This window comes from Canis lupus, chromosome 20 (assembly GCF_003254725.2).
Source record: "Canis lupus dingo isolate Sandy chromosome 20, ASM325472v2, whole genome shotgun sequence".
NCBI classification, from domain to species: Eukaryota; Metazoa; Chordata; class Mammalia; order Carnivora; family Canidae; genus Canis; species Canis lupus.
Genome location: NC_064262.1, coordinates 36793736 through 36937914, shown reverse-complemented (window position 1 = coordinate 36937914; position 144179 = coordinate 36793736). Strand labels below are relative to the sequence as shown.

The following is a 144179-nucleotide window of genomic DNA, read 5'->3' as shown; positions in this document are numbered from 1 at the left end:
TGCTATTTTAATCTCCGTGCCTATCTTGACATTCAAAACACTTTATAATGCTTAAAGGTGTTTTCTAAAGATTGTTCATTTATTTATTTGAGAGAGGAGCCCGCGAGCACACAGGTGCGTGGGAGGGAGGAGAGGCAGAGAGAGAAGCGGACTCCCTGCTGGAGTGTAGGCCCCCCTCCCCCCAACCAACTGAGCCGCCCAGGTGCCCCTAATGGTATTTTTTAAAGAATACCTATGTGTTTTGTCTCTTGACCAGACTGCTGCTGACCAGGTATCTGTTTATAGTGATTTGTTACACCGAATATCTCTTCTATGTGCTTTTCCTTATGGAAGTGACATTTCACTTTTTAACAGTTATAAAGAGAGCATCTGGTTGGCTCCATTGGTTGAGCATCTGCCTTCCTCTCAGGTCATGATCTCAGGGTCCTGGGATGGACCCCTGCATCTGGCTCCTGGCTGAGCTGCTCCTCTCTCTGCTCCTTCCCTCCATTAATGCGTTCTCTCTCTCTCTCTCTCTCTCTCTCTCAAATAGAGAAATAAAATCTAAAATCTAAAAAGACAAAAACAAACAAAAAGCTTCTCAGACATAAAGGAAAGTATAGAGGATTCTGGCTCAGGCTGAGAATTAAGATGTGAAGGGCACCTGAATGGCTCAGTTGGTTAAGCATCTGCCTTCAGCTGGGTCCTGGGATCAAGCCCTATGTCTGCACCCCGCTCAGTGGGGAGTCTGCCTCTCCCACTGCTTGTTCTCTCTCTCTCTCTCTCCACCCACCCCCACCTTCTCAAATGAATAAATAAAATCTTTAAAAAGAGAGAGAAAGGGAGAGAGACACCTGGGTGGCCCAGCGGTTGAGCATCTGCCTTTGGCTCAGGGCGTGATCCCAGGGTTCTGGGATCGAGTCCCACATCGGGCTCCCTGCATGGAGCCTACTTCTCCCTCTGCCTGTGTCTCTTCCTCTCTCTCTGTGTGTCTCATGAGTAAAGCAAACAAACAAAACACGAGAGAGAAAACTGCCCCCCTTACACCTCCCTCCCCAGCACACAGCCTCCTCCTTTTGTCTGAGTTCTTCTGGAGGGACCAGAACCTGCTTTCACAGCAAAGAACGTTTCTCTGCATCCCTGGACATAGTCTAGGGAATTGTTTTGCATGTTTTTAAGCTTCATATAAACAGTATCTGTGTACTGAACATCCTCCTGCCCCTGGATATCTCCATGACGTGATTTCAAAATTGATTTTTGCCAAGTCTGGTAGTTCAAGTGCGTTCCTTTTCTTTTGGTGAGTGCTTTGAAATTCATAGACCATATAATCCACCCACTTAAAGCAGAATTCAGTGTGTTCACGGAGTTGAGTGACCGTCACCATAGTCCGTGTTAGAACAGTTTCATCAGGGCAGCCCGGGTGGCTAGGTGGTTTAGGGCTGTCTGCAGCCCAGGGCATGATCCTGGAGTCCCGGGATCGAGTCCCACGTTGAGCTTCTGCATGGAGCCTGCTTCTCCCTCTGCCTGTGTCTCTGCCTTTCTCTCTCTCTCTCTGAATAAATAAATAAAATCTTAAAACAAAACAAAACAGTTTCATCACCCAAAAGAAACCCCGTACCCTTTCACCACCCGCCCCCAATTCTCCCATACATCAGCCCTAGACAACCACCAATCTACTTTCTGACTATAGATTTGCCTATTCAAGACATTTTATATGAATAGAATCATGCAATATCTAATCTTTTGTGACTGGTTAAAGCATTCCTTTTCATGGTTGTGTAGTCCATCATACAAACTTACCACAATTCCTTTATCCAAATAAATGATGTGGAATCCTGCTTTCAGCCAAGGTGGAGTAAAGGGATTGTATTTACCTTTATGCAAGAAAAAAAAAAAAAAAAACTCTAAAAAACAAGATAAAAATCAATGAGACAACAGTTCTCAAGGTGCTGGACATCAGGGAATGAAGGGCAGTACTCCCGGGAAGATGGGGAACACAGGAGGTGGGCCCTCTGATTGACGTGGCTCTACCGCCCGGAGACCATCTCCAGGCTCAGGACAGGGAAGGGGAACTCAGGTGGGGCGCAGTGGGCTCCCCAAGTTGAGAAGAAGCAGCTGGAAGTTCTGGGAAGCCAAAGTGACTAGACTTCACAGTGTAGCCTACTGGAGATGAGAGAGAGAGAAGTCTGGGGAACTGCCGAGGATCTTTGAGTACTCAGCTGGGTGCCCACTGACATGGGCATGTAGGGAAAAGACCCAAGGCTGGGGGAAGAGCCATCTGTGTGGACTAGAGGCAACAATCCTCAGAATTCATGTAGGACTAGGGCCTGTTCGCAGATGCCAGAATAGAGCACCTCAAGTTTTGGGGGTTACTAGATAGAGTGCCCAGAAAGCATATCCTAGGGGCACTTGGGTTGCTCAGTCGGTTAAGCATCTGCCTTTGGCTCAGGTCATGATCCCAGGGTCCTGGGATCGAGCCCCATGCGAACTCCTTGCTCAGGTGGGGAGCCTGCCCTCTCTCCCCCTCTGCCCCTCCCCACCGCTTGTATGCTGTCTCTCACTCTGCTCTTTTAGATAAGTAAAATCCTTTTAAAAATTTAAAAAGTACATCCTAGAACAAAGCCCGATTACTTTTATGGGAATTCAAAAAATATCCAGTGCTCAATAAGGTAAAATTCAGGGGCTTCTGGGTGTTGTGGTTAGTTATACACCTGGCTCTTGATTTTGCCTCAGGTCATGACCTCGGTGACTGTGAGACTGAGCCCCATATCAGGCTCCTCACTGGGTATGGGGCCTGCTTAAGATTCTCTGTCTCGAACGTAAAGACTGCTAACTCTGGGAAACGAACTAGAGGTGGTAGAAGGGGAGGAGGGCGGGGGGTGGGAGTGAATGGGTGACGGGCACTGGGGGTTATTCTGTATGTTAGTAAATTGAACACCAATAAAAAATAAATTAAAAAAAAATTCTCTGTCTCCTTCCCACTCTCTTAAGAAAAATAAAGAAGATCCAGAAAATTATGCAGGCTCTAAGGATTTCACAATCCAGAACACATTGTCATGATAGAAAGTAATAAATAGGGATCCCTGGGTGGCGCAGCGGTTTGGCACCTGCCTTTGGCCCAGGGCGCGATCCTGGAGACCCGGGATCGAATCCCACGTCGGGCTCCCGGTGCATGGAGCCTGCTTCTCCCTCTGCCTATGTCTCTGCCTCTCTCTCTCTCTCTCTATGTGACTATCATAAATAAATAAAAATTAAAAAAAAAAGAAAGTAATAAATAGAATTCTCTTATGAAAGGAAGAAATACCGAAGGGGGGGGGGAAGAGATTTCTCCTAGCCAGAGAAGTAAAGAAGGCCATTTTCCTTTTTAAAAAAAAAGTTTTAAAAAAGATTTTATTTATTCATGAGACACACACAGAGAGAGACACAGGCAGAGGGAGAAGCAGGCTCCATGCAGGGAGCCCGACGTGGGACTCGATCCTGGGTCTCCAGGATCACGCCCCGGGCCGAAGGCGGTGCTAAGCCGCTGAGCCACCCGGGCTGCCCAAAAGGCTGTCTCTTATTTGTCATCTGTCAATGACTTCTGATTAAAATATTAAATCTCTGGTTAGAATAATAACATTTCTTTTTCTGCCTCGCCTGTCCGCCACCGAGATATGGAGGTTAACTATCTCCAGAGCTGGCTGGTGAGGGCGAGTGGCCTTGGAAATGATAACTGCGCTCTGGGCTCGTGTGCAGGACTTCTCAGGTGTGTAGCTCCCCTGAGCAGAAAGATGATGACTTTCCATTTGGGGAGGTTTAGGACTCTGTGAATTTGATTTAACTTTAGGCTTCAGGCATTCTCTGTGATTGTTTTTTCCTCTTGGTTTAGCTAACTCCTTTTGGAGCATTTTAGCCTGTGCTGTCTTTGCTGAGGCAAGCCACACGGGGACTGCCTGGGGCCGAGGACCTGGTGCCTGCAGAAATCTCCCCTCCATCCATTGAGCAGCTTTGGGAAGCTGTGGGCCTGGAGGATGTGGACTGGGGCTGGCTCCCCTTTCGGCCTCCTCTTGGCACAGAGCCTGGGCAATGGAAAGCATTCGGTAAAACACTGGAGGAGGAAAGGAAGCAGTTCCTCTTCCTGCAAAACTAAAACTGGGAAGTTTTTTCAAGCATAACGAAGTGAGCGTTCAAGGCCCTATCATCGCACCCCCTGTATGAGGCCTCTAGGTCAAACCAGACATTTACAGTTGCCCAGACAGGCTGTGCCTTCCTCTTACAAGGCCCTCACCCACCCCTGGCGCACACACAGCTCACTCTGTCAGAATCCGTCTGTCTCACAGATGCCACCTCCTCCCAGAAGTCTCTTCTGATTGCACCCTCCATCCCTACCAACCTCTCACTTCTTCCTCTTTGGCCCCTGTTCTCTTCCTGGGCCAGACTTGTGTTTTCCTCAGCCCTAAGTGTTTAGGCACCCATCCAGACTGGGGAGGGGTAGGAGGCAGAAGAGGAAGTGGGGGAGAACCAAGAGAAGCTGGGCTGGAGTTGAGGCCTGGACAATAAGGGGGAGATGATTTAAGATGAGGCTGGATGGGGGCAGGAGGAGGCCATTCAGGGCCTCAGTCAGCATCTGTGCTTCATCCCGCAATTGTGGGGAGGGGCTGTTGAACAGGAGAGTGCTTGTGCCAGGTTCTAGAAGGTTCCTTGGACTGCCACACAGAGAATGAGTTGGGGGCGGGGGATAGAAGGAGATCAAGAGGCAGCTGGAGGCCACTGACTATCCCCTGAGTAGGGAGAGGTAATAGAGGTCTGGACCCGGATGAGGCAGGAGGTGGCACATAGGGGTGATTTAGGAAATAAAATCAACAGGACGTGGAGTTAGTTGGGGGAGCCCTCTGCAGTCTCACTGGAGAGCTACCTGAAAGCTTCCTCTTTGTTCTAGCGTGCCTCTTGCTGTTTTGTTGCTGTGTGGCTGCCTGGAGGCATTGCTGCAGCCTGGGATCTGGCCCTGCAGGTAGGGGTGCAGTCTCCCAGGCCTTTGCTGACGGTGAGACCTGGCTAATGTGAAATTCCAAGTGGCATCTAAACTTTAAATGCCACGGCCCCCACTCCCACCCTCACAGACCCTGGCTTGTGTCCAAATACCCTCTCGTAGGGAGAAAGCTCATCCAGTTCTGAGTTGGGTGGTGGTTTCTTCAGTCTTTTGAGCATGGAAGAGTAGAGGTGGAAGCGTCCTGAATTTAAGACATGGCATATGGGCAGGAAGTTTTTGTTAAAACCCTAGTCGGCTGCCACCACCCCCACCTCCCCACCTCCCCACCCCACCCCCTGCCACAAAAACATGTGACAAGCATATTTATTGCATGCTCAGATCTGAAGTCCCAGTAGGGAGCATAAAGACGGGCCATGTATAGCTTGTGTACCAATAACCCCCCCTTGGTGTGGTGATGGAGACTCCGGCAGAAGCAGGTGGCACGCTGTGAACTTGGCCCATATGGAGGCTCTTATGCACTGAACTACATCCCTCCTATGCTCATTGCTTGAAGCCCTGACGTCCAGTGTGGCTGGATTTGGGGATGGAGCCTCTAAGAAGGTGACTGAGGTCAAGTGAGGCTGGGAGTGTGGGGCCCTGAGCCAATAGGATCAGTGCCCTTAGAGAAGAGACAGCAGAGTGCATGTTCTCTCCGCACGCTTGTGGGAAGAAGGCCACATCCACGAGCTGGGATGCAGCCTCCGGAACTGTGAGGACTTAGTTACTGTAGTTGAAGTCCCCCAGCCTGTGGTATCTCGTTATGGTGGCCCGAGATGACCGACGTGGAGGCTCCCCCAGCTTCTGGGCCCTTCCCTGCCGCTGATGATCCCTCCCAGGCCCCAGAGGGGCCTGTGTCAGGCCCCGGCCATAGAGCCAGCAGCAGGTCTCTCACCCCTGAGGAAAGCCCTGGAGCTTTCCTCCTGGAAAGTTCCCCCAGCCCTTCCTGCAGGACCCAAGGCTCATTCTTCCCACAGCTGTGCCCGGCCTAGAGCGTGTCTGCACCAAACCAGCACGCAGCCAGCCGCTGCCTGGGCCTCTTTGCAGCACCAAACCCAGGGGAAACGTTCTTCCTCTTGCCCGATGGGACACATCTGGGTGACCCCCTTTCTCTGGGGTGGACAGTGGAGCTGGAGACCTGGCCGGGGGCCCCCACTGAGCTGCCACCTACCTGGGGCAGGGCAAGGAGCCCGGGGGCAGGATATGATTGTACCCTCCTCTTCCCACGTCCTGCACAGATTCATTTTCTGTGAGCTATACTTCCCATCCACATACCCATAACCTCTGGATCCCTGAGGGCCAGTGGTTTCTGGGAACCCCCCCAGGGCACCTGCCCAGTGTCCCCTGGATCTCCTTTCAGAGCGGGACAGAGTGGGCACAAGGGAGTCCTCGGGCAGGCCATCCTCTGGGGGTGGCTGGAACCTACCTCTGAAATGCTTCACTTTTTAGAGTGATATCCTCCCAAATCCTGGAGCCTGGGAAGCAGGACAGGCTGTCTGAGGTGGTGGCTTTCCTTGTAACGGGACCGGGGTCCCTACCTGCCACACACCATCTGGGAGGGAGTCTTCGGTGGGGTCAGGGGGTACAGCTGTGACCCCAGCTCTGCAGCAAGAGCTGTCTGTGTGGATCTTAGCCCCCAGGAAGCACAGGTCTTCAATGGGGCGAAGGAGCATTGCCCCCACCCCCAGCTGCAGGGATGCACCTCACAGCCCTGTCTCCCCATCCTCCTCACAGCAGAGAGAAAGGAAAACCGTCAGGTACTGTAAACACTGGTGAAATCCGAGTAAGTCTGTAGTCACTTGAGACATTGTGAAAATGTCTGTTTCCTGGTTTGGTAATGGCTAGTTCTGTAAGATGCCAGCATTGGGGAGGCTGGGCAACAGGTCAAGAGACCACTATACTTTCTTACAACTTCTTGTAAGTCTGTAATTCAGAAGAAAAAATATTTAAAAAAATGACAGACCCGGTTCACCTGGGTGGCTCAGTAGTTGAGCATCTGCCTACAGTTCACTCAGGTCGTGATCCCGGGGTCCTGGGATCGAGTCCCGCATCAGGCGCCCCATAGGGAGGCTGCTTCTCCTTCTGTCTGTCTCTGCCTGTCTCTGTGTGTCTCTCATGAATAAATAAATAAAATCTAAAAAAAAAAAAAAGACCCAGAGAATAGGATAAATGTTTGCAGATCATGAATCTACTAGGGGACTTGTATCCCAAATATATATAGACCTCCTACAATTTGTCTCTGTCAGCTTGGGCTATTGTAATAAATTATCGTAGATTGGCTGGTTTTAACAAACATTTATTTCTCCTAGTTCTGGGAAGTCCAAGATCAGGGTGTGGGCAGAGTCGGTCTCTGGTGAGAGTCTTCCATGTTGCATGTGGCTCTCTAGTTATGTTGTCACATCGCCTTTTCCTGATGTGTGCTTGCAGGGGGGTGATGTCATCTCTTCCTCTTTTATTTATTTTTAAAATATTTTATTTACTTATTCATGAGAGATACACAGAGAGGCAGAGACACAGGCAGAGGGAAAAGCAGGCTCCACGCAGGGAGCCCAATGCAGAACTCGATCCCCGGTCCCCAGGATCACGCCCTGGGCTGAAGGCGGCGCTAAACCGCTGAGCCACCAGGGCTGCCCATCTCTTCCTCTTTCTCTTTTAAAAGGGCATCAATCCTGTCATGAGAGCCCCGTCCTCATGACCTTATTGAGTTGTAATTACCTCCCAAATTCCCCACCTCCAAATACCATTACACTGGGGATTAGGAGTTTCAACATACAGATTTTGAGGGGACACAAAAAATTTAATAATAAAAAGAAAAATGACCCACAAGTATTGGTGGTGAGGATGTAGAGAAAGTGGAACCCTCATGCGTTGCTGGCGGGAATGTAAAATGGTGCAGCCACCAAACTGGTCCTCAGAAAGTTAAACATAGGGTTACCAGCAATTCCACTCCTAAGTACAGAGAATACGTTTATGTATGAATCTATCATTACGTAGTTAGAGGAATGAAAACCTGTGCCCTCCCCCCGTGACAAATATTTATAGCAGCATTATTTATAATAGCCAAATGGGGAAAGCAGGGATGCCTGGGTGGTTCAGTGGCTAAGCATCTGCCTTCGGCTCAACTCGTGATCCCGGGGTCCTGGGATGGAGTCTCCTATCAGGCTCCCCATGGGGAGCCTGCTTCTCCCTCTGCCTCTCTCTGTGGACGTCTCTCGTGAATAAATGAATAACATCTTTAAAAGGGGGAGGCAACTCAAGTGTCCATTAGCTGATCAATGGATGAATAAAATACCATCTAGCCATACGATAGAATATTATTTGGCAATAAAAAGAGGCGGAGTACTGACATGTGGGGGACCCTGGAACTCCTGCAAAATGAAAGAAGCCGGAACAGAGGCCACAGAGTGTATTATTGTGTTTATGTGAAACGTCCAGAACTGGCAAACTGATAGACACAGCTGGCGAGAGTTGCCAGGAATCGAGGAAGGGGATGTGGAGCTGGCTGGCTGGTAAGGGCACGGAGTTTCTTTCGGGATGGAAATGTTCTGGATCCGTTGTGGTAATGATCACCCAACTCTGTCCATGTGCTAAGAGCCACTGAATTGTGCATGGAAATGGGTGATTTCTATTCCGTGTGACTTCCATCCCAAGGCCTGGGCTGCTGCAGGTAGAGCCTGAGCTTCTGGAGTCTGTGTCCTTGGCGTGTGGAGCCCAGGGCCGAGCCCGGCTTCGAAGCCAGACCAGGCGCCGAGGTACCAGGCTTGGCCACCAGGTGGCACACCCGTCCCAGCTCTCCCTTGCGGCGCTGGGCCTGCAGACCTTTGTGGATTTCCTTGTTCTGTTTTACTGTTGTTTTTTATCTGGGATTATACAAGAAAGGGTATTAGGATTGGGTCAGGACCCTGAGCCCTGGCTGAGAACTGCCCTCCCCTCTCCCACACTTTCTCATGCAAGAAGAGAGGGCTTGACTGCTCCCCCTAGCCCCACGTGGGCCTTCTGTGGCACCGGGCACCCACGGCCTGCCTGCTGCTTACCTTGACCTCCCTGCCTAGTGTGGGTCACATCCAGCTGCTGCCAGCAGCCCGGGAAGCCCTGGCCCGGAGGTGGAAGAGACGCCGGCCCAGGCCGCCTCGCCACCCCTGCTCTTAGTTCCTCCTGGTGTTGTTCAAGGCCGGCACACAACCCCCAGTGCAGCCAAACCAGGTGCGGTAGCTGTGAGTGGCTGTTGGCCAGCTGCAGGTTTGACTGGTTCATATCGTGGGGCCAGATTGTTGTGCGGGCAGACAGGTCTACAAATGCGTCTGTCCTCCCCAAGGGCTCTGAGGATTTCCTGGGGTCCCCACGGGTGGCCAGGAGCATTCAGTCCTCTTTCCCCAGCCTTTGTCAGACTCTGGCCACGTTCTGTGCCTCTAACCACAAGCAAGGCCTCCGCCAGCAGAGCTCGGCCAGTAGAGGGAGCTGTAATCCTGTGGTCACAGGAGAGAGCGGCCCAGCAGGCGGTTGGTTGGGGCTGGAGCTTGCGTCTGGACCACAGATGTTCTTGGGCCAACTGACAAATGGAATTCCAGGTGCCAGAGGCAAGGCCTGGGAACCTGCATTTTTATTTTATTTTAAAGATGTTATTTATTCATGAGAGACATGGGGGTGTAGGAGAAAGAGAGAGAGAAGGGGGCAGAGGCACAAGCAGAGAGAAAAGCAGGCTCCATGCAGGGAGCCCAACGTGGGACTAGATCCCAGGTCTCCAGGATCACGCCCTGGGCTGAAGATGGCACTAAAGCACTGAGCCACCCGGGCTGCCCGGAACATGCATTTTAACAAATTGAAGGTAGGCAGTTCTGCACTTGAGGTTGAGAACTTCTGGTTTGTGGTGCTGCCGCTCTGATGCCAACCTAAGGGAGGGTCACCTTCCCCAGGGTGGGGACTGCCGTTTCCCTGCTTCTCTGAGGTGAAGGGGGCATGGGGAGGAGCTGGGGAGGAGCCTGGGGAGCATGGAGAGGAGGAAATACATTTCCCTACCCAAGGAGACCTCTGCCCACAGGGCCGTGGGGTCGTAAGGAAGGTGAGGTGGCCCTCCGGACAGTCAGGCTGCTCCCTAGCCTCCCTGGGGCCAGCGGGGGAGGGTGAGGTGAGACTGGGTTTCAGCCTCTGGGCTGGAAGGCAGGCTGCAGTACTACGTCACCTGGCGGCTCAAGGGCAGCAGTTCCGGTGGTTAAGGGCAGATGTGGGCCCAGGGGAGGTGACTGCACAAGACCCGATGTCTTCTCTCTGCCTCTACCAGCACTGGCTGCATTCATGTCAAATAAACACTTGAGGGCCAATTCGTTTTTCTTAAAACATATATTTTATCACTCCATTCCGTACATCTTTGAGCACCTTTGCCAGAATTTCAGGAATGTGTAGAACCCCTACCTCACACCCCCTACCCTCCCTAGGCCTTGGCGACAAGGTCCCTCACAGCTTGTGCGATGGCGTCCCTGTCAATGCCAAACATCTTCAGCAGCTCAGCTGGCTTCCCGCTTCTTGGTACCTCGCCAACTGCAAGGCGGGAGACGGTGATGCCAGGCTCACCCACCAAGGCAGAGGACACTGCCTCACCTATGCCACCTGGTAAAGGAAAGGGGGGGGGGGGGGGAGTCAGGCGATGTGGTCTCAGGGTGGGCGATGGGGGAGGGCCTGCTCCTCGGCCCTTTGCCTATCCCAGCACTTCCCTTCCCCGAGGACGACAGAGCCAGCACGTACACCACCCTCCCTCAGGCCGGCAGCCGGAGCAGACACCATCCACCCATCACCACCGTGTTTCTTCCTCAGCCCAAATGTGGTCTCTGAATCACGTTTAACACCATCCTCTGGGCAGCTGCCCCAGATGAATGAGCATCTGTCCTTGACCCCAGTCTACGCCCATCTCTCCCTGGTGGAAAGCCTGCCCTGGAGGAGGGGTGCTGTGTGCTTGTGGAGGGCTGCCTGGCGAAGGACCCGGGAAGACAGAAATTCTGTGCTGCTGTCCCAGCTTGATTCCTCACAACAGGCTCAATGCCCAACTCTATCAGGGACGTAGGCCACCCTTCCTCCTCTCAAGCAAAGTCAGGATCCTCCTGTGTGCCCTGGGTGGGAAGGGCTCCAAGGAGCCATCCTAGCAGCCAAGCCTGCCGGGTCCCCGGCCACGCCTGCGGCCAACAGGAGGCTGAGTCCCGGCTGCCACCCTGGGGCGGGATGAAGGAGGGACGTCCAGCCCTCTGCGGCCCTTCCCTGACCCAGGGCCTGTTACCTTCATAGTAATGGTCCTCCACGGTGACGATCCTGCCCTTGGTCGCACGGGCGCTTTCGAGAATGAGATTTCTGTCCAGGGGCTTGATGGTGAAGGGGTCCAACACACGAATGTTGATCTTCTCTGTGAGGGGAGAAAACCCAGGGGCGTGGCCGAGGGGAATGCACGGGGTGCTGTGGGTGTGCCCTTTGAAGGGTGAGGGTCGCTCGTGGGGTCCTAACAGTTTTCGCCTAGGCCTGTCCCTATTCTGGGGAGACCATCTGTCCCTCTGTTCCTATCATCTCGTGTCTGCCACCTCCCCAGTGGCTTCCCCCCTTCTCTGCTTATCTGTGGCACTCACGTCCTCTGGCATCCTCCACCCCCTTAGATGCGTCTGGTCTCAGGGAAGAGAAGCACCTCTTTCTCTTTCCTCACATCCGGGGCCAGAGACCCTCAGCCTGGGGACCACCAAAAAACACTGAGTGGCGGGGCCGGGGCCCGCACGGCTTTGCTTCATCCTCCCAGATGCCTTTGAAGACACAGGGGAAGCCGGAGGACAGTTCCAAGCGTCTGATGTGAGGCTGCGCCAGGGCTTAAGAGGGGAGGGGACAGGAGCCGCGGCTGCAGGCACAGGCGCCAGGTCATGCGAGGACCCAGCAGAACCGTCAAGCCCTCCCCCCGCTTCTCTCCAGCTCCCCGGAGCTCCGTACACGCCGTTCCTTCTGCCCGGGGCCTCTCTGCTTATCAGTTCCTCCTCCCACCTGAGGTCACTTTCCTAAGGACACCCCCATGTGCCTGCTTCCTGCTCAGCACGGCTACGCTGTCTCCCCGACTGTCAGCAGCTAACATCTGTGAACCTGTAATGATGATCATGATAATGCCAGGTCACACTTATTAAATTCTCAGGACAGTCCCACCGGGAGGGACAGTGACAGTACCTCCATTTTATGGATGGGGAGACGGAGGCATGGTAATGCTGAGTAACTTGACCAGTGCCCTACTAAGTGGTGATTCAGGCCTATCAGCAGGCTCTACAACCCGTGACCTGACCACCGTGCTAGGGCACCTCAACTCCAGGGCCGGGGGGCAGGACCTAAGGCCACTGCAGCCCCGGCACTTAGCATCATGCCCACCACACAGTCTTAAGGGCTCAAAGGATGGTTTTTATGGGTTGCCTGAATGGCTCAGTCAGTTAAGTGTCTGACTCTTGATCTCAGAGTCCTGAGTTCAAGCCCTGTGTTGGGCTCCATGGAGCCTACTTAAAAAAAAAAAAAAAAAAAAGTGGCTTTCATTACTATCATTTAATTGGATGAAATTCCTTCTTACCCCCAAGACCTCATATGCCATCAGCAGCTGATCTAAGACTTGCTGGGAAAAAAAAAAAAAAAAGACTTGCTGGGATCCCTCCTTACCTTTCTTCAGCAGTTCAGCAGCAGCCAAGGCCTCATGTAGGGTCACTCCGGCCCCAATCACAGTCACCTGGTCATCCTTGCTCTTCAGGACCACCTGGAGAGGACACCAGAGCCAATGAGGTTCAGAGACTGGTGGCCTGGGGTGGGTGGGCCCTGGCTTTGGGGTCTCACTGGGGCATGAGAGGCACTGACCTTGGCTTGTTTGATTTGGAAATCCTCATTGTTGTTATAGATGATGGCGTTTTCTGGGCGGCTGGTCCGGATGAAGCAGATGCCCTAGAATGAAACAGCATGACAAAGGATGACAGGATGTGGCATGCATGGGCAACCTTGGGGAGCGGATTCTTTGTAGAAGGGCCACTACTCCTTACCCACAAACTTCCACCCCACTGTCCCCACAGCCCACCCCTCCCCAGCAGGAAAAGGGACTGTCTTGTCCTCTCTGGCGTGCACCTCTCCAGACACTTTCTGGGGTGAGAGCAGCCCAGCGGCTTTGCCAGCCCCAAGCCTCACATGGAAAACAGCTGTTCTTCCATGAAGGCTGGTCTCTAAGTGGGGCTGCTCCCCGCAGAGTGCGTCTGGCAGAGGAAGGGGACCCACAGGACCCTCTGGTCTACGGCACTGGGGCTCTTGGTCCAGACCACGTTACTCAGCACATTCTTGGTCTCGGAGAGCCCAACTTGGGGAGGAGACAGGGGTCAACAGCCAGATAGGCAGGGGCTGCCAGGATTCTCAGTGGGGAGAGTACAGTGACCGGTCCGCAGTGTCTGCCACCCAGCAGAAAGGGCAATAGGTGTTTTGTTTTTCCTGGTCTCACTTCCACAAGCTACAAACACCAGTGGCGTGGTCAGGAGACACCACTGTGGGGCAGTAAAGAACCAGCTCTGCGCTGGCATGCTGACCTCCCACTCCCACGTCGCAAACAGCCATGTGACCAACCTTCGTATTGGCTGCTAATTCCACCGCCTTCTCTGTAGACACCCCGTCACTTGGGTAAAAGATCGTAGCAGTGGGGATGGACCGAAACATGGCCAGATCTTCCAGAGCCATCTGAGACGGCCCATCTTCCCCTGGGGTGTGGGAGAGAATAGATAGAGCAGAAGTGAGCCCCCCACCTATGGAAAGGAATCCTGCCCCCACTCCCTACAACCTCCTGGTCCAGAAATCCAGAGAAGTACAGGTGCAAGTGTCCTGGCCCCATTCAACTCACCAATGGACACACCACAGTGGGAGCCACAGAAGTTGATGTTGCTCTCGGAGATGGCCGCCATGCGAATCTGATCAAAGGCCCGTGTGAAGAAGGCACCAAAAGCGCTGCAGAAGGGCACCGTCCTGTTGCGTGTGGCACAGCCCACCGCGACACTGACCTGGGGGACAGCGATAGTGTCAGCCCTGAAGAAGAGCGAGAGGGCAGCCAGGGAGTCCAGAAGCTCACACCTCTCTTGACAGTTGGAGGATCCAGTCATCCTAGTGACCGGATTCTCCTCTTCCCATGTAAGAGATTCTTACGTACCCATGGATTCCACAGCTTTTCTGAATATTGAACTCACTGGACTTGAAATAACCACTTCAAAAATTCTCTTAAAATTATCTTCCTAGGCAAGGGGCACCTGGGTGGTTCAGCTGGTTAAGTGTCTGCTTTCAGCTCAGGTCACAATCTTGGGGTTGTAGGATCGAGCCCCAAGCTGGGCTCCTTGGTTGGTGGGGAGCCTGCTTCTCCCTTGCCTCTGCTTGTGCTCTCACTCTCTCTTCCAAGTAAATAAAAAAATAAAAAATAAAAAATAAAATCTTTGGGACCCCTGGGTGGCTCAGCAGCTGAGTGCCTGCCTTCAGCTCAGGGCGTAATCTCAATCCCAGGATCGAGTCCTGCATCGGGCTCCCTGCATGGACCCTGCTTCTTCCTGTGTCTCTGCCTCTCTCTGTGTCTCTCACGAATAAATAAATCTTGAACCTGTCACCCGATGTGAGCCCTCGTGCTCCAGCACCTGGGGCCTCCCCAGCCCGTATACCGTGCCAGTTTATTGTTTTTTATTTTTATTTTTTTAATATTATTTATTTATTTATGATAGTCATACAGAGAGAGAGAGAGGCAGAGACACAGGCAGAGGGAGAAGCAGGCTCCATGCACCGGGAGCCCGATGTGGGATTCGATCCCGGGTCTCCAGGATCGCGCCCTGGGCCAAGGGCAGGCGCCAAACCGCTGCGCCACCCAGGGATCCCCCGTGCCAGTTTAGTCTGGATCCTCTAGCTGGCAAGCCTAGAAGCCCCAGAGAGACAGCTTCAAGTTCATCTGGAGAAAGAACTTTGGATAAGGTAGAACCAGTGACCTTCAGACGAAGCTCCCCACTGTTAGGTGCCCGCAGGCCAGGCTGGGCTCCTTGGCGAGAGGACCATGGCTGCTAGGCCCCTCATGTTCTCCTTGGGACTGCGCTTGCCCTACCGCCTAGAAGGCCGGTTTCCCCAAGAGACAGCCATTCCACCACACACGGCCTACAGACAGCCTTTCCTATGTGCACCTGCAGCCCATTTAGCGCTCCTGTCTGTACGCATCCAGTACATTTGCACCTGCACAGCTCACATACATTCGTCTCCCTCGCCACTGCAGTTACTGGAGGCCAAAGCTGGCTCCTAGCTGCTCCTGTGGTCTCCCTGGGCTGGCCTCCAGCAGACACCTGGCATTGCCAACACAGCTGCCCAAAGGAGCAAGAGGACCTCAGCCCTGTGTCTGGCACTGGCACCCACCTGCCCACCCCTGGCACCCACCATGTTCTGCTCAGCAATGTAGCACTCAATGAAGCGGTCTGGGTGCTCCTTTCTGAAGATCTCTGAGAAGGTGGAATTCTTGGTGTCCCCATCCAGGGCGATGATGCGATCATGGGCGCGGCCCAGCTTGGCCAGGGCCTGTCCGTAGGCCTTGCGGGTGGCTATCTGTGGGGAGGAGAGCAAGCGGGCTCTGAGCACTGGGGTGGGCATGGGGCCTGAAGCCTGGCTCAGCCCCTGGAGGCCACAGCTTTTAGGGAGGAAAAGGGGCAGAAAAAGGAAGCTCAACAACACACAGTCCTGTGGAAATTTAACTTCTGTAAGGTTACCAATGAGAACTTCTACACTCAATGTCTCCAAAGTCCCTGCAGCCCGTTGGTCCCAGCCCATCTGTGAGCCATCTGAGGGGCAGAGGGTGTTCTAGCACCCCCAATTTCCCTACCCCTGTGACAGAGGTCTGTGAACTTACCCCACTCTGCACAGGAACACAGAGGACCTGGGAGTCAGGAAGCCCAGTGTGGGTTCACATGGGGAAGGGCCTAGAGCAGGACAGGGCCTAGGCTCTGCTAGACCAGACACGGGGGAGTCTTGAGCTCAGACCTAGGGACTCAGGCTGAAGGGCCAGAGATGGGGGGACTCAGGTGCATGGGCTTTGATCCCAGTGCTGCCAGTAGCTTGCTGTGTGACTGTGGGTAAGTCTCTGGACCTCTCTGAGCCTCTGCAGGTAAGTAATTTCAGAGTTGGTTGTCCTCATGGAGATGGCAGGATCAACACCTCAGGATTCCTCCTCACCCTGAACTAATCTCCCCTATCTCCCTTTCCCAGCCCCCCAGAGACACATCTCAGCCCCAGTCTCAGGGAACCAGAGAATCATAGCCACCCCAGCCAGACCTGAAAAGCAAAGGCCAACTCTGTACCTTGTCCCCAACTTTATAGCTGGGTGGGCTTGGCATGCGGATGTTGGTAATGTTCACAGAAGGGGCATCCTCTTGTGGGGGAGTCACGAGGATCTTCTTTTGGCTCTGGATCTGGTTGTATATTTCCTGGACAATCTGATCAGCCATGTTTTTGGGGAGGGGCTTCCCATGCCAACCATCCTTATCCTCGATCCCTGTGGGTATGACGGGGGAGGGCAGAGGGCCCAGTAAGACCATAGCTCCTGAGGAGCAGGAAGCTGCTCTGTGGGGCTGAGTCTCCAACAGGTGAGGGCAGGCCAGGAGGCCCCCCTGAAGGGAAAAACACAGGGCAGGAATGATGTGAGGCAGAGCTCCATGCTGGATGCCACAGGGGTTGGGAAAGGAGGGTCATGGTGACCAGGAGTCCACATGCCTGGCACCTACTGAATAGCTGCCAGTTCTCCAGGAGCTAGCTGACAAGCAAGTGGGGAGGGAAGCATGCATGGGCCTCTGCACCACCTCCCCAGCTGCAGGGAAGGATCTGCTCAGCAATTCTGTTCAGTTTGTTGAATGGGTTCTGGCCATTAGAGGGGAGGCTGAGGCCCAGAGCAGGCTGAGAATTATCTAGGTCACCCAATGCACTGGTGTGCAGCAGAATGGCACCCAGGTGAATCCCTCACCATGCTGACTTGCTATGCGGGGACCAAGAGTCCCCTCCTCCTAGGTCACCTAAACCCAGGGACTGACTTCTCTGACACAGCATCCAGTCTCCCTCTAGGCCCCCAGAAACCCCCAAAACCTCTGAGGTTTCCAGATCCCACTTGGCGCTAACACCTGAGGGATCCGAGCCAGGCAGCAGCATTGAGGTGGTGTCAATACCCCAAAGTCCTCTCCTCAATGTCCACCCCCTCCCTGAAGGCCCCAGAGCCATGCACCTTCCCCCACACACCAGTGCTTCTCTTCATTTGCCTTAAGTCCACACGGGCAGGTGGGTAACCAGGGCATGTGGCACAGAGAAGCTGGCCCATGGTCTGTAGTCAGGCCCCATGTCCCCGGGCAAGTTCTCAACCACTTCTAGCCACGTTTTCCCATGTCTAACAGGGGCTAGGGCTGCCTCAGCCCCAGGGGTTTGGAGCCCAAGGGGCCTGAGTGTCAGGGAGCAGCTTACACCTGCAGGGCCTCAGGCCCAGTCAGGAACCACCTTCTAGACCCTGCCATGCTCTCTGCCAGAGGACCCTGGAAGCACTTCACCACTGTGTGCAGGGTATCCTCTTGAGGGAGAACCCAGTTTTCCCAGGTTCTCTGGACTCTGCAGCAGAGGACGCTGTGTAGAGGACACCAAGGGTATGGGGGACCGGTCCTTTCTCCTGACCCGCAGGTTCTCCCGAAGGCCCCCCCAACCCCCCACCTGACCCAGTCTCCAATCTTGGCTCAGCCATGCTGATCACTGAGTTCCCTCACAGAGCATGGTGTCTCCTGCTTCTCCTTCCCCAGCCCATTGCACCTGGTTTAAGGTAGCAAAGGCCTGATGCATCCCCAGACACAAGACTGCAGAAACATGTCCCCCGATGGAAACCCACACTGCCTCAGTTGGCCATGGGGACCAAGCGCAGGGGTGGGGTGGGGTGGGGTGGGGTGGGGTGGGGTGGGGTGTGATGCAGACAGACCTGGGATCCCCCGCCCCTTGAAGGTCTTGGCGATGATGGCCGTTGGCTGGTGCTTGGCCTGGCCGAAGGCCTTGCACAGCTCTTCCACGCTGTGTCCGTCCACGATGACGGCGTGCCAGCTGCGGACAGAGGCAACAGTGAGCGTCAGGGGCCCCTGGGGAAAGGCTGCCCTCGCTCTGCTGCACGGCTGCCGTCTGGGAAAGGCTAAAGAGTTTGTTTCCACCTTTGGTTTTATTTTCTGTTGTCTTTATCCTTTTTTTTTTTTTTTTTTTAAAGAAAGATTTTAGGGATCCCTGGGCGGCGCAGCGGTTTGGTGCTTGCCTTTGGCCTGGGGCACGATCCTGGAGACCCGGGATCGAATCCCACGTCGGACTCCCTGCATGGAGCCTGCTTCTCCCTCTGCCTGTGTCTCTGCCTCTCTCTCTCTGTGTGACTATCATGAATAAATAAATAAAATCTTTTAAAAAATAAAATAAAATAAAAAATAAAGAAAGATTTTATTTATTTATTCATGAGAGACACAGAGGGAAAAGCAGGCTCCATGCAGGAAGCCTGATGTGGGACTCAATCCCAGGACTCTAGGATCATACCCTGGGCCAAAGGCAGCGGCTCAACCGTTGAGCCACCCAGTTGTCCCTGTCTTTATCCTTTTTACGTTATTTTACTTCTTCTGAATTGCCCCCAAACAGTTTTTCTTCCTCTTTCTTCAGTAATTCAAAGCTTGGTTTATTTATTTTCTCTTTTGTGCCTGATGTACTGGTTTCCTGAAATCTACTTATTTCCCGAGAGCTGCACTGGGGACAATGCCCTGGGTCTGCATTCTATCTGCTGTTTGATTCTTCAAAATGTTTTGGCCCAATTTTTTTTTTTTTTAAAGATCTTATTTATTCGTGAGAGACATAGAGAGAGAGAGAGACAGAGACACAGGCAGAGGGAGAAGCAGGCTCCATGCAGGCAGCCCGATATGGGGACTCGATCCCGGGACTCCAGGATCACACCCTGGACTGAAGGCAGGTGCTAAACCACTAAGCCACCCAGGAATCCCATTGGCCCAATTTTTGTTTAAGGAACACCACTGGTCACTCCACAGATGCTGGCTGTGGTATTGGAAATATTTATCAAATAAGCCAGGATGCCTGGGTGGCTCAGTTGGCTAAGTGTCTGCTTTCGGCTTCAGGTCATGATCCCAGGACCCTGCATGGAGCCTGCTTCTCCCTCTCCCTCTGTCCCCTCCACCACTTGCACTCTCTCACTCTCTCTCTCTCTCTTGCTGGCTCAATCAATAAGACACAGACGAGTCAAGCTGCCAAACAGAATTCGGAAGCAGCCTCGGCAAGCAAATCTTTCTCTTTAAGGCAGCCTTTTCTGGGACTCTTGTCAAATTAATGGTAATACAGTAAGAGCTAACATGTCCTGAGCGCCCAACTCTGTGCAGGCACCGGGCCAAGCACAACACATGTGAACCCCCTGAAGCCTCAGCACAAGCCCTGGGGCCAGGCCCTGAGACAGACGCTATAGATGGAATAACCTGCCCAACGTCACGTGACAAGGACGTCAGGATGCAGGTTATAGATCCAGGGACACTGCCAGGGTTATGCGCCAAGTCCCCAGCCAGTGAAGCTTAAGGAGGCTCTTGGGACACTTGGTGGCCTAGTTTTCTCCTCTGACAGTTTGCTCTCTCTCTCTTAGGTCAGTCATCAGAAATACCAAACCATGGCTGCTGTGTAACCAGGGACTGCAAGCCCACCTTGGCCTTCTCTAGGCTGACTCATCTACAAAGGGTGGGCCTGGAGGCCTGTCATCCAGTCTCCTCAGCTGAGGCTGAGTGTGAGGGCCCTGGGGTTGCTGCCCCAGTTGCAGCTCGGCTTTTATTTGGGGGTAGGAGAAGGACACTGAGGGGAGGGCCCCTCTGGCTAACACCCACCCAGATGACCTCCCTGCTTGGTAACATGTGACCGCAAAACCAATGCTCAAACCCCTCAAGAGCTACATGTCCCTTAGCCTCACCAAGCAGGCCCCGCTCACACTGCGCCACTCATCCCACCTCAGCTAAGAACAAAATGAGGATGTGCGCAGTCACATTACATGGAGGCTCTGACAACTATCATGTCCCACCACCTCACCAGTAAAGGAATTCACTAGCACTGGGCCTCAGCCCACAGCTCCAGGCTGGCAGCCTGGGTTGCCACTTTAAGTGTGAAATTATGAGCTAAACGCTGCAGAACAGACACTTTTTTTTTGATGAGGCTTGGCCTCTGGCTGACTCTGACCCCCAAACCTGAAAAGATTCCAGCTTGGATGGCTCCTATGCTGGGAGGGTGCTCGGGCCACAGCCCCAAACTTACCCGAAGGACTCACAACGCTTCTGGTAGACGTCCACCTGGTGTTGCAGTGGGGTGGGGTCGCTCTGGCCCAGGCGGTTGATGTCAAGAATGGCAATCAGGTTGTCTAGTTTGTAGATGCTGGCAAAAGCCATGGCCTCCCACACGGAGCCCTCCGACAGCTCCCCATCTCCCATCATGCAGTAGACGCGGTAGCTGTGGAAAGAAGGTGGGTCAGAGGCTAGCCCCTCTCACCCAGGGCACCGTGCTCCCTGCCTGTCCCTCCCAGAGAGCCTGTCCGCCTGGGGAACGGAGCAGCAGCTGCACGTGACATGCAGCACATGCAGTCAGGTCCCTACTGTCCAGCCTGGGTCCACATCCAGGGTTCTGCCTATAAGATCCAGAGAACAGAGGTTATTAGGGCACAAGGAAAATGAGCAAGCATTGGGGGTGACAAGTGACTACTATCGGTGGGGAGACAGGGCTTGAGCCACTGGCATGGGGTGGGTCTACTTCACTCCACTCACGTAGGAACTGGGAGTGCTAGGGAGCCCTGGGGACCTAATCCTGGGAACAGGCTGGGGAGGCCAAGGTGTGCCACCAGGAGCAGCCCAGGGTAAGTTGCCAGGTGAGAGAAGGGTATTAACGGGGACATGCAGGACCGGGCTCATGGTGGGGACAGTGCCTATAAGATGGGCTCTCCCCAAGGTTCTTCCAAGACTGATTCTCACTCCAAGATTCATGCTAGGCCCAGCCCTTTCTCTACCCTTGGGGTCAACAAGGCAACCATGATGGCTTCAAAGGCAGTGTGACCTGGTAAAAATAAGACGGAGTCTGGGGCAAGTTACTGGTCAACAGAGCCTCCTCTGAATCATAGGGAGGGTAGAGCCCAGGAGAGTGAGGCTAGAGGTGGGGGAGACCAGGTCAGGGACCCTGATCCCCACCCCAGAGATATGGGTGGCAGGGGGGTGGGAACGGGGGTGGCTGAGGAGCAGTGGCCACGGGTATTAGACACAATGACCCCATCATCCATGGGCCACTGCGTGGCACCCAGGGGTCCTCTGTGCTGAGCAGCCTGGCCTTGAATTAAGTACAGTTGTTACTTCCAAATCACAGACAAGAAAACAGGCTCAAACGCCAAGGGGCTTGTCTAAAGGCCACACGGCAGGGGGAGAGCTGAGTGGGGGATCAAACACTGGTCTGAGCACCTAAGCCCACACTGTCCACTCCTTGCTGTCTAGGAACACACACAGATGGAGCAGAGGCAAGATCCTCCCCTTTCCGGGCCATGTCCAGCTGTGTGGCCCCAGGGAGTGAGGCTCGTGCCTGGACAGCCTCAGAGGGGACACAGCTGTTTTGCCGCTGCGGCAGGCAACAGCCCTGGAGCTGGCCGCAGCAGAACTATTCCAGCTTCAGGGCCTCTGGCTTCCATGCCTAAGGCCGGGGAGCTGGGGAAGAGGCGGGCGGCCAACGGCAGCGTCATCAGCATGACTCAGCGCTTCTGTGAGCTGCCAGGTCAGGGACGGGGGCTCCTGCATCCTCCCTCTGTCTGGTGCCTTCCGCCACAGGTTCCTGGGCGAAGAGCTGGGTCTCGGGACCCACACTCGTAGGAGCCTATCGGACGCGGTGTCCTGTCCCCAGGCTGGTCTCCTCTCTCCTCGGCAGGCTGCGGGGGGAGCCCAGAGATGCTGCAGAGGGTTGCATCTGGCTCATGGGGCCAGGAGAGGGACAGCAGCTCCCAGAATTAAGTAACCTAATGGCGCCAAGGTCAGAGAGACTGCAGGGTATCTGATTTGCCTGGGAAGAGATTCCAGGAAAGCACTACAGCTGCCTTCCCAACCCCACACCCTCTTCTGTGGAAGTCAGACCGGGGCCAAGGGTGGAGCACAGCCTCTGGGTTCAGCCAGGAGGGCGTGCGACCCCGAGGAGACGCTGGGGTCTGCAGAAGCTCTGTACTAAAGCTGCTGGATTTGGAGCGGGGGCTGCAGATGCCCAGTCGTGAGCTTCCCTGAAGAGAAGGGACCCCAACATGTGCCCCAGAGGCGTCTGAAAAGCACCTCAACTGTCCCACAACAACAGGACGCCTCATGGGCTACAGCATACCCATAAAACAGAAAAAGCATTATGCAAACGTTAAAACTAGCTCTTGACAGTTAAGGGAGAAAACACACAATGTTTAGATTTTTCTATTTCTCTAAAGAACAGAATACAAGGTGTAAGTTTCTTCTCACAATAACATGGATGAAATAGGATATGTTAAGTGAGATTCAAATGGGAGGCAGCTGAGAACAGGAAAACCTTCATTTCTTTTTAATGCGTTTCCGTATTTTTCACACAGAGCTGGTATTCGGTAATTCAAACAAAATTATTTAAAAGAGAAATGAAAGAGAGCCAACTTGACCTATGTTCCCTGGCTGATGGATGGGAGAGACGTGACTGGAGGCCAGAGCGACTCTATCGGGCCCCTACCTCGGGGAGCAGGGTAAGTCCCTGCACGCCCCTGCCTCCGCCTCGCTGCAAGGTACAGTCCAAGGGCCTGAGCCTTAGCCAACCCTGGCTGCTGGGAACCCAGCTAAACTTCTCCCTACACTGGCTTGTTCCATTATGTTAGGGTCAGGAAATGACCCTTCACAGGGAATTATTTCAAGCATCTGTAGGGAATAATTAACTCACATCTCTGGTTCTGTGCCAAATAAAATACTCTTAAACATACATCCCATTCTTTGTGCCTTTCTTCACTTCATGGTGAATCACTTCTGGTGTAGCTGAGCTTGGTCCCCAGAGGGTCTGGAAAGCCTTAAAACCTCAGCTCCCCTCCTGGAGAGGGGTCTCAGGACTCCCCTCCTCTGCACACAGTAGGTGCTCACTGCAGTGCAGCATCCCTCTCTTCAGGCGGCCCACAGTCATGACCCCAAATCTGGCCACAGCACGCAGCCCTGTGGCTGAGATCTGCCACAAGGGGGTTCTCTTCCAAACTGCCCCGTGCTGCAGCAGCAAACCTCTCTGATCAGGCTACCTGCCCCCTCCCTGTAAGTCTATCTCCCTAGTGTCTGTCCCTTCTCTGGCTGACAGGTGGGGCTCAGGGATGCCCAGAACCCTGCAGAACACATCATCTCCTTCCCTGAGATAAAGGTAGGTGGCTTGAGCCTGGGCATGTGAGTGTTTCGTCAGACAATGGGAACATAGCCTTCTGAGATTTTAGGGTCCAGACACTGATCCTGAGGACACCACAGGAACTCACCAGCCCAATGACTCCAGGTGCACACCTAGGTGTCACTAGGAAGGGACACTGAGTATGTCCCTCTGCTCCTATGAGCCTACTTCCTCATCTGAAAATGGTGCCTGTCACAGTCTTACATGCGGATTACTTAGCTTCTATCCCATACCGCAAGAGGAGGTACCCAGGGGCAATGATTAAGGCGTAGCCACCTTCCAAAACTCCCGAGCGTAGGGTTGGGGAGTGGAAGTCTTACCTGGCTTTGTCAAAGTATTTGCCTGTGTAGGCCATCCCGCAAGCGGCCCCAAGGCCCTGGCCCAGGGAGCCAGTGGCCACATCAGTGAAAGCTTGTTTCTGTCGTAGGAGAGAGCCACAGTTACTCACAGCGCGCGCGGGGGGCGGGGGGGAGGGGGGGGCACACGGGACACACGACACAGCAGCATTTCCCAATGACCCTCCCAGGTCCCCAGCCTCAGGGGCCCCACTGATCCAGGTGCTGGGTGTGCACAAAGGCGCAGCACCAGGGCAGCCTCCACCCAGGGTGTGAGTTCTCACTCTCCAGTAACGGTAACTGTGGGTGTGGTACAAACCCCAGCAATACTCACAAGGGAGCCGTGTGACCTCAGGCTCCCGCATGGCCCACCTCACACCCATCCATGACAAGACTGATGAAACATCTGGCTCTACTGGGTGCCCAGATGGGGAGTGAGTTTTCATGGAAACCTACAAACTCCAAACACTTGCAGGGGCCAGCACTGGGGAGTAAGGTGGGACCCTTCTTTGGGGTGTCACCACATCTTGCTGTGACTCCAACTCACTTCATGGTGAACCTCTTCTCCCAAGCTGTGTGGACGAGGCCAAGGTGGTCCTGGGGGGGGCAGGGAGCCTGGGTGTGTGGGGCCTGGGGAGAGGTCTTCTCTGCAGCTGACCCCTGGGCTGGGGCCTTAAAAGGTCTTGTCCTTAAGCACCAGCTTGGGGTGAAGAGTGTGCCCTGGAAACACTCACTTCCTCCCCCGCTTTCGACACCTCAGGCTCTCAGTGGGCACCCCACCTCCCCTTCCCACATGCCTTGAAAAACAGGAAGTAGAGACAGAAGCCTGTGCTGCTTCTGGCAGGGGCAGGGGCGGGGGTGGGGGTGGGAGTGCTTACCGGGACGGGGTGCCCGTCCAAGTCAGAGGTGATCTTCCTCAGGTTCAGCAGCTCCTCCTCGGTCAGGAAGCCGGCCTCAGCCCAGACGGCGTACAGGATAGGAGCCGCGTGGCCCTGTCCAGGGGATGAGTGATGGAGGGGGCATCAGCTGGGAGGCCGATGCTTGGGGGCTTTTCCCGCCACACAGAAAGTGGGGCCTAGTTGAGGTGGCGAGTGAAGGCCACAGCCCTCTTCCATCCTTCTCCAGCCAGAGATCCCACAGACAAGGCCGAACAAGCCCTGGGACAGGTGCAGGGGGAGCACAGCTGTGAGGCCAGCCGATGCCAAAATCCCAGCAGGCAGCTGGCCGCCCTAATCCCTGGTTTCTGGCATGTGAGCAGACTTGGACAGACTTCTAAGCTCTCACGCCTGCCCTGGAAGCCCAGAGGCCACAGGGTCAGGCCTGGCTACAGGTGGATTTCAGGGGTCCGTGGCATGGTTTGTGGCTGTGATTCTCATGCTTGAGTGGTGGGACTGGTGCCTCATCCCAGACCCTGCTGCAGTGCACCGCCACTCCTCAGGGAGCAAGCACGGGCCCTGGGGCGCCGGCAGAGAAAGACACGTGCACCAGGCCACAAAGCTGTATCCCAGCGCTGGACTTGAGTCCAGCCTAGTGACTCGAAACAGGGCATAACCCCAAGCAGATCATTTTCACTGTCCTCAACTAGTTCAGTTGTTTAGGTCTCAACCTGGCTTAAGTATATCAGCTGGGTCAGCCCAGAGTAAGACGCCAAGGGCTGGGCTGGGCCGGCAGTCAGGGAGTGTGGGTAGAAAGGGTGGGTGGGGGCCGGGCTTACTAGGGGCAGGTCCCCTCGGAGATCACTCGCTGCCAGCACCTTCTCACCGTTCCAGAGCCCATGTGACACCTGGCCCAGGTGGAGGGTGGCACGCTGGGCTCCTACCTTGGAGAGCACAAAGCGGTCGTTGTGTGGGTTCCGGGGGTCCTGGGGCTTGTAGCGCATGGTGTGGAAAAAGAGGACAGCCATGATCTCCGCGGCACTGCAGCATGACGTGGGGTGGCTGTGGGCCAGGAGAGAGAGAGACACACGCATCATGGCCCTGAGCCTCTGAGCTACAGGGCTCACCCCAGGCCCCGGGGGTACATGTGCCAAGGAGTCACAGGCCTAACTAATCAGAGAGCCACATGCTCCTGCTCCTGGGAGGGCTGCATGGGGTCTTAAGGATGCCACTATTGGTGGCATGGGGTCACACCCTCCTCGGGCCCAACAGCCCAGGCCCCGAGAGACACAGCAACTGAAAAATTCTGGGGCTTGACTAGAGTAAGAAAGAAGGTGTACCCAGGAGATTGGGCCTCAAGGCAGCGCTGAGGCTGGAGGGTAGAGCCTAGTTCTTACCTCACAGCTTCTAGAAGCAGCTAGAAGGACTCAGCAGCTGGGGAGGAGCGACCCCTCTATGTCTGACCTCACCCACTTGTGAGGGGCACCCCGCCTTCCCAGGCCCCCAGAGGTGCTGGTTCTCTTAGGCCATGGGCAGGAAGGAAGAGAGAAGGCTCACGGAGTGACCACAAAGCTCCCAGCAGCCTCAGTACATAGGGCTGGCAGTTGGGTAAGTTGGGTAAGTGGGGCCTTGGGCTCCCCTAGGCATCACTGGGTTACTTGGCCATTTTTCAACTAGCATGGGAAAGGCTGGTGTAGCTATTAGGAACCAAGCTTTTGTGCAGAATTTAAAAGGCAAAACATATTATCTCATCTTCCACAAAGGCTCCTGATCATGAAAAAATGAAAACCCTTTCTGCCTGTGACAAGGGCTGAGGGGCGGCTGCTGACAAAAGCAAGAAGCTGCCTTTCCAGCCCTGGAGTGGTGGTGGTGGTGGTTGGTGGCACTCAAGGGCTTTCCCCTTTCTTTAGCTTTTTGCTCTGCGAAACGCAGTTCTTCACAAGTAACAATTTACACAAATAACAGAAAGCACAAGGGTTACACCTTAGCTGAGACTTGTTGGGGTCTCTTAGGACCCTCATGATGAACCCAGTCCAGGCGCCAGGACATGCTGGAATTCCTGGCTGGCCCCAACATCCCCCTGGTCCACAGTTCCGTGAACATGTCAGCCTCAGGGCACATGCCTCCCAGCCACCCGCTCCATGCAGCTTAGCGCAGCCCTCTGAGCTGCTCGGAGATCCGACACAGAAACATGCCCAATGCCAAACCCAAGGGCACATGCAACACCTAGAGTTCACGCACTCCTCCCTCCTCCCCTGCCAGTTGGCTCCCCGTACTGGGTTAAGGGGTGAGTCACTCCCAGCACAGACACATTAGTAGAGAAACCCAGAACTGTCCATGCTGGTTTAGTACCACATTCCCAGCACACAATCATCTTATACTTAGCCATCTCTATGAACTCCTGGTCATGGGGAAAAAGACACTAAGCCTGAAAGAGGGAGGTGAGGAGACATAAATAGGAAACCTTGCTCTGCTGGGCAGGGACCCCCCTCCCTCATCCCTAATGCTGAACTTAGCTGGAGGACATCCCAGTCAACACCAATCCGGTTGACCTCCTGCCCCCCCAACCTCCCAGGGCACCCGGTCTCTGAGGATCCCGTTTCAGGAGTTATGACACCATGCTGAGAAGCTGGGGAAGGGGGTGGATGGAGATTGGGCCAGGCCACTCAGTGGACAAGGCAGGCAGCCAGGGCAGGAGCTCCACCTGCCCGGCCTGCCTGCTAATCCCAGGGTGACATTCCCCCATGGAAGCATCAGGGATAAGTGGTGTGGCACAAGCCCTTTCTGCATGTGGTGGAAGCATGCCCAGGCCTGGGCAGGACAGATATGATGGGAGGGAGAAGGTCAGCCATGAAGAGACATCAGAAGTTGAAGAGCGCCCCTTCTCGGCCAGGTCCGTGAGGGGTGCACCTACAACGTCATTCCCTCCAAAGCCTGCATCCTGGCCTCACTGCTGGCCCTGTCCTCACACCCACAGAGTAAAGACATACAGAACAAGTGCTTCACCTCCCTGAGGCTCAGCTCCTCCATCTGTAAATATGGGGGCGCTGGGAGGCCAAGTAAGATAATGCTTCTGAAGCGCCAGGTCACCACTGGCCACCACCATCTGCCAGAAGACCAGATGCCAAACTCCTCAGTGCTTCCAACTTCTCATGGGCCGGTGGGGACCAGATGCCCTGCAGACCAAGGGGCAAGCAGCAGGGAAGAAACTAGCCAAGGACTAAGACATAGTTCTGTAAACTGTGGAGTGCTGAGCACACAGGAGATGGTTACTTGTAAGCTCAGCCTACTACAGGAACATCAGGGCTGAAAGTGTATGGAGACTGTGGCTTCAGAGCTTGAGATTTCCCTGCAACCCTGGCCTGTCTGGGGGGCGTGGGGGACATCTGTGGGTGGAGGCCCCACCTCCGTTGTTGTGACACATCCATGGATGTGGGGAGGTGGGGCTGCCATGGAGGCTTTAGGGTACTTTATGTCTTACTCTTTGTGACACACAGGGACTACAAGTTTGTCCAAAACCTTCACTGGCCCAAACAGTCCACTTCCAGTCCCAATTCGCTCATCTATGAAGGGGGCACTAATTGCTTAGAGCAAGGCGTAAGTGTCTCAAAGGTCCCACCACGCAGAGGACACATTCTTCCAGGTGTTCCCCGTCTCCTCCCCTTAGCACACATTTTACCTGCTCACCAGTTTCTGTGCAGGAAAAGTAGAGAGAAGGCCCCTCACCCCTCTGGCGAAGCTGCTCTGTTAGCAAGACATACAGCTGCTAGCCCCCACAAAGTGACCCCTCTCCCACCATATTCAAGTTGGGCCTGCATCGCAAGGACACACAAGGCTTCTCAGCAGATGAACAAACCGGAGAGGCCAAGCACCTAGAACAGCTTCATTGGGGCAAACCTCAGTGTGTAAAAGTATAAACAGAAATAACCTGCTGTGAAAAAGAAAGAAGTACCCAACAAAGAAAGTAAAAATCAGAAGAGTTGAAAACCCACAGCTAAGAAACAAAGGTTAGAAAAATGGGAGTAAGCTCAGACAGTAGAAAGATAATAAATAACAGAAATTCATGGGGGCACTTGGGGTGGCTCAATCAGTTAAGCATCTGCCTTCAGCTTGGGTCATGATCCACGAGTCCTGGGATCGAGCCCCATGTCAAGCTCTCTGCTCAGCAGGGAAACTGCTCTTCTCTCTCTCTCTCTCCGTCACTCCCCACTGCTTATTCTCTCTCTCTCTCTCTCAAATAAATAAATAAATAAATAAATAAATAAAATCTTAAAAAAGGAAAGAATAGAAATGCATGAAATAGGAGACAAATATACAAAAAAAAAGTCAAGGCTAAGAATTAGCTCTTAAAAAAAAAAAAAAAAAAAAAGAATATAGGAGTACAAATTTAGTAAACTTCTGATGAGGTGGAATCCAGAAAAAGAGAACAGCAAGTACCAGAAAAGGAAGAAGAGGCCTAATAGAGAATACAATACTGCAAACCACATGATGCAAATAAATTTCAAAACAGAAAAATGTCTAGGGAAAAAAAAATTTACTAAAACTGACTCAAGAAGAAATAGAAAGCCCACACAATCTTTTAACTGTTACAAAGAAACTAATCAGCAGATGCATATTCCCTAAGGCCCAGCGACTCAACTACCAGACATGCTCCCCCAGCAAAATGTGCACCTGCGTCCCTTCATGTGCACTCCAGGAAACTCAGAGGCTGTCCTTGCATTGTTTGTGGTGGCCACACCTGGAGGCCGCCCACGCGCATCAGTGGAATAGGTTAATCACACTATGTCTGTATAACGGAATACTATGCAGCACAGGGACAATGAGTGAACTATACACATCCAACACCAACATTACCTCACTAATATACCAGGTAAGCAAAATGCACTGCAAAGGATCTGTAGACCAGAAAAGACCATCCTATTTATGGAGATATAAAAATGTTATAAAACAATAAGAAAAACAAAGAAATGAAAATGTAAAATTCAGAGTGCAGCTCTTTCTGGAGGAGTGACACCCAGGAGTTTTAAAGCACTGTAATGTTCTTGTTCTTAAGCCTGGCAGTAGACACATAGAGGTGTATTATCTACAACATATGTGCATTTTTTATGCTCTTTTTTTAGGTATATATTTACTTAAACAGAAATACTCAGGAGGGAATCCCAGGATGCAGGGTGGAAATGAACCCTGGAAGCAGTCCTTGTTCTTTCTCTTCCCAGAACTGCCCTAGTTGCCTCCTGCCTGGAAAGACTCTGACTCCAGACCTCAGAGTGTTTCTTCCACTGTTTACCCCCATGCCACGTCCTCTGAGAAGCCCTCCCCTGCCACACTATCTATAAATACCTCTACTTCCCCTCATTTTACACTTATCACCACTGGACATTACAGTGCTTATTTACTGCCTGTTTATCCTACTGCAACACAAGCTCCACGAACAGAGGGACTCTGACCCTTTTCATTGTTGTATTCTCGGGCCTGAACAGCACCTGGCACAAACTGCACAGATGAACAAATGATGTATCTTGGCTCTGAGATTCAAGGGATGTGACCTCTCTGAACCTCAGTAAACACGGAGATACTAATAGAACCTCACCGAATGAGGTAGTACATGTGCAAAGAGCTTGGCACAGTGTACAGAAAAATGGCAGTTATTCAGTATTTACACTTAATGTATCAGAGATTAAGCCTAACTTCCTCCTCATTTTGAGGATGGAACGACTAAGGCCCACAGAAGGGAAGTGACTTGCCCAAGGTTGCAAAGCCTACCATCAGAAAAGCAAGGACAAAACCAAAGTGCTAAGAGAAACTGATGAGCAGATAAAATGAGGTATATCCACACAATGGAATATTCAGGAGTAAAAATAATCAAGTACTGCCACATGCTACCATATGCGAGACCTTCCAAACATTATGCTAAGTGAAAAAAGACAGACTCCAAAGATCTCATTCTGTAGGATTCCACTGATATGAAATGTCCAGAAAAATTAGATTTACAGAAAGTAGATTAGTGGTTGCCTGGGAGCTGGGAATGAGTGCAAATGAGCACGAGGGACTTTGAGGAGTGATGAAGTGTCCTAAAAATTGGATGAGGTAGGGCAGCCCCGGTGGCGCAGCGATTTGGGGCCACCTGCAGCCTGGGGTGTGATCCTGGAGACCCGGGATCGAGTCCCACGTTGGGCTCCCTGCATGGAGCCCGCTTCTCCCTCTCGCTCAGTCTGTGTCTCTGCCTCTCTCTCTGTGTCTATGAATAAATAAATAAAATCTCTAAAAAAAAAAAAAAATTGGATGAGGTAAATTCACTAAAACTTACTGTAAATCACTGTTAATTTACCAAGTTTATGGGGCACCTGGGTGGCTCAGTCAGTTAAGTGTCAGCCTTCAGCTCAGGTCATGATCTCAGGGTCCTGGGATTGAGTGGGGCTCCCTGCTCAGCAGGGTGTCTGCTTCTCCCTCTGCCTCTGCCCCTCCCCCAGCTTGTGCTCAGTCTCTCTTTCTCTCTCAAATAAATAAATAAAATATTTTTAAAAAATTTACAAAGTTTACTAAACCCACTGAACCGTACTCATAAAATGTTCTGATTTGCATATTATACTTCAACAGAGCTGTTGCAGATTTGTTTATCAAAGGTGGGGAGCACCCAGCATAGGAAGTTCTCAAATGTCCACATTCCCCTGTCCAGCTGTGCAGCCCTCAGAGATTCATTCAAGCTCCAATTGCAACTTCTGGGCAAGAAGCTCCAACAGTGCAGGCTCCAGTTGGCCAGACCCACCTGCTGCTGGACTTCTTGGCCCCTACAAGCACCGGCACCACCATCCCCAACTCTGAACAGACTGCCTCACCCTTCAGGATGAGAGCACAGAGACTGCCTAAGGACCCACCTCTGGGCAGGTCCCAATCCTCAGAGTGCTCCGGGCACACAGATAGCTGTGGTCTGTGGCAACAAGAAAGTTCCGGGTTTTGTGGGTCCAGACTCTAGTGACCACAGGCCTGCCTAAAGAAGCAAAGTCCAGGGATCAGCACCTATGACAGGGGCCGTGATACAGTCAGGGCTGATGAGAAACCATGAAAACATCTCAGCTAGACCCTAAGCAGTTTCCCAGTTTCAAGAAACACTGACCACCAGCCCTGCTGAGTTCAGAGGTCACTCAGGCAAAGAACTGAGTCACTCTAGGACAGCCTCATGTTTTCACACCGAGTTGGGCAACGCAGCTGGGGTAATCTCAACGAGCTGTACTCTTGCCTCAGTCAGCACCAGGCTGGGGTGGAAAGCAGCCCCAAAGGAGGAGGAAGCCCTGGCAGCAGGTTTCCGCCCAGAGACAGGGCCTAGAAGAGGCCAAAGATTCAAAGGAGCCTGGGCCATGAAGGGGCCCTCTGAGCACTCAGCCAAAGAGTCCCCGAATACCAGAGCTGCGGAGCAGGACTGTACTTCCAGCCACTTCAAAGTCACACGGACCTCCAGGATGTGAAGCCCATGACTGCAGGTGGCAGGACCCCAGAGCCTGCACATCCCACTCCCCCCAGTCCCACTGGGGAGTGATTCACTGTGAAAACCACTCATCTATGGACCTCTCCTTTAAAGACCGGGAAACTTCCCAAGAAGGGCCTTTCTGACAAGGGCACAGCTGCTCAGAAAAGAGCTGGAGTGAGGTGCCTACCAGCCAGAGACATTACACCCCCAGGACCCCCCCCAACACTGTGGCCAGAGCCCTAGGGACTCACTAAAGGCACAACCCCCACCCCATCCAGGCCTAATTCTGAAGGTGTCCTCAGATATCACGTAGAGCTGTTTGGATACGGCCAGAGCCAAGCCCTGGTCAATGAGACCACAAAATCTTCACCACCAGCCTCAGCAGCCAGGCCACTTCTGACAAGGCCACCGTTTCCTCAGCACATAGAGGGACAGGATACCGGAGAAGTTCGGGCCATTGTCGCTGCTGTCTCCACAAAGAGCTCTCTGTGAGGGCTTTGTCCCTCGGCTGCCCTGACACAGAGGCCAGTGTCCTCACCCCCAGGGCCCACGGAGCTCCACTGACAACGTAGGGTCAGGCACAGGAATGGGAAAGCCACCAAGATACCAAGGTGTCAGATCCCCAGAGAAGGGGCATCCCAAAGGGATGGTTACTTTAGCTGTGGCTGCTGCCCACACTGGGCCCGGGCCTCAAGGTGGACATTTGGGGACCAGAGCACTGCCCTGACCCCAAGTCCTCCCGGACCATCTTCTGTGCACACCCAGCTCAGCACACACCCTCAAACATCCCTCTTGTGACACGAGTTGCATAGCAGCATTACTTCCTTCTGAAAAAGAAGTTTTCTCTAAGTCTCTTCTGTGTCTTCACAGGCTAGCAAACACACAAAAATCAGTCTTCCATGCTTTCTTTTGGCAAGTTGATACTTTGTGAGCTCAGTTGAGTTCCCCCAAAAGTCATTACAATGTAAACCAGGGTGTAACAGCCTACATACTGTATTTTTTTCCTGTGGGTTTTCAATTATCTAACAAAGTGTCAGGACACCCACCCGACAGACAATTGGGAGGCTCCCCACGGCTGTGATGTTATGTCATTTCTCTCCAAGTGCCTCCAGACTGGCTAACGTCTGCCATCGCTATCCCTGGTCATCCCCTTCCCAGCTTCTGTTTTCCAGCCTGGCCCTGGCCGCCAGCCCCAGAAGTCTTCCAATCAACACGAGCCCCTTGCTCGGCAGTGCTGAACAACCAGCCACCAATGACCAGCTTGGGCAACTTACTGAACACCCCAGCCTCAGACAATGCAACAGCATGTCCCTTAAGCGGTTATTCTCAAAAGGCACACGACAATATTAGCAATAAAGGATGCTCCGTGTTGTGCCAGGGATGCCTATTTGGGTGCTCGGTGACCCTGTAATTGTCTGCAGCCCTGCAAGATGCTCAGATATGTTAACACTACCTACATGGGTAACTGCAGTCTCTCCAGCTGGATCCCCTAAGAGCCTGGGGCTAGACAGCTCTAGTACACAGGAGAGGGGTGCTGAGAGTAAGCCAAATCCCTGCCGAGGCAAGGGACACCACACAGAATGGGTAAGTCTGACACAGAACAGAGATAATGGATCGAAAGCATGCATGGGAGTGGGGTGGGAGAGAAGCCACCTGCCAAGAAAGGTCTAATCTCTTCTGAGAAATGGGTGTCTTGAAGGCACAAAAGGGGAGTACTCATCCTGAAAGTCAAAAGAGATTTACTCCTTAATAACATATCCTGTATGACACTGGCCAGAAGCTAGAATTTTGTCATTGTTCTAAGCACACAGCTCGGTTGGAAAGATTCCTGGAAATCGCCCCCTACCCAACCCTCTAAAGCACTTCATCAATCCGGCACAGTGCTGTCTCCCAAGCCTCAGGCCAGGCCCCTAGGGAGGGGCTGGAATCCTTGCAACCGCCAGTGAATGGGGGCTACAGTTGTTCCCATTTTACAGAGTGGGAACCAGCCTCTGAAGCAACTCGCCCGCCTGCCCTCCCAGCTACCTCGGCGAAGGCCTCCAGCTGCTCGGGGCTGTTACTGCCACAGGCCCCGCTACCTTCAGAGGAGGCTCCCTGGACCAGCAGCAGCCGTTCTGCACCTTCGGAGCCGGAAAGGCGGGCGGGAAAGAATGTAGGGGGATGGGCCTCCCGCCCCTGCCTTGGGGAAAGTGCAGCTGGCGGCGGGCCCGGGCCGGGCCTCGGCCCCCGGTCCTCCGAGCCTTCCAAGTCCGCCCTCCCGCTGCTCCCGCCTCCTGCAGGTCACATCTTAGCCCTCCCCTGCGCGCGCCGCGTGCCTGCCTTCTGCAGGCACATGGCCACCTTCCGGCCCGCGCCCCCATCCCGCCCTCTCAGCCAGGCTGCAGGCTCGGACCCCAACCCCGGGCGGGGGGGCGGGGGGGCGGGGAGGCAGGGACGTGAACGCGGAGCGGCGGGAGGGGAGGGGCCGTGGGAGGCGCGGCGGGAGGGCCGGCCGCCCAGCCTCCTGCAAAACGAGGCATTAAAACGGGCGCGCTCGGGCCGGGCGGCGTGCGCTCCCACGCGGCTCTCCCGGCGACGCCTCGGCAAGGGACTCCGACCCGGGGCCTGGGTCTCCGCATCCGCAGGTGGGAGGCGGGCAGCGGCGCCCGCACAGGGGGTGCCCCCGGCCCGGGGTTCCCGAGCCCCGTCCGCGCCGCCGAGCAGCAGGGGAGCCCGCGCCCGGCGAGGGGCGGGGGGGCGGGGCGGCCCGAGGCCCGAGGCCCGAGGCCCGAGGCGCGGCGGACGGAAGCCCGGCCGAGAGCGCGCGCCGCCGCGGAAGGCGCCTCCGGCCCGGGCCGAGCCGAGCGAGCGCGCGTCCCCGCCACCGGCCCGCGCCCCGCGCCCCGCGCCCCTCCCTCGGGCGGTGCTGGCGCACCCGCAGCGGCCGCGGCCTCCGGAACGGCGCCCTCCCGCCCTCCCGCCCGCGCCCCGCGCCCCGCGCCCCGCGCTCACCCCGAGCCGGCCGCCGTGGTGGCCTGGATGGAGCTGATGCGCAGGCGGTTGGCCGTGTCCTTCAGGGCCTGCAGCTTCTGCTGGTCAGGCTTATGGTAGCCCTCCATGGCGCGGCCGGCGGCGGGGGGATGCGGAGAACCGGGACCAGGACGCGGACACGCACGGGCGGCGGCTGCGGCGGGACTGGCGGGGCCGAGGCTCGGCGCCGCGCGGGGGCGCGTTAAGACTCCCCGGGCCCGCCCCCGGGGGCGGGGCGCCGGCATCACCCCAGGCCTCCGAGCGGCCGCGGCCCGCCTGGCCCCGCCCCCGCCTGGCCCCGCCCCCGCCTGGCCCCGCCCCGCCTGGCCCCGCCCCCGGCCCCGCCCCTCCCCGGCCCCGCCCCCGGCCGCCGCGCAGCCCCGGCACCAGCCTTCCGCCGCGGTTCCGGGAAGCCCAGGCCGCCGCTGCCCCGGGCCGCCTGGGGACGCCGCCCGAGTGCATCCACCTGCCTAACCTCCCCCTCCCCCCTGCCGTCCCCCCGCATTTGCTCCTGAAGCAGAGCGCCCTGCTGGAACTCGCCACACACACAAGCGACAATCACAATAGTCGCTCCAGGTTCTAGGCTCGGCTCGGAGTTTGCCGGACTCGCACCTTCACTGGCTGTGGAAGGCTCTGACTCCTTCCTCCACACAGCCCTGGGTGGAATTGAGAGGGGGAAAGCCTCACTGGTAACCCATTTGACAGAGGAGCAAATTGAGACCTGCAAGATCAATCAAGATCACAGTGCTGGGGAAGGCGGGTCTCTGCCCTAGCAAGCCCCAGGCCCGGGAGAGCAAGCCCAGGGCTTGAGGGGCCTGAGAGAGGCATGGGGATTATGAGAATGAGGATCACGGTAGTAGTAATGATAAGACCAGCTGATGTTAACTGAGAAATTACAAGTGATAGGCCTTTCACAAATTATTAGGGCCTCGTGACACCGCAGACCCTTAGGGAGATTATTGGTTTGGATCCAAGTCTATAGGGACAGGTGAACCCACCTCTGCTGTTACCAGATCCCCTGAACCCCAAGGGAATGGGGCTCCCCAGAGTGCCGATACACCCACACCCCAAAAGGTTGATATCTTTTAGGCTGGATGTCTTACACAGGAAGCTCCATTTTCCAGAGAGATAAAGACAGGCCCCTCAAATTGGTGGCTGGGCAGGGGCCTGCAGCAGAACTGTCTCATGCTGAGCCCCTGAGAGAGCCGAGGGAGGTTCCAGTGGACAGGCTCTGCCTGTGTCCCCTCTGTAGCTTTTGCACAGTCCACATTCAGAGCTCTGGGTCATGTGGGACAATGGACAGAATGTGAGTGAATTCCCCACCCCTCCACCTCCAGATGTTCCTTGGCTTCTCCTCCACTGGTCTGGCTTCCAGATGCCTGGTCATACCCCGAGTCACATCCTACAGCACTTAGCTCCTGCTGGCCCAGCTTGCAAAGGTCCACCCACTCAAGGCTGGTCCCATAGCTGGTGAGGGCTGCAGGATCAGCCTGGGTGCAGTATCCCCAGGGTGCACCATGGTCAGAGGCCTGGCAGGGGCCACCTTAGCCCTCAGGCTGCTCGCAGTTTGTTAAAAGACACAACTTTGAAACCATTTGAGAGCTCTGTGTCTTCCAATTCAATCTTCCTTAGAGCATTGGTTTCCTATCCCAGATCTCAATTGCCAATTGAGGACTATTTCTTGCCAATCTGCACCCATCCTGGTGTCTGATGGTGATGGGAGACTCAAAGTGGCTCTGGAGACCCAATAGTGATGGAGGCCCCCACCCCACCCCCACCGGGGCAGCTTCTTCTTGTCCCAGATCGAGGTGAATGAGACCATCCTGGCTTCAACCATATTTCAGGGGCTCTTGGCCTTCCCCAGGGTCTACTTCAGAATCAGAATTCTGGGCTGACCGGAAGTGTTTCCGACACTCTGCTTGTGCAAGGTGGTACTCTTGTCCCCAAGTCCTGACACTATTCAGCCACAAGCACGTTATAAATCACATGGCACTTGGGAGGAAGACCTTGGATCCTGCTGGTCACAGCTTTCTGCCTGGCTTCAGGCTGCCACTCTGCTCCTCTGCTTCGCATCCTCCTCCCCCTCTCAGTCTCCCATTTGTGTCACCCACAACTGCTGGACAGACTCCTTCTGCTTCCCAACTAAGCTCCCACTGCTGTCCCTCCACCCTTAGAATGAATTTCAGTCCCCTTGTGTTGTGCTTGCTCGCCTCCCCCCACCTCTCTCCCATTGCCTCCAACCATGCCCCCCACCCCCACTCCATTCCAGCCACACTAGCCGGTTTGCTTTCCTTAAACAGCACGGAGCTCACTCCACCTAGGGGCTTTTGCATGTGTTCTTTCCTGAGCCAGTAATGCCATGGCTGAACTCTTCACATGGCCTGGATCCAGAGCAGCCCCCTTCCCACCTGTGTTGCCCTCCGCCCTCTCCAGGAAATCTCTACCCCAGAGACTATGACTGTGTCTCCTACAGTAGGCGCTCGGTAAATGCCTTCGAGGTGAAAGTATAATGTTGGGCAGCCCCAGTGGCGCAGCGGTTTAGTGCCGCCTGCAGCCCAGGGTGTGATCCTGGAGACCCGGGATCGAGTCCCACGTCAGGCTCTCTGCATGGAGCCTGCTTCTTCTCCCTCTGCCTGTGTCTCTGGCTCTCATTCTCTCTCTGTGTCTCTATGAATAAATAAATAAAATCTTAAAAAAAAAAGTATAATGTTGCATGATTTGCCCAAGGTCACACTGCCAGAGCTGCACCTGGGGAGAGAGCATCCAGGAGACAGCAGGGGAAGGAATCTGCTCAGGCCCGTGCCCTCTATCGAGCCTTTTCAGGAGCTGAGACACAAAGGGGCTCTGCTGGACAATAGGAAGTGGCACAGCTGCCAGCGTCAGGTATCAGCAAAACGCCATAGCAACCTGAAAGCAGAGTCCTGCGCAAGAGGCTGAGCCATCCCCAGGACCCACACAGCGCCTGGGGAGAAGGGCACCCTAGGGCAGCCAGGGCAGCAAATCCCCATATAGGAGCCCCACAACTGGCTCCCCAGGGAGAGGGACATGAGAGGGAAATTGGGGTGCTGAGGGGTAACATAGAGCCTAGCACTGTGACAGTACTGATGGATTGTAATGGCTGCCTGGAGCTGAACCCTGACCACAGAATTCTGAGCTGGTTCTCAGGAGGAAATGCCAGGACCCATTAACGATCCTGGGCAGAAGCGCTTGGTATGGGAGGCTGGCCGTGTGAGGCCATGCATTTCCCAGCTCTGCTGGGTACTGCGGGGAGCCAGGCCAGAACCATGTGACACACACACAGCTCCCTCACACTGTTTCCTTCATATCCTGCCTGCCCTTCATATCCTTCAACAGCACCTTTGTGGCCTCCTGGTAAAGCCCATGCAACCGTAGCTAAGGCACAGGGCAGAGCCAAGGTCCAACTCCTTCCACTGCTCAACCCATGGCACCCAGCCGGACCTTCCAGTGCAAAGGCCTCCACAAGGATCATGCCCTTGGACTTTGAACTCTGTGCCTGGGAGATGATCCTGAGGGAAACCCTGTCAGCAAACAGGTCTGGTGGCAGAGGGCAGGGGTTGGCGGGGGCCTGAGTGGCCATTTTACCAAAGCAGTGAAGACCAAACCCCCTGAGAAATGGGCTCACTCATTTACTCAAAGTATATTGACTTGGAAACCAAAATTGGAATCTCCCATGGGGAAATACAGCTCCTTATTGACCCCAAAGACTGAACATGACAGTCCCCTAGCTAGCTAGGTGGTAAGCATTGTCTGAAACAGTTATTCAGCACACAGATCCCCTGGGTACCACATCTAACCTTCCGAATCAGTCTCTGGGGTGGGGCCTGCAATTCTAAGAAGACTCTCCTGCAATTCTATTTGGGGGTTCTAAGAACTCTTCAGGGGAAAACATGAGGAAGGCCATTCAGGACTTGGGTTCTGGAGCTGGACAGATCTGGGGTGGATGCCTTTGGTGGGTGCCCCAAGAGCTGAATGTGCTATAGCACACTGAAAGTTCGGTGCGTGGTGGGAAGATGTCATGATATGGAGCAAAAGCAAGAGACAGAGCAGCAGGTAAAGGGTGATCCTATATCTGTCAAAAATAAATAAAAGCATATGTGTGCGTGCGCACATGGGTGCATGCATGTCCTTGTGTGTGTTTCTAAGTCTGTGTGGGTGAAGCACAGAGGCTGTGAGGATAGTCCCTTTGGGGGATTTTGGACTGTGGGACTGAGGAGGACTCTCAGTTTCTACTTTACAGATTTCACTTTTGCTGGAACTTAGTGCCAGTGAACATGGTTGACTCTTATCATCATGTGATAAAGCAGAACAAAACTCCATCTTGAAAAAAATACTGTTGAGGTGGAAGGATGCATTTTTATGAAGGCACTTTTTCTCATGATTTCCCATGATTATGTAAAGCTGCCGCTGTGTTTCATAAGCCAGGCTGCTGCCCTGGATGTTTTTGGGTTGGGAGCAAACCCCCCAGGCAGTGGGTGCTCACCCTCCTGTCCTTGCTTGGCTATCCGCATGAAGCTCAGGGCAGAGCTACCCTGATGTGCTCCTGCGCATTCACTGAGTGGGCACTGATGAGGCATGCACAGCCCCGAGCAGCTGCGTTCCTGAGTGACAGCGCTGGGCATCGCTTTGGCAGGGCTAGGCCTGTGTGTGTGCTCCTGGGGCACGCCTGGGCTGGGCACGAGGGGCCACAAGCTCACACGGGGCTTGCAGTGGAGCCAGCATCCTGGCACAGGAGAGGGAGAGGGACAGAAACAGGCTCCCCACTGAGCAGGGACTCCCCCCCGCCTAAAGCGGGGCTCAATCCCAGGACCCTGGGATCATGGCCTGAGCCAAAGGCAGACACTGAACTGACTGAGGCACCCAGGCGCCCCTCCAGTTTTCACCATTATATATTACCTTGCAGGAATATTTTGCTGCGTAACCTTTGTCCTCCTGGCAGGTTATCTCCAGAACCAGAGTTCTAAATGGGAAACTGGCTCAGAGGCTGGCAACCCTTCTAGAGCTCTTGATACATATTTGGCAAAGAGCTCTCTAGGAAGTGGTTCTGTGGCTCAGTCACCTTTGTCTCTCACTGGAGCAGTCCCTGCATGTGCTTAGGAGAGAGAGTGGAGGAGGGAATCTGAGACCTACATGGCCTCGGGTGGATCCCTGCCCTTCTTGGGGCCTTGGTTTCCAAATATCTAGAAAATGGGCTCATTCTTGCAACACAGAGGTTGAGTTTTCCCGTTGTGCCAGGCCCTGAGAGCTGGGTCAGAGCCCTGCGGGCTACTCTCTGCTTGGAGGAAGCCAATTCCACTCAGTTGAGCAGGACCCGAGGGCTGCTGTCATTTTCACAGGCTCCTCCTGGCTGTGCTGTGCTTGTGGTGAGAGATGTTGGAGCTTTGTGGCCTGGACCGCAAGGGAAGATCGATGAGAAGAGAGAACTCTGAATTGGGTTTTGCAGACGGCTTTCTCCAGGACACCTGCAGACCCCGGGGTCCAGACCATGGGAGGCACCCGTGGGGAACGGAATCCAGACACAGGACAGAATGTACCAGCTCCTTGGCTTTGCCAGGAGGCAGCTCACCCCGGTGCCTGTGGCTCTTTGTTTTCTCATGGAAAGCTTCTTTCTAAAAATCAAAGCTTCATGGAGATATAGTTAAGATATCACTAAATTCACCCTTTTAAATTGTATAATTTTGTGATTTTTGGAATTGTGCAATCACAGAATTCTAGAATTGTGCAATCATTACCATGATCTAATTGTATGCCATTTTTCTCACTGCAAATAGAAACCCATATCTATCACTAGTGGCTCCCTGTGTTCCCCTCCCCACCGGGCCAGGGCTACCTCTAAGCTACTTTCCATGCCCAGGAACTGGCCTATTCTGGACATTTCAGATAGAGGGAGTCATACAATATGTGGTTTTGGGCACTGACTCCTTTCACCCAGTATGATCAAGGCTCATCTGTGTTGTAGCACGTAGTCGTGGGTTAGTCCTTTCTTACTGAGGAATCATTTTCCATTGCACGGGGTACACCACATTTGGTTTATCCATTTTTGGGTTGGTGGACATTCGGGTGGTTTCCACTTTTCTGCTGTTACAAATAATGCTGTGTTGAATGGGGATGTAAAACTGTCTGTGTGGATATGTGTTTTCAATTCTCTTGGATTTACACCTAGAAATGGATTATATAGCAATTCTGTGCTTGCCTGGGTTAAAAAAGAAAATTCAGGGGCACCTGGGTGGCTCAGACAGTTATGCATCTGCTTTCGGCTCAGGTCGTGATCTCAGGGATCTGGGATGAAGCCCCCCTCGTTGGGCTCCCCACTCAGTAGGGAGTCTGCTTCTCTCCCTCCGTGTGTCTCTCTCTCTTTTTCTGCTCCTCCCCACTGCTCATTCTCTCTCTCTCTCTCAAATAAATAAGTGAAATCTTAAAAAAAAAAAAAAATTCACCCGGGTAAAATTGAAGATCTGATTGGCTTTATTCAACAAGTCATGAGTTGGGCAGCATCCCACCTAGTAAGCAGAAAAGAGCCGAAGGCTTTTACAAGCAAAAGGGGGCAGAGACAAGGAAGTCATAAACAAAACAAAGGATTATTTCAGGCAAGGTCACCCTTGTTGGAAGAAGGGGATGAAGGGGTCTATGACTCAGGCTACCTCACTAGTGCTGGGCAGGAAATTCCAGATGGATAGGCTTAAAATTCCACTCTTGAGAGAGGCTGACTCTGCAATTAAGTTAGGTCTTAAGTCTTGGTTTGCTTATGTGGGGTTTAGCACAAATAACTCCTTTTTGGGTCTATTGTGTCTCTTTTAAACAACTGTTTGAGGAACCACCAAACCGTTTTCCAAAGTGGTTACATGAGTTTGTGGTGTATGAGGGTTCCAATTTCCCCATATCCCTGTCAACACTTGTCATCATCTGTCTTTTATTTTCACCATCTGGTAGGTACGAAGTGGTGTCTTGTGGTAGTTTTGCCATTTATTGCTTTAGAAAGTTATATAAGTAACACATCTACTGTATAGAAAATTAGGAAATTTATTTATCTTAAAGTTTTTATTTATTTATTTGAGAGAGAGAGAGAGCATGAGCAGGGGCAGGGACAGAGGGAGAAGCAGACTCCTCACTGAGCCCGACTTGGAGATCGATTCCAGCATTCTGGGATCATGACCCGAGCTGGAGGCAGATGTTTAACCAACTGAGCCACCCAAGCACCCTGAAAATTAGGAAATTAAAAAAAAAAATACTGTGTTGGTCTGTTTTATGTGTCAATTGGTAGGCTACAGTGTCAGTTATTCAAAGAGACAGTAATCTAGGTATTGCCGTGAAGGTGTTTTCATAGATGTGATTAAAGTCTGTCATCAGTTGACACTTAAAGGAGATATATTCTACATATAACCTGGGTGGATCTGAAGCAGTCAGTAGAAAGGCTGAAGAAAAAAGTGGGGCACCTGGCTGACTTAGTCAGTAGAGTGTAAGACTCTTGATCTCAGGATTGAGTTTGAACCTCATGTTGGGAGTAGAGATTGCTTTAAAATAAAGTCTTAAGTGACACCTGGGTGGCTCCATCATTTGAGTGTCCAACTCTTCATTTTGGCTCAGGTCATGGACTCAAGGTCATGAGATTGAGCCCTACATTGGGCTCCACGATGAGTAGGGAGGCTGCTTAAAATTCTCTCTTCCTCTCTGTGTGCATACATGCATGCTCTCTCTCTCTCTAAATAAAATAAAATAGGGCAGCCCGGGTGGCCCAGCGGTTTAGTGCTGCCTTCAGTCCAGGGCCTGATCCTGGAGACCAGGGATCAAGTCCCCTGTCGGGCTCCCTGCATGGAGCCTGCTTCTCCCTCTGCCTGTGTCTCTGCCTCTCTCCCTCTCTCTCTCTGTGTGTCTCTCATGAATAAATAAATAAAATCTTTACAGAAAAAATAAATAAAATAAAATAAAATAAGATAATAAAAGTTAAAAAAAAATGTGGTTGACCTTGTAGCAGCAGTGCTTCCAGTACCTCAGAGCTCAGCCATCCTTCCTGACAGCCACCCCGCACGTTTCCTACCAGCCTAGCCACTGCCCACAATGCATAAGCCAATCTCTTGCAACAAAGCTCTTAATCTAGATCTCCTTCGAGTTCTGCTTCTCTGGACCCAGACTGATACACATATGGAAAGAAACCCCCATCCCCCATGATCCTACCATCTAGAGATCACCACAATCAACATTTTCTGTATATTTCCTTCCAGTCTTCCCTGACCCTTCCTTTTCACCCATGAGCATGAATATTTAAAATAAGGTCTTGGGACACCTGGCTGGCTCAGTCAGTAGAGCATGTGACCTTTGATCTTGGGGTCATGAGTTTGAGCCCCACGTTGGACATAGAGATTACTTGATTTAAAAAAATCCCGGTATTTTAAAAATTAAACAAGGTCTCAAACGCTTTGTACATTTTGTGTTTGTTTTCATCACCGTGCATCTTAAATGCCTCCCCCCCAAGTCTGTGTGCTTTTGTCCCCCAGGATTATCACTGGTGCCGAGGAAGTCAGCCGCTGGCCCCTTTGGGTGGGGCCAGGGCGCTGCTCCTGGATTTACTCTGTAACAGGCAATACTTGCACTTTTGCTCCAGCCTGCACTGTGCTTCTGGGAGAGAAGGCTTTTATTCCAGCTGCCACTGCAGACCGGATCCTGTGTCTCCTTGGCCAATCCCAGGACCAAACTGGGGGGGGGGGGTGTTGACCCTCAGAGTCACCCCAGAAGGCCTGGGGCTGAAGAGACCTGGTACTAATGAAAGGTGAGCACCAGTGTGGAGCCCGGCCAAGTGCCGCTGGGCCTGCTTTCCTTGTGCACAAAGAAAAGGTGCCTAGTCATTGTAGTTTGCAGTGTGAGCAGCAGAGCCTGGGCACCTCCCTGGGCGGGAAGCAGGGAGCTGCCTCAACAGCCCTCGTCAGCTCCTTCCCAGGGGCACCGTGCCAGGCTGGGCCAGGGCAGCGCTGGGGACACTCAGGGCATGTTTAGGGCAGTTAGGCCCTGCCTTGTAAGGTCTGCAGGATGGAGTGAGGAGAACCATGTCCTTTTCTCTGCCAGCTCCTGGTTTCTCAGAGCAAGCCAGGCTGGGGCAGGTGGCTGTACTGTTCCCGTGGATATTAAAGATGAATGTTTTTGGGTTTTTTTGTTTTTAAGATTTTATTTATTTATTCATGAGAGACAGAGAGAGAGAGAGAGAGAGAGAGGCGGAGACACAGGCAGAGGGAAAAGCAGGCTTCCTGAGAGGAGCCTGATGCAGGACTCGATCCCAGGATCCTGGGATCATGACCCAAGCCAAAGGCAGACGCTCAGCCACTGAACCACTCAGGAGTCCAAATGAACATTTTTATTTAATTGTGGAGAGATTATGTGGATTTTCTTCTGGGCGAATGGTGATTTAGGGCAGGACTAAAGAAAGCTCTATGGAGAAAGGCATGGAGAGGTATTGCTTTCTGTTCTAAGCCACAGCTCCACATGGGAAACACAAAGCCCTTAACGGTGCCTCCCTCAGAGGGTAGTGTGGGAGGATTAGTGAGGAGATACATGAAATCCCAAGCTACCACCACCCCCACCCCAACACAAGGGCTCTTACTATCTCTTTCCTCACCCCGCCCGCCCTCAGAATTAGCAATGCACCCAGTTGGCTGTCCTGTTCTGGTGACTTAGGTGAGGCCTCAGGAAGGCATTTGCTCTGTGCTCCTGGCCAAAATACAAGTGCTATGGCAGCCAGTCACCCAGGCAGGACAGGGCAGTGCTGCTGCCATCCTTGGGCCTCGATTCACTCACCACTTCATTCCTTCATCCCATTCACCAAGGCCCGTGTGCAGGTGCTGTGCTAGATGCTCCGGGAAGGAAGGTGACCCTGTCTCTGTTCTTGGCTCTGCGGATGTCACAGGTCAGTAGGGGCCGTGTGTGCACCTTGCACTGTCTTGTGATCTGGACAAAGAGTTGCCCACTGAGGCTGCAGATCAAGGAAGACTCCAAGGAAGAGATGATCATGGACAGCAAGTTTTGAAACAGCAGCATTCCCTGCAACAAAACTACACCTGTGTCAAGCTGATGTGGGTGAAGGGGATCGAGACAATTTTGTTAAAAAGCAAAATTCAACTGTGTAAATTTGGAGCTCTAACTGGCTTTATTCAATGCATCCCATCTAGCAAGTAGAGATGAGCTCCAAGGAGCTGGACAAAGTAAAAGGCTTTTTTTTTTTTTTTTTTTTTAGAATTCATATTTTTACCTTCTTCTTCTTTTTTTAATTTAAATTCAATTTGCCAACATTGTATGCCAACATAGTATAAGACTTGCAAAAAAAATAAAAAATAAAAATAAAAAAAAACACTTGCAGAAGGGGGCAGGCACAGGGAAGTCACAAACAAAAGCAAGGATTATTTCAGGAAAGGTACTTTCCTTTGCCGGAAGGGGAAGGCTGGGGTTCTGTCATTACAGTGACCTCACTAACGCTGGTCAGGAAATTCCAGACTGCTTTAAAATGCCACTCCTCGGTCTCTCATAAATAAAATTTGAAAAATATTTAAAATAGGGGCACCTGGGTGGCTCAGTGGTTGAGCATCTGGCTTTGGCTCGAGTCGTGATCCTGGGGTCCTGGGATCGAGTCCTGTGTAGGGCTCCTCTCAGGGAGCCTGCTTCTCCCTCTGCCTGTGTCTCTGCCTCACTCTGTCATGAATAAATAAAATCTTAAAAAAAAAAACCTTTATTTTTTAAAAAAATTATTTATTTACTCATGAGAGACACACACACACACAGAGAGGCAGAGACACAGGCAGAGGAGAAGCAGGCTCCATGCAGGGAGCCCGACGTGGGACTCGATACCCAGTCTCCAGGATCAGGCCCTGGACTGAAGGCAGCACTAAACCGCTGGGCCACCCGGCTGCCCCCCCAAAAAAAGAAACTTTAAAATAAAATAAAATGCCACTCCTGGGAGAGGCTGGATCTGCAGTTAGGCTAGGTACTAACCCAAGTTTTGCTTTGCTCACATGAAGCTTCCTTTTTTTAATTTTTTTAATTTTTTAATTTTTTAAACATTTTTTTTAAATTTATTTATTTACGATAGTCACACTCAGAGAGAGAGAGAGAGAGGCAGAGACACAGGCAGAGAGAGAAGCAGGCTCCATGCACCGGGAGCCCGACGTGGGATTCGATCCCGGGTCTCCAGGATCACGCCCTGAGCCAAAGGCAGGCGCCAAACCGCTGCACCACCCAGGGATCCCTCCTTTTTTTTTTTTTTAATTTTTTATTTATTTATGATAGTCACAGAGAGAGAGAGAGAGAGAGAGAGAGAGAGAGAGAGGCAGAGACACAGGCAGAGGTAGAAGCAGACTCCATGCACCGGGAGCCTGACGTGGGATTCGATCCCGGGTCTCCAGGATCGCGCCCTGGGCCAAAGGCAGGCGCCAAACCGCTGCGCCACCCAGGGATCCCCACATGGAGCTTCCTACATACAAATTACTCTCTCTGGGGTCTGTTCTTTCTTTGAACAATTCCCCCCTTTTGATTTGAATCTGAGCCTGAGAGAGATGTGATCCAGATTTATGGCATTAGAGCTGCTCTCAGCCACTGCTCTGCAATCCTGACAGCGTTTACTGATCCTTGGGTGACATTCACGGGTCATGATGTGTTTGCTTGCTGGATCTTTGTAGTATTCACAGGTTACAACTTCAGGCTCATAATTTTTTTTTTAATAAAGAATTTATTTATTCATTTGAGACAGATACTGAGAGAGAGAACATGAGCAGGGAGAGGGGCAGAGGGAGAGGGAGAAGCAGGCTCCCCGCTGAGCTAGGAGCGGGACAGGAGGCTCTATCCCAGGACCCTGGGATCATGACCTGAGCCGAAGGCAGACGCCTCCAGGCTAGCAATTTTTTAGTCCATTTTCCTCTTTATTCCTTTTTTTGACATTCCGGTTTTAGGGGAGGTCTTTGGCGTGGTGGTTAGCAGCTGCAGACATGCGCTGAAATTTTTTGAGAGAATACAATGTGCCAGGGAGGTAATTAGGACTATTCTAAACAGGTAATTCCCAATGTCTGGAGTGGATTTAGGAGCCAAGACGTAAACCAATCAAAATAAAATAAGCCAGCCCCCTTTCTAAACTGAGTGGCTCACTAAATGATCTTATGTAACTGAGTTTCAACTTCCCCAAATGTGTTATCCACTTGCGGCAGGTGGTGTTGCCTCCAGCGTAGACACCTCCTTCCTTGCTCCGTTGAAAGAACCGAGGGCTCTCCCGTAATCAAGAATAACTTTGGCCGGAGAGTCTAAGGATTTCTGTTAGCCAGCTAATGCTTTAGCAGCCGATTCTACATTATTTTCAAGAATTAAGGGGAGGTTCCTGATTATAGCCTCATTTACATTTTCTCCTAACTAGGGAAGCGGGACCCTGCCGAAGAAAGCTGAATCATGACTGCCTGCTGCTTATTCCCATTTGACTCTGTGGGTCAGGACTGGAAAGGTGACGGCCGTGGAGGTTGGCGTGATTTTAAGGGTCAGCAGACTACACAGTTTTATTTTGATTACTCTCACCTTGTGTCCCTTTTTTTTTGCACAGAGCATGGACACAATGCTCCCTAAGTTTGGGGGTGGCTAACCAGAGACAGGGAAACAGACCATGGGGTTCTCTAATCTCACGGGCAGGTCAGAGTTTTTGATGACAGATCCAGCAGTCTGAAAGTTTACTCCCCTTTATCCACGGCCTGGAAGATAACAAGGTTCATACAGGACCAGGTGACAGGTGGAGCCTCCTTCAGCTGTGAGAAGTGTGCCCAAGGCAGGATGCTTGGCTGGCTTAGTAGGTAGCGGGAATAATCTTGATCTTGGGGGTGTAAATTCAAGCCCCATGCTGGGTCTAGAGATCACTTTTTTAAAAAGTTTTTTTTTAACCTTAAAAAAATGTTCTGGGGTGCCTGGGTGGCTCAGGGGTTGAGTGTCTGCCTTTGGCTCGGGTCGTGATCCCGGGATCCTGGGATCTAGTCCCACATCAGGCTCCCTTCAGGGAGCCTGCTTCTCCCTCTGCCTATGTCTCTGCCTCTCTCTGTGTCTCTCATGAATAAATAAAATCTTAAAAAAATAAATGTCCCTAATGGGACATTAGGGTGGTGAGGAGGACCTCCCTTCTAAGGAGATATAAGGACAGTCTTTGTTTTTGGTGATTCCAAATTTGAAGACTGGGAGAAAGCTGGAAACAAAACAGTAGTTTGGTGACGGGGAACCAGATAGAGGAAATCAGAAGCATTTAGGACTCAGTCCAATTACAGGAGTGTCATAACAACTGTAACCATGCCCACCAGTTCCGTCAGTCTCCTGTTATTAACTCTTGTTCTGCTTGGATCCAGGTTTTCTATCCCTTCTGGAAATTCTTACCAGTTCAGTTTTATGATCCTCAAGTTACCAGGAACCTGTATTCTATTTTTAAAAATATTTTATTTATTTGAGAGAGAGAGAGAGAGAGAGAGCATGAGCAGGGTGAGGGGAAAAGAGAGAAGGAGAGTCAGGCTCCCCATGGAGCAGAGGACCCAATGTGGGACTCGATCCCACGACCCTGGGATCATGACCAGAGCTGAAGGCACTCAACAGACTGAGCCACCCAGGACACTCCAGAAACCCATATTCTAAATTTTTATTTATTTATGATAGTCACAGAGAGAGAGAGAGAGAGAGAGAGAGAGAGGCAGAGACATAGGCAGAGGGAGAAGCAGGCTCCATGCACCGGGAGCCCGATGTGGGACTCGATTCCGGGTCTCCAGGATCGCGCCCCGGGCCAAAGGCAGGCGCCAAACCGCTGCGCCACCCAGGGGTCAGAAACCCATATTCTAGAGCACATTCCATGAGTCTATCACAGAGTTGAAAAGGAAATTTCTGTGACACATATTATTTTAAAATAACTGATATTACGATAATAACATTATGCCGGGACATATCACACTTGAGCAATTTCATGCAACACTTTTTGGAACACTTGCAACATACACTGATACAAATACATCTGACCTTTAGTAAACTTAGGTAGAAAAAAACGTATTATATTTAATGCTGAGAACTCTAAAGACATGCCTGTTTTAACTAAACCAACGAACTTTAATACCAAATATTTTCCCAGATCATGTGAACCAGAAACTCGTTTGGATTCAGTTTCTCTTATATGTCTTTTTAAAATTTAAAAAAATTTCTTATTTTTGAGCGAGAGAGAGAGAGAGAAGGCATGCAGGGCTGGGGGAGAGAGAGAGAACTTATGCAGGCTCTGCGCCCAGCACGGAGCCCCATGTGGGGCTCAATATCACAACTCTGAGATCATGACCTGAGCTGAAATCAACAGATAGATGCTTAACCGACTGAGCCAGCCAGGCACCCTTATGTTTCTGAGAGCTTAATTTATATAAACCCTTACTTTTCTTTAAGCCAATTAAATAGAGCTCTTTTACAAATTAATTTTGGGAATACTACCTGGAGGTATAAAATCCCGCACATCTCCTACATTTATGTTGGACACACATAAACCTAGATGGAGAAGGCCAGGTGGGACCTTCACATCTCAAAGGCACAGGGACAAACCTTTTGAGATAAAGAGGTGAGGTTTCAGGATTGGTAAAAAGGATTGGTGGACTCTGAATTGTTTCTGGAGCCTTCCCTCTGGGTCCTGTAAACATTAGATTGGTAATATAAGTACTGCTGTTTTTACTTCCTCAAAAAATTGTGCTACTGTCTATGTGGGGTCACAGGACTGATGCACCCACCCACCCACCTGTGTTGGGAGGTTTTTATTCTCCTCTCAGATGCATTTAACTTAGGGGAGAACGCCTGCTTAAAAAAAGTTATCAGACTCTGAATATCAATCAGCCCTCCACCTGGCTAACCTCTGACCACAGAGCTCCTTAAAAATTCTTTTGACTATCTTGTCACTGTTTAGCCTGAACAAACAGTAACAGGGAGAAACTTAGCATGTCTAGCTCCATGTTGCTTCCATTCCCCTTGCTGCTTGACTCAAAGCTTAGAAACTTCTGCTTAGTTCTGCATATAGGCATGTTAATCATCAAAGGAATTTTTGTTTACAGCTGAAATTTGTAAAAAGTGCTTTTTACTGGAAATCAGCCTCATTCCAAGAAATAAGGAAGTAAGTACAGAAATGACTATGCTGTATTTATTATTTACAGGGGTGACACCACCAGATTCCTGTACACAAAGATCAAATGAATAGCCACAGAGAAGTTACAGGACCTTCCCTGGATGTCTAGACACCAGTCACTTTTTCAGTTCAGCACCCTCCTGTTCCCTCCTTCTGCTCACACAAAAGAAGCTCCAAGTTCATGCCCTGGGAACATGGTTCTTTGGGACAATAACCTGCCATCTCCTTGTTCAGCTGGCTTTCACAACAGAGTCGCTTCCCCCCACCCCCCAGCTCACCTCCTCTAGGCTTCCTGGCCTGTGTGCAGTAAGCACCTTGAGGTTGGTGACAAAGCGGCAAGTATTTCTGGCAGTATCGAATGAGCCCATAGGCCCAAGAGGGTGCGAAAGATATCATCCTCAGAAGATCTAGAGTTACTCCCAAAGATCAATAACCAGGGGCCAGGGTTTGGAGAAGAAGGGACAGTGTGACTCTGACCCTGAGGCTGGCCTTTGACCAGGAGCGATAAATGCCTTGCGAGTGTCACCTGTAGCGTCAGGTGGTCTTATTTTAAGAGGTAACTGTTTAATAGCTTCTTTGGAGTGGAAAGGCCCTTTGGTCGGTCAGAGGATTCCTAGACTGAACTACGGGCTGGGGGTTTTCCATTCAGAAGCCTGGGAGCTTGGGTCTGGAAGGCTAGGGTGCCTGGCTCCAGGCAGAATCATGTGCAGCTCGGGCTGAGCTGCCCTGTACTGGAAAGCCAGTTAGACCAAGCGCTCAACGCAAAGAGAGCAGAGCTCAGGACTGGGAGGAGCTTACCCACGGCCCTTGGAAACAGCAAGAAAGACAGGAAACTCAAAGCAGGGTTTGTGGGTACCATGTCTGTGTTTCTCACCCCAAAATGCTGGTGGAAGTGCACTCCAGATCCCACTGCCACCACCAAATCTGTTAAGAAACAAACTCCAGTGGAGTGCATTTGAAAACCTCATTAGCTTTCCTCAAGGAGTTATGAATGGGGGCAGCATCCCATCTAGCAGGTAGAAGGAGCTCTGAGGAGCTGTACCAAGTGGGAAGCTTTTACAGGCAGAGGCAGGGACAAAGAGGTCACACAGGATTATTGCAGGCAAGGTCACTTTCCTACGGAGGAAGGGCAGGGTCTCCCATGAAGATTACTTTCCCAGTGTTGATCAGGAAAGTCCACTCATTGGCTTATGATTCCACTTCCAGGGGCGCCTGGATGACTCAGTTGGTTACGAGTCTGCCTTCGGCTCGGGTCGTGATCCCGGGGTCCTGGGATCGAGCCCCATGTTGGGCGCCTTGCTTAATGGAGAGTCTGCCTCTCCCTCTCCATCTGCCTTTCCCCTCCCTTGCTCTCTCTCAAATAAATTAATAAAATCTTTAAAAATAAAATTCCAGGGGATCCCTGGGTGGCTCAGCGGTTTGGCACCTGCCTTTGGCCCGAGGTGTGATCCTGGAGTCCTAGGATCAAGTCCCACGTCAGGCTCCCGGCATGGAGCCTGCTTCTCCCTCTGCCTGTGTCTCTGCACGCCCCCCCGCCGCCCTCTATCATGAATAAATAAAATCTTAAAAAAAAAAAAGACCACTATGTACCAAACTTCATGAGCCTTGTGGACATTAAAAAATAAAAAAAAATTCCACTTCCAGGAGAGGCTGAATCTGCAAGTAGTTTAGGTACTGAGTCCTCATTTGCTATCTTGGGCCTTCACACAAGTAACTCCATTTTGGGCCTGTTTTCCTTTTTTTTTTTTTTTTTTTAAACACAATAAACCCATTTCAAATTCTAAATTCTAAAACACTTTATCATTAAGCAGCAATGGCTGTGGAGGGACAAAGCACCCACCTCCTACCATGGGCTTCAGTTTCTCTGCTCGGAGGGTGTCCCGACAAGGTGCCTCTGAGAGCCACATCTGTGTCCTTCTGGCCTAGGGCTGAGAAAGCCCTCAGAGAGCTACATCTGTGAGGGCAACTGGCAGTGAAGCAGCTTTTTTAAAAAAATATTTTATTCATTTATTCATGAGAGACACACACACACACACACACACACACACACACAGAGGCAGAGACACAGGCAGAGGGAGAAGCAGGCCCCATGCAGGGAGCCCCATGTGGGACTTGATCCCAGGTCTCCAGGATCACGCCCTGGGCCAAAGGCGGCGCTAAACCGCTGAGCCACCTGGGCTGCCCAGTGAAGCAGTTTTTTAACCAATTCATGGCCCTGTCAGGAGAGCAATGCCTCTGTCATTTCAAAATGCCCTTCAGAATGCTCCAGGAACCTACAAACCTCAAACCCGGAGGGTGGGGGCCGCTGCCAACACTCTGAGCCTTTATAGCAAATGGGAGGTGGTTTGTGGAAGGCGCCTTCCTGGGCTTTGCCAGGGCTCAGGCAATGCCAGGCTCATTTTTCTGGAGTGACAGAGGCCCAAGGAAAAGTTCCTGTCGACCAAAGCTGCCTTCTGGGGCCCTTTTCAGACCCACAGACTGACGTCAATCTAACCACAGAGCCAGTACCTCTGCCCCTGCCCAGGATGACAGGAAGTCACTGGTGTCCTGTGTGCCGGGGTCACCATGTGGCCCTTTCCTGAGGCTGCGCTCTGAGCAAGCTCTGGCTCTCCAGGCTGTGGAGAGGCTGACATAAGAATGCAGACAAAGCACACAGCACATGATGAGTGTCATTTATGAATACTTGTGGAATCGCTCTTCAGATTTACCTACTTGTCCGAAAGAGATGCTTTGTCAAGCATGAGGACTGTCACACTGACTTTGTATCGGCTCCTTTAAAGCCATTCCACCTCTTGGTTACAAGAGACATCTCACATGGAGTTGTAAGCTACTGGAGGAGCCTGGTGAATCTGGAGGAGACGCAGAGGGCTTGCCGGGGCTGCTGTTTGGCTGGCACATGGTCACCACGGGCCCAGTATGCAGGAGCCTGGCCGCTGTCCTCTCACCTAACTCCATCTTGCAAGGTCTGAGGTTGAGGATCTTGGAACCTGCCAGGCCTTTTCACATTGCCTGTAATGGATGGCCCGAAAGGTACTGTCTGAAAGGTGGACATGTAAGGTGAGCATTAGGGCTTGAGAGAGTCTCTTGATGCTCTTCCCTTCTGCTTTCCAAGGACCTAGATTCATCAAAAGGTGGGCTTCCCTCATGGGGACAGCATGGCTGATGGATTTCTAGCTTCTCATCCATAGGCTGGTTCTGGATAGCCCTCTGAAACAGTTTCCTGGAAGCCTCAGCAGGCTTATGCACACAACCCTTTCGCAAACATCAGGTTTTTTTTAAAGCAGTATCTGATCTACGAACCGGGATCCAACAACGGTATATGAAAATGTCGTTAGAGACAACGGAGGAAGCTCCAACCCACCTGCTATAGCTCTTGGTCAGGACCCACTGACCTTCGTTTCCCATGAAGTTCCCAGTGAACCCAGTTACCTGGTTTCCTAGGTGCCAACAGACATGTAAACCAGTAGATGAACAGACCCTGCTAGCTTTTAATAAACAGTGATGACAAGACCTAAGAAACTATAATAAACAATCCAGATCATCTATCATCGAGACAGCCGAGTCAAGAAAGGAATTTTAGACTAGCTCTTTGGCCTGTTTGGTTTCAATTCTGTGACCCCAGGCTGGCTTAATAATTAGCAACCTTTGGCGTATGCCTCAGTCACTCTCGGCTTCAACTTTTTTCTCCCCAAAATGGCTTGCTGTGTAGATCGGGAAAATAATGGGGACAGCAGCCCCTAAGTACTGAATGAGCATGCAGCTGGAATGATGACTTGTGTGTCTGTATAAAAAGTCATTTAGCACAAGTTAGCTAAAGTTCTGCCATACGAGAGCAGGCAGGGATAACAAACATCTTACAGAGAATTTTGTTTGGATTACTAGCATGTCAACAGTTGTTGGGGAGATAGATGATTAACTATTCCTTTCCCCTTTAAAGTTTTCTATTTCCCATAATGATCATATTTTAGTTTCCTCCGTCTTCCTTTTCTTCCTTGTTATCCTAGATGCCTGGCACGTGCTAGCCCGAGACGCAGGGATTGAATGGATGTGGGAACTGGCACAGAACCGTAGACTCTCTTACAGAACAGTGTTTTTGGCTGTGATTCCCCTCTGTTTGGGGAAACCACAGAAGCGTAAATGAAGTTCTTTAGCCGTCCACTTACAGCAGTTACACATTTGATGTTTAGCTACCAGGGGAGGAAGTGCTCAGTCATTCAGATACCAGGACTCAGGGGCTTCGGACCCGGAGATCTGTGCGGCCTGCGCGGCACAGCTGGAAGGCCCAGGCTGGAAACAGGCAGACAAGGGCCTTCTCTGGCAAGCTCTGTTCTTTCACCTTACCCCATCTCACCAGTGTGAGGCTCTGGCAAAGCACAGCAACTCATTTAGAAGTTCCATTTCTATAAATTAAATAAAAACACAATTAAAATTTAGTAGGTGCTAAAACTTGGTTTTGAAATTTTATTAAAAAAATATATTTGCAAACATATAAAATTTAGGATGAAAAATGCTCATTTGAAAACATGTAATAACTTAATATTTGCAAACATACACAGATGGTATAAAATCCATACCATTAAAAATGTTAATGATGTAGTATTGCGCTCATGGAACAAAAATCTTGCCGTAATTCCAGAGCTTCCCAGCCCCATATTTCAGGGAGCTGAGGATCTGGTACACTGAAAGTCATGAGAGCCGCATGGCCAAAGCAGTAATACAGAATAAAAACCATTTAGAATACATACTTTAAAAACACGTTTCTTAAGGAATCACACAGATAAAAGGGAAACACAATTCTGCATTTTCCCCCTTCAAAGTGAACAATATTGCATCTTAGCATTTCAAATAAAGATGTCAAATAGAAAACCAAGTGAAACATTGCACACGTCTCTCCTGCTGAATTTGCTGGAAAACAGGCTCCTTGAGGGAAATGGTCTCAAATGCAACTTTAAAAAAGCCCGGTGTAAGTTGCTTTACTTGATTTAGATCTTAACATTCTAAACTCCTGAAAACACAGGGCACTATAGGTTCCAGAAGGTACTTTGAACACAACTGAAGAAAACCAAAGATAGGTAAGAAAGAAACACGTGCTTAGCAGCAAATCTGCAGCAAGGATGCAGGACACATATATCCCTGTGGTTCCTGGTCTTCACTCACTTGGACTGGGCCCACTTGTGTCTGTCCCACCTCTCATTCCTGCTTCTATGTTTTGCCCAGTTACTGTGTGACAGCTGATTTTGTTTTGTAAGCAGTTAGGCACCTTCAATTTCATGTTGCATTATTAGTAATACAATGGCAGTTATGGCCTCTTCTACCCAAATGTGAAAACGTCAAACTACATTCTTGGGGGCGAGGTGGGGGGTGGGGAGAGTAATAAAGCTGCATGGTTTAAACATATTTACCTAGTACAGGATTTGATAGGGTTTATAATTTTTACAAGGTAACATAGGTAGAAAAAGAACAGATGCTTGACATGCAAAATTGGGCCAGACACATTCTAAATGGCCTGTGTGGCCTTCAGCAGAGAAGGACCCGTCAATTTGGGCTCTTTGCAAAACACCACTCTGTGACGGCCACCCCAAAGGCTTGGAAGGTGAGCTGAGGACATTCCCATGCACATAGTAAGAAATGCTTCTTCTGACACTGACATTTACTTGAAAACTTAGGATTCAAAATCCCACTTTACAAATCTCTGGAAGGATGCAAGCTGAGGAGTTTCTGCCCTGAAGGAACAGGCTGTTTGGGAGGTGCAGGAGTCCATCCAGACATCACGTTAAATACAACAAAAGAGCAGGGCCACCCACTGGGGCTGGGGTGGTGCACAGAGACATGGTGGCCTAAATGCAAAACCTAGCAAGAAGCATCTGTATTTTGGTGTCTACTTTGATTCAACTAAGGTCTGAAACAAAGGTTCTGGTAAAGTCACGGCAGCTATGGCAACATGCAATCTAAGCTAGCATGAGGTTCTGGATAGGAAGTCTGACCCAGGAGTAAGGCAACTGAACTGTGACTTTCGGGCCAGGGTCATCCGACTGTGACTAGTCAGGCTTGGCCCAACTTTTCAGGGACTCATTCTGGCCTGAACCTTCTGGTAATTGTGACGGTGAACTTCTGGCTTCTGAATTTTAAGTAAATCCTTTGAATATGTAAATTTGGGAGTTGAAACAGGTTGACCCTTTTCAAGTCTCCATGACTTGGGCACTTCAAAGTTTATTTTCCCACTAAGGAAAACTTATAGATTCTCTATCATGTTCATTCCTTGGATTAAAGGGTGAAAATTAACAGATTTGATTACAGACCCTCTTTAGGATATTCTCTCTTAACTCTCTTGTAATATTACACATACTCAAGTCATTTCAAGTCATACGTCTATTACAACAAGAATCCCTTGATTCTTCCATGTACCAAAGCCCATGGAAACCTCACTGGGGGTGTGATGAAACCTGTTTTCTGAGAACAGTCACAAGGCTCCCCCCGACACCATCTCCTGGTGTCAGCAACACTCTGGATCTTACTTCAACATTTTCCTTCCTGGGTGATGTACAAGCAATTCATTTTTGGTTGCTGGATTCACACACTACCTTTGACAACGAACTCTTCCCCATTGAGTAAGAGAAATTACAAGCTTCCCTGACTTCTGTACAATTCACAAATAACTACGTAGACAGCAAGAAAAGACACTAAATTTGACAAGCAGAAAAGCTGCCCAGGAAGCATATTTAGAGTAACAAATGCCAATCAAACAAAGTATTCTTTATGCTAAAAAAACTAAGACCAAACTAAAACAAGTATGTAATTCACAAGTAATTTTCTAAAATCTCAGCTAGGAAAAAAAAAAAAATCTATCGATTTATGATTGAGTTACCATTAAAGCTTAAATGACTGTTCGCAAGGAACCACCACATCCATCAGCATTATTCACAGCTCACCCTTATGCTAGCTGGTTGAGCCAACTGGGTTTTTACCCCATCATTAAATAGTGCTCAGAAAAGTAAGCAGTGCATCTTAATTGGTTAAATACTACAAAATGATCTGCATCATAGAAACGAAGACACTTTCATTCAAAGAGTATCTTAAAATTACTATTGCTGAAATAAATCAAAGTCTACATTAAAATATTACTAATCACCATTACATGCCATAAAAGAATAAATATAAATCATGGCAGGTCAATAGCAGCATAACAAAGCATCTTTACATATTTTCACACTTTGGGCTGCAAAAGTACTCACAGCCTAGGAATACATTGGTAAAGTTCTGAATTTCACACTTTGTTTTTAACTCCATATTCTATAATAAAATAAGGGCAGTATGAATAACAGCTCCCTTTTCTGCATAGCTTTAAAACTACTCTCAGTAGACTCGAGGAATGGAACCAGAATGGCTTTGCTAGATTGGTCCACTGGTCCTTTTTGCCAAGTGTTAAGGAAAACAATCAACAATGACTTCTGTGTTTAGACAGAAAAGGAAAATAAGGCTACACTTCACACAAAACTTAACATTTTCGAAACCACTCAATAGTTTAACGTAAAGTGAAGGTTTCTGATCAAATTCAGTCTTTACCAGTCCCAGCCTTTGCTTCAAAGGTGTGACATGCTACTCCCATACCATCACAGAGCCGGAGGAGGCCCTAGTCACGTGGTATCACTGCCCTGGGAGCCCGCAGCATGGCAGCTCTGGGGACACTTAAAAAAACAAAACAAAACACAATTGAGAAATTTCAGAACTTTTAAGGCCCAAATGGGGCATTCATAAAAATATACTTCACTTGAACAAATCATTCCTAATTTGCCAACTTAAACTCTGATCCTTAAAACTCAAAGCTACTTTGCATAGAGCTGACTACTGCTCTGTTCAGAACTTGACTATCAGCCTAAGGCTCAAATTTCTAGGGGGGAGAAGCAGGGGAAGGGGTGCGGGCTGAACTCTGCTACAAGGCTGGTGACCCCTCCCCTCCCTATGACCTTGAGAGTGAAAGCAAGCTGAAAACCAGGCTCCTGATTTCACATCCCTTCTTACAGCTGATGAAAACACCCACACAACTTAATGTTTTTTTTTTTGTTTTTGTTTTGTTTTGTTTTTGTCAAAACAAAGGTCTGCTGGTGATGCTTCACAGTGAAACCTCCATTATCACTGAGAACGTCACTTGGAAAACATTCTTAAGGAATGAGTCTCTTTCTCATAGGCTCAATTTCAGGATTCTCAAAACTCAATGTTCTGTTTAGAAGTTCCCATGATGAGGCCTATTCGTTTCTGAGGTCGACATTCTGCCTTCGGATTTATTCTGCTCCAGTCATAAGTTGTGGTTGTCTTTGTTCTTGGTCAGAACCTGCAAGTAGACTTCGTGAAGTGTACTGAGGAAGCTGGAATCATTCTGGAAGAGATGGTAATGTTTCATTTACCTCAGAAGAACTTACTGTATAAATGATTTATAAAACTAACTACCCAAAGAATCCCATCACCCAGAGACAGCTGCAATCAATATTTTGGAATTCATTCAGATACTTTTCCATTGGGAGTATATGCTCAGAAAGAGAGAAACATCAGTCCCGCTAGTCTTCAATTCACCTTATGAACTGGTTTTCTAAAAAGAATTTATGTTTTTTAAAATTAAAGAACAGAAGTTTACAGATTCAACTGCTGGGATGGCCTGCATACCTTTATTAGATGTATTAATGTATCCTGGAGCTGGGACTTGCTGAGAATAATGGAAGGCTTTCTCTGATTTTCTGATGTTCCAACAGTCAGTGGAGAAGGGGCGCTTGCTTTTCTCTCGAGGTCTGTGGACCTTGTGACTGTCTGTTGGAAAACACTCGGGGACAGCAGGACTGAAGACACTGCCATGGTTGTTGCAGTAACCAGTGTGGGGCCTGTGACCTGCAGGGCAACAATGGTCATGAATGAAGCTTGTCGGCTAAAGGATGAAGGGTCTGTTTCTTGGGAAGCCAAGTCTGATCATCACACAAAAGAAGTATGATCACAGCAGGGTATGCACAGTAAGAACAATCCTATGATAAGAGGTGTCTGCATGGCTTAGTTGGTTAAGCATCTGCCTTTGGCTCAGGTCATGATCCTTGAGGCCTTCGTTGGGCTCCCTGCTCAGTGGGGAGTCTCCTTCTCCCTCTGTCCCATCCCTGCTCATGCACACAAGCATGTTCTCTCTCAAATAAAAAATTAAATCTTAAAAAAAAAATCCTATGATAAATTAAAAATGCAAAGTTTTTTTTTTTAAAGATTTTATTTATTTATTCATGAGAGACACAGAGAGAGAGAGAGAGAGAGAGAGGCAGAGACACAGGCAGAGGGAGCAGATCCCATGCAGGAAGCCTGATGTGGGACTCGATCCCGGGTCTCCAGGATTACGCCCTGGGCCGAAGGCAGGCGCCAAACCGCTGAGCCACCGAGGGATCCCCAAAACTGCAAAGTTTTATATGGGGAGCAGGGAAATGATTGGAAGAGGGCATGAGGGACTTTCTGGGGTGATAGAAATCTTACATATATTGATTGAATGGTTACCCCAAGGGATATTATGTTTGTTAAAACTCATAAAACAGAATCTGCATTTTATATGTATTTCACTGCAGTAAAATTTTACTTCAGATAAAAAAAGAAAAAGAAAAAGAAAAGGAGTGCCTGGATGTGTCAGTTGAATGTCTATTCTTGGTTTTGGCTCAGGTTGTAATCAGTTGAATGTCTATTCTTGGTTTTGGTTCAGGTTGTAATATTAGGGTTGTGAGATGGAGCCCTGAGTTGGGCTCCACACTTAGTGCAGAGTCTGCTTGAGATCCTCTCCCTCTCTTTCTGCCCCTCCCCACTCTGCTCTCTCTCAAATATATAAATAAGATCTTGAAAAAAAAAATCCAGTTGCATGAAGCATTAGTTTCTTTTGTAGTGTCCAATATACTTATCATTCTGCTACGGGTATCAGGATACAGCTTCTTACAAATAAAACATCTACCTCCTTCCTCCATTTAGAGGTGCTTCTATGCTAATAGCAGCTAACCATCAGAATATACTAAACCAGAAATAGTCAGCATTTTTAATAATTCCTCCATCAGGGACACCTGGGTGGCTCGGCGGTTTAGTGCCTGCCTTCAGCTCAGGGTGTGATCCTGGAGTCCCGGGATCAAGTCCAGCATCGGGCTCCCTGCATGGAGCCTGCTTCTCCCTCTGCCTATGTCTCTGCCTCTCTCTCATAAATAAATAGATGAAATCTTAAAAAAAAAAAAAAAAAAAAAAAATCATCCATCCATTTGATGTAATCAACAGACATCTCTTTTTCTTTCTCCTGTCACCCTTCTTCATTTACAAACAGCCACAGGGCTACGGGTGTGGTTTTTGGGGTCTGCACCTTCCATTTGTCTCTGGTGCTGCTGCTGCCCAAGGCTGAGCGCCCTGCTGATCCCCAGGCAGCAGGATGAGCTACAGGGAAGACCAGTTAACAGTACCCATCAGGAGCTGGATGCAGTTTAAGTTCTGAGACCTGAGGAGAGGTATAAATGCTCAAAGGTAAATGTAAAAGTTCAGTAACTGAAAAAAGTAAGTGTGTGCTTCAAGGCTGGTAGGTAATGGAGGGGTGGGGACAACTTTTACCAAGTGGGGCAGGGGAGAACAAGCAAGGGACAGAGCATGCAGGCCTGGGAGCCTGAGCACCATGGTGATTCTTAACCAGGGCATCATAGCTCTTGCAGGGCAAAGAGTATTTCCTCCTCACAGAAACCAGGCTGACATGCTTCTCAGCTGACAAACACTGAGCAGGCACCCAGTCCCATTGGCTGACCCTACCCTCGGTATGATCAGGGAAGGGATTATTCTAGAGAGGATGACTGCAAGCTCACAGGGACTGCAGCAATGAACTCTGTCTGGGGAGCAGGGCAGCCTGGCCTAGGAGGGGCATCTAAGGGGGCTCTAGCCTTGAAAGCTACCAGTTTCCACTCAAACAACAATGTTTTACTTCACAAACCCAGCAGAAGAGCTTAAATAGAATGTGTTCTTCACAAAAAAGGAGTCCTTACCGGGATGGCACTGGATAACACCTTAGGTTGGGCAAAGACATCAGGATCTTGGTTTTGCTGCATAGACTGCAACATTTAAAAAGAAAAGATGAACAGATGTAGCAAGTTTCAATGAAGATTTCCAAGCTACCTCGGATAAATCCACTTTGGCAATAAGGAATAGTTCAGACATTAACTAGTTCCTAGATTCTAATCCCTCAACTGCAGGGCGAGGGCACTGGGACAGCCTCTGACCCCCACAGTTTCCCCAAGAAAATGACTGTGTGCAGAGCCTTCAAGGTGTCTCCAAGGAAAGAATGGAAACCTGTGTCTAAGAGCTAGGTAGAACCCAAGTGTAGTTTTGCTCTTGAATCTGTAGAGAAGGCATATCCTGGCAGCATGAGACCTCAATAACGCAGCATGAACTCTGGACAGGTGGCACTAAACAGTCTTCATCCAGAGGCACACCTCCATATGATAAACTTTGTCCTTATTCATCGGGAGACAAAAAACTTCTTGTTGTAGAGCAAAAGCATTTCATTTAAAATTCAATGAAGCCCAGGTCCTCAATGAAATGAAATATATATGAAAATGCACGTGTAGGTAGGCATCCCCTGCAGGGAGGCACACTGGAGAGCGGGAGCCATCCCGGAGGTCCAAACCTGGGGCTGCTGCCCTGCACTTCCAGAGCAGCAGGGGCATTTCAGGGGTGCAATACTGATCTGTTAGAACATCCCCTCTCCTAACACTGCAGAGAACCTCAACACAAATGTTCCCAAGTGACAATTTAATGTATAACCAAGACACTAAGTTTCCTTTCTTTCTGTACGAGATTTTATTTTTTTTTTAAATTTTTTTTAATTTATTTATGATAGTCACACAGAGAGACAGAGAGAGAGAGGCAGAGACACAGGCAGAGGGAGAAGCAGGCTCCATGCACCGGAAGCCCACCGTGGGATTCAATCCCGGGTCTCCAGGATCACACCCTGGGCCAAAGGCAGGCACTAAACCGCTGCGCCACCCAGGGATCCCTCTGTACGAGATTTTAAAGGAATGGAACAAAACACGGTCCATTAAGTAAGAAATCACATACAATTATTATGATGGGCTCTTCTGTACAGTATTACTTGGTGAAATGTTAAGATTGTAAATTATTATTAATGGGCATGGAACTGAGATCCTGGAAGGCAAATAGCACTATTGCTGTGATCAGCTGTGTGATCTTGCACACATCACTGTCATCTCATTTATAAACTCACTAGCCTCATCCATCACTGAGGGACAAACTTCTTCATGCCCTACCCTCAGTCTACCGGCAGGTCCCACTGCTTGCACTTGTTCATTTGTCCACACTCCCAATGTCAGGCCCCCACCAGCTCAAGCCTGGGTAACCGCCTGGCCTCCTTCCTGAGGGTGGTCTCACTTCTGTCTTCTCCTTGTCCTGCTCACCACCTCCGCTCAAAACCTTGAGAGACTCCCTTAGGGCTCTGGGAACAAGCCACTGACTCCTCCACATAGTTTCCAAAGTCCTGCTCCTCGGTCAGGACCTTGGCTCCAAGTCCCTTCCATAGGAGATCCAGCCACACTATATATAGGTCTTTACATTTAGCAAATGCCACTCATCTCTAGGCTTCTGTACATACTAGTTTTCCTGTCTCAAACACTTTTCTCTACCTTTAGGAAAAGTCTGGCTGGGATGCCTGGGTGGCTCAGTGGTTGAACATCTGCCTTCGGCTCAGGGACTGATCCTGGAGTCCTGGGATTGAGGCCCACATCGGGCTCCCTGCATGGAGCCTGCTTCTCCCTCTGCCTGTGTGTCTCTGCCTCTCTCTCTCTCTCTGTCTCTCATGAATAAATAAATACATAATTTTATTTTATTTTATTTTTTAAGGAAAGGTCTGGCTAACTTCTACTGAGCCTTCAGATTTTAGCTAAACATGAGCTTCCTTAGATGGTTTTACTTGACCCCATATCTCCAAATCTGGGATACTGTTATGGCACCCCAAGTGTGTCTGGCCCAAGGTGGGCACTCAGTGAGTACCAAGGGAGCTGGGGATAATCTGGATCTATGGTCTGAGTCACATGCGGACTCCTGGACTTGTCACGCAGAAACAAACAAAAACCCCTACAATGGACGCTGTGCTGGGAAAATACCAGTATTGTGTCTTGAGTTGTATCGGTTGAGAGATCTGGGACAGTGGAACTGAGTTACAACACCACATACCAATGATCTGGCTATTCACTACAGGGCTCCTTACCTCCCATCTTCTGGCCCTGGATACCTAACAAGCATCTCTTTGAAGGGACTGCCTAGTGGCAGGCAACATCAAGGCCTCTGTAGCTTCACCCACCCAGTCAGAGCCACCCAGCCTCCTGCCAGTACCTGAAGGGGAGCAAGCACCATGTTGCTCAGGGATGCTGAGGCTCGCGCTGCTGCGGTCTTCGGGGGAGGCTCTATGAAGCTCTCAGGAGTGGCCAGCTGGCCAGCTGCTGGGGAAAAGCTGGGTGCCATGGCACCTTTCCCAAGTGATTGGGTCTGTATTTGGTCATGCTGTGGGGTCAACCTGAGTTTCTGGAGAAGATCGACACTTGGGAGGGATGTACCAGCTGTGTTTGTCACGCTCAGTGGGGCCCTGAAGGGGCTCTGGGTGGCAGTCAGATTGGTGTGGCTCAGCTCAGGGACTGGCTGGGTCAGGAGCGGAGACCGCTGTCTTGGCGTGGTCTTCACTGCCTGCATGATGGTGGCGTTCCGGGGTAAGCTGGGGGGAACCTGTGCTGTGGGAGCGTCTGCTGGTAGAGTGGGACTGAGCACGGGGCGCAGGGGGACGGCATAGCCTGGGGCCTGTTTTTCACCGGACTGTGTGATGGAGGCAGGAGTGATGAGCACTGGGGCAGGGACCTCAGGTGGGACTGGGTGGTGCGCAGCAGGACGGACACCCAGGTTTTCTGATGGAGGGACTCCTCCTGACTGTTCAAAGGAAAATGGTAGCAGTGAGCTGGACTCCTTCTGGGAGGCATCTCCTGGCAGCTTCTCCACTTCTTCTGAATCTAGACCCATGACGGCTGGCTGTTCCTTTGGCAAAGAGGTTCCAAATAATTCTTCCACTGTCAGATGTTTGTGTCCAGATGGAGCAGACTGAAAAAACAAATCAAACCACCCAATGGAAGAAATCTCTTACAAACCAGTGTAACCAAACTTCTTTCCCATCAACCAAAACAGTCTGCAGAAGGAAGGATGGACGGAGTTGGAAAATAAGGACCCAGAACAAACCAAAGATGTGCTAGGGATTAAGGACAAATCATCTCCCTCAGCTGGTGGGCAGAAATTTGTATTCATAATAAAATCCAAGTTTTAGGGACTCCCAGTAGAGTGTTAGAATTCCCCCTTTTCCTTGGCAAATGGATGTAAGGTAAAGGGGCAAGTATCTTATTACAATGTTAATAGTACTTAATTGCCCTATGTCAGTAACACATGTAAGGAAACAATCCTCAAGAGAACAAAGGGACCAAATGCTGAGTATTTCTACTTTTATTTTCATATTTCATAGTTCTTTTTTTAAAGATTTTTAATTTATTTAAAAATAAATTTAACACAGAGAGAGAGACAGAGACACAGGCAGAGGGAGAAGCAGGCTCCTCAGAGGGAGCCCGATGTGGGACTCAATCCCAGAACCCCAGGATCATGCCCTGAGCCAAGGACAGACACTCAGCCACTGAGCCACACCCAGGCATCCCTTATATTTCATAGTTCTTGATAAAAAGCTAGGCATTGCACCTTAAGGACTAGGTCTTGGGCAGCCTGGGTGGCTCAGCAGTTTAGTGCCGCCTTCAGCCCAGGGCGTGATCCTGGAGCCCTGGGATCGAGTCCCGCATTGGGCTCCCAGCATGGAGCCTGCTTCTCCCTCTGCCTGTGTCTCTGCCTCTCTCTCACTCTCTCTGTCTCTCATGAATAAATAAATAAAATCTTTAAAAAGAAAAAAAAAAGGGACAGGTCTTAAGTAAAAGAAAACAAATTTAACTATTTTGTAAACAGCAGGCCATTCCTCCTTTCTACTATCAAATCAAAGAATCCTCAAGAAAAAACAAATCATGTTAAGTCTGAAAATGTTAAGTTTCCATCTATTGCAGTGATCTGGCTTATTGATGCCACTGCAATGGTTTGAAGGAGAAATATTTATGCTTTTTACTCCTGAGCTTTTCTATACCTTCACTTCAAGCACTATGGCCATATTCACCTTAACAAGGTGCCAGGGCCTGTTGTGACCTGGGCCCAAAGGACATGGTAGGAAGTAACAAAGACTTTGACAGAGCTTATGTTCTAGTGGGAGACTAACCTAAGTACTTTGAAAACACAAGCAGTCTCTACATGTTTTGTTTTTTTAAAGTAGGCACCACACCCAGCATGGAGCCCAATACAGAGCTTGAACTTACAACCCTGAGAGCAAGTCCTGAGTTGAGATCAAGAGTTGGACGCTAAACCAACTGAGCCATCGAGGTGCCCCTTGATATACGGGACTACTAAAGTATGTGGACTGCTTAGTTGCTCAGATACATGTTTACATGGAAAAAGACAAGTCACTGAATGAAACACACGGTTTTCAGTACATCAGAAGGCCTATAAAGGTCTGAAACTACACTGCATCTGAAGCAGAAGAATGAAAGCAGCATGGTATGACATTTCTGCAGGAAAAGCACAGATTTTCCCAGGGAAATGTTTTATTCGTGAGATCAACAATTACAGGGTTCCCTTGCTATCTGAAAGCGGATTATTCCTAGGAAATGTTCAAAAGCCAAAATGATAGAAAGTGAAGCAGCAATTACTATTACTTCATAGGGAAAATTTCTTTTTTTTTTTTTTTTTTTTTAAGATTTTATTTATTTATTCATGATAGTCACAGAGAGAGAGAGAGGGGCAGAGACACAGGCAGAGAGAGAAGCAGGCTCCATGCATCGGAAGCCCGACGTGGGATTCGATCCCGGGTCTCCAGGATCGCGCCCTGGGCCAAAGGCAGGCGCCAAACCGCTGCGCCACCCAGGGATCCCCATAGGGAAAATTTCTAGACTCCAAAGTAACTTCTCTTCGGCTTTTTAAAAATATATTTTATTTATTTGCAAGAAAGAATGAGCAAGGGGGGAGGGACAGAGGGAAAGGGAAAATATCTCAAACAGACTCCGTGCTCAGCATGGAGCCCAACATGGGGCTCTATCCCATGACCCCAAGATCATGACCTGAGCTGAAACCAAGTGCTCAACCAACTGAGCACTCAGGTGCCCATCTCTTTGGCTTTTCTGAGACCTCAGAACACACCTTGCTAATAGATGCACAGAATAAAAAGAGACAAAGCATAGGTGCTCACAGACCCAAGTCAAAACTGTCGCGGCCTGCTGCTGGGATGCTGAGTGGTTCCCAGGGCAGGGGCTCAGCAGACCACTCTCTCTGAGCAGGGTACCACTGTCACACAAACACTAGATGCTATTTTTGCTTTTTATCTTTTTTCATTAAAGCAAAAGTCCTCTTTGGATTTCTTTTGGTCAGCAAGACAGGTACTGATACAGGTCTTCCCTAAAAGCAGAAGTGGACTTCATTTGAACTTTTGAAAAGGAGGGTGGGTGGGACAACTGTGTGTGGTTTAGCAGATGCCCTGGGTACAGTGCTGGGATGGGCAGGGTGAGGGAAGATGCAGCTCACTGGCAACAGGTTCTCAGGGGGAGGGTGTGAGGGATCCCCTTTGTTGAGGAGGGACATGGAGGAAAGGAGGCCAGCACCCAGGATGGAGGATATAGGGGGGCTTGCTTATGAGGGACGGAAAGGTAAGTGAGTACCACTGTGTAGTCTCTCGTGTCACCTGTTAGGTGAGAAGGGCTGGCAGGGCTGAGGAGAATGTAGATGGGGCAAAGTAACAGCAGTGGAGAAGAGGCAGAAGCCTCCTCCAGTTATAAAAAAAATTGTAATTTCATACCAAACCATTTTTCTTAGAAAATATTCAATAAAAAGAATTAATGTAATATATCTTGGCAAGTTACTGTGACGAGAGGCTTTGTTTAAGTGAAGGAATTCTCAAACGGCAGATTCAGACTCCCTATTAACAATGCTGTAGAGTCAGACTAGTAAGACTACCTTGTCACAACACTTCCCAGCACCTGAAGGGATTTTCCAGATTCAGGATCTCGCTTCAAATACAAGGCAGTACCACTAACATACATTATAAACTGTAAAGGTAAAAAAGTACAAAAGAATGTATATGGTTTAATTTCTTTATGTTTTTACTTCTGAAAAAGTTATAGATTTTAGAGTCTGAAATCAAAGATATTGAGGTTCAATTCCCAGCTGTTAATTGGGGCAATAACAGTCTCTGTATTGAGTTCCTTCATCTGAAAAACAGGGGCAATTGTGGCAATCACCTCACAGAGCTGCTATGAAAACGGAGTTCTCAACATGATGTCTGGTACCCAACAAGCATTCAGTAAGTGGAAGTTGGCTATTACAATCATTATATGAATACCAGTCTTAACAGCAGTCACAATAAATCTGTGTTTGCATGTTTTAGACAACATCAAATAATACATACTGGATATTAAAAATTCATCAAATCCTTCCAGAATATCATATTCCCATAATGTAAAATAACACTACCACCTGATGGGCTATCAAGACTGAGCTATTATAAATCATCCTGTCATTCCCTGATGACAGTTGTTTAAGATTTCAAATCCATTCAACATAACTCAAAATAAGACACTGAATTCTTATTTGGGACACACTTCTCTGTCCAGGCCACATAACTAGTAATGCACAGGTTCCATCTCCTCAGGTGAACAACATTATGATTTATTCACTTCTGGATCTCTGGCATGATAAAGGTCTACTGATGGCACAGACATAATTCCTTTCTCCCTCGGATTTCTAAAAGTTATGGTGGGGCACCTGGGTGGGTCAGTCAATTAAGGGTCTGATTCTTGACTTCGGCTTGGGTCATGACCTTGGGGCTGTGAGATCGAACTCTCCATGAGGCTCTGTGCTCAGCAGGGAGTCTGCTCAAGATTCTCTGTCTCCCTCTGCCCCCCTGACTTGCACACGAACTTTATTTCTTTCTCTCTCTCAAATAAATGAATCTTTTATTTTTATTTTTTAAAAAGATTTTATTTATTTATTCACGAGAGAGAGAGAGAGAGAGAGAGAGAGAGAGAGGCAGAGACACAGGCAGAGGTAGAAACAGGCTCCATGGAGGAAGCCTGACGTGGGACTTGATCCCGGGTCTCCAGGACCATGCCCTGGGCTGAAGGCGGCGCTAAACCCCTGAGCCACCTGGGCTGCTCATATTTTTAAAATTATTTATTTATTCATGAGAGACACAGAGAAGCAGAGACATAGGCAGAGGGAGAAGCAGGCTCCATGCAGGGAGCTCGACGTGGGACTTGATCCTGGGACTCAAGGATCACACCCTGGGCCGAAGGCAGGCGCTCAACTGCTGAGCCGCTGAGGCATCCCTAAATAAATCTTAAAAAAAAAAAAGTCCTGGGCAGCCCTGGTGGTGCAGTGGTTTAGTGCCGCCTGTAGCCTAGGGCGTGATCCTGGAGACCCGGGATCGAGTCCTATGTCAGGCTCTCTGCATGGTGCCTGCTTTTCCCTCTGCCTGTGTCTCTGCCTCTCTCTCTGTGTGTCTCTATGAATTAAAAAAAAAAAAAAAAAAAAAAAAAAAAAGTCCTGTTGAAATATATGTACCGCAAGTTAGCACTGTAACTGTATGGAAGTGTAGAACCCAGCAGCACTCAGGATACTCACACTACTGTGTAACCACCATCTTACCCTCACTCATGGCCCCGTCAGCTCCACTCGACTCTCCGTTCTTATAAATCTGCCTACTCCAGGTACGTTGTGCAACAACAATCACATCCTACTTGTCCCTCTGTCACTGGCTTCCTTCACCTAGCATCACGTCCTTGAGGTTTACTCACGCTGTAGCAGAGTTTCTTTCTTTTTACAAGTAAAGGCCGACTAGTACTCCATCGTGTGCATATTTGTCCATTCACTTGAGGATCAGCACTTGGGTTGTTCCTACCCTTCAGCTATTGTGAATGCTGCTGCTGTGAGCATTAGCGTAGAAGTATTTGTCCTCATCCTTGTTTTCAATTCCTTTGGATATCTACCCAGGAATATAGAATTGCTGGGTCATACAGTAATCCTACATTTAACTTTTTGAGGAACTGCCAGACTGTTTTCCAAAACTGCTGCATCACTTTACATCCCACCAGTGATGCCAGAAGGTTCTGGTTTCTCTAGAAACCTCCTGTGTTTCTTGCCAACACACTGGCCATTTGATCTTTTCTGAGAAATGACCATTCAAGTCCTTTGTCCATTTTTGAGTTGGGTTAATTCTTTTTTATATACCTTATGATTAGGACAAAATGGTCAAGATGGCTTGGCAAAAAAGTACTTGAAAACTACGCTAATTCTTTTTCATTAATACAAATTATGTATATCTTTATCACATTTTGTTTCAGATGTATGTATATACACACACAAAACAATGTTTAGATTGACATACTTTGAAAAATACGGACCACATTGGGGCTATTTTGCAAAAACTTGAGTCTTTCCCAGGTAAGAATACAAATATTTTTATGTTGTAAGAAAAGGGTGGGTGCCTGGGAAGATCAGTTGGTTAAGTGATTTTAAGTGATTTTGGCTCAGGTTGTGAACTCAGGATAGTGGAATCAAGAGCCCTAAATGGGCCTCTGTGCTGAGTGTGGAGCCTGCTACCACCCCACCCTCTGCTCATGGGCTTTTAAAAACACCACCACCACCACCACCACCACAGGACATGGAGAAAATTCAACATGAAATACACCTTAGGCTTCAAAAAATGGCATAATTCAGGCAGCATTTTTTATCTGTTCAGTGGAACATAAATCGACTTTTGAACAATTAAAATTACCTGCATATACATCTGGAATGTTTTTATATTTAAATAAATGGTATTTTTTTTAAAAAGATTTTATTTAATTATTCATGAGACAGAGAGAGAGGCAGAGACACAGGCAGAGGGAAGAGCAGGCTCCATGCAGGGAGCCCAATGTGAGGCTCTGGGGCTGGATCCAAGGACCCCAGGACCATGCCCTGGGCTGAAGGCAGACTCTCAACCACTGAGCCACCCAGGTGCCTTCCAAAAAGGCATTTCTAATGGTTCATTTAAAAATGAATCTAGGGATACCTGGGTGGCCAGTGGTTGAGTGTCTGCCTTTAGCCCAGGGCATGATCCCGAAGACCCGGGATAGAGTCCCACATCGGGCTCCCTGTGTGGAGCCTGCTTCTCTCTCTACCTGTGTCTCTGCCTCTATCTCTCTCTCTCTCTGTGTCTCTCATGAATAAATAAATACAATCTTTAAAAATAAAATAAAATAAAATAAAAATGAATCCATATTGTAGAGCCCTGAACCCTGACTGCAAAAGCAGCAGAAAGTTTCCAGATTTCTCCATGTGGCTTCCCTACAACTTCTGCCAGGCCAGAAACATTCTCAAACTTTCTCTGGAATAGGATTCGTGGTAAGGCCAGTAGGGTTTCAAAGGAATCTCACATAAGGGATAAATGAGGTTACCAGCGCAAGAAGAGTGACCACAGACAGAACGCTCACCACGTGGGGGCCCTGTGCTAAGCACTTCACATGCATTACTCTATTAATCAGTGAGGGCACTATTATCATCACTGCTACCTTGTAGGTGACACTCAAGTACAACCTAGTCCTAACGATAAGTCTATGTTATTAACCATTATGCCCCTGTACTGAGATGTCAAATAAGTATATTCTAGGTTACCTAATCAACTGGAATGATGATAATGACATCTGGAAAACAGAGGTAGATCTGTGGCTTGAATAACTAAGAAGTGGCTACAGGTTAAAATGTACCAACTTTTGGAAATACGTATAACTAGTTGAATCAGTCACAAGAGGCAAGTGAACAGAGCATGCTTCTCCACACACAAGCTTTATAGTCTCTGCATTTGAGGACCCTTCCTCTCTTCTCTGCCCATGACAAGAGAAACATGCCACACTGCTCTAGTAGTTGGGCTTAGTTAATCATGGATTCATCTCCCCTCATCCATAGAAAAGGAGAATTTTATACTTCATTTATGTATGAATCCTATGTTTTGCAATATCTTCCATCAAGTGTTAGTCTGATCATTCCCCTTGTGAAGTGGAATTCAGGGAGCAATGGTAGCTATGTGCACAACGAAATTCTAGTATACTGTTTCAGGCTTTACACTGTTCCTTCTTCACCCCACCTTACCCCTAAGCTTCTGCCACTTAGAGAATTTCCTATTTCTGTCTGGATCTATGGTGCCCGTATCTGATTTTCTACCTGGTCAGTGTACCCGGCACACCAGTGTACCTGGCACACCATGTATTCTTCTTCTTCTTCTTTTTTTTTTTAAGACTGTATTTATTTGAAAGAGAGTATATATAAACAGGGGAAAGGGCAGAGGGAGAGGGAAAAGCAGGCTCCTCGCTAAGCACGGAGCCCAACATGGGGCTTGATCCCAGGACCTCAAGATCATGACCTAAGCTGAAGGCACACACTTAACTATCTGAGCCACTTGGGCCCCTATGTATAATATTCTTAACCTCAGTAACCAAAAAACAATATAAAATGTACTAGGGAAATAGTCCCAAGGGAATTTTGGCAAGTGAATTATGAAATTGAAATAGAATTTAATACTATTAAGACTTGATAGCATTACTTGCTCCTCAGCACCAGATGGCAGTGTTACTAAACAAGTGTACTGTGTTGTACAGGCTGATTATGGATTTAAGCTGATTTTAGTCAATCACATGGGCTTCTGAAAATATCCAGATCCCAATATTCTACAAAATTCTGTCACTGTGACCTATAAAATGGACTTTCAGAAGGATGTGCAAATGAAGGAGGAACAAACATCAGCATTCTGCTCCTTAGAGACTCTAATTCTCTGAGTGCCTGCTTCAATACTGTGTGTCCACAGATCCATCACTGGTGCTTTTGCTGAAAGGTCGAGCATGCACAGGTCATCGCACTCACCCTTCTTTAACATTAATGATTAAGATTTCCTTTTTCTTGCAGTTGCCCTTTTGTGGCAAATGAATTCAGTTTTTATTGCTTTTAAGGTGGTGGAAGTTTTCTATCTCCTGATCTTGGTGGTAGTTACAATGTTTGAAAGTTACACTTGTAAAAAAAATTACAAGGTTTACACATAAGATCTAAATTTGTTTACTATGTGTTAATTATACTCCAGAAAGAAAATGCTCAGATCCTAGAGCAGCTACATTTTTACAAAATTAGCCCAGGTCTCAGTTTTCATGCACATACAATAGTGATACTAATGCTACTTTCATCCCACGGTTCTATAATTTGTGTCACCGTGTGAAGAGCTATTTTCTGTACAATAAAAATTATGCTAGCACCAGGCTTAGAAACAAGTGTAAGAGCATTTCGCCTGTTCTCAATTGCCTGGAAATCTCTGTATAGTTATCATTTCCCCCTGCCTCATTTCGTACCCCTGGCTGTGGCAACAGCTATTGCTCCAAACTACTACAATATCTATTTAGCCAAGAAGAGCGTGGCCTGGCACCTGCTATACTCTTGAGAGGTGAGCCTGCTCTGCTGCAGTGCTCAGGCCAGGCTCAGAACATCAGACATAGCACTGGTAACCTTCTTGTCTTTTCAGAAAACAGGCATGGATTCCCTAAGCCTAGTTTTAATTATAATATGGATTTGTAACAGGAAATCCCATTTATCCCAAGGCCTGTGTTCTAAATGGTTCTCTGGGTCTTGAGTCTGTTCTGTTCTCACAATAACTCTGAGAGTTAGGCAGTGCAAGAATCCTTAACCCCAGGATTCAGAAAGGAATGGGGAAGTGACTCATGAATCAAAAAGGGGACATGACTGGCCCACTGAACACGCAGAGCTGATAAACCAGACCAGAAGGAACACAGGGATGCTGCTCCTTCGCTCATCCAACATATGTTTTTTTTTTTTTTTTTTTTTTATTCATGAGAGAGAGACAGAGAGAGGGCGGCAGAGACACAGGCAGAGGGAGAAGCAGGCTCCATGCAGGGAGCCCAATATGGGACTCGATCCCGGGACTCCAGGATCATACCCCGGGCTGGAGGCGGCACTAAACCGCTGAGCCACCCAGGGCTGCCCTCCAACATATGTTTTGTAAAAATTCTATTTTACATAGCACTCTAAATGTAAATATGGACTATAAATGTAAACATGGTAAAAACAGAGCATGAGAATGCAGTACATAAAATCTGGCTCAAATTGTCATCTAAATACTTAAAAATGTTATGGATACATTGCTGGTGGAATGTTAATGGTACAGCCTCTCTGGAAAACTTTATGGCAGTTTCTTAATAAACGAAAACATGGAATCACCAAGTGACCCAACATTTGTACTCCTGAGCATTTATCCCAGAGAAATGGAAATCTGTGTATAAAAACCTGTGCGCAGGGGGATCCCTGGGTTCAGCGGTTTGGTGCCTGCCTTTGGCCCAGGGCGTGATCCTGGGGTCCCTGGATCGAGTCCCACATTGGGCTCGCTGCATGGAGCCTGCTTCATCCTCTGCCTGTGTCCTGCCCCCCTCTCTCTCTCTCTCTCTCTCTCTCTCATGAATAAATAAAATCTTTAAAAACAAAACAAAAACAAAACAAAACAAAACCTGGGATCCCTGGGTGGCGCAGCGGTTTGGCGCCTGCCTTTGGCCCAGGGCGCGATCCTGGAGACCCGGGATCGAATCCCACGTCGGGCTCCCGGTGCATGGAGCCTGCTTCTCCCTCTGCCTGTGTCTCTGCCTCTCTCTCTCTCTCTGTGACTATCATAAGTAAATAAATAAAAATTAAAACAAAAAAACAAAAACAAAAAAAAACAAAACAAAACAAAACCTGCACAAATGGTCACAGAAGCTTTACTTGCAATAGCTAAAAACTGAAAACAACCTAGATGTTCCTTCAACAGGCAAATGGTTAAAAATGGTAAAACAAATTTTGGCACTTCCACTTGACTGGGCAGTAGAATTAAAGAGAACAAACTACTGATAAACCCAATAATTTCAAAGACATCTCCAAGAATCATGTTGAGTGAAGAAAGACACTCTCAGCAGGTTATATAATTTCATTTACATAACATTCTTGAAATATTATAGAATGAGGGATAGATTAGTGGCTGCTAGGGTTAAGGATGGGAGGAGGGGAAAGGCAGGAAGGTGACAGGGGAGTTAGTGTGACAATACAAAGTGATAAAAAGGACTCTTGTGTTAATGTAAGTCTTTGGTATCTTTACTGTGGTGGTGGATACACAAGAGTTATACATGACATAAAATCGCACAGAAATACATACATGCACATACACATATACATAGAAATGAATGTGAATAAAACTGAGGAAATGTGAATCAGATGGGCAGATTTTGTCAATATCCCAGCTGTGATACTGTATTTTATTTTGCAAGGTGTCATCAGTGGGTAAATGGGTAAAGGGTACATGGGATCTTTTCATATTATTTCTTATAATTGCATGTGAATCTATAATTATCTCAAAGTAAAAAGATCAGTTAAAAAACTATGGGTTTTACTCGGTATCTGTTCATTTATTAAGCCATCAGCTATAAAGAAAACTAATTTAGTCACAAGTATTTACAAATCCTAGGTGTGAGAATATGGCAATGAACAAAGGCCTACAAAACTGCCTGCCCCTATGGAGCTTACATTTAGGCGAAGAGGAGACACAGTGCACACAGTAAAAAAAACCCACAAACCATGTTAACTGGTGAGGCCGTAGGGAGAAAATAAGATAGAGCAGGACAGGGTACGGAAGGAGCGTTACTTAAAACTAGGTGACCAGAGAAGGCCTCACCTGTATGGAGGACGCTCAAGACTTGAAAGAATAAAGGGAACAAACCCTACCTAGGAGGAAAATATTCTTTGCAGAAGGAACAGCAAGTACAAAGGCCTGTCCCAAGGCAGGAACAAGTCTGGCACATTTGTGGAAAGGCAGAAGAGCCAATGAGGCTGGGGCAAGTGGGAAAAGATGAGGCAGGGGTCGGGGGGCCAGATCAGGTTGGGCCTGGTGGACCATTGGCATGGCCTTGGCTTTTATTCAAGTGAGATGGGACATCACTGCAAAGTTTTAAGCAATGGAACGCCATGATCTAACTTACGTGTAATTAGTATTACTCTGGCTGCTGGGTGAAGGACAGGTAAGGGGGTAGCCTGGGCAAAAGCTCTACAATCAGAGTGAAGGCTCCTGCAAAATCCAAATGGAAAGAGTACAAATGCCAGGAGTGGATGTTTAGCATGCTGCTGCCCATATGTATACCCTTGACAGAAAAATGACAAATTTATACTGCACTAATATCCTTACAAAATAATATTGTGTTTTGTTACCCTGGACAAAGCTAGAGCTTTGGCTGTACAGACCTTATCTTGTGACCCCGATGGCATCTCTTCTAGAGTCTCGGTGCTTCCCAGATTGGAGAGCTGAGTACTTGGCTGTAACCCAGGGCTGGAGATATTGGAGTCACCCATCTGATTCTGAAATTAAAAGGAAAAGTATATCATGTGAAAAGTTTGCTATTATTTGGCTAGCAAAACATCATATGTACTATGCAGTCAAAAGTAACATGTCCCTTGACTGAAGTTTAGAGCTTTTTTTTTTTTTTTTCTTTTTTAAAAATCCGGTCTCTTGAGTGTTCTAAACTGTTTGTGTATCTGTTTTGATGTGAATAATGCTCACTAGATGCTGGATCAGATAGGCCAAACAGAACTTTAGAACTTTAGTCTCTAAAATTTATAATTCCATGTCCATCTAGTGATCTTTTTTAGTTTTTTTTTTTTTTTTTTTTTTTTTTTTACACCACAGTGTTAGGCAGTCCAATATTAAAAGAATTGCTAAGAGGCATTTTTTTCCTCTTCAAATGAGTTAATCCTTATTTCAGAACACCTTTTACTCTGTGTTATCCATTTACATAGAGGTGAAAGAGCCTGGGAAAGCCTATGAAATATCTTTTTAAAAACATCTATTACTGAAGTATTAGACAATTCTACATACCACAACAGTGCCCATCAGGTTAAGTGTGGCCACCAGAGTTACTACAACATTACTGATACACTCCCTGTACTGTTTTACTGTTCATCCCCGTGACTTACTTGTTTTATAACCGGCTGTCTATACCTCTTAACCCCCTTCAACTATTCTACTTGCTTATGAAATATCTTATTTTTCACCTCTTTATGCAACACCACCATCAACCTGTATTAACACATTATGGAGAATGCCTGGAATTAAACTGTATCAAAGAAAAGCTCAAAACATTGTTCACAGCAAGTTCCTAGAACAGAAGGTATAAAATGTTCAGAAACATTTTTAAAATTGGGAGTCTGCACATAAAAATCCCAGCTTGTTATTTTCAGAGAGAAGAAAGTGGATACCTTGGCAACAACTGGCTGGAGCTGAGCTGCAAGTGACATTCTGATGAAGGGCCAGGCTCTGTTCACGTCAGGTCCACCCTGACTTATGGCATATACTCCCGTGGCCCATGTGGTTTTTGGGGCAGTTGAGTCTCCTATACTAAACTCAACATGAGCTACAAGATGGGTTATGCTTTAAAAGGTCTTTAGAACTTCAAAAATTTTTTATTCATATGCAGGACTATTCTTGGAAGGTTTACTTGGAGTTTGTTTGCTGATCACACTCCAGTATTTGTAGGGATTGGGGGGGGAGGGGAATGGACAATCACAAACTTTCCTGAGAGTAATTTTACAATATTTGGTAAAAACCTTAAAAATGTCAAAATCCTTTGATCTACAATTTTTTTTTTATTTTTTTATTTATTTATGATAGTCACAGAGGGAGAGAGAGAGAGAGAGAGAGAGAGAGAGAGGCAGAGACACAGGCAGAGGGAGAAGCAGGCTCCATGCAAGGAGCCTGACGTGGGACTCGATCCCAGGTCTCCAGGATCACGCCCTGGGCTGCAGGCGGCGCTAAACTGCTGCGCCACTGGGGCTGCCCAATCTACAATTTTTTTTTTAAAAGATTTTTTACTTATTTATTCATGAGAGACACACATAGAGAGAGGCAGAGATATAGGCAGAAGGAGAAGCAGGCTCCCTGTGGGGAGCCCGATGCAGGATTCAATCCTAGGATCCCAGGATCACGCCCTGGGCTGAAGGCAGACACTCAACCACTGAGCCACCCAGGTGTCCCTGATCTACCAATTCTATTTCAAGTAATTTACCTTTTTTTGTTTGTTTGTTTGTTTTGCAAACACACGAGGGTTTATTTACAAGCTCGAGCTTGGGTCCAAGTGTACCCGACACAGCAGAGCAGGGACTTGGACCCCGAGGTGAGTTTTGGAAAAAGTTGAGTGCACTCACCACGCGTGAAACCCTCTGGATGGGGTCCTGGGGGTTTCTCGGATCCCGGAAGAGCCCCGAAATGTTGTGCCCAAGATCACGAATCCAAGAAACCAGCAAGGAGCCGACACCGATGCAAACACACGAGGTTTATTTACAAGCTTGAGCTTGGGTCCAAGTGTACCCGACACAGCAGAGCAGGGACTTGGACCTCAAGTAATTTATCTTTTTTTTTTTTTTTTAAAGATTTTATTTATTTATTCATGAGAGACACACACGGGGGGGGGGGGGGCGGGGGGGGGGAGAGACAGAGACAGGCAGAGACACAGGCAGAGGGAGAAGCAGGCTCCATGCAGGGAGCCCGATGTGGGACTCGATCCCAGGTCTCCAGGATCATGCCCTGGGCCAAAGGTGGCGCTAAACCACTGAGCCACCTGGGCTGCCTTCAAGTAATTTATCTTAAGAGAAAATACTGAACATGAAGACTCAGCTACAGGATATGTTTCTGCGTTAAGAGAATCAGAAAAAAACAGCATATTGTTTATGTAAGGCACTGAAGGAAAAATATGCATCTATTAATATCATATTGTTCTCTTTTTCAAAGACTTTTCATTCTACCAAAGGAAACCTCACAAGGACTCACTGTGAGATGAATAGCTGTCATAAAGATACTGGGAAAAAATGGTTACAAAAGAGTTAATGAAAGTGACTTTTAAAACCAGTTAATAAAACTAGAGTAGAGAAACATACCACAGACACTGGGACATATTCATACATATTTTTGGAAGGATACATAACAAAGTCTTATCAGTGACTATTTCTAGGTTGTGGGATTACGTCTTTTTCTTCTACTCTAATCCTTAAATATAAAATACAAACAACCTCTACAAAAATCCACAATTATATCCTATGGCTAGAAGCAACTCAGCAAGGGGTAACTGTAAAGAACTGTGGGTTTAGCTATCTTTCTTTACATTAAAAAAGATAAGTTGCTAAAACAAACCACAGGACTTGGGGAGAAAATGTTTATTATTCAGAGTTCTTATTTCCAAGCAGTCTCTGTTATAAAGCCTTTACCTCAAAGTCTGGAATTTCATTCATTGTATGACACACAGTGGACAGGGGAGATTTAGAATTGGGAGTACATCCCATGGCTGAGGTATGGCTTGTATCTCTGCCCTTGACTCTGTCAATTTAAATCCCTACCTAAAGATAAACAAAGGAGCCATCTGGAGCCACATGGCAGCAGAGGGCACCCATGCAAACACTGAGATATGAATTTATGGGTCACTGGTAATACCAACTCTGTTTGGTTAGATGACAGGCAAGTGCAGACAAGAAACAAAATTGTTCTTTCAGGAAGCTGTGCCTATTTACAGATAGTTTTCAAAAACAGAAAGAACACACTGTATAGTAAGTACCAAGGATTTTACTAAGTTCCCAAAGGTTTTAGTTTTAGACATTATTTTATTTATTCTGCACCTTGGGAAATTTTCTTTACAAGTTATTACTGTGCTCTCCATATTCTTATGTTCACAATATAAATAAATAAATATATATTTATATATATATTTTTTAAAGATTCATTTATTTATTTATGATAGACATAGAGAGAGAGAGAGAGAAAGAGAGAGAGAGAGGCAGAGACACAGGAGGAGGGAGAAGCAGGCTCCATGCCAGGAGCCCGACGCGGGACTTGATCCCAGGACTCCAGGATCGTGCCTTGGGTCAAAGGCAGGCGCTAAACCGCTGAGCCACCCAGGGATCCCCCACAATATATATTTTAAAGAGAAATCGGGTCAGAGTTTCAGATTGCCTGCTTGACCTAAAGTTCCTTTACAGCTTTGTGTACAAAAACGAAGTTTCTTGGATGCCTGGGTGGCTCAGTGGTTGAGCATCTCTGCCTTTGGCTCAGGGCATGATCCTGAAGTCCTGAAATCAAGTCCTACATTGGGCTCCCTGCATGAAGCCTGCTTCTCTTTCTGCCTGTGTCTCTGCTTCTCTGATGAATAAATAAAATCTTTAAATACAACAAAAGATGAAGCTTCTGTTCCTTTCATTTTGGGGCCACTTGCTATTTAGCCTGAGGAGTAAGCTGGGCCACTTCCTAGAATGCCAGCTCCAGTGCACAGCACCTATACTTTTTGTCCCATGTGACACCACCATGATCTAGTCATAGCAATGTGTGACAGAACCCTGGATTTGTTAGTTACCTGTTATCAGAACACAGAAAGGCCTCTAATAAAAACTGAACAACGCATCTGTGTAGATAATCCACATCTCATTAAGGATATGAGGGAATTTGGGAGAATATAAAGTGACCTAAAGTAGAGAAAATGATTCTTTTTTTTTTTTTTTTTAAGATTTTATTTATTTATTCATGAGAGACATGGCAAGAGGCAGCGACACAGGCAGAGGGAGAAGTGGGCTCCATGCAAGGAGCCTGATGTGGGACTTGATCCCAGGTCTCTAGGATCATGCTCTGATCTGAAGGCAGATGCCCAACCGCTGAGCCACCCAGGTGTTCCGAGAAAATGATTCTTAATATTTATTCTCATCTAGTTTCCTAAGAATCAATGAGCCTACTATAGAGATGACTGCTTTTCCTATATTAATTTTTACAGATCCAGAAATTCCTCCTAATTATCTATGAGACATTAAGGAATTTGGTATGGCTTGAAACTTCTCATGGACCCTAATGTATACTTCTCTACACTGGAAGCGGGACTTCCTTTGGTGTCAAATAAGACTTTTCCTTCGTTAGAGGAAACTACTTTCCAGAGCACTGTTTCAAAGTTTGTTTCCTAAACTCTACATCCTTGAGATGCTAAAGGGGAATATGTGAAAAATGGTCCTATAGTTATATCAACCTGGGAATTTATAATACAATGTCTCAGAGTCTTGAGTACTGCAAAGCCCTAAGAGAATGGGGGTAGGAGGAACCGTGTTAACAATGTTTCCTTACCTCACTTGATCCTTAAGGATCACCTGGGAAACTCATCAGTGAGTGCTTTTCACACTTTGTTCCTTGAACTTTTGGTGAGGTGAGCATTACACAAAGCAAAGCAAAGTACTTAATCAGATATGAGTAAAGAGTAAGGTGACAATTACAATTCCACTGAAACAAAGTGTAGTAGTGGAAACCTTCAGTCTTGTACCTAGGAAGTGTGGGGTTCTGAAGTGACCATGTCAAGTGAAAAGCCAGGACAGTTTCAAAGTCACATGGTTTGAAGACCACAGAGGAAACGTCCACTGTTTGACACACAGTAGACAGTTCATAAGTGTGTATTAAATAAATTAATAAATGCACTACAACTTCCATTTTATTCAAATTTGGGGAGAAAATGTTATCATTTAACTTTTAAACTAACATACAAAAGAGAAGGAATTCTAGAAAAGCTTCACATGTGGGTAAAATTCAAATGCTGTTTATTTAAAGGCTGTGAACCTACCACCAATTACAGACCATAAGTGTACCTTTTAGTATTAGTGGGTGCAAATAATCAGACTACATAAATTCTAAGCCTTAGCAGAGGCTACAAGGGTTAACAATAGGTAAGAAGCTTTTTCAGAACTACTTGTTGCAGGCTACCTTCCACAACCTGAAACCATTTTCTCCCATAGTAATTTTACAGGAAACAGAAAAAGAGCATTCTAGGTTTTTATGGCAAGTCAAGGACTCGGAGATATGCAAATTTCTTTCCCTTTTAGGCTAAAAACTGTAAGGCAAAATTCTCTTTTTGGACTAATCATCTCTGCTTTTTGGACTAAGTCATCTCTGCCTAGAGGTGACCTTCCCAGTACATGAGTCCCCCAGAGGCCTCCCCCACCCTTGCTGGTCCTCCTAGTCAGCATCTCACCCTCTCATATTCATCCTTGGCTCTGCTTAGCATCTCCAGGATGTCGATGGGCCTGTGGTCACTGCAGCCGTTGGCCTGGCTGGGACTCTGCTTGTCCCGGGCAGCTTGCTGGGACCGCCGTGTCTCCTCTTCTACAACACTAGTGGAAGAGAACCAGGTTTCAGAAACACTTCTTTTTTTTTTTTTTAAATATATATATATTTTTTTAATTTTTTATTTATTTATGATAGTCACAGGGGGGGGGGGGGGGGCAGAGACACAGGCAGAGGGAGAAGCAGGCTCCATGCACCGGGAGCCCGATGTGGGATTCGATCCTGGGTCTCCAAGATCGCGCCCTGGGCCAAAGGCAGGCGCCAAACCGCTGCGCCACCCAGGGATCCCAGAAACACTTCTTTAAACCCGATTTGACCCATGAACTCTCCTGGTGTTCGTCTTCTGTGGATATGGGAAGAGTGTCACAGGATACACTGTTCTCCCAATACATATGCAAGGCCTCCGCTACCTCATCCCGGAAACATGTTCATCCCGGGAACATGTGACTAACCACTTGGCCAGCTCATGCATAACAACGCTGAATGGCGTGTCTCACTGTTTGAAGGACAGAAGTACAGAATCCTTTTCTAGAGTTGGTGGAAGCAAATAAAGTAAAAATGACTTAATTATTTCTCTTTCAAACTACCAGGTAAAGTACATTTTCAAATGGACATGGCAAGCAAGACAAAGGCAGGTTGCAGAGCTGAGCAACCAACTATGCAAAGTTTGTACGACACCAGACTAGCAAGGAAAGAGAGAAACCACCTTCTTGAAAAGAGGGGTCTTGGGGAATCTTCAAAGGTTTCCTTTATTCTCTCCTTAGAAATCAGAGTGGGTGGCTGAGGTCAGGGTGATTGGTAATGCTCTTTATTCTGATTGGTGCTTACACTAATTCTGCACTTGAAAACACACAAAGCAAGAAAAGTTGAGGGTTAAGAATGTCACTGATAGGGTTGGGGCCTTTTTTCTTTTTAAGATTCATTTATGTTTTAATCCCAGCTGTAATGAGTAGGTTATTATGAGCACAGACACAGCTTGATAATTGTATGAACTGAAAACTTTCTGGACAGTGATAAGGATAGGCAATAAAATAATTCAGCAGCCAAGGGTTTGTTGTTTATTCTGAATAACAGGAGCAGAACAATAGGCTACTTGGTATCTGTTCACTGCTCTAAAACAGCCTTTTAAACAGCCTGCTTAGGAGCTCCCATTACTGTGTGTGGGATGGTTCTTCTATTTGAAAACACTGAAAATATCAAACAGATCTTTTTTTTTTTTTTAACAGCAGAATCATTCTGACTTTTTAACATGCTAAAATGTATTACGATTCTCTGATAAGGGTGGGCTTAAAAATTTTCCCAAATTTATTTGACCATATAGAATCTTCTCCTGAGGCAGGATTTGTTTGGAAAATTCTGCTTTAAGGTAATGGCATTTATTGATCTAGATTCTTACAACTGTGAATAGGATGATTAGTTTTGGCTTTTTTTTTTTTTGGATTTATTTATTTATTTATTTAGACAGAAAAAGCATGTAGGGAAGCAGAGGGAAGGGGAGAATCTTAAATAGATTCCCCACTGAGTGCAAATTCCCAAAGGGTTTGATCCCAGGACCCGGAGATCATGACCTGAGCCAAAACCAAGACTGAGATGCTTAACCGACTGAGCCACCCAGGAGCCCCTGGGATAATTATTTTGAAAATAAATATACAATCATGGACTTTACAGTAGAGTGAAAGAAGACTGTTATGTGATATGAGAATCAGACCATTTAGAATCAACATTATTTTTTCCTCTATCCATACTGGGAAAGAAAGATTGTGACAGCTGTGAGGCCAGTTACAAAGGAAAAAAAGACCAGAGAGACATATATTGGTTATTTCTTAATGGTGGGTCACAAGCAATTTCACTTTCCTTTTTTGTACTTTCCTCCATGTTCCGTTATTTTATTTTTTTAAAGATTTTATTTATTTATTTATGAGACACACAGAGAGGCAGAGACACAGGCAAGAGGGAGAAGCAGAGTCTCTGCAGGGAGCCTGATATAGAACTCGATTCCAGGACCCTGGGATCATGACCTGAGCCTAAGGTGAACGCTCAACCACTAAGCCACCCAGGTGCCCCTCTTCATGTTCCATTATTAACAAGCCCTCCTTAATAATCAGGAGGATAAAAAAAAGTGCTATTTCAAGGGACTTGTAGTTACACTCAGTTATAGACTGCACCGGTCTGAATCCACCTTTACTGAGGACTCCAGTTGCACAGCCTATTTCTCCTGCCTCCTGCCATGCTGCTTGTCTTGCCCAGGCTGGTATTCCTCTCTCCCCTGACCCGGACTGGATCTGTAATTTTGATTCAAAAGAAGAACATCTCTTTTATTTCCTTTTCTTTCTTTCTTTTTTATTTTTAAAGTAAGCTTTACGTCCAACATGGGGTCTGAACTCCTGCCCCTGAGATCAAGAGTTGCATGCTCTACTGACTGAGCCAGCCAGGGGCCCCCAAAGAGAATTCTGGTCATTTCTAATAGTCACCACCGCTCACCCGTGGAATACGCCACCTTATAAAGCACACCACTGCTGCAAGCAGAAGCTGTCTAGGTGGCATGGAAGGAACAGGAATGATGCTTAGACTCTGTAAAGACTCTTCTAATCCAAACTCTGTGAGGAATGCCCTTGCCTCTCACCCTCCTCTCAAATATACCCCAAGACTACCTGTAAAATCAGGAATAAAGCTTATTTCCATGAATTCTCCAAATTTCATAGTCTATATAGGCAACCATTCTAACAAGTGCTTATTGTTAAGAAGAGTTTCTGGCAGAGTGGATTTCCTCTTTAAGAGAGTCAGCATTTCCTAAGTTTAGTGAATTTTCAACTTTGCCACTGACCAGAGAGGATTTCCAAATTCAGATATGGTACAGGTCTAGAAGTTCACTTGCTCTCCCACATAGCTTCTCAGTGTTTTTTTTTTTTTTTTAATTTTTTATTTAAATTCAATTTGCCAACATATAGTATAATACCCAGTGCTCATCCCATCAAGTGCCCTCCTTAGTGCCCATTGCCCAGTTACTCCATCCCCCCACTCACCTTGCCTTCTGCAACCCTTTGTTTAAGCTTCTTAGTTTTTATAAACATCTTTTTTTAAATTTTTTTATTTATTTATGATAGTCACAGAGAGAGAGAGAGAGAGAGGCAGAGACATAGGCAGAAGGAGAAGCAGGCTCCATGCACCAGGAGCCCGACGTGGGATTCGATCCCGGGTCTCCAGGGTCGCGCCCTGGGCCAAAGGCAGGCGCCAAACCGCTGCACCACCCAGGGATCCCTATAAACATCTTTTGAAATAAATCCATTTCTTGGGACGCCTGGGTGGCTCAGCGGTTGAGCCTTTGCCTCCAGAATTCTGGGATCGAGTCCCGCATTGGGCTACTGCATGGAAGTCTGCTTCTCCTCCCTCTGCCTATGTCTCTGCTTTTCTCTGTGTCTCTCATGAATAAATATATAAAATCTAAAAACAAACAAACAAACAAACAAATAAATAGATTTCTTTACTGGGAGAATTTGTATTACATTGCAGCTGTTGAAACAGTGATTTAACAGGATGGGCACTAACAGGCACAGTTATTGAGATACACAATATACCAAAAAGAATTTTACCTGTATTTCTGGTTAGCAGAGATGATATTCTGAAATATGTGGCAAACATAGGCTGTACACAGGCAGTCAGAGCAAGGAAACATAAATTATTCTTTTTTTTTTTTTTAAATCTGTGGTGACCAGAACACCATTTATCACAAAGTTAATGATAACATATAAGGTATTCTCTTTGGCCATAAATAGGCCAGACACTTGAAAACTCATTATCAACAGTTTCATGAGGGCACTCTCTAATCACTTTGAATACTTCCCCTGCTTCTAGTAAAACCAGCTGAAAGTGTAAGCAAATATGGTTCTTTTGGGCATTCTCATGAAAGAACCTGAAGGCTCTTCTTTTCCCTTCTATTTCTACCTCCTCATCCTATTTTCGGGTTCAATACAATATTCTCAGATAGGCATTCAGTCTTCTGCCTCATTTACCATCTGAAGGCCTGCATGAGGGTACCACTGGCCCTGATAGTTTAGAAAAAAGCTCAGAATGGTTTCCTGTAAGTAGCTATTAAAGCTAAAAGAGACAAATTTCTCACTTGGGGCCCAAAAGCTCTCAATCTGCAGGAGAAAGTCTATGTGCTAATATATCCCAAAGTTTAGGCACTTAAGAAAATTATTATTATTTTTTTAAAGATTTTATTTATTTATTCATGAGAGACACAGAGAGAGAGAGAGAGAGGCAGAGACACAGACAGAGGAGAATCAGGCTCCATGCAGGGAGCCTGATGCAGGACTCAATCCCAGGACTCTAGGATCATGCTGTAGGCCAAAGGCAGATGCCAAACCACTGAGCCGCCCAGGGATCCCCCGGCACTTAAGAAAATTATTCTGGATTTTAGGATCACCAAGAAGCAGCAAATCTGTGTCTTCTAAGTAATTAGAAGTAAATTGTCTTTGCTGTCACTCTCAAAACTACAAAAAGTAGTCATCAAATAAACAAATGGCTTTGTAAAAAAACACTCATCTTATTTAATTAACTTCCAGAGAAAAGATGTTGTAAAAAGAAAATGTGGTTCATGTTTTCCAGCATGAGTGATCCAAGCTCATCTGGAACAGTATCTGCAGGGGTATGTGACTACAGTAATAAACATGGCCTGCCCTGTGAGCTCATAGCAAAACAAAGCAGGAGGCTGACAAACATCCAATCAGGACATGTATGTGGTCCTCGATTAAAACTTTGCCTTAACCATATATGCTTCCTTTAAAATGCAAATGTACCTGGAAATGAGGGTTGGGTACTAATTATTTACTCACACATTTACAGAAACTAGTGCAAAACTGGCCTGTTTCTTAAAAAAATTAAGACCGTTTTCTTCCAAAGATGTAGCTAAAAACCTCACAGGAGAGCAAAGGGAATTGTGAGTTGACAGAGGAAGGTCCACATCTCTGAGGAGATTCAGGCAAAAATCACAAAGGAAACACAGGTGAGCCAGAATACACTGCCTGCTATAGCACTTTGCCCAGAGCTGTGTGGCACCTCAGGCCCCTCTAGCACCACAATGTCTTAGGTTCCCAATATTCAGACCAGCAGCACCAGCAGCCAGAAGAGGGGGGCTCCTGCAGGCTGGTTTGAGAAAGCACAGTGAGCCCCCCTTCAGAACATTAATTCAATGATGTTTCTTTCCAAATTCCAAGATTATGACATACAAAACATCTACTGGAACACCACACAGTGGTAAACTGAGGACCACTAAACCTAGAACCGGTGTCAAAACTAAGTTCACTTAAAAGAAGCGTGTGTAGTTCTCTATCAGCTACTGAATGCAGCACCATTGGTCAGAGAGGAAACCTGGACAAAGCCTAAAGCCCAGCAGGCAGTGCCTAGGCTGTGCCCTGGGGTATTGATGGTAACCTCTGGAGTCAGGCAGTCTGACAGCCCTAAGCACACATTGAACAATAAGGTTCTGGTTAATTTATGATTTGTCTGCAGGACTAGATAAATGCAGTCATTACAAATGCTACAGAGGCCACTTCAGTGTCCTGGAAAAAGTCTGTTGACGTGAAAAGGCAAAGGTACAGGGTGATCCTATTTTTGTAAAAAGCAACCACATACACCAACCTAATGTACAAATAAAGAAAAAGACTGGAAGGAAACAGACTAAAACACTAACAATGGGAGTAGCAGGATTAAAGATAACTCCAAAGTTCTTTAATCTTTTTTTTGCCTTTTACAAATTTTTGACAATAAGCAGGAAATCAGAGGAGAAATAAATGAGTTAGTAGATTCAGTAACAAAGAGAAGTAAGAGGGAAAGTCACTTTTTCATCTCTCATATATCACTAATTAAATCTATGTTGTAATATAAATACTTACTCGGCCATGAGTTTGGCTATGCGGTGACAGTCATTCTTGTCATAAAACCAGATGCTGTATATTGACACTTGAAAAAACAAAGGAGAAAAAAAGATGAGGGGAAATGAGGTTTCAATATTTGGGTGTATATAAATACTACATTATTACCATGGAATGTCACAGAATTTACCATTAAACCCTTATACTGGAGTTCCTCTAAAGAAAAAAAAAAGGCCTCATCCCTGTTTAATAAACTTATTAATAAACGTATTAATAAAATTAGGATAGGTAAAATATCCAGATGAAAATTGCAAAAAAAAGTTGTTTTAAGACATGATTACCAGATCTCACCAAGCCTGAGGTGCCACTAAGTAAAAGAAGCACCATTATTTTCTGTATTATCAAGAAAGAAAAACGCTGCCAAATAAACTAAGAATCATCACTGATTATAAGATACATTCCAAATGGATAGCAAAATGTGAAAAAAAAAAAGTGTCTTAATTATTGAAAACCAAGTTCACCCATTAGCTAACCAAACACCAGAACCTCTACCAGTCTCTTGAAGTGTGAAATATGGAATTAGTTCTAATCAAAACAGACACCAGCTCCAGACCCAGTACATGACCAACACTGTTCCCACAGGAACTGGAAATGCCAGGGCTGGACTCTCATACTTCTTACTTTTCCTATTTTTTTCCCAGCATGGATGGTGTGACCACCACTAAGAAAATCCTCAAAAGACATTTGGTAAATAGGTAAACGAACCTTATCATTAAACATAACAATATATAAAAATGACTATTTTTTTTTGGATAAGATGGAGTAGTGATACTGAATATGTAAGTCAAAATAAACATAAAGACAGCTAGGGCCTGCTATTACCAGATACACCCACCATGACACTCACAGCCTGGTCCAGGGTGTACCTCCCTTCACACTTATGATGACTGGTATAGGAAGTGCAGGTATCATTATGTCTTTTTAAAAAATAATTTTTTTTTTTTTAAAGATAGGAAGTAGGGTTTATTGGTGGGCACGAATAAGCAGGGAGTAGTGCCAATTCTCATCAGTGCCGAGCCTGCCACCTGTCCAAGGGGTCACCATTAGGGATGTATATGATCCCACAGCCATCTGGGATGAGTTGCTTTTTAGCCATCATATCTTCAAATTCAATTACATTAAACTTAGCAAAGCTCTACTTCTCGGAAATGTGGATCTTCTGGTGGTTAGGGAACTTGAACTCAGCCCTTTGTAGGGCCTTCATCACATGCTCCTTGCTCTGCAGCTTGGTAAGGATGGGCATGATGACTTGGCCACTGTGAACCCTGACCACTGTGCCTTGGGGCTTTCCAAACGTGCTCTAAATATCTGTCTAGAGCCCATCAACCCCAGCACAGGACAGTATCTTGTTGATATGGATGACATGGAAGGGGTAGGGTCACACTTGGATGTGAAAATCATTTTGCCACAACTTTACACCAATAACTTGTTGGCACAAATTCGGGCAGCCTCCAGGACTTCAGAGGAGGGCTCATATTTGTCGGATACCATGTGGCCACATAGTAGGTACTGATCCACTTTTGCCTTTTTAGGCCTCAGGTCAAAGATGCAGATCTTGGCATCAGGGACACCTCTGCAGAAGTGAGCCTTTGCATACGGCTTGTCCTTATGGTAATACTGGGTGGGGTGGCGGCCCAAGGCCACACCAGGATCTTCTTTGGCATGACAAAGAAAGAGAGCTGGGCAGCCCGGGTGGCTCAGTGGTTTAGTGCTGCCTGCGGCCCAGGGCATGATCCTGGAGACCGGGGATTGAGTCCCGCGTCAGGCTCCCTGCATGGAGCCTGCTTCTCCCTCTGCCTGTGTCTCTGCCTCTCTCTGTGTCTTTCATGAATAAATAAATAAATAAAATCTTAAAAAAAAAAAAAAGCTAAATTAAGCTTTTAGTTTTGAAATAATTATAGCTTCACATGCAATTGTAAAACATGAACAGAGAATATATGCATCCTTCGCTTCTTCCAATGGTAATGTTTTGTAAAACTGTAACATGATATCATAGCCAGGCTTCTGACATCGATACACTCAATATCCAGAACACTGTGGCCACAAGGATCCCTTGTGCCCTTTTATAGTTACACCCTCCTCCCATCTCTAACCGCTAGCATACGCCCTAATCTGTTCTCCATTTCTTTAATGTCCTATTTCAAGAATGTTACAAAATATAAATGGAACCATCCAGTATACAATTTTTTGAGATTGACTTTTCTGACACAATTCTCTGGATATTCATCTAAGTTGTTTCTTGCATCAATAGTTCACTCCTCTCTGCCCCCCCCCCCCCTTTTTTTGCTCAGTAGTATTTTATGGTATGGATGTACCTGTTAACTATTTATCTGCTTAAGGACACACGGTGGGTTTCTGGTTTTTGGCTATTATGAATAAAGCAACTATAAATGTTCACATGCAGGTTTTTTTGTGTGAATGTAAGTTTTCATCTCTGGACTAACTGCCCTAAAGAACAGTTACTGTGTCATAGTAGTTGCATGTTCAGTTTAGTTAAGAAACTCTTAACCTGTTCCCCAGACTGTTTGGGATAGTTTATATTCCTACCAGCAATGTGTGTGCAATCCAGTTTCTCTGCATCCTGGCCAGCATTTGTTGTTCTATTTTTAACTTCCTCCATTCTGATAGGTGTACAGTGGCATTTCACTGTGGTTTTAGTTTACATCTCCCTAATAGCTAAGGATGCTGAACATCTTTTTATATGCTTTGTCATACATAATAGCCTATTTAGTCAAATGTCTGTTCATGTCTTTTGCTTCTTCTAATTGATTAAAAAAAAAAAAAAAAGTTTATTTGGGCAGCCCGGGTGGCTCAGCGGTTTAGTGCCGCCTTCAGCCCAGGGCATGATCCTGGAGTCCTGGGATCAAGTCCCACGTCAGCTTCCCTGCATGGAGCCTGCTTCTCCGAACTCTGCCTGTGTCTCTGCTTCTTTGTCTCTCATGAATAAATAAATAAAATCTCAAAAAACAACAACAACAACAACAAACCTATAAAAAATGTTTGTTTATTTCAAAGAGAGAAAGAGCATGAGTGGGAGGGGCAGGAGAAGGAGAGAGAATCTGAAGCAGTTGAGTGTGGAGCCTGACACAGGACTCAATTCCATGACCTGAACCAAAACCAAGAGTCTGATACCCAACTAACTGTGCCACCCAGGTGCCCTCTAATTGACTTTTTAACTGTTGCATTTTATGAGTTTTTTATATAGTCAAGATACTAGTCTTTTGTTGGATATGTGGTTTGAAAATATTTTCTGTCTGTAGCTTTTCATCTAAATAAGGTCCTTCCAGAGTAAAAGTTTTTAATTTTGACAAGGCCCAATTTATCAGTTTTCCTTTATGGATCATGATTTGGTGTCAAGTCTAGGAATTTTTTAACAATGGACACCTAGATCCAAATTTTTCTATGATTTATATACAGTTTCATATTTCAGCTGGTGACCCATTTTGAGTTAGTTTTTGTATAAAGAGGCTTAGGTTAAGATTCTTTTATTTTTGGTCCAACTGTTCTAGCATTATTTATTGAAAATGCTCTCCTCTCTCTCTTTTTTAAAGATTTATTTTAGAGAGAGGGAGAGAAGCACATGAGCAAGCTCAGGAAGAGGGAGAGAGAAATTTTAGCAGACTCCTCAGGCTCGGTGCCTGACTTGGGGCTTGATCTCATGACCCTGAGATCATGACCTGAGCTGAAACCAAGAGTTGGACACTCAACCAACTGTGCCGCCCAGGGGTCCCTGCTCTCCTCTCTTTATTGAGGAATCTTTTGTATTTTTGTCAAATAACAGTTGGGCATATTTGTGTGGGTCCATATCCAGATTTAGTTTATCTTATTTATTTATGCGTTTATCCTTCCACCAGTACCATGCTGTCTTGATTACTACTGCAATATAGTAGGCCTTAATATTGGGTAGAATAATTTCCCCCACTTTACGTATCTTTTCCAAATTGTTTTAGCTTCTAGGGCCTATGCCTTTCTACATAAATTTTAGAGTAAGTTTGCTTATGCCTACAAAAACTTTGCTGGGGTTTTGATAGAGTGTGCTTTAAACCTACCAACCTATTTGGGAATAGGTGAATCTACGATGTGGAGTCTTTCAATATACAAGTATCGTCTACCACTCCATTTTATTTAGTTTTTTTTTTTTTTTTTTAATTTCTTTCATCAGTATTTTGTAATTTTTAGCACATAGATTCTGTACATGTTTTGTTAAGTTTAAGCCTAAGTAGTTAATTTTCTTTGTAAGGATTATAAATGGTAATCTCTACACATAACATGCAGCTCAAATTCACAACCCTGAGATCAAGAGTCACATGCTCTTCTGACTGAGCCAGCCAGGCATTCCTAAATGGTAGTTTTTAGTTGTGACTAATTTTTGAGTGTTATTTTGTATTCTCATACCTTACACCAAACTCACTAGTTCCAGGAATTTGTACCTAGACAGTTCTCCTATCTGTGAATAACACTTTTATTAATTTCTTCTCTCCCCTTTCTATTCTAATATGTAGGCCTATTTTTCTTCCTTGCCTCTTTCTCAATCTTAGAAAACATTCAATATTTCACTATAAATTTGATGTTGGCTGTAAGTTTGCTGTAGATGCTCTTTATCAAGATGACATAGTTCACTTCTATTCTCAACCTGGGAATTTTTTTTTTTTTTTTTAAGATTTTCTTATTTATTCATAGAGACACACACAGAGAGAGAGAGAGAGAGAGAGAGAGAGGCAGAGACACAGGCAGAGGGAGAAGCAGGCTCCATGCAGAGAGCCTGATGTGGGACTCGATCCAGGGTCTCCAGGATCACACCAGGGGCTGCAGGCGGCGCTAAACCGCTGCACCACCGGGGCTGCCCTCAACCTGGGAATTTTTATCATAAATGGACATGATTTTTTTCTTGTATCAAAAAACACAAAATATGATGTGATATTTCTATTTCATATTTAGTCTGTTGATATGGTGGATTAAACTGATTTTCAATACTGAGCCAGCTTTGCAGATCTGGAATTAAACTCATTTGGGCATCATTTATATTTCTTTTCTCTGTATTGCTGAGTTTGCTAATATTTGGTTGAGGGCTTTTTTTTTTTTTTTTTTTTTTTTACCTAGTTCATGAGAGATATTGCTTGGTAGTTTTATTTATTTTTGTACTGTCTTTGCCTTGTTTGGGTATCAGAGTAATACTGGCTTTGTGAAATTAGTTTACAATTGTTCCCTCCTTGTCTGCTTTCTGGAAGAAGCTGTGTATAAAAATTAGTGTTAATTCCTCTTTGAATTTTCCAGTAAAACCATCTGGGCCTGGAGATTTCTTTTTCTTTTAAATTAACTCCATTTCTTCAATGGCTAAAGAACTACTCACGTTTTCTATTTTATCTTGGTTGAGTTCTATCATTTGGGTTTTCAAGGTCCACTTCTTCTAAGTTATCAAATAGTTTATGAAAATAAAGTTGCTCATAGCATTAGCTAATTGCCTTTTTAATGTCTGAAGAATCTATAGTGATATCCACTATTCTATTCCTGATACTGGTACTCTGTGTCTTCTTTTTATTTTTGTCAGTATTGCTAAAGGCTTACCAATTTTTTAAAAAAATTTTTTACTTATTTATGATAGTCACACAGAGAGAGAGAGAGAGGCAGAGACACAGGCAGAGGGAGAAGCAGGCTCCATGCACTGGGAGCCCGACGTGGGATTCGATCCCGGGTCCCCAGGATCGCGCCCTGAGCCAAAGGCAGGCGCCAAACCGCTGCGCCACCCAGGGACCCCCCAGGCTTACCAATTTTATTGACCATTTTTAAAATACAGAAAACCTAGCTTTAATTTTTGTTTTCATATTTTCAATGTCATTTATTTCTTCTGCTCTCATTTTTATGGTTTCCTTACTTCTGTATGCTTTGAGCTTATTTTGCTCTTTTTAAGATTTCTTCAAGTGAGAATTTAGTAGCCTCTTAGCCAGTGTCACTTGTAGGGGTGGGAGGAATTCTCCTGGCTAGGCCACCTGGTGTGCCTCTCCTGAGGAAGGGAGCCTCTGACCTTCACAGACAAGACTGCTTCCCAGGCTAGATTGGTGATGTGATTCCCCCTCCACAACTATACCTCCCCTTCATAGAAGGCAGGGAAAGCACACCTTTGGTGGCCACTGACTGTCAGTAGGGCTTCTAATCCTTCCCGTCAATTGTTCTGGGCTCACTTGATATTGTTGGCAGGACTCCTACTCAGTCTAGGAGAGGGATGAGCCTACCTGATCTGTCTTGTGCTGCTAGGTTAGAAGTCAATAAATATCAGGCCTGGGTCTCCTCCTTCTGTTGGGGGAGAGGGTTTTAAGACCCTGTTGTTGTGTTTTGCCAGTTTTGGGTCTTCCTCTTTCCACCTTCCAGAGTTCTTCTGATTGTCTCATGTTATTTCTGGGTTTTGTAGTCGTATTTAACAGGGAGAAGCAAGGAGAGACAAATCTATGCCATTTTGTTTGGATGAGAAGTCTCATTATGCACTTTCATGGAATGACTAAGTGGCTTATTAAAAATCAGAAAAAAAAAGTCTTAAAACTGTAGCTAGAACTTAGGTATTCCCACTCCTAGGCCAGTAGTCTTGACATCACATGGCCACTGCCTCATCACATGAAATGAAATTTTTTTATAGAAACAAAGTTAATGAGCTTCAAAAAAAGTTAATTAGGCTTGAAGACTAAAGTAACACATAGAGTAGAAGTAATTAAGTTAAAAGTCACACAATAAAAGGATGACAGAATATAGGAAATATAATGCTAGGACAAGAAACTTTAATTAGGGGCTCCTGGGTGGCTCAATCGGTTAAGCATCTGCCTTTGGCCCAGGTTATAGCCCTAGGGTCCTAGGATCAAGCCCTGCATCGCACCCTGCTTGGTGGGGAGTCTGCTTGTCCCTCTCCCTCTGTCCCTTCCCCTGGCTCGTACTTTCTCTCTCAAATAAATAAATTAAAACAAAGAAGAGACTTTAAAGATCCTTTTCATTAACTATTACTTGAAGTGTCAACATATATTAATATATTGATATATATATCAATTAATATACATTAAATGAAAAAACCAGTGAGAAGCTTTTTAAAAATTGAAGTATAATTGGGGGCGCCTGGGTGGCTCAGGTGGTTAAGCATCTGCCTTCAGCTCAGGTCATGATCCCAGGGTCCTGGGATCAAACCCAGCATCAGTTCCCTGCTCAGAGGGGAGTCTGCTTCTGCTTCTCCCTCTCCCTCTGCCCATTCCCCCACCACCTTGTTCATACTTGCTCTGTCACTCTCTCAAATAAATAAAATCTTTTAAAATAATGAAGTATAATTGATATAACATTATTAGTTTTAAGTATATGATGTAATGATTTTTGTATATATTGTAAAATGCTCACCACAGTAAGTACAGTTAATACCCATCATCATGCACAGTTACAAAATTATTTTTTCTTGTGATGAGAATTTTCAATTTTTTTTTTAAAGATTTTGTTTACTTATTTATGAGAGACACAGAGAAAGAAAGAGAGAGAGAGGCAGAGACATAGGCAGAGGGAAATGCAGGCTCTGTGCAGGAAGGCTGAGGCGGGACTCAATACAGGGACCCTGGGATCATACCCTGAGCCAAAGGCAGACACTCTACCGCTGAGCCACCCAGGTGTCCTGAGAGCTTTCAAAATCTACTCTTAGCTATTTTCAAATATGCAATACATTATTAACCATAGTAACATGCTATGCATAATATTTCCATGACTTGACTCATTTGCAACTAGAAATTTGTACGTTTTTACTTTCCTTCACCCATTTTACCTCCTTACCCCTGCTTCAGGCAACCATAAATCTGTTCTCCATATCCATGAGCTTGTTTTTTCTCCCCTTAAAGATTCCACATATATGGGGCACATAGGTGGCACAGCTGGTTAAGCATCTGACTCTTGGTTTTGGCTCAGGTCGCCATCTCAAGGTTGTGGGATTGATCCCCATGTTGGGCTCCACGCTCAGTACTGAGTCTAAGGATTTTCTCTTCCTCTCCCCTCTGCTCCCCCACCCCCACGCTCTCTCTCTAAAAATAAATCAATCTTAAAAAAAAGATTCCACATGTGAGATCATAAAGCATTTATCTTTTTCTATTTATTTCATTTAGCATAATACCCTCAATGTCCATCCATGTTGTTGCAAAAGATAGTATTTCATTTTTTTTTATGTCTGAATAATACTTCATTCTGTATATATACATTTTCTTTAACCATTCATCCACTGATGGACTCTTAGGTGTATACATATCCTCACTGTTGTAAATACTACTACAATAAACATGGGAGTGAATATATCTTTTTAAATTACTGTTTTCATTTTTTTTTTTTTTTGGATAAAAATCCAGAAGTGGAATTGCCAGATCATGTGGTGGTTCCATTATTACTTTTTTGAAGAACCTCTAAATTGTTTTCCATAGTGGATGCACCTATTTACAGTCCCAGCAACAGTGCACAAGGGGCTTGCTTTTCCCCACATTGTCACTAACACTTGTTCTTTCTTATCTTTTTGATAACAGCCATTCTAACATAGGTGAAGTGATATCTCATTGTGATTTTAATTTGTATTTCTCTGATATTAGTGATATGGAGCACCTTTCCATGTACCTGTTGGCTATTTGTCTGTCTTCTTTGAAAAAAATGTGTATTCAGATCTTCTGCCCAATTTTTTTTTTTTTTTTTTTATTTATGATAGTCACAGAGAGAGAGAGAGAGAGGCAGAGACATAGGCAGAGGGAGAAGCAGGCTCCATGCACCGGGAGCCCGACGTGGGATTCGATCCCGGGTCTCCAGGATCGCGCCCTGGGCCAAAGGCAGGCGCCAAACCACTGCGCCACCCAGGGATCCCCATTTTAATTTTTTTAACAAACTTTTTTGTTTTAAATCCATTTTTAAAAAAATTAATTTATTTATGATAGACACACACACACACAGAGAGAGAGAGAGAGAGAGAGAGAGAGAGAGAGAAGCAGAGACATAGGCAGAGGGAGAAGCAGGCTCCATGCCGGGAGCCCGATGTGGGACTTGATCCCGGGTCTCCAGGATCGCACCCTGGGCCAAAGGCAGGTGCCAAACCGCTGAGCCACCCAGGGATCCCTCTCTTCTGCCCATTTTAAATCAGATTTTTTGTTGTTGTTGTTATTGAGTTGTTACGAGTTCTTGATAATTTGGATATTAGCTCCGTATTAGGTATATGACTTGCAAACATTATCTTCCATTTTGTAGGTTGCTTTTTCATTTTGTTGATGGCTTCCTCTGTTGTACAGAAGCTTTTTAGTTTGATATAGTCTCACTTACTTATTTTTGCTTTTGCTACCTTTGCTTTTGGTGTCAACTCCAAAAAAATCACTGCCAAAACCAATGTCCAGGAGCTCACTACCTATTTTTTCCTCTAGGAGCTTCATGGTATCATCTTACATTCAAATCTTTAATCTATTTTGAATTTATTTTTGTGTATGGTGTAAGATAGTGCACCATTTCCATTCTTTTGCATGTAGCTGTCCAATTTCCCCAAAACCATTTATTGAAAAGATTTTCTTTTCCCCTTGGTATATTCTTGTCTCTGTTGTTGTAAATTAATTTGACCATTTATGTGTGAGTTTATTGCTAGGCACTCTATTTTGTTCCATTGATCTATGTGCCTCTTTTTGTGCCAGTACCATACTGTTTCGGTTCCTAAAGCTCTTTATATCTTGAAATCTGGGAATGTGGTATCTCTAGCTTTTTTCTTCTTTCTCAAATATACTTTGAGGGCATCTTTTGTGGTTCCATACAAATTTTAGGACTGTTTGTTCTATTTCTGTGAAAAATGTCACAGCAGATTTTATATGAATTGCACTCAATATATAAATTCCTTTAGATAGTATGGACATATTAACAATTTTAATTCTTCCAATCCAGGAAAATAGAGTGCAATTCCATTGACTTGTGTTTTCTTCAATTTCTTTCATTAATGTCTTAAAGTTTTCTGTGTACAATAAAAGCTATTTTAATGTCAAATATTTTGTTTCACTCTGAATTACAGTCATTATATTCTACAAAAAACTTCGTGGCCAATCACAACTTTAAAGTTCCCTTTTGGAAGGAAATTGGATTTTTTCAATTGTCATTGTACAGTGAGTGTAAACATTTATATACAGAGTGAGTGAATGGCTTCATTTTATGAATGAAGATCATGAACATGACTGTTTTTCCTACCCTGTGACTTCTCTGGTGGAGAAATTCTCTAGTTTCACTAAAACTGCCCTTGACTGCTGGGCTCCACATATGGCTATGTGTCCTGCAGGTGACTCTGCACACTACCACCAGGTACCCAGGCTGGCTTCTGCTTTCTGAGCCCTCATTCAGCCTGCTGTGAATAGTTTTCCATGTTTAGACCCAGATTCACAGCTTCTCTTTCTGTTCACAGGACTTCAAAATACCACCAAACTTCAAACAAAATCAATGTCTGAGGAATAACAAGTAATTTTGGAATATTTTACATGATGTAAGTAAATAGACTGAATTTAGCTTTGACAGCCCTTTGACAAGAAACACAGAAGAGATATTTATTAAACATTATCTTCTGCAGGCTCTTAGTTATGTTCCTATTCCTCACAGCTAAGGATTGCTCCTACATAGAGTAAATCAGATTGGGCTCTGAAAAGACTCCATATATGGCAATTAAACACAAGTATCTTTCTTTAAATATACCTCTTTCAAGGCTGGCTAAAGAACACACAAAACACAAGAATCCGAATACAAGATTCCAGTTTTCCTCTAATGGACACACTCATACAACTTACAATAATGAAAACGTTTATGATATGCAATATGCCAGGCTCAGAGAAGAACACAACATTTTCTGGGCTAAACAGGGGCATTTAGTAATGTTTTCATAGGGGGTTGCAAACCTAGCTCTTAAGCAAGAATTTCATATTGATAATCAAAATAAGCCCAACAGAGCTGTCAACTTATGTTGACAAAACTTCACTTACATCCTCCTTTTTTCCTTTGAAGAAATACACTATAATTTAGAAATAAGACACATGCCTTCCACTCTTGTACATTATCAAATAAACTGCCAAGAAAGAGCCAAACACTTTCAAAGGCATGTTTGCAGAAGAAATAAAGATAAGGAAGCCATAACGATAGCTTAATGGGTAAAGGATAAGAGTCACACTCAATTCTGCCAAAAGTAGACCTGTAGAGGTTCAGACACGCATCCAAGAATCAGCTCTGTCTGCCAACATATCAAATGCTCATACATACAACTGGCAAGAAGGCCCTGGGAGCTGCCCCTGAGCCTGTCACTGTTACTGGTGAGGAAAGACAGACAAGTTTCCAGATAGCTAAGACCATGGAGAACCTGTCCTTAAGCCAAAGCCAAGTATTCCTCCCTCAAGAGAACTTCCACTCTAAGGCCCAACACATTCTGTGAATAATCCATTTGCTGAAACATCCTGAAATAATTTTCCTTGATTAACTACAGCACAGAAGATTTAAGGATTTGACAATACAGTATTATTTTGCTCTGGCAAATAATGATGGCATCCTGATTTATAAATGGCTTTTCTCAAGATGAAAGGAAACTAGATATTGGACCCCCACCATATAGTGTGGCTGTTAACAGCTGTCCCAGTAAGTCATGCTGTACAGACAGGCAAGTCACTGAAGAATTAGGGAGTGTGGTAGAGCATTTGATTACCTTTAGGTTGTACTTCCATGAAAAATACCAAAATGTAGAAAAGACTATCCAAAATTAAATGTTTCCTTTGCTTTTTAAATGACAGCATCTTTTGAAAGTGTGAAAAACAAAACTGACAAAGAATAAAAGTATTAGATCACTTAATATTGAGAAATTTTAAAAATCTGAGGGGTTAAGTGTTTTCCATTTCCCAGGGAGCCCTCTTTAAGACCTAGCAGCCTATTATGATTTGATGTTACATCTCATTCTACTTCTCATCTGGAATGGTATTTGGCATGCACAAGATCAAGAAAATCCAAATTAATTTGGAGCCTTTGTAAAAATCCCTTGAGACTAAGATACTGTGAAATGTCACAAAAACAGAGCTGGGAATCACTCTCATGCACATGTTGTCTTTTTGATTCATTTATTATTTAGATCTGACCTACTTTCTAAAAGGATTTGAGGAGGTTGGAGATTTTCTCAGTATGGTGCCAAGCAGAAAAGGGGGTTTGATAAAAGCTTTTTGGCAATGGTGTTAAGAGTTATAAAATTTCTAAAGATGATACTGACAAAGATCCCTTACACTGGGAAAGAAAAACAAGAAATGTGCTTTGAATGGAGCCAAAACATTTACTCTAGACATAAGGAAAATCCTTCTGATTATAAAACTAATGTAAGAATGAAATAGATAAAAAAAAAAAAAAAAAGAATGAAATAGATTATATAAATATAAGCCTGTCCTAGCTAGTGAAAAAGCTGGCTAGTGAAAGCAAATGCCTCTGCCTGGACAGATCATTTCCTTTAAGACAAGAATAACCCTGATAGCTCCACATCAACATTAAAAGTGTCAGAAAGAGAGAGAAGAGAAAGCTGAGTGGAAGGTAGAACACATGCATACAGGATAAAGGGCATGGAGCCAAAGCCTGACTAGCCTCAGATTCTGACAGGCCTTGGCAAATGGCACACAGGCAGGGAAACTCCATGAATCTGTATGTAGGGCTGGTAAAGGGGATTCAGCTACCTCAGCAGCTTACCTGTTCTGGCCAAAACACTTATCTTAAAACATCAATGAACACTAATATGGTAGAGAAAGAGTGCACTTTCTAAAATTTAAATTGTGATGTCTATTTATCAAACACTGATTAAAAGACATAGGCCAAGACATTTTAAACCACTATTCTACAAGCTCTTTGGTTTATTTTAAAATCTGGTATCCCTCTCTACATATCAAGTCTAAAACTATTTACCGGCAACACCGCTTCCACAGTCCCTTCTAAGGTTGTAATCTTAGTATAGGATTCAGACATATGAAATGATCACTGAATTTTTTTGGGGAAATTAGGAAAATAAACCCAAGAACATCATAACTGATCATTACTTTTTTTTTTTTAAAGATTTTATTTATTTATTCATGAGAGACACAGAGAGAGAGGCAGAGACACAGGCAGAGGGAGAAGCAGGCTCCATGCAGGGAGCCTGACGTGGGACTCGATCCTGGGTCTCTAGGATCACGCCCCAGGCTGAAGGCGGCACTAAACCGCTGAGCCACCTGGGCTGCCCGACTGATCATTCCTAATTACAAACTTTCTATTCTTAAATAATGGACCACCCCAAATAAAACAGTGAGTCACACTAGGGTTTTTATGTGTGCTGCCAGGGTTTATTGCCACAACTGCCACACAGTACTTGCCACTCCTTTAGGCAGAGCCTCCCCTACATGTACACTGACTATGGGTATGCGTATGCCAAATGCTGGACCTACTCGACCCCTAGTAGTCTATGCATCCATGTCCCACACAGAAATGATCACTTTATAATGGGACTACAAAGGGTGGGAACAATGGTCCCTGGCCTCCATGGAGTCTTCTGGGCTCCCCAAAATCTACACATAAGGCTTCAGGAAATAGTTCAGATAGTAGTTCAGATAGTGCTCTAGAAAAAGGAGTTCTTCCTTTCTCTCCTAACTTCTTTCCTACGTATTTTTCTATCACTTTACTAAGATATCATCCAAACCAGGGCTATACGGCAAATGTCCATGAGAGTCTAAGAGACAAAGGGTGTGGTGGGACTACCACCAGTACTTGCAGGGATGCAGGTGCTGTGAGGCCCACAGCCGTTTGCTCACAAGAAGGAAAGCTAGAAATCCAGGTGTGTGTGTGTGTGTGTGTGTGTGTAAAATATCTGTATTTTAAAATGTTGGTAGCAAATGCTTATCCCATGCCTTCCTTTTAATTAAAAACAAAAATCAAAAACCCTGAGCAGACCTGGAAATAGTGACTTTCTAAGTAACTTAGATTTGCCTGGATCCTTCAGGGGACTGAACCCAAAGGGCTCAGTCTTGAAGTTTCTTCTGCCCACTCCAGAATGGCTTCAAATCTTCTTGGACTAGTGGTTACTCTATGTTTCAATTTTTACCTCCAAAGTGAACTTGTGTAAACAAGATGAAAACCTATTATACATACATATTAAGAATACATTTCTGTCACTTAGCTGTAAGTAACTGTTGTTTTCCTTTGCTAGTTCTCAAAAGAGAAAACATTCATCATTTAAAAGAGATAAATGGTGCATGCATTGTTAACTTTAAAATATTTATAAGGGGATCCCTGGGTGGTTCAGCAGTTTAGCACCTGCCTTCGGCCCAGGGTGTGATCCTGGAGACCCAGGATTGAGTCCCACATCAGGCTCCCTGCATGGAGCCTGCTTCTCCCTCTGCCTGTGTCTCTGCCTCTCTCTCTCTCTGTGTCTGTCACGAATAAATAAATAAAATCTTAAAAAAAAAATTTATAACTAGGATAACACCAAACACACATAAAAAAATAAAACTGCTTTTTACCTGACAACTCTGGGGGGTGGGGGGGGGAGCCAGTACTTAATGAGATACATTGGGAAGAGACTGCTTCGGAAATTCTGAAATGTTCAGGACTAACAAACAAAGTTAGCCAGAAGGTACCTAGTAAAAGTTCCGCTAGAGGCTCTCCTAGAGCACTCAACAGAGGCCTACAACAGATAGAAAGCAATACAGACATTTGAAACATCTGACCTGACAGCATCACCAGGTCAGCCTGCAGTCCAAGTCACTCTATGTTTTCATGGTGTTTTTACCTCTTCACTCTACGAATGTGGCAACAGTGAGGCTCTTTCCTTATCTTTGTCCAGAAGGCCAGATTAATGCAGTTGCCACAGATCCTTTCTCCTTCACTGATAACAGAGTCACACCAACCACAGCAGTGAGGCTGCTGATGGTGGAAGACTGCCTGCCTTTCTTCAGGCTGGTCAAGAAGCACTGTGCTGAATTCAAAGATCATAGAGAATGGACTGTGGAGCTTTTAAAATTGTTTATAAATTCCTCTTTTAGTTTGGAGGTGGAAGTCACATTTTTTGACTTGACAAATTGTAAACTTCTCTTGCAAGGACATTTCCTGCACTGTGCTTTAAGTCTGAAGATTTGTGTAAATGCCAATAGCCACCTACCATCTCTACTGTTCTGAGTCTTGCCCTTGAACTGAGAAAGGGCAAGCAGAGACAAAAAAAAAAAGTACACACTACAGTATTTCTTCTACTAAAACTTTCCATTTGGCAGCTGAATTTTCAACACTTTGGAAATGAATCACCCTGCCTTTTCTAGTGATCTAATTTTAATTAAAAATGTTCTCTATCAAGAGACTGATGCCCGATATAAAGGAAAAGTTGTAAGTGAAGCGGAAACAAAGGGGTACTTCTCACAGGCTTTTAGAGGTAAGTTCTTAAAAATATTAAGTAGTAATAATATTTTTATTTTCAATTGCTTGTTATACTGATTGTTGTTAATCAGGTTATAGGGCAACATACTTTGTTCGTTTTTTCCAAAAGCACTTTAGAGTTATAGAAAACGTTTTAAAATTGAAAAGTGGCATTCAGTGGGAGATCTGTGCCTTAAGGTGCTGGATGGAGAAAACATAAAAATTGCCTAGTTTCTTTCAGTAAAAAAAATGCCAAGTCTACATGCACATAAAGTAAAATAATGTCACTTATTTTTTGGCTAAAACCATGATCACACACTGATCTAAGGAGGGAACAAAGGTGTGAGAAAAGAAAACTAGACTGTATACTCTTCTAATTAATGGATCAGTGTTGCTGCTAAAAATGATCAGGTAAAAACAAAAATGTAAATACCCCCACAGTCTCTCTGATGGATCAGATTTTCAATACTACTGGCTTAATCCTTCAAATTTACAGCTGATAGTTTTCTAATCATAGATCTTAAATCATTAATTCTTATCACTAATTAATAGAGCTGTTTTAGGAGTAAATATTCATAGCACTGGGATTAATAGAATAACATATTTCATTAAGAATCTTCATCCTTACTAGAAAGGTAGAGTTCTGACACTAAAAGTTCTAACATAATTTAATGACTTCTGCTTATTAATTCTCTAAGAAAATACAACAGAACTTCAGGGCTAAAAAAGATAACTAAAATGTACACAATAGTTTTATGAAAATGGTGTAGTACTTGGTTAACTACTTGGTAAATGACAGATTTTCAATAAGTATCAGTGAATAAAATCTATGTCTGAGTTAAATAATCAGCTTGTTTGTTTAAAAACAAAGTAAAAGACAATACTGAAATAGCTTTTGCAAAAGGAAATCATTAAATGTCAGAATTGATTTTATATAGAGCTTACTAGGACCACACATCTTTAATATTTTCAATTAACTAGGGGTTACGATATAGACTGCCTAGCTGTAACAAAGAGAAAAACCAATTTTGCTTGCTTTTACTTTTTTGTTGATTCATATACCAAATTTTGCATTAAAAAACTTGCTCATAACCCTTTAGAGAGGAAACCCTCTAAGTTCCCCTTCCTCTGTACTATCACTACTATGCCTCAATAAATTTTCCTTTGCTGCTCACCAAAAACCAAACAAAAACCCTTTACAGAATATTCTTGGGGCATTTCATAATTAAGTCATAAAGAGGGATCCCTGGGTGGCACAGCGGTTTGGCGCCTGCCTTTGGCCCAGGGCGCGATCCTGGAGACCCGGGATCGAATCCCACGTCGGGCTCCCAGTGCATGGAGCCTGCTTCTCCCTCTGCTTGTGTCTCTGCCTCTTTCTCTCTCTCTGTGTATCATAAATAAATAAAAATTAAAAAAAAATTAAGTCATAAAGAGGTACCCATAGAAATGGAAATCAAAGGGAAAGCACCTTCTAGAAGCATACTTAGTAAGGTTATGTTGCTTGTAGCAGGTGCTTGCCAAATGCTTGCTGAAGGAATGAACAGTGGATAATAGAAGCATGATCTCCTCACTGTACAAGAGTGTACAAGTGTCCTGTGATAATATCAGAAACGTATAGATCCTATATCTGCTTTTTCAGAGGCCAGTCTCTACCTGGAGAATAACCATTCTGGTAGTGTTCCTTGAATAGGACATTCCTCTTAGCATTTTCTTTAAACATGATGGGAAAGATTTTAAACTACTGACCCAACATTTTATTGTTTGCGAGTGTATTCAGATCTATTTATTCCCGAGTAAGTTTTGTTACACTTTTTTCTAGGGAACTGTATAATCTAAGTTTTAAATGTATAGGAAAAAGTCCTTCATAGCTATTTTTTTGCTTTCAAAAAATGTGTATTCCCTATAATTAGTGCAATATATAAAAAATAGATACATTATTCCTAATGTTGCCCATTATGCCCCTCTCCGTTTTGTTGCTGTCGGATCAATCAGGTTATAGAGTTTTTGTTGTTGATTTCATTCTGTTCTACTGCAATTTCTATGTTCTGTAGTTAATTGCTACTCATCTGCATTTTCCTTTGACTTAAACCAGATTTCTTTTTTTCTTAACTTCTTTGGCTGGGTAGCCTATACATGGTAATTGTTTTATATATATGGTAATTTTTATAAAATTCTAATATGTATTTGAAAAAATTCAAATTTTCAAATTGTTGGAAGCGGGGATCTTTATATGTCCCTTAGATCAACTTTAACTATTACTGTTTAAATATTTAATAATTGCTTTATTTGTCAATTACTGAGGTGACCTGTTAAAATCTCTCATGATGATTAGGTATTTTTAACATTTGATATATATTTCTAACATATACTAGGTACATACCAGTTTGGAATCATTTTATCTTCTAGGTAAATCAATCCTCTTACCATTATGTGGCAACTTTTACCCTGGTTTTCACCTGAAATCTATCATGTATGACTAACATAGCCTTAGCAGCCTTGTTTGATTAACAGCTGCTTGATACACTGCATTCTATCCCTTTACTTTTCAATCTTTCCAGGTTTTTCAGTTTTAAGTTTTTTGAAAACAGCATTATTCAAATTCTGTATCATCATCCAGTCCCAGAATCTTTTTAAACTGGCTTTTTACTTCACTCAACATCTTGTTCTAGTTTACTGACTTACTTATTTCGGCCATTTCACATTGGGCTTTCTATTTCCATGTGGTGTCCACTCACTTTTTTCCCCACCCTGATTTGTACTGACTTAGAAGACACCTTACATTTGTTTTGCAGTGGTTACCCTGAATCATTTGAACACACACTGTTTATTAAATCTATGGTTAATCAATTTATCTATTCTCACCCCAGTTATGGAATGCTCTAGGTCTAAAGAGCTTTTACCTGATGCTGTCGGTGTCTAATATTTTTGCTTCACCCTTTTTTTTAAAAAAAAGATTTTACTTATTTGTTCAAGAGAGAGACAGAGAGGCAGAGACATAGGCAGAGAGAGAAGCAGGCTCCCTGCGAGGAGCCCGATGTGGGACTTAATACCAGGACACTCAACCACTGAGCCACCCAGGTTTCCCTTTGCTTCACATTTAACACCTCTATTCAGACTAGTCATTTTGCTGTCTTATACAGTCCATGATTATTTTGATTTACCTCCTTTCTTTGCTCATTATAGATCGTAAACTTCATTTCTTTCTTCTGTGTTCAATTTTCTTCCCTTTCTTAAGTAGGCTCCACGCCCAGTGTGGAGCCCAATGCAGAATTTGAACTCACAGTCCTGAGATTGAGACTTGAGCCGAGATCAAGATCGTCAGCTACTTAACCTAACCGAATGAACCACCCAGACGCCCCACACTTTTCTTATTTCTGAACCAAATTAAATACAATTAAGAATTCAGTTGCATTAGGAGCATTTCAAGTGCTCAACAGCCTATGTGGCTAGTGGCTACCGTGTTGGACAGCACAGCTTTCCAAGCACCTACAGCAAGGGGCTGCTGGAGGCAAAAGCTCTGTTTTTGTTGAAAAATGTCTTTATTTTGTTCTTCTGGATTATTGAAGTATGGGTTGTTTTTTCCTCTGTACTCTGAAAACATTTTTCCTTTGTCTTGCAAACTCAGTAGCTGCAACTAAAAATGCTGTTAGTTTAACTGATGCCCCTTGTAAATAATCAATCTCAAGTAGCCTTTGGTTGCCTCTGTCACTTTGCATATTTCTACTTTTTATGTTTGGTGCCTTATTCTACTTCCTAAATCTGAGATTTTTGACTTTCAAATATTCTAGAAAATTCTTAGTTATAATCTCTTCAAGTACTGCCCTCTTAAATCTATTCTGTCATTCTGAAATTCTTCTCTGTTATGTGTTAGATTTTCCAATACTATCCTCTTGGTTAGATTTTCTATTTCCTTTCCTTTCTTGGATGCATTCTGGAAAACTCCCTCAGTGTCTCTTCCAGTTTCCCAATTCTCCTTTCTGTTGTTACAAATTAACTAGAGTCCAGATAAAGAGTTTATTTCAATAATTAAAATTTTAATTTCTAGAAACTTGACTTGGTTATTTTTCAAAGCTACCTGTCAGTTTTTTAATAATCTACAACTGACATTTACATCCATTAAAGTCTCTATCTGATCATTTCACTAAAGTTTTGTGGAAGGGTTGGCTAATCATGTTGTTTGTTATATTCTACCTTTCACTGATTGTGAATTATTTCCTTATATATTTAGTAATTTTGTGAATTATTTCCTTATATATTTAGTAATTTTGGACCATGAGGCTTGTCGATGAGATCCCCAGGCAATCTGGGTGTCTCTCAAGAAGGATTTTGCATTTGCTTTTGCCAGGTGTCCTAGAGTACTTACCAGCTGAGGATCAATTTTTATGTTAATTTTTTGGCCTGGATAAGAAATTACACCAAGTGAATGGTATAACCTGAACCCCAAATCTGTATTGGAGAAGGCTAATGGTTACAATTACTGAGGGGAGACTTTTTCCCTGTAACCCATAGACCACACCGAGACAGAAAGGTTTGCCTTGTCCTCCTCCTAGGTTGGTGGGCTGATATCTTCCTTTTTTTTTTTTAATAAAGATTTTATTTATTTATTCATGAGAGAGACACACACACACAGAGAGGCAGAGACACAGGCATAGGGAGAAGCAGGCTCCATGCAGGGAGCCCGACGTGGGACTCGATCCTGGGTCTCCAGGATCAGGCCCTGGGCTAAAGGTGGTGCTAAACCGCTGAGCCACCTGGGCTGCCCCGGGCTGATATCTTCCTAATTAAGTCATATATAGTTCATTAGAGGACCTGGCTGTTATGTATGTATGCATGTCCCAGCTCCACCTCTCCACCTGTGAGAGCTCAAGGCCTTGTCTCCTGACCCCATGTAACTGTCATGGGCTCCTTATATGGAGGAGAACTCCATACCTAAGAAATCCTAATAGCTGGCAGCCAGTTGGTTTATAAGCTTCTCACTTCAGCTTTCAGTTTTCACTCTGATGCTGGCCCACTGCAATGTCTCCTATTCTCTTTTTGGCTAAGCTATGCATTTAGTATTTTAAACAGCATTTCTAAATGTTTGTAGGATAAAGATTTCTTGTTATGACATTGTTGGACAGGAGCTGAAGGATATTTTCTTTGACATACATATGCCACAGAACTTCTAGAAGTTCAGAGTCTCCAAAGAATGATTTTATAATAAAGTTAATAGAATGGATTTTCCTTACAAATGAAAACAGAAGTTTAGTGGATTAGTAGCAATGCCTGTGTTTAAGCAATAAAAAACTGTTTCTTCAACTAATCAAAGATAAAATTAAAACTATCATCAGTTTTTTAGGGAGAGGTGTCCACAAATTAAACATCATTAAACTAATACGAAGTTTTAGCTGGGAGGGTACTATATGTTCCAGTACACTGATCAAAATGAACACCACAATCCACGAATCAGAACTGCTGCCGTTGAGAGTTTAAAAAATCTGTATGCTCTAAAATTCTAAAATTTGCCATTGAGTTTAAAAATCCGTATGCTCTAAAATTTCTCATTTTTATTATGTATATATTTTCAACTTATCACACCTCAGGCTATCTAGTAATGGCCCCTATAACATCTGAAGATAATATCTGTAAACACAGTCTCCAGACTGTCATGGTGCTAGCCAGAAGGGACGGGAAGAAGGGCACGATGGGCCTAGGTTATAAGAGAACCTGGATAATATTAAAATCCTTATGACTCTCTCACAATAAAGATATTTTGGCTTGGGTCCAAGATGGAGGCAAGTGTCTGTAATATTTTATATTTGTCAGTGCCTGATAAAATACCTTCATGTATATGATGCCCTTTTAAGATAAGTAGGTCAGATTAATGGTTTACGTGATTTATCCAAGGTTACAGCCTGAAAATGGCAAAGCCTAGAATAGAATTCTTTTCTGAAAATTAAACTGCATGCCAAAAGAGTGTTACCATGGCAAGCCCCCCTCAGGGACATCTATAGCTTTCGTATCTAGAAATCATTTATAAATTTTAAAAAAGAATAACTAAATGAGAGGCATAAAAATTGAACTCAAAGCTCCCGTAGTGCTTGTTTAATTCAGGTCTGGCACAGTACAAGGGTGTGTTTGAACATGGGTTCATGCTTTAGACTTCTGCTGTCCGATACAGAAGCCACTAGCCACGCATGGCTACTTCAACACAAACTGATTAAATTAACTTAAAAAAAAAAAAAAAAGAAAAAGAAAATTTCCTTGTTGCACTAGCTACACTTTGAGTGCTCAGCAGTCACATTTAGCTGGTGGTTGCTCTTTAGGGCAGGATGGATATAGAGCATTTCCATTATTGCAGAGTTGTACAGGACAGCCTCACTTCAGAATGTGGATAATGAAGTGATTTTATTATGGAAGCTGAGTAAAAGAATATGGATTTCGAAGACTTGAATGCTGCCTATGTCACTTATAAGCTTTGTGACTTTTTAAAAGAAATATTTTTTTATTTATTCATTCATGAGAGAGACAGAGAAAGAGAGGCAGAGGCACGGGTAGAGGGAGAAGCAGGCCCCACCCATGTAGGGAACCCGACGCGGGACTTGATACTGGGTCTCCAGGATCATGCCCTGAGCCAAAGGCGGCGCTGGACCACTGAGCCACCCGGGCTGCCCTCTTTGTGACTTTTTAAAAAAATATTTTATTTATTTATTCATGAGAGACACGGGGGGCGGGGGAGGGCAGAGACATAGGCAGAGGAAGAAGCAGGCTCCATGTAGGAAGCCCGATATGGGACTTGATCCTGGGACCCCAGGATCACACCCTGAGCCAAAGACAGATGCTCAAATGCTGAGCCGCCCAGGCGACGCATCCTTGTGACTCTTGAGCAAGTTCTTAACTTCTCTGGGACTCTTGTTTCCTCAATGTAAGTCAGAAATAGGGTGTTAGGAACCACACTTTTGCTTAATTAACTACAGAATCTGCAATCTTCCCAACCCCCATTGCAGTCTCCTGGCTGCTGAAAGGCTCTTTCTTGATCAGTATAGAAACATATATAGCTTCCAAAATATTCAACAGAATCATCAAATCTAAGACTCTGGCTAGTATAAGCATTTTCTCTGGAATATTTTACTTTTCCTTTTGGGGGTGGGAGAAATTATATACATAAAAACCAAAAAATCAAATCAAAACAATTTAGAACTGGAAAAATTATAGTTCAATTTCCTATTAACTAAAAATTGACTTGAGTGAAAGAAGCTGGATCTGAAGGGGCCATGAGTAAAATGGGTCAGATGTCTCAGCGGTATTTCTCACAAGAAAATGACAGAGCAGCTACAGAATCAGGTATAATTACCTGTATACACACTCAGACACTAATTAACTTTTTGTTTAAAGAACAAATCCCTTAACAACTCAACAGCTTGCAGACCTGACAGGACTATTTTCCACATTTAAGACTAGGCAGACAAAACATATACTCGAGAGAGGCCTTCACACTCCCAGAATCACTTTATGCTGTCACTTCTCCCCAATACAGCTGTTCCTTTAAATACCTTCCCCAAGCTCCTCTTGTAGACTGTTTCTAATATGCCCACAGTGTTGTACTTGACCTTTTCAGGCCTTTCTCTAGTCTGAAAACAAGCTGATGTGCTACTGAATTTCTAATTAGCAATACCAGAAACTGTATGGCCCCTTAGAAGATGATTCAGTGCCTCAATTAACCGGGGAACTGGACAACCTTGTTAAGTGAGTTTTCTGTTCAAGAAAACTTTTATTTTCACTTCTTATTGAAAATCTTTCTAAAATAAAATGTGTTAATGTACCTTTCTGCTCAAGAATATTCTAATTAACATAATAAACACTCCTGATGGTTTCAGGTTTTATGACAACAAATTAATCTATGATAGTAGAGTGGAGTTAAAGTAACAGAAAATTGACTTTTTAATGCTGACCCCCTATTAACATTCGCGATATTTGCTAGATTCTTACAAAATGAAACCTAATATTAGCTTATTTTCTTATAATTTGCCTTCATTTCTTCCACACATGGACTATAGAAATATTTCCAGATAACTGAGGCTCTGATTACTTAAGTTTTGATTAGTCATGATTTATTTTATTTTTAAAAAATATATTAAAAAGAGAGAAAGCATGAGCGAGGGGAAGGGAAGAGGGAGAGACAGACTCCCTGCTGAGCAGGGAGCCAGACATGGGGATTGCTCCCAGACCTTGGGATCATGACCTGAACCAAAGGCAGACACTTAACTGACTAACCCAAGCGTCCTGATTAGTCATGATTTAATTATATTTATGTTATGTTGCACTTTTAACTACACAGGAACGTTTGCTTGTGTAAGAAATACTATGATTCATATCAGGCTTATACTAAATAATTGAATCCATAAGTCTGATAATTTTCCTGACTACCTTTTACAAATTTTTTTTTAAAGATTTTATTTATTTATTAGAGAGAGAGAGAGAGAGAGGACAAGCAGGGGGAGTAGCAGAGGGAGAGGGAGAAGCAGGCTCCCCAAAGAGCACAGAGCCTAATGTGGGGCTCGATCCCAGGACTCTGGGATCATGACCTGACTGGAGGCAGATGCTTAACCAACTGAGCCACCCAGGTGCCCTCCTGACTACTTTAATAATCAAACCTTTCTTAGAAGCAATAGCTAGATTAGGTTTCCAGGTAGTAAAGAGTAGAATTAAGCCACTGTCCCTTAAAAAAAAATATGGATCTGTGTTCCAATGCAGAATTTCCCCTTTAACAGAATGTTCAGCACAAAGAAAACTGCCATCTGAAGTAATTCTATTGTTAACATTAATTTAAATAAGTCCATCTGAACTTAAGGTATTAAAAAGCATTTCCAATATGGTGCCAGAAGTTAAAATCTCAGAGAATTATCTGGACAAACAGTTCACTGAAAAATCAAGAGACTATTTTACTTAGATATTTAAAATGTGAAAAAATTAAAATTAAAAAAAAAAAGTGAGCTGTAGGGAAGAATTTGGGACTTCCGGCTCTGAAATAGGCCTGACCATTCCTCATTCAGGGAACTAAAAGATGCAGAATTTCCAGAGCTTCTTATACTTCATACCAAAGACATTCCTCTGGTACTAGTTACCTTGTAGTCAAGTGAAATCCAAACAGTAACTTTTCCTTTTTTTATTTTTTGTAGTCACTGTTCCTTTTTTTTTTTCTTTTTTTAATTTTATTTTTATTTATTCATGAGAGACAGAGAGAGAGAGAGAGAGAGAGGCAGAGACCTAGGCAGAGGGAGAAGCAAGCTCCATACAGGGAGCCTGATGTGGGACTTGATCCTGGGGCTCCAGGATCACGCCCTGAGCCAAAGGTAGGGGCTAAACCGCTGAGCCATCCAGGTGTCCCTCACTTTTCCTTTTTAAGTGAGAAGTAACATTTCTCCAGCTATCTCCATGGATGATAGTTACAGTCACTCTACTACTATAACCAGCTCCGACCTACCCACAGTCAGTGTCAGTCTCTCTTCTGTCTCAAACACTCATACCTTCAACACCCATGCTGAAATACAGGACCTGAGGATACTTTTTTTGTATCTTAACTTCTTGAAAGGGCCATTCTAACTTTGTGGACTGTATGCAACCCTTCTCAAAAGTCTGTAAAATGCCTGAAAGGACCCTGGAATAGGGAACAGAAAAAAGGGTCATCATCCTCACTCTCCAACTGGAGAGCTGCCACTCACCTCTGAGTCTCAGCTCACCTAACTGCTTGTCTCGTCCCACACAGGTTATTGTATTAACATTAAAGTACAATAGCTCTTGGCCCAGAACTTGTTCACAGTAGATACTCAATAAACACATTGAAAAATATCACTACAAGGGCAAAGATAGTACTTTCTTTGTGGATAGAAATATCAGTCCCCATCCTGTCTCTCTCAAACTAAGTTCTGTTGCTCAAGGGCATGGGTAGCCAATAATTCAGTGTCACAACCAAAACAAAGGGTGAAACTTATTTTCATAAAACAAGCAACAGGAGTATAATATAATGCTATTATATGGAAGAGTATATTTAACTACAACAATACAAAAAGTTACCGTATATAAGAGTGTTTCAATTTTAGAAGCCCAATTTAAAAGGTCTATAAAAGTAAAGTCTTAGTAAAAATCTCTTTTATATCCCTAAGAGTATAGATTATTTTTTTATTGTACTTGAAACTCCAGCAATAATGTGATGATAGAAGCTATAGTCATTCAATTTTAATTGTAAATATATGAATCATAATAAAACAGGCATACTTACAGCTTGCATTTCTATACAGAAGAAATGGTTCATGGAGCTGAAATTCCAAATCTTTATTCACTGGTTCAACCAGATTGTGCATATTCAGTCGATTCACAATGGTAAAACCATGGTAAGGTGAGGCTGACCTTAGATTTGACAGAAGAAAAAACCCTGTAATCACTGTTTAATTTGCAGAAATGTTAGCTACTTCTTTATTTCCATTTCAAAAAATAACTACATTAAATATTGTTGACACTTAAAATCTGTAAACAAAAAATTCAAGTGAGATCATATCCCTTCTCTTTTCAGACATTTCCAAGGACTTAGTCCCCCAGAGTAAAGGCCAATGCCCTTACTAAGGCCACTAAAGCTTTGGCTGATAGGTGCTCTCTTTGCCTTCACCTCCTCTGCCTCTTCCCTTGCTTCTGCTCTAACCACACTGAGCTTGTCACTCTCTCGCTTCTACCTAAAGACCTCTGTCCGGACCACTTGCCCAGAATCTAGTTATCTTACCCCTCCACATGCTTTTCTTCAAATGTGACTTTTTCAAAGACACTTACCACAGAATTACTCTTTCTCAGGATCCCAGTCTGCTCTCAAGTTCAATACCTCCAACTCTCCTCTTTTTTTCTATACCACTTACTTATTTCTCATATTTATTGTCTTTCTCCCCTAAAATGTAAACTCCATGCAAACACGTTTTGTCTTATTTTTTCCAGATATATCCTAAGACAGACACGTACTAGATGTTTAATAAACACTTGTGTTCAACAAAAATATCACTTATTTTAAACACAGTATAGACTTGGTTTTAATAATAACTGTCCACTATACTTATGATTTTTTTTCTTACACCAAATAGGTCTTCCCATAGTTCTCCTGAGTTAAATAGAAAATGCCTTGAATTCTACGATAACAAACATCTTTGGTTCTCATATCAGTGATTCAGTACATGATCCTCTAGACACTCTTCAAACATATATAATACTTCATAGTTTATCAATCATTTCTCTGTGTACATGGGGGAGATTTTAGAATCCTACACTACAGATTAGGAAATAAACTCAGAATGATTAAGGCCTTTGCCCAAAGTCACACAAATACTGTGACCAGAATGCAGCTTTAGGTTTTCTGACTCCAAATCCAGGCTTCTTCTACAGTAAGGTCTCTGCAAAACAATATTCTTACATTGTAGCACACCTTTATCCAAGGTACATAAATGTTCTCATATTTCCCCAAATTTTTTATTAAGATCAATACTCTATAAGCCTCCATGAATTTAATTAAGTCAAATAATTTATTCTACTAAATTTTGTATTTTCTACAACCAGTGGATCTGTACCATACTGTTACAATGAGGGCAGGAAAGTACTTTCCAAATAACAAAGATACCAAGATTCTAACAACAACTGATGAGTTTCTAGAGATTTATAGAGGTAATAAAAAATAATAAAGTAGGTGAAGGGTAAAGGCCACCACTCCCCCATTTTTTAAAGGAGAAAGATGAAGGACAAGGAACAAAGTAGCAAAGAATGATGAGCTTCTATAGTTACTATGTAATATCTAAGCACTTACTTATAAAGGAAGGAAAAATCAGTGTGTTTAGATAAGATCTTAAATCTGTACACCAATATTTAGAGGAATATTTGACAAATTCTTGTTACCATCAATGGAAAAAGGTAATCCTTTAAAAATAACTCAATAAAAAAAATGTGGGGAGGAACAGATATCAGTAATAATTTCTGCTGAATCCCTAAATATTAGGAACCATGGGGAGGAACCAGTTGTAGTCAGAGCAAGCCCTAAGGGAGATCCAGGAAAACAAGGAATTCCATGACTATCCTTTACCGTGAGTTACAGTTAGGACACAAAAGTTGCTTAATAAAACAAAGGGTTCAATTTGCAAACCAATCACGTTTTAGATAATCAACTTGCAGGAAAGTTGAAAATAAAAAATGTGCAATTGTATAGTCTAGGCTTCCTAATGGATTCTCAAACTAAGATGACACATTACTAAAGACACTGTACACAGTCCAGAACTTTCTTGGCAGGGAGGGGGTCAGAAAAGGGACAGAACCAGAATTGTAAGAAGATGACTCATTTAGTAACTACATATAATAGACTGACCTTTCAACTACATTATTTTATAGGTAGTTTATGAATTATATTTTTCTTTCTTTACATATGTTTAGTACAGGGGAAGAAGGCATCTGTTTTAGACTCACTCATTACTAGAAAATGTTTTCTATTTTGAGATAGCTTTGCTAGGTTCCTAAATTCTAGCTCTGTTTATTCTGAATCACAGGAAAGCCCAAAGAAGGGACATAATTTGGTTAAGATTTCCCAGCTAGAAATGGATGAAGAGGGTCTAGGAGGAAGGTTGCAAAGACAACAAGGCTGAACCAAAAATACATATGTAGCATTTTTTAAAAAAAGCTTACCTTCGATATACAAATAAGGTCCCTTCTATATCAGTCTTCTCCTATAACAGACAATGAGGTCATTAGTTTTTCCCCTCATAATCCAACCCCAAATGATCCTAATGGAGAAGAAATACTTCATATTTAGGATGAACTTAACTTATTTTAAAATTAGTTCCTTTAGAACAGGTCAAGTAAGTCTCTTACTCTACAAACTAGTGTTACCAGTTTCTTTTGTAACCTTTCTGTGCTCTTGATGTATACTAATGTATCCACAATGTTCAATCTGCAACATGTCTGTTGTCTGTAGCATTTTTCTTTTTTAAATTTTAGGGTGAAAAATCTTAGAATTAGCCCCCCCCCTTCTAAATATTATTTGAGAGAGTGCAAGTGTGCATGTGCACATGGGGTGGGGCAGAGGGAGAAAATCTCAAGCAGACTCTCACAATCCTGAGGTCATGACCAGAGCCTAAACTAAGAGTTGGATGCTTAAGCGAGACACCCAGGCACCCCACTTTCCCTTTCTGAAGCTAAAATGTCTTCCTCCGATTTTTAAATTTTAAAGCCAAGCTTCTGTATACTGCAATTCCTTCACTTTTAAAGTTTATCAAAGTTATTAGGGAAGGAAAAAAAAGAAAACATTATATCCTAGGATACTTTGCTTCATCATTGGACGATTTGGGTATATTTTGATGAATAGCAAATTTTGTGGTTTGTTAAGAAATACTGTCGAACACAATTTTTTATTCTTAAACCTTTGTTGAAGAATCATGAAACCTGAAGCTATACTCTGCCTTAAGGTAATTATTATAAAATGTATAACTAAAACATTTTAAGAATAAGAAACATCTTGATTAAAAGTACAACTCATTATCTTTCATTCGCTGTGACAAGTGTATTTAGGTGTTAGACACAATGTTTTTAAAAAAACCCAAATAACTATATTAGTGGCAGTTCACAGCTTAGGTAGAAGTGATGTATTTTAATGCAATCCACAAACTGTTAGAAAACTTTAAATGCTAGTCATATCAAATTGGGTTTGTTGGGATAAAAACATTTAAAAAATATTTAACATGCTGAGAGTATTGCCCTATCATAAACATCATCATAAAAACTTTTCCTTCCTAAGGATTCACAGGCTTTTTCTTGCCTTTCAAATGTTAAATTATTAAAAAAGAAATTGGCAATCTACGGTCTCACAGTGAAAGAAAACTTGCTCAAACAACACTGTGCAAAGTTACAACTCACTGTAAAATAAAAATACAAAAGATTTTGGTTATGCTCTATGGGCCATTAACCAAACGAACAGCTTCTTTTTCAATCCAGATAGATATAATTTGTATTTCATATTTAAAGCAGGACTCTACAATCAGAATTCTACAATTCTGAAAGTCTGTGAAAAACTAGAAATATGAGTGTTAGTCATAAGTTCCTGCCCCCAAGTCTTCATCATTTGTCTGCAATTCACATCTCACAAATTTATATGCAGACCAAATAAAGAAAAATGATTCAGAACAATTCAAACTAAGGCAATGTCTAAAACAGCTACACTAAAAAAAAAAAAAAAAAAAAAAAGCAAAAAAACTTAAAAATAAGAATAAAAATCTGTAAGTTTGCTCTTTGTGGTTTTCCATACCTCTTCTTCCAGGAGGGGAAAGAAAGAAGATAAGGTAAAAAAGCAAGAGGATCCTGAAAGCTCTCTTCATCTGAGTTAAGTGTTTATAAACGTCAAATGATTTTCATACAATTACTGTTTAAATATAGCCTATGAGTCTGTTTTATACCGTAAAGGGCACATTACGATAATCTTTCAGGGTTTTGTTAGTAGTATTTCATTTTTCACTGAAATGTGAATGTGACTTGTTTATGAAATCAATCCAACAGACGTTGACAGATCATCTGCCAAAAGTAAAGCCTAAAGGAGTAAAGCATGGAGGGTCAATTGCTAGAAAACTGGAAATTATGTTACTTTTATTTTTATTATTATTATTTTTTAAAATAGTTTTTTTTTTTTTTTTAAAGATTTTGTTCATTTATTCATGAGAGACATAGAGAGAGAGAGGCAGAGACACAGGCAGAGGGAGAAGCAGGCTCCATGCAGGGAGCTCGACGCGGGACTCGATCCCGGGTCACCAGGGTCACGCCCTGACCTGAAGGCGGCGCTAAACCGCTGAGCCACCCGGGCTGCCCCTATTATTATTATTTTTAAATATTTTATTTATTTATTCATGAGAGACAGAGGCAGAGGGAGAAGCAGGCTCCATGCAGGGAGCCCGACAGGGGACTCGATCCTGGGTCACCAGGGTCATGCCCTGGGCTGCAGGCAGATGCTCAACCGCTGAGCCACCCGGGCGTCCCGAAAACTGGAAATCACGTTACTTTTAAACGGGGCCCAACAAGTCAGACAACAGACCCAATGTAACTTTTCGGACCCCCTCCCGTGCAAAAAAAAAAAAAAAAAAAAAAAAAGGCAAGCAAAGCCAACAATTACTTAGTAGGAAGGGAGCATTCCGAGGCGACCTCACCAGCAGCACAGCTGGAACTAAAACGCATTTACAGGGTCTCTTTTCCAACGGCTTCAAAGAAATGCAATTAACACGGAAGCCCTTTTCCTTAAGTGCCTTGAAATCCCCCCCACCCAAAAAAAAAAAAAAAAAACCCTCTGTAAATAGACAGTACAGTTGGATAAAAGCCGGACTTACCCTCACCACCTCTCTTCCAAGAATGGAAACTAATTGGATTCGAAGCTTTATAAACCCAGATGACCTGGGCGAAGGGGGCTCTTATTTACGTGCCCGTCGGGGGGCGGGGGGGGGGGGTGGAGGACGCGTGTTTACTTTACGGATCACGCACAGGTAGTTTACCCAGGAGCCCGCACGGCCTCAGGCAGCGCCTTTCAGGTGTGTCTCCGACCCCCCGGTTCCCATCCTCCAGCACGTCTGCAAGGGAGGCAGCCCGCCCAGGTCGGACCGGACCGGACCGGACCCCAGCCCTCCCTCCCTCCTCTCGGCTCTTCCTCCCAGACGTCCTGGGCCTGCCTCCCTCGCCCCTCTCCGCACAGCCCCTGGAGGCCCTGGCGGCCCTGACACCCTCCAGCGGCCGGTCGGTCCGTCCCCCGCCCCCCCAACCCCCGCCTCCCCGAATCGCCCCCAACTCCGGAGAGTCCGCGCGGCCCCTTTAAGAGGCGGCGGCCGGGCGGACGACCTCGGAGGCCGCGCCGCACTCACCCACTGGTTGGCCTTGGGGCAGAAGGTGTACAGAGCGACCTGGCCCGTGAGGTCTGCGATGCTGGTGATGTAGGGGTCGTGCTGCTTCAGGGCCGCCAAGCTCATCTCCTGCCCAGCTCTACTCAGCGACTCCATCTTGAATTCCGGAGCCGAGCCCCTCCGGCGGGGGGCGGAGTCGCGGACAGGAAGGTGCCATCGAAGCAAAGTTCCCCCGGCTGCGTCAGCACCTTCCACTTCCGCTTCTTCGCAGGGCCTCGCGGAGGGGCGGTAGGTACGACGGCTATTGTGCTCCGCTACGTCCACAACCCCCGGATGCCGGGTTCCGGGGTTCCTGACGCCCGAGGCTCTTGGGGTGGCGTTGGGGGCAGGCGAGGGCAGGCGAGGGGGAGGGGGCGCAGGTTCTCCCTGCCTTTGGGGTAAAATGTCCTGACAGCGGGATCGGAGGCTGTCCGGGAGCTTTCTCCAGCTCTGGCTGTGTGTGGGCTCCACCATCGTGGGGACAGCATGGAGAAGGGAGGGAGGGGGAGAGGCAGGACCCCAAAAGTCACCCCAGATCGTCCATCTCACTACATCACAGCCGTCAACAATTTGGTGGGGTTTTTTTTCTTTTAATATTTTATTTAAATTCAGTTTGCCAACATATAACACCCAGTGCTCACCCCATCAAGTGCCCTCCTTAGTGCCTGTCACCCAGTCACCCCAATCCCCTCCCCCTTCCCTTTCTACAACCCTTGGTTTGTTTCCCAGAGCCAGGCATCTTTCATGGTTTGTCTTCCTCTCTAAAGCAAGTGCTGGGTGGAGACATCCCTAGCTCAGAGTTGCACACTAGCCAGGGTAATCTGGTAGGGGAATCCAGAGACTCCTTCCTTCCCCCCAGAGTCCTTTCCTCTGTACAATGGCTACCTTCCTTCATCCTTGAGAATGAGTCTCAACTCCCCTCCAGCTACTTTCAATCCAATATTTAAAAATCTGTACCCTAGTTTAAAAAGATTATGCATTTTTTGCATAGGTAATACAAAATTCAGACACACCTGAAACTAAAAAAAATTTTTTTTAAAGTAGACTTTTCTTCTTTTATTTATTTATTTTTTTACTTTTCTTCTTTTAAAAATAATGATTTTATTAAGGTGTAGTTGTCATATAACACTATTAGTTTCAGGTGGACAGTATAGTGACTTGATATTTGCATACATTGCAAATGATGACAGCCACAGCCCAGCGAACATCTATCACCATGCATGGTTACAAGAATTTTTTTCGTGGTAAGAATCTTCAAGATCTGGGTCTCCTAGCTGCTTTCAAATATGAATTACTATTATTAGCTGTAGTCATCAGGCTGTATGTTACATCCCCAGGACTTATTCTTTTTTTTTTTTTTTTTTTAAAGATTTTTATTTATTCATGAGAGACACAGAGAGGGGCAGAGGCACAGGCAGAGGGAGAAGCAGGCTCCATGCAGGGAGCCCGATGTGGGACTTGATCCTGGGACTCCAGGATCAGGCCTTGGGCTAAAGCCGGCGCTAAACCGCTGAGCCACCCGGGCTGCCCCCCAGGACTTATTCTTTAGTTTTTTTCTTACATAGGTTTACTAAAATCTAAGACATTTCATTTTTATTATTTTTAACTGAACAGGGCTAGACTAGAGAAAAGACACCAAGCTATTTTTTTTTTTAGATTTTATTTATTTATTCATGAGAGACACACAGAGAGAGGCAGAGACACAGGCAGAGGGAGAAGCAGGCTCCCCATGGGGAGCCTGATGTGGGACTCAATCCCAGGATCCCAGAATCAGGACCTGAGCCAAAGGCAGATGCTCAACCACTGAGCCACCCAGGTGCCCCAACACCAAGCTATTTAGGGAGTTTTCATAATTAGAATAGAAAATTGCCTCACAATGCATGTTTGTGTGGCTCCCAAAAATGTTAATGTTGACTGTAACACTCCATATGCTCTCAAGATCTATTAAAGACAATGTGAATATTTCAGAATTGAAACTCTTCCTCATTTACTTTAAGGCCTAATTTTTCCTTGTATTTGGCTTGGCTAGCTTTCTGTCTATCGCCACTTTCTATGAATTGCCCTTTCAATGATTCCACCCAGCCCATTGGCCTCCTTGCTAATCCTGTACATATGCCAAATGAGTCTTGCCTCAGGGCCTTTGAGCTGGTCATTCTCCCTTTCTGGAACACTCTTCTCTCTGATATGCCTATGATATCCTTATGGCTCGTTTCCTCACGTTCATAGCGCTCAGATGCAGGTGGTAATTATTTTATTTACTTCTGTTTTGTATGTATCATCAGCTTGATGAAGCAAGACCCATGTCTGTCTTCTTTATCACACTCCCAGGCCTAATACATGTTTGTTGGATTAGTCAGAATGTCAGGGTATTCTCTTTATCACATAAACCTGAGCGAAGGGATGGTAGTTTCAATTCCACATCTAAGAAAGCATTTGTTTCTCATAAGTGCTTAACAAATAATGATGCCTGATTTTCTTGTATTTGCATATTTTGATTCTTAGGCTTGAGGCTTCCTGTAGCAAACATACTGTGGTTCCCTGTGCATTTTTCTCCATCCCTCCATCTACCCTCTCTTCCTCTCCTTCCTCACTCTTTCTCTAGAAGATATTCTAGAAGTAGCTGCTTACCGTTTGCCTTTTTAGGCAGAGAAACCGAGCTAACTAACTTTCCCAAGGTCACATAATGATTCATTTGCTGAGTCGGATTAGCATCTTCTAGCCTTGGCTTCCAGGTAGATCATATATCTTGCTACCATTCTGTCTGGCACCCTCTTAAATTACACTGCCTACACATGAGTGAAACTTGTTATCCTTATGCTGCTGTTTCACCACTGATATTTATTTTACAGGGTTGATAGGCAAAAGGTTCTGGATTTACTATAAAGTTCATTACCTGCTGCTTACCAGATGCTTAGGATGGTAGTTCTTTTCTTCAGCTTCTCCAGAAAGATCTGAGACCTTTATACTTAAAATGTTACTTAATGAAAATGTTTTTAAAGGGTCTAGATGTTTTCTAGCATTGCATTTCTGATTTGTGAATTAGTTTAGTCTGTCAGCTATGGAGCAGAAACACTAATGCTTTCCACCGGGAAGAAAGAAAGCTGCTCATATGGGGTAATGTAACTAGAATAAAAGAACATGGGATCAGCACACCATTTAGTTCATCTGGTTATTGCATTTAACGCAGTGTTCTTGATAATGTTCTTTGGTAGCAAGTTCTACATAGATTACTGTTACTTAACCCAATGTAACCTTTCAACCAATGTAATGTTTCAAATCAAGAATAGCCTAGCAGCTATAAACAGCGGCAGTATATACACAGCTGCTAGTGCTTATCCATGTATACCAAGTGCTTCCTAGGTATACATACCCACCTTCACCACATAGCAGGCTTCATTTCCCAAACTCTTTTGGCTTAGGTATGGCTCTCTGACCCAATTCTGGCCGATGGAATGTTGGCAGAAGTGATGTGTACCTACCCCAGGCCACAGCTTTAATGAGCGTCTCCCTCTTTGACTTGCTTTTCCCGCCTTCTGTTGCCTGGGTGCAGGCAACTGTGAGGCCATGAAGAATGGCAGAGACCCAAGATGGAAAGAGGTGGCACCTTGAATTACCACAAAGAGAAGTGCTGCTTGCTGTCCAGGGTATCCTTTTCAGGCTGTTATGTGAAGAGTAGACACTGTTGGGTTTGAGAAATTATGTACTTCGGGGTCTTTTTGTTACTGCAGCCTAGCCTACCGCAACTAATTATACTGCTTTAGATTGTTTAGAAATTCAGCAATGAAACTTCAGTCTCCTGCAGAATTAAAATTAAACATGTGATTTACCAGAACACTGCTTAGTGCTTTGACAATAAGTCAAGATTTAAAAAGAACTCCAGCCAGAGCTCTGCATTTGCAATCAGTTATAAGAACAAATTTGCAGAGTCACAAAGTGGCTAAAGATCAAAAATATTTTTGCCTATACCATTAGGCAATTGATTTTGCAATTGCATCCTGAAATAACCTACCAAGCCAAAATGGGAGGCTGTCATTTAAAATGCACTTTCTCCATGAGAATTTCCACAGATTCTCTTAGGCTTCTTTTAATTCTTCTTTTCCTTTTCCCTTGGGCATATTAAAATACAAGTATAGTTAACTTTTGAACAACGTGAGTTTGAACTATGTGGGTCCACACATGGAAATGTTTTTCTGATAAATACAGTAATAGTACTATAAATATATTTTCCTTATGATTTTCTTAACATTTTTTTCTCTAGCTTTACTGTAAGAATGAAGTGTATAATACATATACAAAATATATGTTAATCAATTATTATTGGTAAAGCTTTGTCAGCGGTAGGCTATTAGCAGCAGTTATGTTTTGGGGGAGTCAAAAATTATACACAGATTTTCAGCTGTGCTGGGATTTGGTGCTCCAACCTGTGTATTGCTCACAATTCAGCTGTATTTCCTTTTTCCTACTTTAAGGGTACCTTTATTTTATTTTATTATTATTTTCTTTATTGAAGTATAATTAACATACAATGTTATATTAGTTTCAGTGTACAACATAGTGATTTGACAAGTTTATACACTATGCTGTATACTCTCAAGCATAGCTACCATTTGTCACCGTATAACACTATTACAATACCATTGACTATATTCTCTATGCTGTACCTTTTATCCCTTTGATTTATTCATTCTATAACTGGAAGCCTGTATCTCCCACTCTCCTTCACCCATTTTCCCCATTCTCCTACCCTCTCCCCTCTGATAACCATCAGTTTGTTCTCTGAATTTATGCTGCTGTTTCTGCTTTTTGTTTATTCATATGTGTTCTTTTAGATCTCACATATAAGTGAAATCATATAGTATGTATCTCTGACTTATTTCACTTAGCAAAATACCCTCTGGTATTTTGTTGTCACAAATGGCAAGGTCTCATTCTTTTTTTTTATGGGTGAGATATATCACAGCTTCTTTATCCATTCATCTAAAGGCTCAACTGTATTTCTTAAGCCAACACAATAAGAATTTAAGTAAAGGCATCTATCTGGTGTGTTAACTCCGTAACCTGAAATCTTTCTCGTTGACTCTCCAGATTAACATGAAAATGTAATAAGTACTGATAACACAGTTTATAGCTATTTCTATTTATGGATGCTTTTCTGGTCTTCTCAGTTTTAGTTCTGGGTTGCTTTATTACTATTATAATAATAATAATATTATTATTATTATTATTATTATATATTATTATCCATTTACTAATATTTATCTGGCTAAATTAACATCATAATCACTTTTACATATGCCTTTGATTCATTTAAGGAGTTTTAGCTTTTTTCAATCTGAAATTTGATTGTTTCGTGGCTAGGGCATATTAATAAATTGTTGAACACTTAGGGGTTGAATTTGCACAGAGATACTGTTAAGAATGAATATGTATCTTCACTGTACCCTCCAACTTTGAGGTAAAACCACAATACTACATATTTAAAAGGTTCAATGCTTTCTGTTTTCTGTTTACATATTGTCTTAATTGGGATATCCGATATGTGATCCAATGTGTGGGCTTGAGGCAAAACTGACACAGGATTCATTGTGGGTCTTTCTCATGTAAACCAATTATTATATTATTTGTGGAATAATAAACACAGTCCAGATACAGTTTATGTTACTTGGTAAACTTGAATTCATTTATCCTCAAGGCACAAGTTATTAGGAAATTCTATCTTTCCCCACTCAATTGCACTCATAACATAGAAAATAATGTTAAACAGAATACATTAAAAATCACTCCAGATTACTGAAATGCCATAATTTAATAGAGATTAACTGCCTCAATGTGAAAAACCATTCACTCATCTGTATGTTGCCTGAAGCCTTGAATTTAAGGGCTATTACCTGTTCTGGACCTTGAAGGAGATTTCAATATTCATCATCTATAGAGAGCAGCATAAATTACACTTAGCCATCCAATAAACATTAACTCAAAAGATAATAGAAAAACCCATTTCTCTTGCACAATAAAATTATTGCCACTACTGTGATAAAAGAGGTTGAACTAGGTCAGCAGGCCTTTTTACATTGCTCAAGAACACTAGAAGGATTAAAAATTTATAGATTACCTCCTAGAAACAATGATCTGTACAGAAATGTAATAAAACACCCGCTCTCCTGTATCTTCCTAAGCTGCTCTGTGCCATTATATTTTCTGATCGTATTAGTGGGACAACTTTCCAAAGCTCTAGAAACTGTCTTTTGGCAAAGATGAAGATTTTCAAACCAAAAGAATTGTTATTGAAAATCGAGAGGCAGGTGGTGTAAAAAGGTAATGTTCAAGTGTGACCCAAGTAGAATCTCATCTTGCGTATATTTGGTATATTTTAATTTTGTTTCACTTAGGTTGCTGATAAGTACAAGCAAAAGAAAAAAAAGTGAAATAAAAGGATATGGTATTAAAATATTATACAATTTAATAGTCCTTCTGGATAAAGTTGTGTGAAAAACACAATATAGTTATTTTTTAAATGAAATTCTTCAAGAACCAAAAGCTGGCAAAAAGACTTCTTAAAAGAGCTATATCTAGTTTTGAAAAATTATTTGTTAATGTGTCTGTAGCCTTTCAGACTCTTCTCTTTGTTGTGCTTTTTAAGAGTATTTTAGAGCATGCATATTTGTATATTTAATGCCAGAAAATAATCTGAGTGGGACTATTTGGATATAAATGTAACTTAGTTTTAAGGGATTTGGGGAGATGGACTTTTTTATTTGTAAATGTCTAAAAGTCATCTATTTCCTAAGTATTGATGGATATTTTCATAAAGAAGGGTTTTTGTTTTCTTTCTCAGTGACCCTTTCCTATCTTTGTTTTCCATTAATGGCCTTCTATTGTTCAATAATGAAACATAGGAGAACATACACAGTTTCAAACTTTCCCCTTATCTGTTTTTGGGCTAAATTGCCTTGAGGCTAAGTAATGGTAATGGAGATATGATTACTCAGGTGAAACATTACCATACGGACATTTTCTGCCTTTTTTACAGATGCCTACATTTAAAGTAATCTTCTAGAAACTGAGGCTTAGGAGGGAAAATATGCCCACCCATAGCATATACTAATAGCATATATGCAAATAAAACTCTCACACTCTTTAGTCTGTGAATCCCTGAGGATTGCAGTACATCATCTGTAGGGAAGCAGCCAAGAGATCTGTTGAAAGGCATATCACACTAAAGAAATGAACCGTGTAGCTTGCGATTGCTAGAAATACATCAGCTGCATCAAACTGACAGGTAATCTTAATGTCATATTTTGGTGTGTCTTTTTGGATGGAATAAGCAAGGAGTCTTTTTCTTCCCTGCCAAAAAAGTTGGCTGATTTTTAAAGTTTTAATGGCATAGACCTTTCCCTATGTGAGCTGGAAAGGTCTTTTTAAAAGGGAACATAGGGATCCCTGGGTGGTGCAGCGGTTTGGCACCTGCCTTTGGCCCAGGGCGCGATCCTGGAGACCCGGGATCGAATCCCACGTCGGGCTCCCGGTGCATGGAACCTGCTTCTCCCTCTGCCTATGTCTCTGCCTCTTTCTCTCTCTCTCTCTCTCTCTCTCTCTCTGTGACTATCATAAATAAATAAAAATTAAAAAAAATAAACTTCTTAAAAAAATAGGGAACATGGACTATAAAAAAGGAGCAGTCTCTGGATTTTGTCCTTCAAACTAGAGACTGGTACTGCAAAATCGGTTTCAGAGGCAAAGCCAATAGAGTTTATGTCATTCTTATTAAGTCTGGTAGAGGGTAAATGTATTAACATTGTGAAACAAAAGAGAACTGACCTTTTATGAAAATATGGGTGAGGCCTGCATCTATCAGACCCACGCATTTCATAGACTGAGCCAAGCAAAATGACTGCTGACCGCGCAGTCTCTTGTTATGGCCATGCCTTGTGCCTTAGGGTCACCTGTCCTCCAAGATGCAAATGGGGAGAAAAGAGCATTTTAAAAGCTGAGGGCAAAACACAGACATGGCTTTCTTTTGATCTTCTACCCAGCTTTTGAATCTAGTTTTATTTAAAACCATCACCATCAGTTGTATGTATTCTAAAATACTTATTTTTTTTAGATTTGATTTATTTATTTATTTATTTATTTATTTATTTATTTATTTATTTATTTATAGAAAGAGTAAGCGCAGGGGTAAGGGACAGCGGGAGAAGGAGAGAGAGAATCTCAGACAGACTCCTTTCTGGGCTCGTATCCCAGAGCCCAGTCTAGGGCTTGGTCCTACAGCTCTGAGGTCATGACTTGAGCCCAAATCAAGAGTCAGATGCCTAACCAACTGAGCCACCCAGGTGCCCCTAGTTTTAACTTTAAACCAAAATGCAGCAGCAAACCTTTGATGACTCAGTAGCATTTCCTCCAATAAATCTTAGGGTGTTCAATTTTGCATAGAATTAATTGACCAAAATCTTGACTCCGACAGTTTCAGGATAAGAACATGATGACAAAGCACCACTCTTCTGGCACTTTTATCTTTCATTTTATTTTTTAAAAGATTTTATTTATTTATTCATGAGAGACACACAGAGAGAGGCAGAGACATAGGCAGGGGGAGAAGCAGGGTCCTCACAGGGAGCTCGATGTAGGACTCGATCTCAGGACCTGGGGATCACACCCTGAGCCAAAGGCAGATGCTCAACCACTGAGCCACCCAGGGGCCCCTTCACTTTGATCTCTTAATATGCTCCTTCCTGTAGGGGAGGGAAAAGTTTTTCTCGACCATATTAGGGTCTCTAGTAGGTTAGGTCTGAAATATAAACTGACAAAGATAGCAGGAGAGGAACATCCATGATCTAAGTGTAGTAGATTGAGGAGAATTCAGCAAGGTCTGTTAGTTTAAATTCCTCTGTGTGTCCCTTTGTCTTCTGAAATAAAGCTTCTTTCCTCTGGGTCTAAGGAGGGCACCTCTCATGTGAAGGGCTTAGGACCCACTTCAGGGGAAAGTCCAAGAGTCCTTTCTGCACCTACCTGAAATATTCAATGTACCAAGATGCCTTATTTTGGGGTAATGTGTCCTGAACCCCATCACTGCCATAGAAATATTTATCTCTTTCACTGAACATTCACACCTATTCCCTCAACTCAAGACAGGGGAGGGATGTTTATTCCTGTTTTATTTAGGGGAGAATAGGTGCTCTGATAGATGAAGTGATAGAACCAGCACCACAACCGCAGTGCCCATCCCACAGTGCCTGGCCTCACTATCCATGGGCTCATCTAGGATCTCAACCCTTTGACATCCAAAAAATCATGTAGCAAAACTAATAAACAAATGCTAATGTGCCGTAGGTGGTCTACTGGACCAATGCCAGGTAATATGCATTTTATCTGAGCTATCCCACTAGCAGCTTTTCTGGTGGACATTTCAGAAAGTATTGCAGATGGTTTTGTTCTAGAAACATAATGGAATTGGGCTGTGAAGCAAGAAAGGAGAAACACATAAAAGCCCTGGTGTCCATAAAATTTTGTTAGATAGCATAAAAACGTTGGGAACTATTTTTGGAAAGCACTCATGATTGATGTAACTCTTACTTTTGTGACTGGAATTTCCTCTGCCTTGGAGCTGGGCACAGGCTTCCTTGTCTCTTGCTTCTTCATCGCTGAACAGCTCTGTACATTCACTCTGACAGGACTGGACTTTGGAGGATCTGTTCCTGGCTTCCCCTCTTCTGCAGGTGGGACACCACAATGCTTTGGTACTCCTGCTGGAATAGAGTCAATTCTGGATATCAGGGGTTGATGATTCAATCTGCAGGACATCCAGGATCTCAACGTTTTAAGACCTTTTAAAAAATTGAGATCTAATTAGCATATAACACCATCTTAGTTTCAGGTTACAACAGAAGGATTTGGGTATTTGTATGCATTGTGAAATGATCCCCACAATCTCTCTAGCTAAAATCTATCACTACACAGCTTCAAAAAAATTTTTTTCTTGTCGTAAGAACTTTTAACATCTATTCTCTTAGCTTTTGAATATACAGCACAGTATTATTAACTAGAGTCACCATACATTACATCCTGTACATTACATCTCCATGACTTGCTTATTTTATAATTGGATTTGTGCTCTTCCTCCTCCTTCTCTCCTCCTCCTCTTCTTCTTCTTCCCTCCTCCTCTTCCTCTTCTTTTTAATTTTTTTTATGATAGTCACAGAGAGAGAGAGAGAGGCAGAGACACAGGCAGAGGGAGAAGCAGGCTCCATGCACCGGGAGCCCGATGTGGGATTCGATCCCGGGTCTCCAGGATCGTGCCCTGGGCCAAAGGCAGGCGCCAAACCGCTGTGCCACCCAGGGATCCCTTCTTTTTAATTTAAATTCAGTTTGCCAACATATAGTACATCATTAGTTTCAGATGTAGTGTTCAATAATTCATCAGTTGCGTGTAATACCCAGTGCTCATCACATCATGTGCCCTCCTTAATGCTCATCACTCAGTTACCCCATGCCCCCACCCACCTCTCCTCCAGCAGCCCTCAGTTTGTTTCCTATGGTTAAGAGTTGGTTTTTCTCTCTCTCTGAACTTCCCATTCAGTACCATTTGACCACTTTCAATCATTTCACTGTTTATGAGTTCTTTTTGTTTTTGTTTTTAATTTTTTTTATTTATTTATGATAGTCACACAGAGAGAGAGGCAGAGACACAGGCAGAGGGAGAAGCAGGCTCCATGCACTGGGAGCCCGATGTGGGATTCGATCCCGGGTCTCCAGGATCACGCCCTGGGCCAAAGGCAGGCGCTAAACTGCCACGCCACCCAGGGATCCCTGTTTTTTATGATTCTACATATAAGTGAGGTCAGAGAGTATTTATTGTTCTCTGTCGGACTTCCCTCACTCAGCGTAATACCCTCAGGGGTTATCCATGTTGTCACAAATGGCAAGATTTCCTTCTTATTTTTATGTCTGAATAATATTCCATTGTAAATATATATCACATCTTTATCCATTCATCCATCAATTGATACTTAGTTTGCTTCCTTTTCTCTTCTCTTTCTTACTATTTCTCTGCTTATTAGAATTTCCATCAGGTAATTAGGAGCTGGGGCAGGGAGCTGAGCTAGCAACATAGAACAGTATATATTAAGTGCCGAGCAAATAGCGCTGGTAGCCAGGGCTGAGTCCCAGACGAGGGACATGCAGAGAAGCAATCATGGAAGAGAAGGAACTGGAATTGAGCCTTGGTGATGGGTAGAATTAGAATAGGCTGAGAGAGAAGATACCAACACCTTTTCTTTCCTGTATGTTTTCTTACAGAGAGAACTATATAGATTCTCAAGTAATATTGCTTGGAAAGAATGTTGTGATGAGCTAAAGGAGTATTTCACCAAAGGCTTTTTTTAAAATAAAGATTTTATTTATTTATTTAGAGAATGAGCATGTGTGTGCAAGAGTGGGGTGGGGCAGAGGGAGAGGGAGAGAAAGAGTCTCCAGCAGACACTCTGCTGAATACAGACAGAGCCTGATGCGGGGCTCGATCCCATGACGCTGAGATCATGACCTGAGCCAAAATCAAGAGTTGGATGCTTAACTGACTAAGCTACCTAGGCATCCCTCACCAATGGCTTTAAGACATCCAATATCTGAGCATTCCACATCAGAAAGTCAAACAAGAACCCCAGTCTTCGGGATGCCTGGGTGGCTCAGAGGTTGAGCATCTGCCTTTGGCTCAGGGCATGATCCTGGTCGGGGGCTTGAGTCTTGCATTGGGCTCCCTGTGAGGAGCCTGCTTCTCTCTCTGTCTACATCTCTGCCTGTGTTTCTTGTGAATAAATATATAAAATTAGAAAAAAAAAAAAAGAACCCCAGTTTTCATTCCACCACATGATGGCTGGCTCCTCAGGAGAAGTCATTTGACTTCTTTGGACTGTTTCCTCATCTAAAACAGAAAAAAGGAAAAAATAAAAAAATAAAAAAATAAATAAATAAAACAGAAAAAAGGGGGCGGCCCAGGTGGCTCAGCGGTTTAGCACCACCTTCGGTCCAGGGCCTGACCCTGGAGACCCGGGATCGAGTCCCACGTCGGGCTCCCTGTGTGGAGCCTGCTTCTCCCTCTGCCTGTGTCTCTGCCTCTCTCTCTCACTGTGTCTCTCATGAATAAATAAATAGAATCTTTAAAAAAAAATAAAACAGAAAAAAGTAGAGTTAGTAATACCTACTTCCTACACTTGTAGAAATTTGCAGATATTGAGAAAATGTGGGCAAATTAACTAACATGGTCCCTTTTACATATTAAGGGCTCAATCAATAATAAGGTTCTTTTCCCTTCTCATAATTCATAAATGACCTTTGTTGTTTCATAAGTAGGGGACAATCAGCAGGGCTCCTGGCAGCATGTAGAGAATGTGGTACCTCTGCTAAAACGCTTGTCTCTGGAATGAGGGTTAACCTTCCTGGAAACCACAGCCTGCCCTCTCACTGGTGGCCACCCAAAGACCCTTATTCCTGTCCAGGAAATGGATGGTGGCACCATGGTTCACACTTCCTGGTACATTGCCATCCACAACTCTCAAGAGCCCTGGAACACATGCTGGCTGTCAAGAAGATTAAAGTAGAGTGGAGTTTAGGACTAAAAAGCGCTGAGGCCAGGCAAATATGTTAAAAAGTGAGGACATTTGTTAGCCAAGGACATGTGCATACTGCTAGGTAATCAGAAGTTTCCCAGTGAGCTAGTCCAGCAGAAAGCTACAGTAGTTTTTCTTGCATATATTTTCCTGGGTGGCCTTCCAAAATCCTATGGTAGTGCAATCAGAAAGAGTGGACATGCTGGTTAAACCTGCTCTCTACCAGCAAATATATATAAAGAAATAGCCTCTGTGCTCTATTTAATTGCCTGAAACATCTTACTGGGAAAGGGGCCACTACAAGGGGGAGAATCTGGTTTTGGAGCTTGTTGTAAGACCAAGAATTGCAGAAAGGGAGAGGTTGCATTGTCAGAGGCACCCCGCCCCAAGCTGAATAATATCCCTGTAAAAGCTAAATGTAATTTCAGAGTGAATCAGTGTATACCTTTAGGTCTTATGTCCTTAGGCTTCGACTTTTCTGTTGAATTAACAGCAATAAAACCATAACACAAATAACAAAGTATTTCCAGTCAGAGAAATGGATCTAAGGCAATAAACTCCCCCAAATCCCAAAAGATAAAACCACCTGTTTAAACATGTGCTACTACCCCTGGAAGGAAGGAGCTTCTGTACCTTTGCAGAATGGCTTCCAGTGGGCATCCAGTCAACACAGCAGGGTGTGCCACCTTCCAAGTCTGTGGGGGCCTTTGTTCTCTCTTCCTCAGACATGAAACGAATCCATAGAGAGTAATTCGGTTTGTGTTGAAGAAAGTGTTTATTCTCTGGGAGATGAGGTGTTAGGGACAGGGCCTCAGGAGAAGTTCTTGGAGGTAAGAAAATGATGTTATTTTTAAAAAAGATCTTTATTTTTAATTATTTATTATTTTTATTTTTTAAAAAATTTATTTATTTGACATTATTTGAAAGAGCACATGAGCACAAGTAGGGGGAGCCACAGAGGAAGAGGGAGAAACAGGCTCCCTGCTGAGTGGGGAGTCCAAAGCCGGGGCGGGGTGGGGGTGGGGGGTGAGGGTGGTGGTGCTTGATCTCAGGATGCTGGGATCATGACCCAAGCCAAAGGCAAGCACTTAACCAACTGAGCCACCTAGGTGCCCCCAGATTTTTATTTTTTTAAGTAATCTCTGCACCCAAGGTAGAGCTCGAACTTACAACCCTGAGATCAAGAGTTGCATGCTCCATTGACTGAGCCGGCCAGGTCCCCTGATAATAATGTTATTATTACTACCCTCTTCTTCTGTTTTTTCTTGCCTTATTAAATAGTGGAGAAAAAAAGGATAATTAAAAAATATTCAAAAATAGCTGCCTAATGTTTTAGGTAGATGACTAAGCTCTTGTTTAGAATGGCTTGGACTGGAAAGTTGGATAGTCACCTGGTAGAAAGGAGAAATTAAAGGTACTTTTAACTATGTGAAGAAAAAATTGATATAGCCTTTTATTGTTATTTAATGACAGTGCTACATGCAGACTTCATTCTGATGGGGACCAGAACCTGCCTAAGGTGATGTCCTTAGACACCTCAGAAAATTATGCCCTATTTAGGGGAGAGGATTTTAGGGGCACCTGTGTGGCTCAGTGGCTGAGCATCTGCCTTTGGCTCAGGTCATGATCCCTAGGTCCAGGGATCGAGTCCCACATCAGGCTCCCCACAGGGAGCCTGCTTCTCCCTCTGCCTATGTCTCTGCCTCTCTCTGTGTGTCTCTCATGAATAAATAAATAAAATCTTTTCTAAAAAATAGAGCAGAGAACTTTGAAGGTGGTAGAAAAAAGGATTTTCTTTAGGAGCGTTTTTGCCATTCAAAAGCTAAAGGACAAATTTCTCTGTCCCCAAGCTTCCTTATGTTTCTGAAGTTAACGATTAATTGATGTTATGAGGGATTCTCTATCCCGTTTACCCTTCCTCCATATTCAAATCCTGGATTTTTGTTGTTTGGTTTTGTCCTCGGTATAGTTAATGACCAAACGTCAACTCATCTCTATGTAATCTAGGTCAAATCTTAATTTGAATATCATTTTAGTTGAAAACCTTTTTCAATGAAAGTTGAAATTTAATTCCATCTTTTTAAAAACATTTGAAACAAAATATTTCCAGGTATTCATATTGCCTGTGATAGTTGAGTTTATACTGAGATATCCCTAAACAACAGTCAGGCTGAGAAGATGTGCACATATGCTAAAAAGAATCAATTAAAAACAGGTAGTGACACTGATGAAAATGTTGTCGATAGACCCAGGCGTAGCAAAACTGGGAGGTTTTTTTTAACCTGGGGCCTGTGGACGGCCCTTAGAAATTCTGTGAGTGCCCTGGGATTAAAAGCAAGATTTTGTGTGTGCATTTGTTTTAGGAGAGGATTGGTGGCTTTCGTGAGATTCTCAAAAAGGTCTGTCTCCCCACCCCCAAAATATTAGGAACCACAAACATTTGAAAATGCTCAGTACATTAGATTAAATTTTTAAAAACTGTTAAAAAGAAGGATGCCTGGGTGGCTTAGCAGTTGAACATCTGCCTTCGGCTCAGAGCATGATCCCAGGGTCCTTGTATCTTTAAAATCTTTAAAAAATTGTTATTTATTCATGAGAGGCAGAGACAGAGAGAGAGAGACAGACAGACAGAGGCAGAGGGAGAAGCAGGCTCCATGCAGGAAGCCTGATGTGGGACTTGATCCCAGGACCTCGGGATCACGCTCTGAGCAGAAGGCAGATGCTCAACTGCCAAGCCACCCATGTGTCCCTAAAAAAAATTGTTAAAAAGAAACTTTTCTTTCTACTTAAAAGGCTTCAAATGTCAGCTATCAGATCTACAACTTAACATTCTATTAAGAATTTCAAATCCAAATGCCTTCCATGGTCATAAAATTTATTTTACAAACAGAGAAACTAGACTAAAAAGGGGGACACCTATTCTGGTGTGGGATGGTCTTAATTCAAATGAAAAATTTCCTGAGAACTGGTGGATCTGCCAGGAGGCTGGCACCAAGATGCTGTAGGTGGAAAATGCCACCTGAATGCCACTAGGAGGCGCTGTGGCACAGGGAGAGAAAGGAATCCCTAGGTTGGCTAATATTCCCCAGCTTCCAACCCTGGTGAGACCTTGGACAGGTCATTTAATTTCTCTTTGTTGTCTGCAAAAATGAGATCTGGTCTCAGTATGTTCCAACCGGACTAAGGTATGATGGACAGCAAAGATCTTTTTAAAAAGTGCACTATGGCCATTAAAAGAAACACGTTGATAAAGATTGCCAAGATATATTACTAAAAAGTTGAGATACAATTCACATGCCGTAGTATTCACTCTTTTAAAGAGTACAATACAGTGGTTTTTAGTTTATTCACAAGCTTTGCTGTCAGTAGCACTCTCTAATCGCAGCACGTTTTCATCAGCCCCCAAAAGGAAGCCTCATACCCATTAGCAGTTTCTCCCTGTTTCTCCTTCCCCCTGGCTTCGGGTAACCACTAATCTACTTTCCATCTCTATGGATTTGTCTATTCTGGACATTTTTGACATTCCATATATAATGTCCATATTCTGGAGGTTCCATAAATGGAATCCTGTAATATATGGCTTTTTGTTACTGGCTTCTTTTATTTATCTTCATGTTTTCAAGATTCCTTCACATTGTAGTATGAATCATGAGTCCTCATCCTGACCTATCAGGAGCACTTGACATGCTAATCGCTTTTCTTTTTCTTTTGATTTCTGGAGCTCCCTCCCTTTTATGTCCTTCTTGCTCACTGGAGACATCTCTCAGGCTTCTTAGATACCTCCTTCTTATCTTCCAGTTCTCTTAATGCTGGTAAGCCCAGGGATCAGACCTCAGACCTCTTCTCTTCTTTACTCCTGCTCCTATGGGGCCCTCAGCCAGTCACATGGGTTTCTATCCCGTATGTGCCATTAACTCCTAGATTGGTGTCCCCAGCCTGGCCTTTCCTCTGAGTTCCAGAGCTGTATCTTCATCACTCCTCGGGTCTCTCATATGCAGTGCAAAAGCAACATGCCTCCACACCTCCCGCTTTCCAATTTGTTCCTTCCATAGCCTTCCTTCTAGTTGCTCAGACCAAACATTTTGTAGTCACGCTTGACTTTTTCTTACTTCCACACTACATCTATGAGCAAATCCTGCTGGCCTTTCCTTCAAAACTCATCCAGAATCCAGCTCCTTCTTATTAACTTCATAGCTAAGCCCCTGGTCTGAGCCACTTTCACCTCCTGTTGGATAATTGCAATAAACTCCTGACTGGTGTCCCTGCTACCATCCCTCACAGTATATTCTTAGAAGCTTGAGAGGTCATTTTAAAGATTGATTTATTTATATCTGAGAGAGAGAGAGAGAGCGCGCGCGCATGAAAACGTGCATGACCAGGGGGAGGGACAGAAGGAGAAAGAGAGAAAATCTTCAAACAGACTCCCTGCTGAGCATGGAGCCTGACATGGGACTCATCTCATCACCCTGAGATCATGACCTGAGCCAGATAAACTCCAGAGTCGGCCGTTTTACCCACGGAGCTACACAGGTGCCCCTTCTGTTCAAAATTGTCCAATGGATCCTCACGTTGGTTAAAATAAAAGCCAAAATTCTTACAGTGTCTTACAAGCCCTGGGTGATGAGCCCTCCCCTTTCCCCGTCACACTAACTGCACACTAACTGTCTCATCTTGATTTCTCAGATGCAGCTGCACTGGATTCCTCGCTATCCTTCATAGACAGCACACATATTCTCCCCTCAAGGCTTCTGCACTTACTGTTCTTTCTGCCTAGAATGCTCTTCCTTCAAATATCTCGGTTCCTCCTCTTTTAGTTCTGTGTTCCCATGTCACCTAAACGATGAAGCCCACTCTGACCACACTATTTAAAATAGCAGCTTCCACCCAAACTCGTCTCCACATTCACAATGCCAATCTCTCTTCTTTTCTTTTAGTTACAATACTTGCCTACTGGCACAGACATATACACGGAAGTATATGCAGCCACATGTGCACACATTTTCCGCCTATCTAAACCTGTGCACACATGTGCATACATTTTTGCACCTATGCACACACGTACACCTAATTGTCTATTGCCTGTCTTCCCCCTAGAATGTAAACTTTGTGGATAGAGGAACTTAATTTTATTCCCTACTGTATTCCTAGGGCCTAGAATAGTGCTCAGCACATTGCTGGCTCTCAAAACATTTTCATTGAATGAATAAACTGTCCATATACTTTATCTCCTTGCAGAGACAAGTGCTGAGAGCAGAGACTTTAAAGTATGATTTTGATCGCTTTCTGCTTGATGTGAAGTGGTAGGGCCTTCTGTCTCCTTGCCAAACTTAGGCCAGTCAGGGATGACACAGACCTTAAGCTCCGGGCTAGCATGATTTCTACTGGATGTTTAGGCAGCACTTTCCCTGCTGTTGATCTCCTGCAGTCCTTGGGGAGTCAACATTTATGCCCATCTGTGAGCCTGACACAGAGCCTTCCTTCTCTCCAGATGTGCGGATGCTTGGTTTTTGGGTAGAGATGCCAAACAAGGAAAGGAAGATTATTTTGGGGGCTAGGGATTACTTCCAAAAGCCAAATGTGATAGAGGTGCTATCACAAAGGCTAGCACACATAAACAGCTTGAAAACTGGTTTGAACAATTTTGCTGGCTACAAGTAGAGATGAAAAGAAATTCTAAATGTAGTCCCAAACTTTCAGAATCAGAAGGGCATTTCTTGTCCTCACTCCTTCCCACCTTTCCTTCCTGTCTCTCTTTTCTTCCTGTCTCTCCTTCCTTCCTGTCTCTCCTTCCTTCCTTCTTTCCTCAAATAGGACACCAAAGGCCAATGAAATGAGGCAAATCTCGAGGGTTACACAGTTCATGGCAGAGTCAGAACCAAACTCAGGTTTCCCAATTCTAACTCTTTGGAATACATTATGCTGCCCTCCCAGTAAACACAGAAAGAGTCGGGAAAATGCTCAGCTAAATATCTTGGAGAATTCACTGCTAACTCTCAAAAAGCTCAGTGCCAGTGGGCAAGTAGCTAGAGCATCACCCAAGAGAGGAAGAAATGAATATTTCTCGGTCTTTAACCACGCTAAAGTTTCCAGTTTCTCTTTCTAATTTTATAGATTTCTTCCAAGGCAGTTTATCTTTAGCTCAAATCATCATTTGCTCATTTGCTTGCATAGAGCTTATATTCTTCTATGGGCAAGATGGAACAGAGAGCATCCCAAGGAAAATGCATCATTTAAAAAAATTACTATAAAAATGTAATGTAATGAAACAATAAAGATAATAACAGCTGATGTCTGTTGAACATATTATATATAACTGATGCTATTATTACTTTTCATGCATTATCGTACTTAATCTTCATAACCTATGAGGTAAGTACTACTATCATCTCCATATTATAGATGAAAAACTGAGGCTAGGAGAGATTAGGTAACAGGGATTGAGGGTTTTTTTTTCAGTCTTACAATATACTATTTTTTTTTTAGATTATATTTTATTTGTTCATGAGAGACAGAGAGAGAGAGAGAGAGAGAGGGAGGCAGAGACGCAGGCAGAGGGAGAAGCGGACTCCATGCAGGGAGCCTGATGTGGGACTTGATCCCGGGTCTCCAGGATCACACCCTGGGCCAAAGGCAGGCACTAAACCACTGAGTCACCCAGGGATCCCAAATGGCTGATTCTTGATTTCAGCTCGGGTCATGATCTTGGGGTGCTAGGGCTGAGCCTTGTGTCGGGCTCCGTGTCTGATGCCATTTATATGAAGTGTCTGGAATAGGCAAATCCATAGAAACTGAAAGTAGATTGGTGGGCTGGGAGGAAGGGGGAATTTGGTGTAACTGCTAACAGACAAGAAATTTCTTTTTGGTGTAATGCACAAGTCCTGCAGCATAATGTACAAGTGCTGCAGTTATATAGTGATGATGGTTGTACAACTCTGCGAGTATACTACTGAATTATACATTTTAAAATTGTGATTTTTATCTCCATAAAAATGGTACTTTGCAGGCCTTTAAGTGATACATATATTAGAATCATCTTACTTAAATTAGGCTTCTGTGCTCTTTATTGCAGGCAAGATTTTTTTTTTTAATATTCAGGCAGGGCTTGGTTTTGAGGTACTGCCAAGGTGGGGTGAGAGCATGTGCTTTTTTGAGTTGTATCAGGACCTATACTATGGTTATTTTGCCTCAACTCCTCCTCAGCTCATTTTGCAGTACCACCTTCAGAAGAGACAGAGGAGACCTGCGCGCATCACCCAAACGGGGCGTACCTAATGACAAGGCATTTGATGAATAGAATCTAAGAATCAAACAGGAGAAAAGTGGACTCTTGGCAGTCAGGATTGTGATTGCCTTTGGTGGGGAGAGGGGATGATTATGACTTGGAAGGAAACATGAGGGACGTTTCTGCTGTTCTGGGCATATTCTGTTTTTTGATCTGGACACTGTTTATGAGAGTGTGTTCAATTTTGTGAAAATTGATCCAGCGGTGTGCACCACTCTGCGTATTTGTTACACTTCAAAAACAAGTAAGCTAGTCAGTTCAACCTTCAGATATGTGTCTATGACATCAACAAACTGGGGTGGTTAACTGGTGACCAGAATTCGCTGAATTGGCCTGCTGCTTTGGAGGTGACACCCAGCCATGGCCGTTCTGTAAGGTTTGTTTCCACAGACAGGATTTTGTAAGTGTTCTCTGAGCTCTGCTTTAGGGCCCGGTCTCTGAGGCAGTGAGTATGTCCTTACCATCTCCTAATGATTACAAGAGCAAGTCATGGCTTCCTATGCATTGGGGCTGCTGGACCAGGTGATGCTCTGATTCAGGCAGGTGTAGCCCACTCCCTGGCCAGTCAAATGTGTCAGACAACCAGAAGCCACCTACCATGTCCTTGCTCTTTCCACCTGGACCCAGATATGTTCCTGAGGGTGCCTGACTGGCCTTCTAGTCGGCTTAGGCCTACAGTCCTATATCCAAAGTATTTGGTGCCAGATGTCCTTTGGCATCTAGATGTTTTTGGATTTTAAGAAGGTGATATGTTTGCGTAAACTGTATATTATGTACTACCACCAGCACAGCCCAAGGCAGCTCTCTGTAATCAGACAATGATGAATATTTACAGCGCAGTATGATCAAGACTACAAATGGTCTCATGTCAGTTCATTCCTGGGCATGCTGTCAAATGAGTTTGCATCAAACTTCAAAAAGTTTTTTGGCTTTCAGAGTTTTGGGATTTGGAATTGCTTAAGAGAGCTTTGTATCAGTCCACATTACCATGGAGTGAATGAGTCTCAGTTCTTTCTTGACAGAGGTTTTCATGGGCTGAGGTACTGAGTTGGAAAGGTAATGAGGAACTGTATTGGATGGGAAGGAATTTCAGTGCACCTGGGTTGTGCCTCTGGGTCAGTCAACACAGGTGGAGGAGTGGCCCGAAGATGACCTTGATGAGGTGCGGCAGAGATGCCAGGTATAGCGCGATCCTGTTTGGGATTCTACCCTCCTCCATGACACTTGCTCAACTGTCAGTGCTTGTTAACATTTCATTGATTCCCGCAGCACAGTGGGGCCTTCCTGGAGCGCTCAACCAGAGCCACAATTATAATGTAAAATTTCTAGAGACTAATATTTATCTAAATGAAGTTAATTATAGGCATGATAAAGCTCACTTAGACATGTGTTTTGAAGAGATTAGAATTGAATTCCCTGAACCAGAAGCAGGGGAAGCCTTTCTTGGAAATTGATTTGCCATCATTCCTGCATTCAACAGGATATAAGTTCACTGTGGGAATGATGTATTAAATGTCTCTCTTTAAGGATTGCCTATGGAGGAAAGGGGAGGGGAACAAACAAATATTACATTACATGGGAAGGTGTCCCCCACAACCCTACACATGTTAATTAATCTTGGTGTAAACTGTTTAAAAGGAACAGTAAAGAAAGTGATGGTGAGGGATTGTTCATATGTGTATGGGACGGAAGACGGTAGCCAATGGTGGGGATGGTTTGTAAGCTGATTCTAATTATGGTGGTTACATTTTATTAAAATGTTACATTTTTTGAGTTGTATTACAACCTCAGAAACCTCCTCCTGTCTCTCTTCTCTTGCCACCTTTGTCATCTGCCCATCAATAAATTTCATTTTGATCCGTTTAATAGATATTTGTTTAACAAGTGCTTTTTGCTGTGCTGGAGAGGCATAAAGGTGTAGCAAATGCTAGGGAAATAAAGCTGTTAGGATATGGTCTTTACCCTCTAAAGCTTATTGTATGATGAGGCAGACAAATAAATTCAATAGTCGTGTGTATGCGGTTGGAGAAGTTAAGTCCTGTGATAGAAGTATTTGTCGAGTGTTTCAGGGGTCCCGAGGTGGGGTGTCTGAGTCAGTCAGTGCTAGGAGTGGTGCTCAGAGAAAGCTTCTGATAGGAAATGAAAGTTTGAATGAACCTTTTTCTTGTTGCCTACCAGTATAAAAAGTTTAAATAAAACGTGCAGATTGTGATATAGTTCCCTGAATTTTGACAAATGCATATATCCATGTAAATGCCACTCAATCAAGATATAAATCATTTTCATCACCACAGACATTTCCTTCATGCTTCCTTCCAGGCAGTACCCCAATCCCATCCACCGCTGCAGAGGCAATCAGATGAAGTGCCCTTGGTCTAGACATTTACATTAAGAAGAAGAGGAGGAAGGGCAGTTCTATGGGTGGGGTGGGGGGTGGGGGGAGAGGGAACAGTGTGCAAAGATGTGGACATGTGAGGAACTGTGGTATACATAAGGGACCTCCAGTCCTCTGGTATCATATTGCTGGGGCTGAGAGCATGTCCTCTCTGTTGGGTGGAAGTTTGACAGAGATGACATGAGGAGCCAGTTCACCAAGAGATGGGGAGCCAAGCAACTTGACTGTCATCCTCTAAGACAAAGGGAGTATGGAAGGGTTTGGGCAGGATAATGGTACTGGCACTATGACTAATACTTTATTGCTAATGAAAAAAGCTATTTTTCCAAATTTTTTAATTGTAGTAAAATATACACAATGTAAAATTTATCATCTTAATGATCTTTAAGTGTACAGTTTAGTGGTATTAAATACATTTATATTATTGTGCAATTATCACCACCAACCATCTCCATCTCCAGAGCTCTTGCTCTCTTGTAAAGCTGAAACTCTGTACCCATTGAACAATAACTCATTTACCCCTACCCCTAGTCCCTGCAAACAACCATCCTACTTTCCTTCTCTATGAACTTGACTCCTTTAGATATTTCTTATAAGTGGACACCTGGCTGGCTCAGTCAGTAGAGCATATGACCCTTGATCTCTGGGTTGTAAGTTCAAGCCCCACATTGGATGTAGAGATTACTTTAAAAAATAAAATCTCAAAAAACAAATAGACACTTTGTATAAGTGGAATCATAGAATATTTGTCTTTTTGTGACTTTAGTGCTTCACTTAGTATAATGTCCTCAAATATATATATATTATATATACATATATATATAATTCAGCCTTACATATATAAATATATATAAATTTATAAATATAAATAAATATATATTATACAAATAAATTTATATATATAAAATTCAAATATATATATATTTTTTTTTTTTTTTTGCTTGTGAATTCATCCATGAATGGACATTTGGTTTGCTTCCACACAAATATCTGTTTGAGACTCTGCTTTCAATTCTTTGGAGTATATACCCAGAAGTGGAATAGTTGGATCCACTTGGTTAAATATGGTAATTCTATGTTTAATTTTTGAGGTACCACCAAACTGTTTCCCACAGCAGGTATCCTATTTTACATTCCCACCAACAACAGGTTTCTAAATTGTCTATATCTTTGCCAACACTTGTTCTTTTCTTTTCTTTTGTTTTTTTGGTAGTGTCATCCTAATGGGTATGAGTGGTATCTCATTGTAGTTTTGATTTACATTTCCCTGATCATTGAGACCTTAATTTTAAAGAGATCATTCTGGCAGAAGTGAGGTTGGAGGAATGGGTCGAAAACACAATGGAGGAAGAAAGACCCTGATAGATGTGATATAGTAATCCAGAAGTGATGGAGGCCTGAGTCAAGATGGTGGATGGTGGGGAGTTTTTTCTACCATATTTTTAGGGCTCTTTAAATGTCTCAGAAACAGGCCAATTGCTATGCTTAAACAAATCAGTCTTGGGCTCCTTTCCTCAAGGTTTACTGGTATTTTTAATCTATGACTTTTTAAAAAAAGATTTATTTACTTATTAGAAGGAGAGAGAGAGAGAGAGAGGTAGAGGGAGAGGGAGAGAGAACCTCAAGCAGACTCCCCACTGAGCATAGAGCTGGACGCAGGGCCTAAGATCATGACCCTGAGATCAGGATCTGAGCTGCAACTAAGAGTTGGATTCTCAACCAACTGCTCCACCCTCGTGCCCCAGTATATGACTTTTTAAAAATAGCTTTATAAAGATGTGATTCACATGCTCTGCAATTCATCCCCTTATATTGTGTAATTCAGTGGTTTTAATATATTTTTAGGTTATGCAACCAACACCACAATCAATATTAGAATATTTTTATCACCCAAAAAAGAAACCCTATACTCATTAGCATCACTCGCCAATACTCACCCTCCCTAACCCCAGCACTAGACAATCACTAATATGTTTCTGTTCCTATAGATTTGCCAATTCTGGAATATTTACATAAATGTAATCATATAATATGTGGTCTTTTATAATAAACTTCTTTCTGTTAGCGTGTTTTCCAGGTTTATCAATGCTGTAGCATGTGTTAGTATTTATTTCTCCTTACTGAATAGCATTCCATTGTATGGTTATGCCAAATTTTGTTTACCCACTCATCAGTTGATGGACATTTGGATTGTTTCCACTTTTTGGCTAGTATGAGCAGTGCTGCCATGAATACTCATGTACAAATCAATCTATGATTTTAAATGATTACCTTGTGGGGTTGTTGCAAAAATAAAGTGAGTGTGCATGCAAAGTATGGCAAGAGCAAAATAAATTGTGATTCCATATGATGAGGATGGTAATAATGATGACAGAAGTCTCTTTTAGAACTTAGGAGGTTTTTAAAAAATATAATTGGCATATCACATTGTATTAGTTTCAGGTGTACAACATAGTGATTTGATATTTCTATGCATTATGAAATGATCACCACCATAAGTCTAATTGGAATCCATCACCATACATAGTTACTAGTTATCTCTTTCTTGTGATAAGAACTTCTAAGATCTATCCTCTTAGCAAGTTTTGACTATGCAATACAGTATTTCTTTCTTTTTTTTATTTTTTATTATTTTTTTTAGAGAGAGGGCACATATGCTGTGCGTGTGAGCTGAGGGGAGGGACAAAGGAGAGGGAGAGAGAGAATCTCAAGTACACTCCTTGCTCAGTGTGAAGCCTGACATGGGGCTTGATCTCACAACCCTGAGACCATGAGCTGAGCTGGAACCAAGAGTCAAACACTCATCCAACTGAGCCACCCCTACAGTTTTCTTAACGACAGTCACCATACTGTACATTTCTAGAGGTGATTATTGATGGATACCAAGCATTTCTTTCCTTTTGTTCTATTCTTCAGCTCATGTTCCTCTTTCCCTTTTAAGTTTCTCCTTCTTTCTCTTGTCTGTTTTCCTTTTCCCCTCCAAAGTATAGTTTTAATATTATCAATGATTCCCCTATGTATTGCTTAGTGCCTGGTAGCCTGAGCACAGGGCCATATCCTTTGTTAT

General features: G+C 45.0%; 2 protein-coding genes and 1 pseudogene across 4 annotated transcripts; all 3 read right to left on the bottom strand.

The window, feature by feature from the left end:
- Positions 1-10302: 10302 nt before the first annotated feature.
- TKT (transketolase) lies at positions 10303-35312 on the bottom strand. 2 transcript variants are annotated; one of them, XM_025456174.3, is made up of 14 exons: positions 35104-35312; positions 25592-25709; positions 24651-24764; positions 23758-23855; positions 20309-20500; positions 17964-18082; positions 16318-16511; positions 15404-15568; positions 13851-14007; positions 13580-13710; positions 12833-12916; positions 12641-12734; positions 11250-11372; positions 10303-10588 (listed from the first exon to the last, which is right to left on the bottom strand). In XM_025456174.3, the coding sequence occupies exons 1-14, from the start codon at positions 35208-35210 to the stop codon at positions 10413-10415; spliced, it is 1872 nt and encodes a 623-aa protein (XP_025311959.1). In that variant the 5' UTR covers positions 35211-35312; the 3' UTR covers positions 10303-10412. The 2 variants fall into 2 exon arrangements, with proteins under 2 accessions (XP_025311959.1, XP_048953623.1); XM_049097666.1 differs by lacking the exon at positions 35104-35312 and adding an exon at positions 27654-27818 and having other exon boundaries at positions 25592-27075.
- A 19386-nt stretch (positions 35313-54698) lies between these two features.
- Positions 54699-119031, bottom strand: DCP1A (decapping mRNA 1A). 2 transcript variants are annotated; one of them, XM_025456176.3, is made up of 10 exons: positions 118816-119030; positions 115610-115650; positions 113187-113314; positions 87500-87566; positions 81514-81652; positions 75719-75832; positions 63647-64399; positions 61285-61350; positions 58928-59146; positions 54699-58643 (listed from the first exon to the last, which is right to left on the bottom strand). In XM_025456176.3, exons 1-10 carry the CDS (start codon positions 118948-118950, stop codon positions 58563-58565), a joined length of 1743 nt encoding a protein of 580 aa, XP_025311961.1. In that variant the 5' UTR covers positions 118951-119030; the 3' UTR covers positions 54699-58562. The 2 variants fall into 2 exon arrangements, with proteins under 2 accessions (XP_025311961.1, XP_025311962.1); XM_025456177.3 differs by lacking the exon at positions 61285-61350 and having other exon boundaries at positions 118816-119031.
- Positions 88436-89796, bottom strand: LOC118351654 (60S ribosomal protein L10-like; annotated as a pseudogene).
- Positions 119032-144179: the final 25148 nt, after the last annotated feature.

Bases quoted from the DNA above. Each gene is read 5' to 3' on its own strand.
- TKT (XM_025456174.3), bottom strand. From the start codon at position 35,210: ATGGAGGGCTACCATAAGCCTGACCAGCAGAAGCTGCAGGCCCTGAAG. The intron at 20,501-23,757 runs GTAAGACTTCCA...TTCTTTCCACAG, and splicing joins AAATACTTTGACAAAGCCAG to CTACCGCGTCTACTGCATGA. The intron at 16,512-17,963 runs GTCTGTCTGCAT...TCATACCCACAG, and splicing joins CAAGGGGCGGGGGATCCCAG to GGATCGAGGATAAGGATGGT.
- DCP1A (XM_025456176.3), bottom strand. From the start codon at position 118,950: ATGGAGTCGCTGAGTAGAGCTGGGCAGGAGATGAGCTTGGCGGCCCTG. The intron at 59,147-61,284 runs GTAAGGACTCCT...GTTGCCCTGCAG, and splicing joins TGTTATCCAGTGCCATCCCG to GTCACAGGCCCCACACTGGT. The intron at 58,644-58,927 runs GTATGCAGGCCA...CATCTCTTCCAG, and splicing joins CATTAATACATCTAATAAAG to AATGATTCCAGCTTCCTCAG.